The sequence below is a fragment of the Gordionus sp. m RMFG-2023 genome, chromosome 1, assembly GCF_954871325.1.
Source record: "Gordionus sp. m RMFG-2023 chromosome 1, tfGorSpeb1-WG-v2, whole genome shotgun sequence".
In the NCBI taxonomy this organism is placed as follows: domain Eukaryota; kingdom Metazoa; phylum Nematomorpha; class Gordioida; order Chordodea; family Parachordodidae; genus Gordionus; species Gordionus sp. m RMFG-2023.
This window is the reverse complement of record NC_088775.1, coordinates 64,361,442-64,505,620: the sequence shown is the minus strand read 5'-3', so window position 1 is coordinate 64,505,620 and position 144,179 is coordinate 64,361,442. Positions and strand designations below refer to the sequence as shown.

The 144,179-nt window shown below is 27.2% G+C and overlaps 3 protein-coding genes across 3 annotated transcripts; 1 reads left to right on the top strand and 2 right to left on the bottom strand.

Annotated features, from left to right (window-relative positions):
* Window positions 1-33,696: 33,696 nt before the first annotated feature.
* On the bottom strand, window positions 33,697-34,254 carry LOC135928556 (TBC1 domain family member 5 homolog A-like). Its single transcript, XM_065465014.1, has one exon. The coding sequence runs from the start codon at window positions 34,252-34,254 to the stop codon at window positions 33,697-33,699; it is 558 nt and encodes a 185-aa protein (XP_065321086.1).
* Window positions 34,255-54,537: 20,283 nt separating this feature from the next.
* On the top strand, window positions 54,538-106,606 carry LOC135922610 (NADH dehydrogenase [ubiquinone] flavoprotein 1, mitochondrial-like). Its single transcript, XM_065457015.1, has 9 exons — window positions 54,538-54,649; window positions 54,690-54,736; window positions 73,423-73,658; window positions 88,075-88,301; window positions 88,647-88,846; window positions 89,090-89,322; window positions 89,437-89,590; window positions 103,956-104,120; window positions 105,301-106,606. Exons 1-9 carry the CDS (start codon window positions 54,622-54,624, stop codon window positions 105,412-105,414), a joined length of 1,404 nt encoding a protein of 467 aa, XP_065313087.1. The 5' UTR covers window positions 54,538-54,621; the 3' UTR covers window positions 105,415-106,606.
* LOC135922609 (uncharacterized) lies at window positions 106,276-127,152 on the bottom strand. Its single transcript, XM_065457014.1, has 10 exons — window positions 127,030-127,152; window positions 126,906-126,992; window positions 126,678-126,864; window positions 119,198-119,324; window positions 109,180-109,530; window positions 108,608-108,863; window positions 108,052-108,305; window positions 107,386-107,523; window positions 107,001-107,148; window positions 106,276-106,559 (listed from the first exon to the last, which is right to left on the bottom strand). Exons 1-10 carry the CDS (start codon window positions 127,129-127,131, stop codon window positions 106,386-106,388), a joined length of 1,824 nt encoding a protein of 607 aa, XP_065313086.1. The 5' UTR covers window positions 127,132-127,152; the 3' UTR covers window positions 106,276-106,385.
* Window positions 127,153-144,179: the final 17,027 nt, after the last annotated feature.

Below are 144,179 nucleotides of genomic sequence, written 5' to 3'. Positions count from 1 at the left end.
TCTAACGGTAGTGAATATGAAGATAATAACTGCAAACTGAACTTACCAATATTTTATTTACCTTACTTTAATATAATATTAATCTGGCTTTCCAAATTTTATATAAATGCCTATTAACCATTCCATTGTCAAAAAGGTGATGAGTAAGATAAAATTACTCGAAATTAAGCGAAACAGAACCAACTAAAATATTCAAAAGTTTGCATAACATTTTTATAAGCGGGTGAGCTCCTTCGCCATAGGGTATGTTTCCCTAAAAAAGTTTCAGTGTCATTAGCTCAGGGAGTTAGAGAGCACCGGGGGGGGGGGTATAAAATAAAATATGAAAATTAATAACTGATGATAAAAAAGTTTTCAGCAATAATCATTTTATTTAATTTACTATAACATACGTAATAATATAGAATTCAAAAATTATAATCATTCAATATGCAATAAAATAAAAAGATATTTCGATCTTTTTTGGTATTAGGAAGGTAGCGTTCTTCGAGTACATTATGAAAGATGAACCCGTTTACTAGGACATATTTTTAAAGAGAAACTGGCCCTGATGAAACCGATATCTGGATGCGACCGGTTTGCCTTTTATACCGAATACTCTAGGAATGGTATATAAAATTTTGTTTTCTAGAATATTATAGATAATATATTTTTTTTATATAACAGAACTGGGTAGGTATAACTAATCGTGTTTTTTTAAATAAAGATAAACAAAAAATGAGTTAATTTAATTAAGAAAGCGAAGGGTATTTATATGTATTTGATAACGGTTAGTCAATATCTTTTTTGAATAATTAATATAATTTTAAAAAAATTCAGAAACGGTATAAAAAGGCCTCTTACATTTATTATTATATTATAAAAATTTATTATTATTTTATATATGTGAAAGAAGGATATAAAATTTGGTTTACAAAACTATTAATGAATATTTAAATTTACTAGGTTTTAACTTATATATAGCTGCGATTATAGGATCTTAACTCCACTAATCGAAATTGAACTATGGGTCAAATATTGTTTAATGGTCCCTTTCACCTTTTTATATTCGATTAAACTAAAAAAATTAATTTAAATATAATTTTTTTGAAATTAAATCTGGTCCTTGCCTAACTCCTTTTTACCCAATGTTTATATATTGTTATAGGATATATACGGAGAGCAGAGATTCATTGTTGGAAGGAGCGTTTGGTTGAAGATTGTAAAATGCAATTTAGATATAGATTAAAAGATTTTATTTTTTAATTTTAGAGGTTACATTTACAATTTGGCTTAATTAAATCCGTGACAAAACCTTATTGGAATTTTTATTTGCGATAGGAAAAGCTAGACTATTAAAATGTTGAATTAACTGGAGCTCAAAACTAAGAAAGGTTTATTACGATCAATCATATGGTTCATCTAAATCCCAATTATACATTATTTTTGTTTTGTTACATCGTTGTTTTGCTACCACTACAAGGCTAAATTTAATTTTAAAATATCTATCTCCCAATAGAAATAAATTATAGTTGTGAGCTTCCTTGTTTAGTTTTTAGCATATATGCCATATTCGATTCAAAAAGAAACATTTTTTATATAATAAAATTGGTATATATTTGTTTACTATATTATATTATCAATCATAATAATAATTGGCATTCATACATTTAAAATATATTACGGAAAAATAAAAATTATTATATTATGGTTTATTTATTATAGCATTTCAATCATCTGGAAAATTAAATAAATTATATTAAACTATCAACTTCTAAATTACATTGACTTATATATCAACATCGCATTAATATATATTTTTATTTAGCAAAATTATCTAATTATTGAGTGGGAAGGAAAATTTTCCCGGTAAAATATTCCAATTAAAACGTAACATTTTTAAAAAAAAATGCAGGCGTGTACGCAGCGGGGGGGGGGGAGCAGGAGGACAAATCCCCCCCCCCCCCAAGCCAAAAAATGGCCGGTTATATTTTTCAAAAATATTATTGTTTATATTCATTTATATTTGTAAATATTTATTCCTGTCTCATATTAAATATATATTTAATTACATTTATTATCACATTCATCAACTAAGTTATTTTATCAATTAATTTCGATTCAAGTTTTCTGGTGTAATATTTACTTATTATTTTCAAATTTTTAGTGGCGTAATATTTATCTTCCATTTTCAAATTTCTAGTCAAATAATAATTATTCTGAAATTGTTCAACAGGAAAAAGGAATTGCAACCTTATGCAACGAGATAGAGTCTCCACCATCAAGCAGTAACAGCCTTTATGGAGTTAGAAGAGCCGATTATTTGCTATTACTGAAATATCACAATAGCCTGAAAGAAATATTTCCTCAGAAGCAAGAAAATTATTGGATTCAATGCTTATTTTAAAATTTTTTTCTCATTGTATTATTTAATTATACAATATTTTATGTAATACTTTTCAAAAATTGACATTGACTTGATTAAGAAGATGAAAATAGCGGAGAGCATTATATTAGAATTCAAGGAAATTAGGGCTAATGTTGATGAAGAATTTCATATTTTATATGTTATTGTTAAGTTCAAAAGCAGAGCTATACGTGTTTAATATTTGTCTCCCTCGACTTGCAGCAAGGCAAGCTCATAGATAAAACATTAATGTAGGATCAGTAGAAGAGTATATCTTAGATACAGATAGATTTATAACCCAAAATGTGATACAGATACATTTATAACCCAAAATGAATGGTTTTTTAATTCATCATGCAGCACTTACCAATCTGCAAATATTACTTTCATAAGAGCCTTCCCAACCTTTTTCAGAGGGTAATAGAAAGAAAATATTTGTTGGATTTTTATCAAGAAGATGTTAAAGTACTTTTATGATGCCTTATTAGCTGAATAACTATGTTTATAAGATTAACTATGGTTGATATAGTCCCAAAAAATGCTATGGATGCTCTGCATTATTTCAAACACATTTTAGATTATATTCCCAATGTATTAAAAGGGTTTATATATATTAGCAACTCTTCCCATTAGTAAACTAATGAGAGAACATTCGCTTTTTTAAGAAGAATAACAGAGCCCTGCAGAGGTACCATTTGCAGGGCACGGCCCGGATTTTTTTTAAAATTTTTATGGCCCGGTCCGATTTTTTTAAAAAAAATTATCAGGCTCGGTCCGGCTTTTTTTAAAAAAATTTTTAGGCCCGGCTTGGATTTTTTAAAAATAAATTTTCAGGCCCGACCCGGATTTTTTAAAATAAATTATATTTATTTTTGATTTTTATAGCTATTAATAACGATTTCAAATATAGGCTGTTTTAAAATATACAGCCCGGCCCAGAAATTTTTTTTAAAAAAATTTTCAGGCCCGGCCTGAGTGTTTTAAAAAAATATCGGGGCCCGGCCCCGGTATATTTAAATAAATTAAAATACGATCCGGCCCGGGGGCTGGGCCTGCATGTCTCTGAAAAACATACCAAGAAGTACAACTTCTCAAAGTAGATTGAAAGGTTTGGATCTTTTGAATATTCATAGGCATTTGACGACAAGCAAGGATGAGATTATTGAAAAATTAGCTCAATCACAACGAAGTTTGGATTTTACATTGTAAATGTATAACATACAAAAATGCAATTATTCTTAAGAAACATTTTGTATAAAAGCTCTGGGTCATTTAAGTGATTTTTTACATATAATTTTTTTATAATATACATTAATTTAAATTGTGTATTAAAAATAGTTATTAGTCCTAATAAATTTATGCTTGATATTTAAAAAAAACAATAATATTTTTTAAAAAATTTTATTATTCCCCGCCCCCCCCCCAAACCAAATTTCGCCTGAAAAAATGTTATCATTAAAGTTTTTAAAATAATTGAAACTTAAGCACGTCTGTATCTGAATAATAAGCCATCGACGCCATTGGCTTGATGTAGTAGGAAAATTCTTAGTTCGTTAAGTTATATATGTCAAAATCATTTCATAAAATTTCTTTCAAATGGTTAGTCCTGCCAATTCCAGTGTAGCCTTGAGCATCATTTTTTCTTCAACATCTCGCCTTTCATGTTTATCCATTCCCTTCCATTATTTATATTTATCAAACTTTTTTACAAGCTTTTGAAATATGGCTTTTCATATATCATTTTGGAACTTTAGAATTTTTGTTGTAGGGGGGGGGCATTAGTACGATTGTTGGAAAGTGACATGTATATAAGTGCTCAGAACCCTAAATTTAATTTAAAAGCTTCTAAAATAATTTATATTTGAATAAACTTTTCACTTAAACGATTAAAGCTAACGACTAATTATAATTATGAATAATATTCCATCAATATATTGAATCAAAAATTCTCGATTTAATTTTTTAAAAAGGGAGTATATATTAATTTATAAGAATTATACGTTTAAGTAATAAGTTTATGCAAAAAATAATAAGGATGCTCGATTAAGTTTAAAAAATATGAAGGGGGAGTTCTGCACAATAAGTATACCCTTAGGAGGGTCTTAGATTCATTGGAATATGGGGATATAATGGCAGGTAGGGATAGAGACCTACAATAATTTTTTCACGCCCACCCGCTACCCAGTGACAATTTTTTTAGGTCTAGGCCCGAGCTACTTTCTAAGCATGTAGGGAAGAAAGCGCAAGCTTAACATATTTATTTTATTCTCTATTTTAATGTTAGACATTACATTTAAATATTCAGAAATATCTATTAATTTAATGTTTATCTAATTTATTAAATTTATGATAAGAAAAAAATTAGAAGTATATAAGTTCACCGCATTTTTTAAATTCATTTTTTTATTACAATATTCAATCAGGCAAAAAAGAGAGAATATGACGGAAATATAAAAATGTTTTTAGGTACAAGGCCGGCCGGTATGTTATTGCTGATGTTACTGCCGGAATAAGCTAATAGGAAAAAGCAGAAATTAGATTAAATTTTTAGGAACAGGATGAATTTTATCATGATTTGTTAGTGATAAGACATTTATACATCAGCTGTTTATATAAGAGGCCATTATGGGGGTTTCCTTGGCTCTGACAAAGGAGAAATTTTGGGGGTTGACCCACCTCTCCCCCAACCATTACCCCCGAAATTTTTTAAAAATCTTTATTTATTTTTTTAAAATTTATTATTTAAAAAAAAACATTTAATTGTTAATAATATAATTTATAGTGTTAAATATCGTTTAAATAAATTGTAAAAAAAAACAAGCAACCTTTATAAAGATTATAGAATAATAAGATTCGAGAATATTTTGAATCGGTTTTAATGTATTAAGACGTAATTGATTTTTGATCGTGATTCAAAATTCGATATTAAGACTTAGGCTAAGGCTTGCCTTAATTTTTATTTCGCATCATTAGAAAATCAAATTGATGAATTATTAGGTATAACCATGTCTTACATATTGTTCATTACTTCTATAATTTTTCTTCAAACATTATTTCCATATTGGCAATTTGTTTTTATTTTATCAATATTGGTTTTCTTTAAACTATCTACCGAATGGGTTAAAGCACTAAAAAATATGAATACTTATTAATTATCTGAGATAATGTTCCATATCTTTGGATGAGTTCCTATTTGTTGTAATTCGGTTATTTTTTTGTGGCTGGCGAAATTATTTAAAGAATTAATAAATAAGGCACTAAATATTATTATAAACCAGTTAGTTATAACTTCTATATTCTCCGTTCTAGCATGATGCTATTTTATTGTTTTTTAAAAATATCAAGCAAAAATTTATTAGTACTAATAACTATTTCTAATACACAATTTTAAATTAATGTGAATTATAAAAAAATTACATGTAAAGAATCACTTAAATGACCTAAAATAGAAATTTGAATTTTTTGAGCCTTTAAAATTTATATATAAAGTATAAAAAATTTAAATGTTAGAAATACAAATTAATACACAAAAAGTTTCTTAGGAATAATTGTATTTTGTATGTTATATATTTACAATGTGAAATCCATTTTCTTTGGGATTGAGCTAATTTTTCAATTATCTCATACATGCTTGTCGTCAAATGCCTATGAATATTCAGAAGTTGTACTTCTTGGTATGTTTTTCAGAGACCTGCAGGCCTACGGCCCCCGGGCTGGACCGTATTTTAGTTTATTTATATACCCGGGCCGGGCCTAAAAATTTTTTTAAAAAACACCCAAGCCGGGCCTGAAATTTTTTTAAGAAAAATATCCGGGCCGAGCTGTATATTTTAAAACAGCCTATATTTGAAATCATTATTATTAGTTATAAAAATCAAAAAAATCCGGGTGGGGCCTGAAAATTTTTAAAAAAGATACCCAGGCCAGGCCCTAAAAATTTTTAAAAAAATCCAGGCCGTGCCCTGCAAATGATTCCTTTGCAGAGCTCTGTTATTCTTCTTAAAAAAGAGAATGTTCTCTCATTAGTTTACTAATGGGAAGATTTGCTAATATATATAAACTCTTTTAATATATTGGGAATAAAATCTAAAATGTGTTTGAAATAATGCAGAGCATCCATAGCATTTTTTGGGACTATATCAACCATAGTTAATCTTATAAACATAGTTATTCAAATAAGGCATCATAAGATACTTTAACAGCTTCATGGTAAAAATCCAACAAATATTTTTTTTTCTATCACCATCTGAAAAAGGTTGGGAAGGCTTTTATGGAAGTATTATTTGCAGATTGGTAAGTGCTGCATGATGAATTAAAAACCATTCATTTATTTGGGTTATAAATGTATCTGTATCTAAGATATACTCTTCCACTGATCCTATATTAATGTTTTAACTATGAGCTTGCCTTGCTGCAAGTCGAGGGAGACAAATATTAAACACGTATAGCTCTGCTTTTGAACTTAACAATAACATATAAAATATGAAATTCTTCATCAACATTAGCCCTACTTTCCTTGAATTCTAATATAATGCTCTCCGCTATTCTCATCTTCTTAATCAAGTCATGTCATGTTTTTGAAAAGTAATACATAAAATAGTTGTATAATTAAATAATACATTCTAATAGAAAAAAAATTTGGAATAAGCATTAAATCCTATAATTTTCTTGCTTCTGAGGAAATATTTCTTTCAGGCCATTGTGATATTTCAGTAATAGCAAATAATCGGCTCTTCTATCTCCATAAAAGCTGTTACTGCTATGGCGGGGACTCTATCTTGTAGAACAAGGTTACAATTTCTTTCTCCCTGTTGGATAATTTGAGAAATTATTATTTGACTAGAAATTTGAAAATGGTAGATAAATATTACGCCGTAAAATTTGTAATCGAAATTAATTGATAAAATAATTTACTTGATGAATGTGATAATAAATGTAATAAAATATATATTTATTATGAGATAGGAATAAATATTAACAAATATAAAACAATAATATTTTTGAAAAATATATCTGGCATTTGCATTTTTTGGCTTTGGGCCCCGCTGCGTACGCGCCTGGAATAACACAATAAAATGTTTTAATAAAACCATACTTAATGGTTTGGTATAAACTTCCGATTTTTCCAAATAGATAAAATTTTATTTATAACTCAGTTTCTTGTTGTGGTTCTTATTTTTGATTGAGGAATTAAAAGTACATTCAGGCCCTAAATTAGCACATGCCAGATATAGATTTTTTAATTTTCCATTCAAAAACCAATATTATAATATTATTTTTTATAGGAGGGGTTCGACCTAAAGCCGAACAAAACGTGATTTTGGGGAGGAAGGTTACATAACCAATATCATGTTTAAATATATTTTAGAAAGTATTCATTATATTAATAACTAGGGGCTAGTAGAATCAAGGCTAGTCGGATCAAATAAATTATGCTTACAAATATGATATATAATAATATATTTATATAATAATATAGAATAAGTATTCATTGGCTTATTATATATTTAAATCAATTCTATATGACAATGCAATAGAATTCGGAAAAAATAAAAAAAAATTATTACAAATTTTACACATTTTTTAATTCAAAGAATGTCATATTTTGTTATTTTTATATAAATTATTTTTATGTAAATGGTATATGTATATCAATAAAACATTATCATAAAAATAATGGATGGAATAATAATATTAATTATCCTATGGAAGACTTAATAAAATAATTGAATCTACAAGCCTTGGGTTTGGGATTTGTTAGCACAAAAATTCCCTTTTACTAATATCCATCTTGAGAAAAAATTAAATATTATAAAATTTTGCCAGTGTATAAGGTTGGGTAGGTGTTTGGGCTATCTCATGGATTTTGTAAATGGGCTTATGATGATTTTAACAAAAATTTATGGTCTCTCCTACCTACCATAACTAAATTTAGTATTTAAGGCTATCGATGTCAAAGGAATCTTCTACATCTTCATTTGAAGAATGATTTCCTTTTGATGATTCATTTTATTTGCTGGTTTTTCTTAAATAATTCCTAACCATTCTGTAAATAATTTAATGAATGCAAGAAAAATAAGACGCACCCCTAATACCTTCCCCAGATTCTCAGGATAATTTAAAAATTAATTTTAGTATATTAAATTATCATAATTGTTATGAATATTTTTATATATGATGAAATGGAGATGTTATTTATCATTTAGAATTAATACTAAGTCTAAGACCAACTTTTACAAAAAAGTATTAGTGTAAATGTAAAATTTTAAAAAGTTATACTTTTGGATTTCTCAAAATTTATGCGAAACATTTTTAGACATACTTAAGCAACTCATTAAAATACATATATGGTTTAAATTTCAAATCTTAAAGTTCATTAGTTTTTAAATTATTTTAGAAAAAATTACTTGCTCCAGGATAACACTCTCCCCAGTCTCCCCTTCTTTTCCTCTAAACAAAAAGCAGAAAGAAATTTGGTTAGAAAATGCAATTTTTTTGATAAATGATTTTTGAATATACGGATTTCTCACTTTTAAGTGACATGTAGGAGATAGTATATGTATTAAAATATATCTTATAACCAAATTCGAGACATTTTAGCTTTAAAGGGAAAATTTAATATAAAATTAAATTTCATGGCCCAAAATATTCCAGAGTCATTGGATCACACTTCCCAGGTACCTCCTATTTACAGGTAGTAGAAAATGGTTAAGAAAAGGGCAGACATTTATAACAAATTTTTACATAATCAATTATTTTCATAGAAAAAAAGAGTGCTCATAAAGGTTTGAAACTCAGATGCATATAAATTAATTTCAGGCCTCGACCTAATTTGACTTAATTTTTATTCTTAATTCTGAATTCTATTCAGAAAAGAAGCTTCAACATAATTTTTGGTTCCTTTTAAAAATTTTGACAAATGATGATATCTCTAAAATATAGTACATTAGTTTATGTGTCTAAGTATATTCTTCTTTTTTAAATCCAAAAATCACTATTCAGAACAGCTATTTATATTTTAAAAATAATAAAGACGAGAGATACATCTTGCATATAAAAATGTTTAATAATTATTATTAAACAACATTTCAATCAAAAGATTATTCTTAATATGACACTACTCTCATCTTATTGCAATTTATAGCCTTATATAAAAATTAGATACTGACACTGAGTCTCCTTTTAAAATTTCTACCTATCTATCCCCTCAAATGTAATTGTAATAAATCATGTCTTCATGTTTAAAAAAAAAGTGGGGGGGGGGGGAACTCCACCCACTTTATGTAGACATACTGTTAAAATAATAAGTTAGGCTTTATAACGATTTATAAAAAAATATTATATATCGTGAGGATTAATATTAGGATAATTGTAATATAAATATCAATTTTATATATTTTAAATTATAATTTTATAATCTCTCTTCACAATAATTAAATAAAATATTACTTTTTAAAGAAGTTTACATATAAAATGGGCCCAGACAACTTCATTTCATTTTAATTAATAAAAACATATTATCACAGTCTAACTCATACTATTAGTTTATAGCAATTTTATCTTACTATTCAATATTTAAAATCTTTATATAAACATTATTATTATTTATTTATTAATATAAGCTTAATTAGAATAGATTACATGATCTTTATTTAAATTTGCGGTGGCATAACTAGACCGATGAAGATGCGAGGATGCTATTTTTATTAAAAAATACACATTAGAATACAGAATAAATAAAATAAATTTCTTGAGCATTAATGATAGATATAGTATAATTTTCACATGGGCCGGGCAGTATTTTCATTTTTTTTTAAATATACCAGGGCCGGATTTAAATTTTCTTTAAATACCTAAGCCGGGCCTAAATTTTTTTTTAAAAAAATGGGCTGTCCTAAAAATATTAAACCCTGATCGGGAATTTTATTTTAAAAAAAAATCCGGTTCAGGCGTAAAAATAAACTTTAGCCAAATCCGAGCCGTGAAAATGGTACCTCTGCAGGTCTTTGATAATTATATTACAAATTATAGTGATAACACATGGAAGGAAATATAATTTTTAGTGATAACACATGGAAGGAAATATAATTTTTAGTGATATATAAGATAGAATATATTTATATTATAAAATTATTACTATATACTTTGTCCTAGACAAAAGTATTAATTATAAGATACCATGGATGGTATTAGGCAAGGGTAGATAGACACTCGATACCTTTATTCCTAAAATACCAAACTAAGGTGGTTTAAATTTTAATTAATATAGAATATTATATATAATTTTAAATCATTATTCTAAAAGTAACTTTTTTGTATATTATTTTTAATGATATTTATATTATATCCATAGTTTTAATATGTCGGAGATTGGGTTGACCCAGGAACAGAGGGGATTTGGGCAAATTTTTTAATAGCCTCACGACTCAGACCCCTATACTCCCATTCACGTTTTGGCCCAGTTTAGTCTGGCCTTTGGTGGGTCCCTTGAATAGTTTTTCCTATTATATGATACGTATTATTTCATATATTTTTGACAAAAACATGTCTATAAAGATGAGCTTATAATTATATTACAGCTATATTTTTAAAACGAGAATAAAAAAAGGTTCGCATCACGATAAATCAGATATTTTATTTGAACCACACATGTAAAATCATATTTGTGCATATAAAATCATACTTATCCCTATAAAATTATAAATATTGCACAGATAAAATCATACTCATCGTTTGAGTTGTTTGTACGGCTTACCGTAATTAGGCATTGCCTAAGAGTGGCATAAAAAAGTGGAGTTTATCAAAAATTAAATCAAATTAATACATGAAACAGACTAGAATGTCATGACATAAAGCTCTAAGTCTTGAGGCAGATTTTATTATTATGTTTTTAAGGGCCCAAATTTATTAGCTGACTATGAAAGGTCATGCACACATGTTAGGTAATTTTTGTATTTATTATAATGAGATTCATTGTTACTCGAAACTACTATATTTTCTTTGGATATTTTATTTGCAAGATTTTTATTTTCATAAAGTTATGCAAAAAAAATTAATTCTTCTCGTAATTCACAGTGGAAGAGTTTCTTAATTTAGCGATTATATCTAGCGATTCCTTATTAATCTGTTATTAATATGTTTACATTTTAAGACAATATTTATAAATGATATTTGATCAAATGCTATATCTTTTGCTTTTATTTCAATTGAATAAAATATAAATTGGAGATATCTAATTTGGAAATCAACAAAATATACAAGACTGGGGTTAGTCGAACCGATTTTTACAAAATTGGCTAAAGCTTCTGGGTTTTATTTAGATAATATAAAAAATAATATATGATTAGATACCTAAAACTATACTCTATAAAGGTGCCTTATAAAAAATTTTAAAAATATAATCATTTTTTTTAATTTTATTTTTTGTAAAAGTGAAAATTTTGTCCAACAAGCCCCAATAGCGGGATGAGACAAATCACTTCATAGGGTTTCCTAAACCATTGGTTTTTTAAGCTATAATAAATTAGAATGCATTTTTATTTATTAATAATGATACTTATAGAATAATTTTATTGTTTTATTGTTCAAAATATCATAAAACTTATAAATTGAAGCTAATTATAATTATATATAAAAATTGAAACTTAATTTTGGTTAATTGAATAAATATTTTGAACATAAAAAAATAAAGATCTTAAGGAGAGATTATGATTTCTTAGCATAAATCCTAAATACCAATCATAAAACAGCCATGAAATTGCCTTTTCTAGATTTTAAAATATTTTTCATTATTAACTGCTTAACGTGTATGGTTTAGCAAGCTCCGATACATCTAAATTGACAAATTATGATTGAAATAATATCTAGATATAATTAATACTCATAAAACTTTCCCAAATTATAGAAGAGTGTTTAAACTTTGCTATAAAATTTAATTTACATGTAAATGATTATATATTTTAATAAAAATTAAAATTCTATCAAGTAAAAATCTTTTGAAAATTTCATCAAAATTTTATCTCCTAAATAAAATTTTTAATTATTAAATATTTCAAAAGATTTTTTGCCTATAGATGTAAACTAATAAAAATAAATAAAATTTTGATAAAATTTTCATAAGATTTTTTGTCTATAGATGTAAACTAATAAAAACTATATTAGGATAAAATTTTAAACTTCTGGTGTATTTTTTTAAAATGAGATTATTGCCAAGCCCAGGGATTTACATAACCCCAGTTTCCCCTACATTTTTTAAAATAAATTAATCAAAATATATTTGTCTAATTTATTCACACAAATTAGTAATATTTTGATAGGATATTATCATTTATAGTATTAATCTGATTTCAAAAGTTTTTAAGACTTCTTTTATTAATAAGGGACAGGCAGTATAGGCTGATTTTAATTTTAAATAGGAACGAGTTCATGTTATATCATCTCTATTTTATTTATTTATTATTGAAACTAAACATTCCCATATTATACTTTATATATATATACTATTTTTATTCTCACGTTTCTTTAAACATTCAGTTAAAAATAATTCGAAAAAAAAGGATTTTATTTATAGTGTATATAAGATATAATCTCCATCTTCATAACCTCTTAATATACTTATCGATGAACCTGATGTATAATAATAGATATAACTTGACAATTATCATTGGTAGATTTTTTGAAATAAATATTATTCACTTCACAAACAATAAAAAAAATTGATGTTTCTTATATTTGTTTTATTATTTTTTTAAAGATGTACTCTTAAAATCAAAATATAATTCGGTTAAAGATTATAAAATATGATAACGTTTTTATTAAATTTTACTTAATCAAGTTGTCAATTTTCTGAAAGTTATTTAATTTAAAACAGAAATTATGGTAAACTTTGCTCTTGAATCACAGTGGAGACTTGGGTTGGCAAAATTTTAATTTGAGCATGCTTAAAAAAACATTTCCTGCTATAGCAAAATATTTTGCGTCTTCATAATAATTTATTTTTTAGCGCGACAAGAATTAATGACTCAACTGATTTATTTAAATTGAACCTGAAAAAAAAATTTTAACAAATAAAAAAATTATATTTTACTTCCATATACCATATACTCAATTAAATTGTCAATTAAGAGATATAAAATTAGAAGACAAAAAAAGAATATCAATTATATTTTCCTTATATTAATTTAAACATGAGTCAATTCATGATGAATTCTGAAATTTGTAGGTTATGATATTTCACACGTTCTGGAATATATTTTCGGTAAAATTAGATATTCGAATTGTAAAAAAGATAGATAACAGCTTATTTTCAACTAATTATTTTGAATGCATCTTTTAAATTTGAAAAATCTGATTTTGCAGAAATTATATTGATACGTGTAGAATACATGTCCAATAAATTTAGACAACGTATAAAGGTTCCTGATTTGCACCATACCTCAGCAATATATAAGATACACATGGCCATGTAACCAAGGGTGGGTCACCACATTGCAAATGTATCTTTTATTGTAAATATTATCTTAAGCTAATAAAAAAAATTATTTATAGAAAGTATTCCTATAAGGAAGAAGTTGAAAGAAAAATTAGAAGTTAATAAATTTTTTAAAGTAACATAATTTAAAATTTTAAAGGAAAAAAATTCAAAATTATTTTTCTTAAAATCAAGTGAACTTAAAGACCCACAACAAAATTTATGCCAGAAAACCGCACCTAATATCTCCCACACCCCTTTGCAAAATCCTGATACGCATATTCTTCAAAAGGTTAAATCAATAAAAATCTTTATTGGCTGCTCTTTATATCGATTAACGAGCAACAAGGTTTGGGCATGGACTAAAATAGAGCAAACTGCTTTGGAAGAAATTAAAGCGTCATTGACAATTGGTAAGACATTAATGTCATATTCATGATTTTCCAATTGTATTTGGGACGCTTCAGATATCAGTTTTGGTGCAGTTCCCATCGCAAATTTGCCTGTTTTTGTAAATAGCATTTTAAGCTTATAAAATATTTCCTCCTACACAACCTCCATTCCCCTAAGAATTCATGAAATATATCACAATAATAAATAATTTGAAATAAAAATAGTAAAAGTATAATAACTATTTGGAAAAACGACTATAATTCAAAATAATTTTAAAAAAAGTAGAAACACAAAGTTATTTTTATAAAATTCTAATATAGCTAAAAGCCTACAATAATAACTTAAAACCTCCAATAAAATTTATGGGGAAAACCCAACTTAATAATGCCTCTCCTCCAGCAAAATCTTGGATATGCCTATGGTCCATACATCCAAGACACACTTTTATATGGGGAAACATTACGCTCCAATAGATTAAAGAGTTAACGCTTTATTGTTTAGAATAGAGTTATTTCACCATTTTATTTATGGGAGGATTTCGGTTGATCATGGATGATAAGCCATTTAAACGTTTATTTGGTGAGAAAAATATCTTCCTAAAATATCTAATAATCGTTTAACAAGATGGGCTTGGAAAATGTCAATACGATTTTGATATTAATTATAGGGTTAGATAAATTTAAAATGCCTTGCATTTTGAAAAATTTTAACGGGAAAATTTGAAGTGATAGAACTTTACGACAAACTTATGATCAAATCTGCATGTTGCCTAAATGGGAAAAATATATTGAGTATGAATATGGAAATTATCTTCAAGGATGGAGTACTTTGTATTTTATTTAATCATATATTTCTTATTTTAGGTTTTAAATTTTATTTCTAGAGTACCTTCCCCGTCCCTTTTTTTTAAATAAATAGGGCCTTAGGTTTTGGGTGTGGGCTGTTCTCTTGGTCCTCCCTATCTGTCCCAGCCCACAGACGTTTAAATAATAGTTTATGAACTATTATGCGTACAAGTACGTGCGGCTTGCCCACAAACGTGTGAAGGGCTCCTCATATTTTACTTTATATCTAACTTAAATCTTCCAATTAGATGGAAATGAGGAAAACCTAGCGTAGCTCTGTTGTACCTACAACGTTGAGAGGGCGTATGCGCTTTATTCCGTATTCCGTATTATAGGGTTAGCAGAGAAAATGTTATATTAAAAAAGATATAATAAATCGAGATGTTAACTATGTTAATCAGTTACGTCTTATTGATTTAGATGGCTTGATGTTTTCAGGTTAAAACAAGAACAAAAAATAGGTAAGGACTCAAGCGTGTAGCTCGTCAAATTCAACAGAGTTGGAGAACATTTCATAAAATTCGTGAGCCCGAACTCTTAAATTGTTTCTATCGCCGTGAGAAAGTTTATTACACATAGGCTTGGCAGGAAAATTGAATTCTTGTTATTAGTTGACTCTATTTGCTCTTATTTAAATGGTTAAGGTAGTTCGTTTTAAGATTAGGACTTTAGACAACACAATTAGAAGATTGAAGGTATAGTTTGCAAGATTTAGGGTACCAAGACAAGTTGTTTCTGAGAGCAGTCTATAATTCATTTCAATTGTTTTGCCTATTAAAAAATATTATTCATATTAAGTCAACACCTAATCCTGACAAATGGCCAAGGCGATTGTATTTTTTGCCTTATTTAAATCTTTCCAAAAATCTAATACGATTCACACACTCAATAAAAGAAATAGAAGTCACAAGATTGTGGAACAGATTCTGAAAATGCCTTAAGAGAGACATTTTATATAAGTGAAAATAGTTTTACTGGTTAGGTCCTGCTAAGATGATGATAGGCAGGCAGACGAATCCAGTTTAGATTGAGTAAGACCATATGCTCATAATAAAATTAAAAAATTTACCTGTTTGGGTATAGAACGAAAATAATCAGACTGATGGAAAGGAATAATTAAGTCAAAAAGTTCTAATTATTCATATATTGTTGATCCTGCGGATGGAACTAGTAGGAAATATGTTGATCAGTTTCGAGAACGAATGGTTTTATCACAAAAGTGGGGGAAGTGGCAAACGAAACTATTGATCCAGGTCATGATTTTAGCATTTCCAAGTATTGTACAATGTTCACAAAATAGTACACCAAAAATACTAATAGAAGAGTGATTAAATTTAATTTTGGGGAATTATAATATAGCAAATATTATTTTATATTTTTATAGAATTACATATTCTAATTATTTTATAATTAATTTAGTTTTTATAGATTAGATGTAAGTTAAATAAAAGTGTTAATCTGGTACACCATAGTATCTTTTTGATATTTTGAATATGATATTAGTATCTGTATAATACCTTTTTTTACATGAATCTATATTTGATTCTTTTTATTTGCGCATCTGCCCAACTCTGTTTAGAAAAGCGAAATCAATTTTATCATAAAATTCTCAAAAAATGAAAATTATTATTTGATTTTCATTTTTCGAGATATAGCTCCTATAAATATTTTGGTCCATTTAACTAAACTAGGCTAACCAACAACACCCATTTCTAAATTTCCAAGTTTTTATTTTTATAATACAATTACAATTTGATTTTTACAAAATTCTTTTCATAGAATGCATTTAACAGGGTGATTCTCTTGGATCTCTGCTGGTACATTAACGATTGTATAATCTGTGGTTCATTAAATAAAGGTAACTAAAGCCATTGATATAATATTGGAGATTGGTTAATTCTTACTCATTCCCAATCAGAGTATATTAAATTTATTCAACGACACTTTTCCGAAGTTAACACCAACAATTTTAAAATCATTAATCAATATCAAACACACTTAAGATTCTTGGTTGAAAATCAGTCGTTCTCACCTTTCTAGATTCAACTCCTAGGACACTTTGTAAGTTGAGTTAAAACTTATTCCTCCTTTCCTCTCATAGATCGTTTTTTATTTTGAAAAGCTTTTTAAATATTCCGCGTATTAATTACGCTCAATCGCTCTCTTTTATTGTCATCACTAAATAGCTAAGTGAACGAATTCCAAGAATCTAACCTTTCTATCGCAACTTATTAAAAATGAGCTTACTCATGCACATTTGGACAAAAGCTCGATTACATATCATGAACTATTTTTTAATGAAACATGATTGACATCTGTCAGAGAGGTGTCAAGCAGTAAGTGGCATTGCTTTAAAAAAAATTTTTTTTAGTATGTCAAAAATAATTTTCAAAATGTAATCTTATATTTATATCTAATGCTTTAATATTTAATACTTAATTATATTTAATTATTTTTTTTACAATTTCAATAATCTGTATCAAATAACTAACAAAATAAAAGTCATTCCTATAAACAGTAATTCTTTATCACAATTCTATGAAAAAAATTGTAAATATTTTGTATCTCAAAATATAAATACATAAATACACAAAAGAATCTCAAGAAAGAAATGAAATCAAAAACCTTCAAATAAATATTGATATTAATTTTAGGAAAAGGAAATATAAATCTGATAAACCTTTAAATACACGATGAAGATATTATTAACCCATATATTTTTTTGATATATTTAATAAAAATTAATTAATAAATCTGGGTTTATATTTAAAATAACAACATATATCGTATTTGTTTAGAACAAGTCGTGATTATTATGAACAGGAATTGAAGATGACCAATTACTTTATTAAAATAATATAGTAATTGCTTTATTAAAATAATATAGTTAATCAAGATCATTCTAAAGTAACATAAATAAAACGTAAACGTAAAAATATAAAGTAAAAATTATAAAACTTTCCCTTTCTTGAATTATTATATTTTCGATCTCACTATTTATACTACTAAAATTATATCATCGATAATTTCATATAATGGTCATTTAATTTGACTACAATTTAAACTTTCCAATTACCTTTGCAATTTAAAAATTTCAATTATCTTAACAAATTTTATATTCAAATTAACTGTTTATTTTTAAAATTATAAATAACTTTTCTTTTTCAATACACGTATTTGACAATATTCATCTTATACATTCATTAAAATGAATTTGAAATCAAATTATCATATATTTTAATAAATTATTCATTGTTTTTTAATATAATTTGTTCAGTTAAGATAAATTTTATTGAATGTGAAAGTTTGTGTCTAATAAAGGATGGTATTTATCATAATATAATATAAACCTTTATAGCATAGCTATCAACTACCCACTAACACAGTTCACAATTTTGGTATTATGACTTAACCTGCACCAAGCAATCTATGTATAGTTTTTACCAAATTTAATGGGTTTCGTGGCTAATATAATATACTATTCCTCGTAATCTAACATAAATTCTTATCTTTGTTGCATCGCCCTAAGTTATAATCTAATATGGTCCACATAGGATCATTCCTTAACTTTATCTACATTGTTTAGCAAAGACTCGAAGAAACTTATTGGCTACTTCACTCTGCTCAGTAGCCCTAAGTATATTTGTTACCAAATGTAGTGGGTTTGGTTCAGCCCCCAGAAATTTATTAATTCCCTCCAAACCCCTTAGGAAAATCCTGGCGGTGTCTAATAAAATAAGTATTTCTCCATATCTATAAGCACTAACACTTATCTTTGTAGAACCTGAACCTCGTAGTTTGGTAAAAACTAAAAGAAACTTATATCTATTAAATTTTACCAAATTTAGTGGGTTCGGTGTCTAATAAAATTAATTTATCCTCATCTAATATAAATACTAACCCTTATCTTTGTAGAACCTGAAACGTATAGTTTGGTAAAAACTAAGAAACTTATTGGCTACCAAATATAGTGGGTGTGGTCTCTAATAAAATGAGTATTTCTCCTCATCTAATATAAACACTAACCCTGATCTTTGTAGTGCAGCATAGCAGATATCTGGTTTTATAACTCCTAAATTTAAACTCTTAAGAATGATTATTATTAAGTTTTTAAATCTTAATTATATTTATTAAAAAAATTGGATAAAATATGCTGATCTATACTCTTGAAACCTCAACTTATTAATATTCTTTATTCATATTCCTAAATTTTAACTCTTAAGAATAATTAATATTCCTAAATTTAAACTCTTAGGAATGATTATTAATATTAAGTTTTAAAATCTTTATTATATTTATTTAAAATATTAGATAATGGATTTCTAATTACATGAATTGTAAAAAAAATGTAAATTTTTCTCATAAATTGAAGAATAAATTATTATATTTTGTTAAGCCATATTCCTGAAATATCAATAATTATTTATTTTATCAAATCCCAAGATTACAAATCATAAATAATTTAAGCAAAATATTTTGTTACATCTTAGAAAAAATCAAAATTCTTTTAAGCTTGATTTCTAATTTGCTTTTTCTGACGATGATTAACTAAAACAGTCTGTTAAGGTTTTTGATATTCACCAGGTTTACAAAAAACTCATCCATTGAGAAATGTTGAGCAATTTTTTAGTTAGGTTATTTTCATATGTCTTTGAATTTTCTTTTTTAACTATTTATGATTCAAAATAATTTTGCCAGATATTTATTTTAAGGTGTAGCACAAAAATGAAGTAATTTATTTCGATTTTTATAAATTACATTTTTATTTAAAAACAGGAAAGTCTAATAGAGCAGGAGGAGATAATTCTTATAACATCTAATATTACTTCAGAAAATGTGAAAAACTTTGTTCATGATATGGAAGAAGCCACAAGTTGTTCATTTTTGTATACAATACTCGAAAAAATTTAAAAGAGTAGGGTGCATTCAGTAGAGAGCGACTGCGACACGGCATTAAATGACAGAGCAGCTGATGTGTTGTAAGCGACATAGCATTCATAGTAGTTGCGACAAGCATATTTTTATTTTTTTTAACAAAAGGTATCTATACAACTTTAAAATTATTCCTATTATATTTTTATAAGGAGAAAAAATAGAATGTTAGAAAAGAAGAGGAAGGAGAGTTCTCACTTCTCAGTACTATTCCCAAAACTTATAAATAATCCTGAAAAGTTCTACAATTATATAAATATATATTTCATTGAATAATCTAAATTGAAATTTTGTATTTAGAAAACCATTTATTATATTTTAACCCATATTAAATCAAAACTAATGGTAAAAAAAACAAATTTTATTAAAAATCCCACATCAATAGAAAAAAAATTGATGGCTTAGATATTTGGGAACAGGATGTAACTATCCATCGCCTTTCAAGGGCCAGAAGAATGGTGGAATGCACCTTGGGCATATTGGCATCTAAATGGTGTATTCTTAATCGAGCCTTGGATACCAATGTCACCAATAGCGAAACAAAAATTTATGCACTATTACACAATTTGGTTATTGATAAAGAAAACATAGATCTCCACCCCAATGATATTCAAGATCCTAACCAAAATAATTATTTATGGAATCCTCAATCTATAAAAACCCCTCAAAGGTTTCTAAAGATATTAGAGATGCCTTTTCTGAATATTTTTATAGAAATAAATTTTCATGGCAATTATAGCTTTATAATTTATTAAAAATATTACTCAATTTTTTTTATTGATTTGTAATTATTTAATAAAAGTTTATTTATTTTATGTGTCTTAAATATGATTTAAATAATATAAAAGCTCTTTAAAGAAAAAATAACAATGTAATATATTTTTTATTCATGATCACTTTCATAATTTAACAATAAATCAAAAATAATTTTAATATTTTCTTTCCCCTCTCAAATCTTTTTGCAAAGGTTTGCTGAAGCATAACATTGATCCAAGAGTTTCTTGATAATCTATTTTCTTTTATTTTTTCTATTTCAAGAATTTGCTCAAATAGATCTGGTTTAAAATTATAAATATATAATATAAATTACCTTGATCAATATTCATCTTTTTAATTAATTTTTTGCAAGATAAATTTGATCCTATACTAGTTGATGGTGATGCTAAATATATATAATATTATTTATATAAAATATGATTACAATCATTCCTTAAAATTGTAGCTTCGCTACTTGTCTCTATGCAGGGGATTTCAATGGCTATGTATTAATAAAATCTTAATAAAAATTAGTATATTTATCATCTTCATATTGATAATTTTCATTACCAGTAATTTGCTCATACATTGCTCTAGCAATATTTGCTTTATCAATTTTAGATATAACAGGATTTTTTTTTTCAAATTGATGTACTGAATCCCTGGCTATATTTTTTATATTCCCTCATAAAGCAATCTCTTAGATTTTTCCATGCTGATTTGGCCATCTCTACTGCAAAAGAAAAATATTTCAAATTAATATACTCTTTAATTACCTGTCTCATTATTGTTTTCAGCTGATGGTATCTGATAGAGTTGATCAAATCTTCTTTATTGATTTTCTACAAAAAATTATTAACATAACATTTATTTATATTCTAATATTATATATATATATAATAACATTTATTATTTTAATAGCATTTCAAAAATTTACTTGCAAATTTTCTTTTTCCGCCATATTGTAGTTATGTCGCTTTGAAAAAAAAACAAAATGTTTTGTAACTTGATTTCTATGTTTAATGCGACAAATTTGGCAGGAATGTCGTGTCGCGTCGCAAAAGCGCACTATGAATAGTCATTGGTAGTTACATATATTTGTATTTTGTCGTGTCGCTGGCGCTCTACTGTGAATGCACTCTAATAATACACTTTTTTCCCAAGCTTATAATTGGGTATGTTAAAATCACATATTTTAAAAATATTATTTTGTCGATTAATGGCTAATTAAATATAGCGGAATAAATATCATATCTTATATAAATTTAAATTTTTAGAATTGATTTACCTATTTCTTCGATGGGCTATTCATTAAAATAGGTAATGATTTGAAGTGTAAAGCCTTAATTGATACTGTATCATTTCCATGTTAAATTGGGAATGTGCAATTGTATAAAGGGTTCAAATGGTGCACTATGCCAATGCCAGCATCGTTATTAATATATTTGATAAACATTTTTATTTAGGCATAAATCATAAATGAATTCAAAGATATTTTTGTAAATAAACCACCAAACCAATTACTACACAAGACAGTCATAGTTCTTCCCTTTTAGCTTTAGGCAAATGTTGCACTAGTCCCTCATTTTATCTACCACTGAAAAATATTGAGAATAATTTTAAACTTCCTGATTTAATTGAAAACAATCATTACAATAAAAATTCAAATAGCTTTTATGATATTGAAATATTTTCAAATATAATGATAATAGTAATATTATTAATGGAATTAATGACACCATGAAGATTTATCTAAGGATATATACAATAAAGCCATTTTATTCAAAGAAACAATATTATTTTATCATAAATAAAAAATGATTTAATTAACTTAACAACCCCAACTCGATATGAGCATTATATTTTGAATAAAAAACCTATTATCGAAAGCTATCAAAGATCCATGTCCTACCTAGAGCTTTGGCTCGAAGAGAAAAAATAAACCGCAAATATAATATTGGCTAATCTTTTATATATACTAGTACATTCCTGCCAAATTTGTCGCATTAAACATAGAGATCAAGTTACAAAACATTTTGTTTTTTTTTTCAAAGCGACATAACTACAATATGGCGGAAAAAGAAAATTTGCAAGTAAATTTTTGAAATGCTATTAAAATAATAAATGTTATTATATATATATATAATATTAGAATATAAATAAATGTTATGTTAATAATTTTTTGTAGAAAATCAATAAAGAAGATTTGATCAACTCCATCAGATACCATCAGCTGAAAACAATAATGAGACAGGTAATTAAAGAGTATATTAATTTGAAATTTTTTCTTTTGCAGTAGAGATGGCCAAATCAGCATGGAAAAATCTAAGAGATTGCTTTATGAGGGAACATAAAAACTATAGAGCCAGGGATTCAGTACATCAATTTGAAAAAAAAAATCCTGTTATATCTAAAATTGATAAAGCAAAACTTATTAGAGAATCATGACAAATAAAATAAAAATAACTATACTTTTTTGTAATATGATCAATTAAAATTATATCTAAAAAATATGTTGTTTATTATATAGGGTTATTGTTGTTTTTCAGATAAATTTAATGTATGTCTTGCATTTCTGAAATTATTTGTCAAAGAATTTGATAAGGGATATATATTTTTTATGTTAAGTAAAAAAAAATGCTGTCTATTTAGATTACAAAAATGCCATTAAACACTAATGATTTTATATTTTTTAAGATATTTTTTTTTATTGACATATAAATTTAGGATAATTTTTTTAAAAAACAATGAGGATTATTTATTATGTATTTGATAAAATTAAGAGCAAATCCTTGTTGACATTTTAATTTATGATGGAAAAAGCGACAAAATAAATCTGGGCGGTCATCTGGAGAGGAAATAATTAATATATAATTTTATATCATTTAGGGTTGATGAAAGTGATGACGGATTAACAAAGCAGTGTACAAAACACAATACGTCCTGATAAAGATGATATGCCTATGATCGCAAAACGATATTTCTGTCAATGTCAGCATTGGTATCCCCCTCTAAAATAGAATCATGAAAGAAAATGTTAACTAAACCATAAAACGGTCGTAATTATTGTTATAAAGGCCACGACAGAACTACTGCATATTTTCCCATTAATAAAGTTGATGAAATTGGCTGTACTGTACATTCAAGTTTGAACACGCAAAACGATATTGTCAATGTCAGAATTGGTATCCCCTTCTAAAATAGAATCATGAACGACAATGTTAACTCAACTATAAAACGGTCGTGAGTATTGCTATAAAGGCCACGACAGAAATATTGCATATTTTTCCATTAATAAAGATGAAATCGGCCGTACTGTACATTCAAGTTTGAACATTCCTCCAAATATTCATGAAAGTTTCTCAGAGAATCGGATAAAATAATATTTATATTAACTTCTTATGAAGTCAATGATAGTACAGAATTAAATATTTATATTTGTTAAAAAATAGGCGGAGGTGGCATAGGGATTGTGGTAGAGATGATAGAAATATCATTTGAAGAAATGGGTGAAAATAAAATAAACATAGATATAAAACATAAGATAAAAAATAAACCTCCAGATGAATTCATTTAAAGCGTAGTTCTTTATTATATTGTTTACCAGTAACTCTAGAACGGGTAAGGCATTTGTTTAATCGTCATTGTTTTCTTTGCTTATCTTTAATAATAGATTCATCATGTTAAGTAGCAATGTGAGGGATTAGGGTTAACCTAGACAAATAAAGGAATCAGGCAAAAATATAAATAAACTATTGTTAAAATTAAACAAACATTAAAATAATGTAAAACAGGTAGATGGATCAATATTAGATGCATATTTCTAGTAGTTGGAGGGCTATCATCAAAAAAAATTTTTGGGGGACTTATCAAGCCTATTATGATATTCTAAAAGTTAAAAAATAACATGATGAATGTAATGTTATTAAGATAAAGGTTAATTAATTGTAAGGTAATTAAAAAATAAGATTAAAAAAGGGGGGATAAAAGAAGGTATAAATTATTATATTATAAAAATTAAATTAAAGGGGTTGATAAGGTTTTGAGAAATAGTGGTTAATAGATAATGGAGGTAGAAAGAAAAGAATGAGATAATAAAATTTAGTAATAAGTAAAAATGTTTATATTTGTTAAAAAATAGGTAGAGGTGGCATAGGGATTGTGGTAGTGGTGATAGAAATATCATTTGGAGAACTGGGTGAAAATAAAATAAACAGATATATAAAACATAAGATAAAAAAAAAAAAATAAACCTCCAGATGAGTTCATTTCAAGCGTAGTTCTTTATTATATTGTTTACCAGTAACTCTAGAACGGGTAAGGCGTTTGTTTAATCGTCATTATTTTCTTTGCTTATCTTTAATAATGCATTCATCATGTTAAGTAGCAATGTGAGGGATTAGGGTTAACCTAGACAAATAAAGGAATCAGGCAAAAATATAAATAAACTATTGTTGAAACTAAACAAACATTAAAATAATGTAAAACCCGTGTCAATATTAGATGCATATTTCTAGTAGTTGGAGGGCCATCATCAAAAAATATTTTTGGGGGACTTATCAAACTTATTATGATATTCTAAAAGTTAAAAAATAACATGATGAATGTTATGTTATTAAGATAAAGGTTAATTAATTGTAAGGTAATTAAAAAATAAGATTAAAAAATATGGGAAAAAAGAAGGTATAAATTATTATATTATAAAAATTAAATTAAAGGAATTGATATTTTGAGAAATAGTAGTTTATAGATAATAGAGATAGAAAGAAAAGAATGAGATAATAAAATTTAGTGATAAATAAAAATGTTTATATTTGTTAAAAAATAGAGGGAGGTGGCATAGGGATTGTGGTAGTGGTGATAGAAATATCATTTGGAGAACTGAGTGAAAATAAAATAAACATAGATATAAAACATACGATAAAAAAAAACAAAATAAACCTCCAGATGAGTTCATTTCAAGCGTAGTTCTTTATTATTTTATCTACCAGTAATTCTAGAACGGGTAAGGCGTTTGTTTAATCGTCATTATTTTCTTTGCTTATCTTTAATAATAGATTCATCATGTTTTGTAGCAATGTGAGGGATTATGGTTAGCCTAGAAAAATAAAGAAATCAGGCAAAAATATAAATAAACTATTGTTGAAATTAAACAAACATTAAAATAATGTAAAACCGGTAGATGGGTCAATATTTGCATATTTCTAGTAGTTGGAGGGCTATCATCAAAAAAAAATTTTGGGGGACTTATCAAGCCTATTATGATATTCTAAAAGTTAAAAAATATCATGATGAATGTAATGTTATTAAGATTAAGGTTAATTAATTGTAAGGTAATTAAAAAATAAGATTAAAAAAGGGGGAAAAAGGAAGGTATAAATTATTATATTATAAAAATAATAAAAATTAAATTAAAGGAATTGATAAGGTTTGGCTATCATCAGAAAAATTTTTTTGAGGGACTTATCAAGCCTATTATGATATTCTAAAAGTTAAAAAATAATATGATGAATGTAATGTTATTAAGATTAAGGTTAATTAAATGTAAGGTAATTAAAAAAAAGATTAAAAAAGGGGGGGAAAGGATAATATAAAATATTATATTATAAAAATTAAAATTGATAAGGTTTTGAGAAATAGTGGTTAATAGATAATAGAGATAGAAAGAAAAGAATGAGATAATAAAATTTAGTGATAAATAAATTCATTAAGGGAGGGGAAAAAAATAAAGAAAGAGTTATTTATAAGGATTGGAGATTATAAATAGGTTAGGATAAGAATATTTAAATATACTTGGTTATCTTCTTAATTATTGGTTATGAAAGAAAAATATGAGTATAAAAAGATTTTATTAATGTGTAATTGATAATATGGGATGAAAATTGATAAGATAATCTAAAAAATAAAGAAAGGATTAAGTGAAATAAAAAGTTTCATTCATATTTCCAAATTTGAGGGAGTATTGTTTTTATCAATTCATCCATGTTAGGTATGTGTACACCATCAATTCCATTCATCTGTATAAATAAAATAAAATCATAAAATAAAAAAAATAAAAATAAATACGTACCGATGACATGACGTAGCGATGACATGACGTCACGATGACGTAGTAAGGACATCGGAAAATTATAATTTGGCAACTCCTTTTTTTATAGATTTTATCTTTGTTATATATAAACTATATATATTTTTATCATATACAGTTGAATACATTTATTTTAAAAATCTGATGAGATTTATTGAACTTTTATTGAAAATTAATTTGTGTAAAAAATGATTTTCGATAAAGGCAATATTAAAATTGAGTTAATTGTTAAATGAATTAAAAGTGTTTGGATTCTTTTGTTAGTAATTCAATTTCATATCTTAATCAATTGGGTTTTTTAAATTTATTAAATTCCTAAGTTATTCAAATCTTAATCTTTGTATATCTAATATTTAAACAATATAATTTAATCCTAAATTAAAATTATGAATAAGTCTAAAACCTTTTCCTCATCATCTATTTTCATTTCAATAAAATTTTATCCATTATTATAGAAATCAAATATACTTGTTTACTTTTAGAATCAAAATCTTAAGATAAATTTAAAAAATTAAGTTTTGTATTATAAATAAAAGTAGTCATTGTAATTTTATATATTAATTCTATAAAATATTTTAACAATAGTGTGTATTATGTCATTTTAGCAGCTTTCTTTTTAAATTAAATACTAATCAGTCACTTATAAAGTATAATCAAAGTAATTATTTTATTAAATAAATAAATAAACAATGCAAATATGACATGAAAATTAATTTAAAAAATTTAATAATTATTATAATGAAATGTAAGTTTTTCTACAAAATTCAATAACTTTGACATTTAACATATATAATAAAACATTATAAAAAATAACAAATTAGGAGACATTATATTATAATTGAAACAAAATTAAGAGGGGAATGAGTTAATAATACAATGGAAATTAGATTTGATGACTTGGATTGCAAGTTTTTGACAAAGATAAAATCCTTCTTTACGATCTTCTGTTTTGAGTAAAATTGGTCTGTCCAGTATTTGATTAAGTCTTGAGCTTAAGTAGTAAATGTGGTCATGATGACTGGTACAAAATGGTATTTTAAGAGATTTTATGTGTAGAGAAAAACGAAAACAAAAAAATATATTTTATTTATTATTGTTATATTAAAAATGTTCATACTATATATATATATATTATCTAAAAATTAGAATACATATAATCAAAACGAAAACAAAAGTAATAATAGGTAAAGTTATAAAAATTAAATTATATAAAATTGAATTGTAAAAAGTTGAATTGTAAAAGGTTAAATCGTAAAAGGTTGAATTGTAAGTCAAAAAGCAAAAATGAAATAACAGTACAAATTTGAATATATAACATTCTCCTTCTTCTAAAAGTAAAAAGCCTTCACATAAGTTTAATTATATTATCGTAATTAGTTTGTTGTCCAAGTGGTTTATCGTTTTGACCATCCAGTTGTTTCATAAGTCATCATATCGTTGGCTTGTCCAAATCGTTTATCGTGTTTGTATGTTGGTTTGTTTATATCGTAGCTTGATATCCTTATTGTAAGTTGTCCTTATAAATCGTGAATTTGTCATATAGCTTGCTTGTCATATTCAGTCGTTATTATTATCAATTTTCAAAATTGTTATTATCATCAGTAAGTTGCGAATAATGAGAAATAATAGTTCATCAAATTGGATATAAGAATAAATGAAGAATGATAAATCAATAAGATTTTTTTTTAATGTATTAAGTTAGTTTATTAAAAATATCATTGAATTAAAATCTATATAAAAAACTGTATAATAAAAAAATAAATAATTAGTATAGTAAATTGTATGTTGGGTGGGAGGAGGTCAAGAAAGAGAGCCGTGGATGGCAATGCAGTTAGATCTGTATATATCAATAGATATGCGCTGTCTGAGATAGAAGCCTTCCTGTGGGTCACTAGTGATGGCGCGGATATCCAAGGGATTTGAAGAAGGTTAGGGCATGATTGCCAAAAAAACCGGTTGTGTCGGATACGATTGGTATGAGATTGCAATTGGTTAGGGAAGTGTATTTATTAATTTTAGATTTTCAGCTCGTATGAATGAGTGTTATTAAAGGAGGGAGCAAATCGATCGATGCAAGTATAGCCCCATGCTAATGGAATTCCAATACTCCATGGTATTAATGTCAGCCTATCTGGCCGTATATTATTTTCGGTTGAGAGGCCACAGGGTTCGAGGGTTGCTGGAATTTGAGCTGAGCGTAGAGCACGGAGAATGGTGCACAACCAAGACGGTGACCTATTGCTATGCGTAATTTTTCGTTTGTTAAGAGAAGTCCTAAGTTTGAGCTGGGCAAAGCTTCTAACCATTCATAGCCCGATAGGGAAGGCAAAAGTTGTGGAACTTGCAGTTGTGGGAGAGAGAGATGATCAACTGTAATGGGAGATAATAAATGTGAAAGGATTGATGGGGATCCCTTAGAAGCAGCACTGGATATTAGATATTCAACGGAGTGGCGTATTAAGGGAAGATCCCAGTCATGTTGCTTTCGTGATGTGGGGTTTGGAGCTGAGAAGGAATTCTCTTTCCAGATTGCTAGGGCGTGGGGAAGGTGGGGGTCTGTGGGGTTATTGTTAAGTGATAAAATAATTAAACCGGAGCTGGATTCTGAGGCTAAAAAGGTAGCAAGGCTGAGTGATGCGGGTGATCTTAAGCCAAGACCCCCAAATTTCGAGGGTAAGGAGGCCTGAACCCAAGAATTAGGGCTGAATTTTATATTAAGGATGCCTTCAAGAGTCTTTGATTGTTGATTCTATTTGGGTGAGAATTTACGGGTATAAGAAAAGTGGGGCAGAGCGGAAGGCGTGTTGGATTTTTGGGATAAAGATAAAGTTTTTGAGAAGGAAGAAAGCTTGATGGGAGGGAAGGACTTGAAGGATTTTATGTAAAAGGTGGAAATTACGGAGAAATTTTGTTTTAAAATATTCGATTCCTTTATTGCTGCCTATTGGAGATCCAAGATGTGTGAACCGGATAGGTTAATGGGTGTGAAGTTATGAGGAACGATAAAGGTTTCATCTGGTGAATAAAATTCGCATTTGTTGTAGACAACCCTGTAATATGGTTAGATTATTTATTATAGGCGCTATTTTTAGGAGTTCATCATATGGACCAGCAAGGGTTCCATCATCCAAATACCAAACATTGAGGGTCAAATTTGTCTCACGATTTATCGATTCAATGATTGACTGGATACCTAAGCAAAAAAGGGCGGGTCCAAGGGGATCACCCTGTTGAATGCCTTGCCTTGATTCAATTATTGTATTGTTGAATTTAAGGTAGGATGAATTGGTATAAGAGGCAAAAAGATATGGAGAATATTCTGGAAAAGCGTCGCAGAAAATAGGGAGAAAGTGTTCTCGTTTTAAAGAGTTAAAGGCGTTTTTGAAATCCACTTTTAGTATGCAGTTTTTAGTGGAGTGAAGTTGGATACGTGTGGCATGGGAGGCTGCTTCACAACCGGAAGGTATGTTAAAGCCAAGCTGATGGGGAACTAATCGCTCGGTGACATTGCTTTTAATGCGGGTACAAATAATTTTAGATATAATTCGACGGAAAATAGAGCCGACGGCGATTGGGCGTATGCCGCCATCTTTTTTGTTTAAGGCTTTAAGCGTGCACCGTGAATAAGAGGTTGTATTGTAGAAGATATGTTGTCGTTTAAAATATGATTAAGTAGAGTTGTTATGTTGTGTATAAGTTCAATGTTGGTGGTTATTGATTTGGTAAGGTCCTGAAGGATATAATATCTTCAGCGTTTTTATATTTTGCGTTTTAGTATAAGCGTTTTAATATTTAATTTACTTTATGCGTTTTAATATTTATTTTATTTTTATATTTTAAGTTATGTAGTCTTTTAAATAAGCAGGTTTTTGTTTAATTCGCATCGGTCTAGAAATCGGTGTTATATCATTTTTATCAATAATTTTTATATTTTTGTCCACACTTCCCTCCTTAAAAGAATCCTAAGAGTCATAATTAATAAGTGTGTTAAAACAGTTTCTAATTCTTAATTGATCTAAATGTCTCCCCAAAATATTTTTATCTGTCTTAACTTGGAACATCATGTCACTTTCTTTGTGTATGACCATGCCTTTGCACCATTTGTCATCACCTTGTACTTTGTACCAAACAAAATCTCCTGTGTTAAAGGTTCTATTTCGTGGTTAAGTAACGTTTATTTTGTTCTCCTTCTCCTCCAACAGTTTTAATAAGTCCAATTTAATTCTAATATCTCGATTGAACATTCTCTGAGATGGTGTAACTCCTGTAGTATCATTACGCGTATTTCTGTAATTAAATAAAAATTTGTCAAGTGCGATGTCTAAGTCAATTTTAATATTCCTTTTCATATGTGTTTTGAACGTTCTTACCATGCGTTTTACCTGGCCATTGGATTGCTGGTGATAGGCAGATGTAAGCACATCTTTGATACCATAATTGTTGCAAAATTTTTCAAAATCGTTACTCGTAAAGTTAGTGCCGTTATCAGTAACTATAGTTTCAGGTATTCCATATAGCGCCTTTTAAGTAATATCAGTCGTAATATTTTTAACAGGAATAATAATTGGAAATTTGCTGTAGGCATCGACTATTATCAACCAATTTCTTGTGAAGAACGGCCCGGATAATCTATGTGTAACCTTTCAAACGGTTTGGTTGCAGGATTGTCATGATATACGTTACAATCGTCACAACTTTTCACTTCCATTTCTATGTCATTATTGATACCAGACCACCACATGTAATCTTTGGCTAAGGATTTGGTTTTTCCTGCTTCCAAGTGACCTTCATGTAATGACTGTATTACATTTTTTCTCATAGAAGACGGAATTATGATTCTGTTGGTTTTGTAAAGACAATCCTTAATTATACTTAATTCCAAATCAATGTTTTTATAAATATTATTCATTATAGGTCTGTTGTTATTAATATCATTTATAACTTGCGTTAATTCAATATCTATTAAAGGTTCATCACGAATTTGATTTAATAAGTAAATCCCCATATTCATTTATTACAGTGATATTTTTAACAGCTTCATCATGACATTCTTGTGGTAATCTCGAGAAACAATCAGGAACAACATTATATTTACCGGCTTTATACTTTATATTAAAATCATATCCTCCTAATGTTAAATTCCACTTCTGGAGTCTTAAGGACATGGTGCTATTATCCTTAAGACCCTTGATAAAGATGTGAACTAGAGGCTTGTGGTCAGTAATTGTAAATTTTGTGCCGATTAAATATTCCTGGAACCTCTTTATAGCAAACATAATAGCGAGAGCCTCACGCTCAATATTGGTGTAGTTCATTTCGGATTTTAATATGTTCTTGACGCGAAAGCTATAGGCTTTTTTTTACCGTCTTTTTCAGTATGAAATAATACAGCTCCTAAACCACATTTAGATGCGTCAGTGGCTATCCATATAGGTAATTCAGGGTTAAAATATGTCAAAGCAGGTGGAAGACTAATCAACTTCTTAAGATCATTAAAACTTTTAGAGTGTTCTAAGTTCCAAGCCCATTTTTCTTTGTTGACGATTTTATATAGAAAATCGGCTATTTCTGCAAATTTATTCAAAAATTTTCTATAGTAGCCAGCCATTCCCAGAAATGTTGATAATTCAGCAGCGGATTTTGGTTCTGGCATATTAATTATTGCTTCAATTTTGTCGTGATTAGCATGAATCCCCTTGGAGTCAATATCATGACCCAGGAACCTCACTTTGTTTTTGAAGAACACACTTTTGTTGAAGTTAGGTATTAGCCCAAACAATGATATTCTATCAAACACTTTTTTTATGTTATTAAGGTGGGCTTCATCGTTTTTCCCAGTTATTAGTAAATCATCAATATAAAATATGACGTCATCCATGTCACCGAAGATTTGATCCATGATCTGTTGGAAGATTGCAGATGAGGTCTTAAGCCCAAAAGGAAGTCTAGTAAATTGGTAATATCCCTTGTGCGTAGATATAGTTAAAATTTTTCTGCAACCTTTATCAATCGGGACCTGTAAGAAAGCATTTTTAAAGTCAATCTTAGTAAATTTCTTTCCTACTGAAAGTTTAGCTATTAGATCATTTATTCGTGGTAGAGGGTATCTGAAATCTTCTAGAACTGGGTTTACAGTGTCCTTAAAATCAGCACAAAGCCTAATGCTCCCATCATCTTTGTAGACAGCGGTATCGGACATCATTCACCGGCTCCATAATTTTATCATGTATCCATTTTTTAAGTTCATTGCTTACAAGATCAATTTTTGAATAAGGAATACGTCTAGGCGGTATAATTTTAGGTTGGGCATCTCTTTTTAAATGTAAATTGGCACTTGCTTTGTTGATTGGCCCATTAGTTAATTTGGATTCACACTCTTTAATCAATTTTTTTATTTCATCTTCATAATTAGTGTCAACATATGCTATAAATTTATTTTAAATATTTTTGAAAGCGTTGATCCATGTACGTCCCAACAAGGCATTTTTTCTCGATTCAACGACTACCGCTTGTAAATATTTTGAAATACCTTCATAAGTCACTTTAACTTGAGTAACGCCGATGATCTTGATTAAATTTCCGTCATAAGCGGTAAGTTGTAACTCAGATTTCTTAACATCTCTAATACCAAGTTTTTTAGCCAGACCATGAAGTATGATAGTATATTTGGAGCCTGTGTCGACTTGCATACACGTAACAATATCGTTCACTTTTAAAGTAGTCATAAATGCATTATCTTTGTCATTAAGCATGTCCCCAGATAAGTTGTTAACATTGAAATGTTATCATCTTTGTTCTTTGTAGAGTCGACTTTCTCTTCAATAATTTATTCAATATTCATATTGAAATCGTTGTTGTTGTATTGTATTTGCTTTCTATTATTGTTGTCACTACCTCTATAATTATTTGAGTTGTTGTTATATTGTATTTGCTTTCTCTGATTATTGTCGCTACCTCTATAATTATTTGAATTGTTGTTATAAGATTGGTAAATGTTACGATTTCCGTCACCGTATTGGATCTGTTTTCTTTGATTATTATCATGCCATGTATTATTTATACCATAATTAGATTGATTATTATTGTTGTAGCGATAGTTGTTGTAGTTATAGTTGTTAAAATTATCTTGGTATCTCGAATTATTATTACCGTAATTCCTATCATAGTATCTAAAATTATTGTTGTAATTCCTATCTCTATCTCTATTAATTTCTAAATTATTTCTGAAATTATTATCAGGTCTAAAATAATTATTATAGTCATTTCTATTTCTATTATTAAAGTTTTTATCTTTATCAGACTTTTTATCGTTATTCATATAACTTATATTATCAATATCTGATTTATCATTAATACTATCTAATCTAATTCCTAGCTCTACCATTTCATTTAAGGTTAAATTAATATTTTTACAAAATTTATATTTTATTTTGTCATTTAAGGTAGACATACGTAATTTTTCTTTTAATCTACTGTCGTCCGATAAATTACATTTTTTATGCAGTTTTGATACTCTTATGTACTATTGCATGAAATTTTCACTCGAGTTCTGCTGTAATAAGTTAAATTTGTTTATTAAAATGTTTTTATCTTGTACAGGTAAAAGGTAAGTTAACTTTTTAGTCACTATCTTAAGATCTAATATGTCGGTATCGGAGCAAATTAATTTAATATTATCAAACACATCATCAGATAAATTATTAAGTAAAGTATTTATTTTAATAAAGTCCGGTAATGTGCTGGTCGAAAAATAACTTAATATTCTGTCTAAGTAAATCTCAGTGAGTGGTCCAACCAATTTTGGAATTTTGTATATTAATTCTGGTTTAGTGTCCATATTTTATTAATGATTACAATAATTTTGGAAATCATAATAACACTTTATATTTTTACAAAAATACACCGGAGTTGAATAAACTCCGAGTCGTCATAAACATAAAACTTTCCATTGAGTTGTTCAAAATAGTTAACCATTTCCTTAAGACTAACAAATTCAAAAACGATATCGTCACTGCCTGGCACTCTTGAATAATGTACGTCACAATTGTAGGTCAACTCAAAAAGTATATAATAAATAGATATTTTCCAAAGAATATTAATAAGTTTAAATGAAAATAATAAGAATAACTTTAAAATGATTTTTACCTTTTTTTTCCCTTCTTACATAGATTTTATTTGTTTCTTTTTATTTTTTATTATTCATATTTTTACATTTTTTTAAAAAATTAAAAAATTAAAAAATATTGCATGGTGGCGAGTCTTTTTTGCCAACCACACCCGGGGCACCATGTAGAGATTTTACGTGTAGAGAAAAACGAAAACAAAAAAATATATTTTATTTATCATTGTTATATTAAAAATGTTCATACTATATATATATTATCTAAAAATATAAATTAGAATACATATAATCAAAACGAAAAACAAAAGTAATAATAGGTAAAGTTATAAAAATTAAATTATATAAAATTGAATTGTAAAAAGTTGAATTGTAAAAGGTTAAATCGTAAAAGGTTGAATGTAAGTCAAAAAGCAAAAATGAAATAACAGTACAAATTTGAATATATAACAGTATTGATAAGAGATGTCCACGTATTTATCATATTTAAATTTTTCTGTAGTCACTAAATCTTTGTTTAAGTTTGATGGAGCCTTATTAATATAAATGCTGTAAAGGAGTAATTCATTGTAATATTCTATTTACATATTATGTGTTATATTCGTCATTTAGGTATGATTATATATATTTACGATTAATATAATAAGGTGTTGGTTAATTTCCTTATATATTATTGACATCACATATCCTATTGCTATAATAAAATGTAAATTGTGACTGAATTATTAAAAGTGAATAAATTGTAACTGACGACTAAATTACTAAAGTGGCAACGAGGATTCTAATATTCTAATTATATCAAGTAAGAAAATAATTTATTAATTGTTAAAAATTATGCCTCAAGTCAAAATCAATACTATCATAAATATCGATAACGAAAAATTCCAGGTTAATAGGCTGATTGAAAGTTGGTTTCAATTAAGGGACGCAACAATGAGATTAAAAACTGGACACCGACCGAGCAAGAGAATAAGGACCTGTTCATGGTGAGTTTTAGCGCTGAGGGCATTGACATTCTCGAAAAATATTTATTTCCTGAAACCATTCTAACGACGTAATTTGTTAAGATAAGAAGTGTTTATTACATATTGTTAAGCAGAATAAAACCATCTTTGGTAGTCTATTAGACTTTTTAAGGTTAATTAGGAATGATAATTAATCAATTGGAGAGTTTGCCAATAGGATCAAAATAACTGCGAAGGCGTATTGTTTTACGCTGACAGAAGGTGACAGCCATTTAAGAGATCAATTGGTGGCGGGTATAGATCTACCAGTTGAACTTAGGGCTAAATATTCGTTAGCATTGGATATGAACAAAAAACCCCTGACGTTCCAGTTTGTATTAGATATGGCCACGGCAACAAGAGCTCAGAATGAATTGGCTATTAAGAAAAACCTTGTGAATAGTGTCAAGCCGCAAAATTACAAACATAAAATGCCTAATTCACAAGAGTGTGTTAAAATAGATAATAATTATAGGCTATTAGCAAGTTTTAAGATGATAAATGTAAGAATTGTGCCGGCTGGCTGAAAAATATTTATGCCCAGCTAAAGACATAACATGTTTTAAGTGCCAAAGAACCGGACACTTTGCAGCATGCTGCCGTGGTAAATCTATATATCGCAAATTAAACTCAGTGAAACAATACTTTCACTCAAGTAATTCAATAAATAATCTTTGGACAGGTGGATTAAATAAAAGGGCAAAGGTTACAGCCAAAATAAATGGACTTAGTTTCATGTTTGACTATGATACGGGAGCACAAGCCTCTATTATAGGATTGAATATTTGGGAGAAAATTGGCAAACCACCAACATTTCCCACAAACCCATTATCAGCCTATGGAGATATGCCTTTGTATTTAATGGGTGAGGCCATGGTCCATATGCAAGTTGGGAAGTAAATTCGTAAATTAACAGTAATTATAATAAAGTCAAACTTCTGTTTGGGTTGTCATGGATTTTAGCATTTGGGTTTGAGTTACGAGACAGGTAAGCATACAACAGGTTATCAAAACGAATAGAGGACCAATAATATCAAGTCGCTGCCCAACGATGCCCCAATGGGCTGCTCGAATACAATCGGTGCCCCGCGGGCCGAGAAAAGTCACTAACGGAAGACTCAATAGGCCTTTGTTAGCTAAACAGTTCAAAACAGTTTTGGATGGCAAACCGGGGTTGATACATAATTTCGCCGTATTATTCCAGTTAAAAGATACGGCTGTTCCAAAATCGTTTCCAGCTCGTCGAGTGCCTTTTCCTTTACGAGAGCGGTTGAACTGGAACTGGATCGCCTTGTTGCTGCAGAGATTTTGGAGTCAATCAATTCTTCTACAATTAGAGTTCCATGGGCAATCCCAACGGTAAATGTCAGGTAAAACAATGGCGACGTATTTGCTCAGATTTCAAGGTGAGTTAAATCCCCATCTATTATATGTAGTGTTGTTAAAACGCCGCGAGTCGCGACCCCGACCCAAAGCTCGGGTCGTTTTATTCGACTCCGATTCAATGTTTGGGTCGTTTTTTTCGACTTCGACCCGAGTTCAAGCCGAAAAAAACGACTTCGACCCAAAATATGGGTCGTTTTTTTCGACTTCGACCCAAGCCCAAGCCGAAAAAAACGACCTCGACCCAAAATATGGGTCGTTTTTTACGACTCCGACTCAAAATTTGGGTTGTATTTTTCGACTCAAACTTGAAATTTGGGTCGTATTTTTCGACTCAAACTTGAAGTTTGGGTCGTATTTTTCGACTCAAACTTGAAGTTAGGGTCGTATTTTTCGACTCCAACTTGAAGTTTAGATCGTATTTTTCGACTCCAACTCAAAGTTTGGGTCGTTTTTCTGACTCAGACTCAAACATCGGGTCGTTTTATTCAATCCGACCCAAAATATGGATCGTTTTTTTTAAAGACGCCTTAAAGTTAGGGTTGCTTTTTTTCACCTAACCAAATATCTAGATCATTTTTTTCGACCAAAAGTCAAATAACATTTAGTAGATATTAATATTATAGGCGGGAAAGTTTCTTAAAGCTTCTTTAAATTATAACGCTCTGATTTAACTATTCCATCATAGTTATTTTTTAAAATTTTTAAGTAAAGATGTACCATAGAAAAGAGCCATTTGTTATGATGGTTATTTTTGAACTTTTTTAAATGAATTAGATAAAAATATATATTGTAGACATGTTAAATCAAAATTTCAGTGAAGATGTATCATAGATAAGTGACAATTGTCATAATCGACATTTTTGAACTTTTTTGAGTTTTTTTATAGCAAATTGCTAAAAATATATATTCTAAACATGTTAAATTAAAAATTCAGTGAGGATGTATCACAGATAAGTGACAATTGTCATAATCGTTATTTTTGAACTTTTTTCAATTTTTTTAAAGGAAATAGCTAAAAATATATATTCTAAACATGTTAAATTTAAAATTCAGTGAGGATATATCATATATTGGTGACAATTGTCATAATCGCTATTTTTGAACTTTTTCAAATTTTTTTAAAGGAAATAGCTAAAAATATATATTCTAAACATGTTAAATTTAAAATTCAGTGAGGATGTATCATAGATAGGTGACAATTGTCATAATCTTTATTTTTGAACTTTTTTCAATTTTTTTAAAGGAAATAGCTAAAAATATATATTCTAAACATGTTAAATTAAAAATTCAGTGAGGATGTATCATAGATAGGTGACAATTGTCATAATCGTTATTTTTGAAATTTTTTCAATTTTTTTAAAGGAAATAGCTAAAAATATATATTCTAAACATGTTAAATTTAAAATTCAGTGAGGATGAATCATAGATAGGTGACAATTGTCATAATTGTTATTTTTGAACTTTTTTAAATTTTTTTAAAGGAAATAGCTAAAAATATATATTCTAAACATGTTAAATTTAAAATTCAGTGAGGATGTATCATAGATAGGTGACAATTGTCATAATCTTTATTTTTGAACTTTTTTCAATTTTTTTAAAGGAAATAGCTAAAAATATATATTCTAAACATGTTAAATTAAAAATTCAGTGAGGATGTATCATAGATAGGTGATATTTGTCATATTCGTTATTTTTGAACCTTTTTTAATTTTTTAAAGGAAATAGCTAAAAATATATATTCTAAACATGTTAAATTAAAAATTCAGTGAGGATGTATCATAGATAGGTGACAATTGTCATAATCTTTATTTTTGAACTTTTTTCAATTTTTTTAAAGGAAATAGCTAAAAATATATATTCTAAACATGTTAAATTTAAAATTCAGTGAGGATGTATCATAGATAGGTGACAATTGTCGTAATCGCTATTTTTGAACTTTTTCAAATTTTTTTAAAGGAAATAGCTAAAAAAATATATCCTAAACATGTTAAATTAAAATATCAGTGAGGATGTATCACAGATAAGGGACAAAAAATGGTTATTATATATACGAGTAGTTAGGTACATAATAATCCTTAAGTGATAAAATGAGATGCTAATATATTTCTTGTAATTTTAATTTATAATAAAATTCTTAAATATGTTATTGTCATAGACTGGGTTAGAAAATCAACTATCACATAAACTCATCTATGTTTTATTCATATTATATTTTTAAGTTTGAGGATATAAAAATATTTCCTCTTTGAAGTTACTAGTTAGGATAAAATTTACTTGGCACATCTTACAATGATATTTATACCTTGTTTTTTTTTCGAGAATAAATTTTATGCGATATCTCATGAAGGAAATTACATATCATTGTACAGAGAATTAACTTTGTATATATTATCTGCACCCATATCTTTTATATCAATCTCTATCGATGACATTTTAAATTATATTGGAAACTAGATTGTGTAGATTTCTAAATATTAATTTAAAAGATTAAGATGCTAGAATTAATTATAGATATATCTTAATAATTTGTATATGCATTTATTATTTAAAATCTCTCGTTTTAAGCCTATTTAGCAAGAAAAATATTGACTAATTCTGTAATTGATAATAGATATCTATACCTTTATATAATCTATGAGAAAAATAGCTCTTATAATATTCTACTTAATAAAATAATGAATAATTAACGCCTGAAAAAAAGTAAGCGCTTTATAACATGGTTCAAAGTTAATCCCAGTATTAATTTTAATGTGTAATTTTTCTCAAGTGTTCAAAATTCTAAATCTTAATATCAAAAACTATTTTAGTTATCAATTTAAAGTCAAATAATATTAAAACACTAATATTCTCCAGTATTCATAAAAAACAACAGCCTGAAACAAGAACACTAAGCTCAAAACATTTAAATATTTGATACATTTATAGTTTAAATATTTTTATTTAAATTATATATATTTATTAATGTACAAAAAATTTAATTTAACAATATATATAGATATAAAAATTATGTATAAAATTTATTATTCATGATATTGATATCCCATGAATTTAAACATAAACACTGTTTAAGTGTTTCGGAGGCCATGCGATTTCTTTTATTTGTTACGGTGTCCACCCCTCTTGAGAAGACACGCTCGCTCTCAACGGATGTACTTTGCTGCGACAAAAAATCTTTAGCCATCATGCAAAAGTACGGAAAACGCTCAGAATTACAGTACGACTTAAAAAAACTCGACTTAACACTACATTTTTGAAAAATATGGCTCGCCTAAATTACTAAATTATATTTAAAAAAATTCATATTTTATATTAAAAAAATGCATATGGAATCGCAAATACTTGTAAAAAAAATTACAAGTATTTTATTAGTTTAAAAATTCCATATGGAAGTGAAGTGACTATTTAAATTCTAAAATTAAAAAAGATATTTTATTTTACTTGGCGTGGCACCAGCTAGACGGCAAATTTGTTGAGATTTTTTCTTTTCTTCATTGTTAGGGATAGGGATATGATTAATAATCATTTTTTTTAACTTTCCAAATATTTTTTATTATTTTTGAGGGTAGCCAAATTAAATTTTAATTTTTTTTTTATTCATTTTTTGTTTTTAAAATTATAATTCAATTTTAGAGAGTAACATAAATTTTATTAATAAAAGTTGTCCAATTTTCAGGATTAGTCAATATTTTTCTTGCTAAATAGGGTTAAAACGAGAGATTTTAAATAATAAATGCATATACAAATTATTAAGATATATCTATAATTAATTCTAGCATCTTATTTTAAATTAATATTTAGAAATCTACACAATCTAGTTTCCAATATAATTTAAAATGTCATCGATAGAGATTGATATAAAAGATATGGGTGCAGATAATATATACAAAGTTAATTCTCTGTACAATGATATGTAATTTCCTTCATGAGATATCGCATAAAATTTATTCTCGAAAAAAAAACAAGGTATAAATATCATTGTAAGATGTGCCAAGTAAATTTTATCCTAACTAGTAACTTCAAAGAGGAAATATTTTTATATCCTCAAACTTAAAAATATAATATGAATAAAACATAGATGAGTTTATGTGATAGTTGATTTTCTAACCCAGTCTATGACAATAACATATTTAAGAATTTTATTATAAATTAAAATTACAAGAAATATATTAGCATCTCATTTTATCACTTAAGGATTATTATGTACCTAACTACTCGTATATATAATAACCATTTTTTGTCCCTTATCTGTGATACATCCTCACTGATATTTTAATTTAACATGTTTAGGATATATTTTTTTAGCTATTTCCTTTAAAAAAATTTGAAAAAGTTCAAAAATAGCGATTACGACAATTGTCACCTATCTATGATACATCCTCACTGAATTTTTAATTTAACATGTTTAGAATATATATTTTTAGCTATTTCCTTTAAAAAAATTGAAAAAAGTTCAAAAATAGCGATTATGACAATTGTCACCTATCTATGATACATCCTCACTGAATTTTTAATTTAACATGTTTAGAATATATATTTTTAGCTATTTCCTTTAAAAAAATTGAAAAAAGTTCAAAAATAAAGATTATGACAATTGTCACCTATCTGTGATACATCCTCACTGATATTTTAATTTAACATGTTTAGGATATATTTTTTTAGCTATTTCCTATAAAAAAATTTGAAAAAGTTCAAAAATAGCGATTATGACAATTGTCACCTATCTATGATACATCCTCACTGAATTTTTAATTTAACATGTTTAGAATATATATTTTTAGCTATTTCCTTTAAAAAAATTAAAAGTTCAAAAATAGCGATTATGACAATTGTCACCTATCTATGATACATCCTCACTGAATTTTTAATTTAACATGTTTAGAATATATATTTTTAGCTATTTCCTTTAAAAAAATTGAAAAAAGTTCAAAAATAACGATTATGACAATTGTCACCTATCTATGATACATCCTCACTGAATTTTTAATTTAACATGTTTAGAATATATATTTTTAGCTATTTCCTTTAAAAAAATTGAAAAAAGTTCAAAAATAAAGATTATGACAATTGTCACCTATCTATGATACATCCTCACTGAATTTTAAATTTAACATGTTTAGAATATATATTTTTAGCTATTTCCTTTAAAAAAATTTGAAAAAGTTCAAAAATAGCGATTATGACAATTGTCACCTATCTATGATACATCCTCACTGAATTTTTAATTTAACATGTTTAGAATATATATTTTTAGCTATTTCCTTTAAAAAAATTGAAAAAAGTTCAAAAATAACGATTATGACAATTGTCACCTATCTATGATACATCCTCACTGAATTTTAAATTTAACATGTTTAGAATATATATTTTTAGCTATTTCCTTTAAAAAAATTTGAAAAAGTTCAAAAATAGCGATTATGACAATTGTCACCTATATATGATATATCCTCACTGAATTTTAAATTTAACATGTTTAGAATATATATTTTTAGCTATTTCCTTTAAAAAAATTGAAAAAAGTTCAAAAATAACGATTATGACAATTGTCACCTATCTATGATACATCCTCACTGAATTTTTAATTTAACATGTTCAGAATATATATTTTTAGCAATTTGCTATAAAAAAACTCAAAAAAGTTCAAAAATGTCGATTATGACAATTGTCACTTATCTATGATACATCTTCACTGAAATTTTGATTTAACATGTCTACAATATATATTTTTATCTAATTCATTTAAAAAAGTTCAAAAATAACCATCATAACAAATGGCTCTTTTCTATGGTACATCTTTACTTAAAAATTTTAAAAAATAACTATGATGGAATAGTTAAATCAGAGCGTTATAATTTAAAGAAGCTTTAAGAAACTTTCCCGCCTATAATATTAATATCTACTAAATGTTATTTGACTTTTGGTCGAAAAAAATGATCTAGATATTTGGTTAGGTGAAAAAAAGCAACCCTAACTTTAAGGCGTCTTTAAAAAAAACGATCCATATTTTGGGTCGGATTGAATAAAACGACCCGATGTTTGAGTCTGAGTCAGAAAAACGACCCAAACTTTGAGTTGGAGTCGAAAAATACGATCCAAACTTCAAGTTGGAGTCGAAAAATACGACCCTAACTTCAAGTTTGAGTCGAAAAATACGACCCAAACTTCTAGTTTGAGTCGAAAAATACGACCCAAACTTCTAGTTTGAGTCAAAAAATACGACCCAAATTTCAAGTTTGAGTCGAAAAATACAACCCAAATTTTGAGTCGGAGTCGTAAAAAACGACCCATATTTTGGGTCGAGGTCGTTTTTTTCGGCTTGGACTTGGGTCGGAGTCGAAAAAAACGACCCAAAATTTGGGTGAGCTCTGTTCGAGCCGACTCGGCTAAGCCGATTAACAACACTAATTATATGATCATCACGTTATTCCAACGCTGGATGACTTACTACAAAAGAATCAGGGGGGGGGGCAAGTTTTACAGTGATAGATTTAAAGGACACATATCTACAAATGGCCGTTGAGCCAGAGTCCCAAGAATATTTGGTCATCTCAACACATAAAGAATATTATACCAAAGGCCGTCTGGGTTTTCGTGCGCGCCAACTATTTTCCAGCATTACATGGACAATGTTTTGAAAGTTTGCCTGATGACTGGAGTTATCTGGACGATGTAATTATCTCCGGCAAAATGACGCCGAACATCTGGCTAATTTAAAAATGTACTCGATAGGTTGCTGGAAGCAGGCCTCAAAGCCAAATTTTAAAAAGTTCAATTTTTACGAAATTCTGTTTCGTTTTTAAGTATCGTTATCGACCAAAATGGGGTACATCTAAGCGAGCAAAAAGTAAAAGCAATCCAGGCCGCACCTAACCCAAGAATGTTTATCAATTACGTTCATTTCTTGGTCTTGTAACGTATCATATGACCCAGTATAATTTTTTTGCTTGAATATGAGTTAAATTAAGAATTGAATGATATTTATTTTTTGATAAGCCCAGCCTTCGGCTGGAGGGTGTGGCCTGAGGTAGGGAAATAAGAGACAATTAAATGGAAAGAAAATAGGGAAATTAAAAGGGAAAGGAAGGTAAAGATAAAAAAAGGAAATTAAAAAGAGAAGATGGGAAAGGGAAATGATGAGAAAGGGAAAGATAATAAAAGAAATTAAAAGGGAAAGAAAGGAAAAGAGAATTTTAGTATTTTTTAAATTTTGATTTTTCCTATATTATTTGAGACTGTTGTTAAAATAATGAATGTTAGTGATATCTTTAGTAGGGATACATATGCTGTCGGCATAGCATAGTCAGTCTACATTTTGTATGTTACTGAAAATTATTATTTGAGTTAAAATATATATCTTTATAAAAATATTAACATAAGACTAACATTTAACATTAAAAAATCCCAATCTAGGTTCAAGCCTACAATATCTGGAAAAATATCTAAACATCCAAGATCTTAATAATTTAAAAAGATTTTCTCAAGCCCATTTCAATCCCTAATAATTTTTGAAAACCAGCCAATATTAATTTTGAGAAATATTTTTTAAGCTCCAACCCATAATAATTTTGAAAAATTTTCCCAAGCCTAGAGATATTAAATTTATTAAATTAACTCATGAATTTCTATATAAAATATTAATAATTTGTAATATTTAGTAAATAATGTATTACTTTGACAATTGGTTTTAATATGGCCTCCTACAGTTGCACTAATTTTGAAAAAAATCATGTGAATTGGTAATAAGGGAAACTGAGAAAGCCTGAACAAAGCACTTATTAGAGAATCATGACAAAATAAGGTCTGCCCTAATATTATTTATGTTTTTTTTTTACATTTTAAACTAATTGGTAAATCAGATATTTACCCTTCATGTGATGATAAATCAATTAAAAATTTAACTATCTCCGAGTGGGAAAATATTTTCAAAAATATATTGGATATTACTGGGCATTGAACCTCAAAACTAATATTAGCTTGCACCTGACATGGGAATATCTTTTACAAATTATTAAGGGTTGAGCTGGGCTTGATAAACTTTTTTATAATTATATGTTTCCTAATATTGTGAGCTTGGACCTGGCATGACACTATCGTAAAAAATGAATAAAAATCTCATTCCCGTCATTTTTGATGGGCTTTCTTAATAATTTGTAATATTTAGTAAATAATGTAATACTTTCCTATGTATAAACTCAAGACTTGATCAATGGACATGGGAATATCTTTTACAAATTATTAAGGGTTGAGCTGGGCTTGATAAACTTTTTTATAATATATGCTTCCTTAATTATATGCTTCCTTAATTATATGCTTCCTTAATTATATGCTTCCTAATATTATGCCTCTTACAGTTGCATTAATTTTGAAAAAAATTTCCCAAGCCTAGAGATATAAAATATTAATAATTTGTAAAATTTAGTAAATAATGTATTACTTTTGGGTTTTAATATGGCCTCCTACAGTTGCATATAAAATTTAAGTTATAGGTTTATCTGTTTGTATAAAATAAATAAATAAAATCAACAAATAAAAAAATAAAAATAAATACCTACCGATGACATGACGTAGCGATGACGTAGTGAGGACATCGGAAATTATAATATAGATTGCCGTTGATTATGGAGTGTGATACGTCAGATACAGAGATGGGGGCAGTTTTACTTCATAAGGTTTCACAAAACCGGGGAGAACCCATAGGATTTACGTCTCGGACGTTTTTGCAGTCGGAGAAACATATGCTGAGGGCATTGTTATTCGGAATAGATAAATTCCATATTTATGGTAAAAAATTTATACTATCGGACAGACCATAAACCCTTGGAACGGTTGTTTGGGGAAAAGAGGGATCTGCCCAAGATATCTAACAATCGCCTGACACGTTGGGCCTGGAAGATGACCGCGTACGACTTTAGCCTGGAATATAGATCTGGTCGTCAGAATGTTATAGCAGACGCCTTATCTAGGCTACTGCTCTACGATATCATACCGAATCGAGATACAAAGCATGCATTGCAACTCACAAAGCATGCATTGGCAACTCGGAACATCAATTTAGAGGATATGCAGGCTTCAGAGGGAAACCTGCGCAAGAATTCAATACAAGTTCTATAACTAAAGCGAGTGGCGCAAGGTATTGAACAAGGTTGGAGAGGTTTTAATCGGAAAGAAGAAGAAGAGCTAGTAATTTTTCACACCCAGCGAGAATTAACAGTAGACAGGAGAATAGTTAAACAAAATGGTAGATTGATAATCCCTACAAAACTTAGAAATGTAGTGTTGGAAACAGTGGCGTAGCTAGGAATTTTTCTTAGAGGGGGTCCATACATATAAGAGCCTGGAGGCTTCGCCCCCAGACCCCCTTTAACAGGCCTTCGGCCCTTTTGCCCGGCCTTCGGCCGGGTTTATTTTACAAATCATAACAATATCTTCTATAATATATAATAAATATATTTTTTAAATGCATCAATGATATGTTATTATAATTTAGTAGATTATTCTCGATGACTTTATAATAATACCCTCCAGAATAATTTCAATAGTATATATTATCCTTTCACAAACAAGAAAAATATAAATATTCATGATATTTATTTGATATAAAGTCAGTTTTGAGTTTTTTGAATGTATAATTTAAAAAGCCAATTTTGCTCTGGGAGGGGTCAAAACCTGAAAACCACCACCGTAGCTACGCCACTAGTTGGAAACATTATTTGGGGACATCCGGGAATGAACGCGATGAAACCTATTTTCTGATTGTATTTTTGGTGGCCGAAGTGTGAAGAGAACATAGAACGGTATATAAAGCTTTGTGTTGAGTGTCAAAAAAATCCACCAAACCTAATGGAGTCAGCGTCTACATGAGCGGGAAGGGTAGGAACAATTCGCATCCTATTTTTTGAGGTGGGTAGGGGGTAAGCTGCTTTAATGGGGGTAAGATAATTTTTTTGGTGGTTATCTATTAATTTTTGAGATAAAATAGGACAAAATTTATTGCTGTAAAAATTAATACTTTTATCATAGAATTATTATAATACAATTCATCGACCAAATCTATATATTGCAAACAATCATTCACATTGTTTTCCAAATATGCTATCCTTTTAAATGTAATTTAAAAGGTTTAGATATTTCAGCAAGCTCATAATGCCATAATAATTAATTCTTTGTAAATAATGGAGGTTTTAATTGAATTTATTATCTAAAAAATAAATTCTTTATATTTACAAAATATCGATAGTTGGTAGTAGAGATAGATTAATTTAAGTTATCCTTTATAAAGTCTCTGAAAAGAGTGTCAATAAATTAAAAAGGTAAAAATAATAATAGAAAGACACCGCCGCCGAAGGAGGCGAGATTTTTTAGAGGGGTAGGCAAAGGTTTTTGAAAGTGGTTTGCATCCAGTGAAAATCCTGTCATGTAGACGCTGAATGGAGTTACCACTATACTCATGGAATTGTACCAAAGCGCCATGGGAGCGTATATATTTAAATTTTGCAGGACCTGTTGACTCCCTTATTGGCTAGTGGGAGTAAATTCATATACCAAATGGACTGAGGTAGACCTGATGAGAAACACATCGGCGAAGGAGATGATAACGAGATTAAAGAAGTGGTTTGCTACCTTTGGGGTACCCAAAGGTATTGTAACGGATAATGGACCTAAATTTATTTCTACAGAATTTAAGCGATATTGTGAAGAAAACAACATTTACCACATTCGCTCAACGCCGTACCACCCGAAAACAAATGGGCAGGCGGAACGAACCATTGAAAGGAAGGTATTATGCCTGTTGAGAATTAATTAATGACCCCCAAGAGGCGATAACTAAAACGGTAGCTGCATATAGGCTGGAAAACATAGTTCAACGGGTAGGTCGCCAACGAAGATAATGTTTGGTCGTCAGGACCAGAGGTGGAAAATGAGATTAATAAATCCAATGATAAACAAAGTCGAGAACATGACACACACTATAGTGTTAGGGAATTTTACGTTGGTCAATGTGTATGGTCAATGAACGAAACCACTAAGGGTTGGAGAGAAGGGGTAATTTAAGATAGGAAGGGTTTATATTCCTATGTAGTCGAGAAGCCAATGTACTGCGAAAACAAGCTGACCAGTTAAAGGACCGTGTGGTATCAGATAAAACGGAACGGGGAATCGCGGGCAGCGATCAGAGAGAGTGGGAGACACTAAGACGAGGTCGGACATATAATCCGCTAAAAGAATGATTGGAGATATAGGTGTCTTTCAATTAACATAGGGGGAAATGTAGTAAAAGAGTAATTTTTTGTGATATTATATTTACATATTATGTGTCATATTCGTCATTTAGATATGATATATTTACGATTAATATAATAAAGTGTTGGTTAACTTCCTAATACATCACATATCCTATTGCTATTTGCTTGTATTTCGATTGATGAATAAAATGTAAATTGTGACTGAATTATTAAAAGTGAATAAATTGTAACTGACGACTAAATTATTAAAAATGCTAACTACCATCAAAATTTAAAAAAAAAAAAATTCATATTATATCAATAAACGGCGATTTGAGATTTATTTAAATGATTATAATAAACTAAACCTATATTATATAGAATGAAAAATTAATTAAAATAACTAATCTGTATTCATATCTACATTTTCATATTTTATTTTGATATAGGAATATTCTGAGGAAATTTTAATCTTTGTCTATTTAATATTTATATTACAATATTGAGCTAAAATAATTTGCAGAATCTTTATCAATATAGGCCTAAATTAAAATAATGAAGAATGAAAAATTTTACCTTTCTTTCCTTAAATTAATGCTAAAAAATAATATTTACATTAAAAATAAAATTAAATGCAATTTTAATATTAATTTACCTCAATAATTCTTTGGATTTCCAAACCCTTGATCAATAAATTAAAATTTTTTTTAAAAAAAACATAAAAATAACCAAAAAAGTGCCCAATATTTTTCAACATGATAAGCTTTTGTAAAATGCCACTCCATTGGTAATCGTCTCAACTATACAATTACCCGACTGCATCTTTGCTCTTTAGTGCCTTTGTCGATTTGAAGAGACGGCATAGCCTGAACTGCGGCTCATGCAAAGGACGTTCCCTACACAATCAATGCATTTCCATTATTTAACGTGCCCATAGATATACCATGATTTCATCCATCTTCACGGTCTCTTAAAATCTGATGGATAACGTCCAGATTGTATTAAATCTCTTGGAAAAGTTGTCAGTTCTTAATTTTGGACTATCGTATACTGATCCTAACCCCTACCATGCTAAGCTCAAACATCTTTGGCCTCAAAAAGCTACCAAATAAATAAATATTTTTAAAAATTAGAAGTCTATAATTTTGTACGTACTTATCTTTAAAAATAAATTTCGTAAAATTCTTTACAAATCATGTCAAAATTTTATTCTACCATTAATTTATCTAATAATCGAAAAACCTCGCTTACATAAGGTAATTCTAATATTTAAAATTATGTAAAATACTATAACTTTTTTTCCAATGACTATATATAACATTTTTTTTATAAAATAATCATATCTTTTTCTTTATAAAATAATTCTCTATAAAATACATTCTTTATAAAATAATTCTCTATAAAATACATTCTTTATAAAATAATTCTGTATAAAATACATTCATTATAAAATAATTCTCTATAAAATCATTCTCTGTAAAATCATTCAGTGGCGTCACTAGAATGGGGGGGGGCGCAGGGGCTCATGCCCCCTAAAAAATTTGAATAGCCCCCTGAAGCAAAAAAAATTTTTTTTTAATGGTTCCTTAATATCCCCTTAAACTAAAAAGAACTTTTTTTGATTGTCCCCTGTTTATTATAATTCTATTAAGTAATATATAAATTTAATTTTATTATTTAAAAATTAATAAGACTATCTAAATTTTATTAGATTAGTTTAATACATATAAATTATATTTTCACTATGTCAGCTTGCAATCAAATTCTTTGTTAAAAATATTCTCTTCTTCAAGAATTGTTGATTTGGTTAGGCCTATAAATTTTTCCTTATTAGTCCATTCTATAAAACTTTGTCTAAAATGGTAAGAGAGAGTTATATTAGTTTCATGACCTTTAGTTAATGTTAGTTGCTTAGAATTATATTGCCTTATGGGGTTTTTAAAAACATTAACAATTGAGGCATATGTATGAATTAATTAATCGGTTTTATCACTAGTAATTCTTTAGACGCGAAATTTTTTATATCAGCAATTTAAAATACTTTATACTGTAGTAAATCGATTTTGTATTGAAAAATTTGTAGAAATGTATTGTTTTAATTATTTATATTCTAGTTTTAATTATTTATATTCTAGTCTTAATGATATTTATATTCTAGTCTTAATGATATTTATATTCTAGTCTTAATGATCAATATTCTAGTCTTAATTATTTATATTCTAGTTTATTTTGTACGTATTATATAATAAAAAACAAAATATGAAAATAAGAATAATCCTTCAAGAGTTTAGTAATTTTTAAAAATATATTAATATATAACCCGGCCGAAGGCCGGCAAAAGCGGGCCGAAAGCCCGCAAATTAGGGAGTATGGGGGCGTTTTAGTTAAGCCCCCTGAGATTGTAAAGGCTAGCGACGCCCCTGAAATCATTCTCTATAAAATCATTCTCTATAAAATCATTCTCTGTAAAATAATTCTCTATAAAATTATTCTCTATAAAATCATTCTCTGTAAACTAATACTCTATAAAATCATTATCTGTAAAATCATTATCTATAAAATTATTCTCTATAAATCATTCTCTATAAAATAGTTATCTGTAAAATCATTCTCTATATACGACATTCTCTATAAATGACATTCTCTATAATTGTTTTCTCTATAAAAAATTCTTTGTAAAATACATTCTCTATAAAATAATTCATTATAAAATAATTCTCTTTAATCGACATTCTCATTAATCGACATTCTCATTAATCGACATTCTCATTAATCGACATTCTCTATAATCGACATTCTCTATAATTGTTTTCTCTGTAAAAGTTTCTTTATAATTGTTTTCTCTGTAATGACGCGATACCTATAAATTGCACTCATTTGGTAGCCATCTTTCTATCTTTCTTCAAAAGACACGGTTCAAATATCCGTAAAATAAAAAGGAACCCAGAGAAGGTTTTTACCTTAGACAAAGGATTTCTATTGCTATACAAAATTGAATTGAATTACGGTATCGCGTCATTATAGAGAAACTATTACAGAGAAAACAATTATAGAGAAACTTTTACAGAGAAAACAATTATAGAGAATGTCGATTATAGAGAATTATTTTATAAAGAATGTATTTTACAGAGAATATTTAATAGAGAAAACAATTATAGAGAATGATTTTACAGAGAATTACTTTATAGAGAATGATTTTATAGAGAATGATTTTATAGAGAATGATTTTATAGAGAATAATTTTATAGAGAATGATTTTACACAGAATGATTTTACAGAGAATGATTTAATAGAGAATGATTTTATAGAGAATGATTTTATAGAGAATAATTTTATAGAGAATGATTTTACAGAGAATGATTTTACAGAGAATGATTTTATAGAGAATTATTTTATAAAGAATGTATTTTATAGAGAATTATTTTATAAAGAATGTATTTTATAGAGAATTATTTTATAAAGAATGTTACTTAAAGATATTATTATTTTATAAAAAAATGTTATATATAGTCATAGGAACAAAAAGTTATAGTATTTTGCATAATTTTAAATATTAGAATTACCTAATATAAGCGAGGATTTTCGATTATTAGATGAATTAATGGTAGAATAAAATTTTGACATGATTTGTAAGGAATTTTACGAAATTTATTTTTAAAGATAAGTACAAAATAAAACAGATAGTGTTGTTAAAAGTTACTTTGGCAATGTAATGTAGTTAAGTTAGTAGTTAAATTTTGGATAATATAACAAGTTAAATAGTTTTCTTTATTAAAATATAACTAGCCACTAGTTACAATTATTTTTAGTGGATAGTAGATTCAGGGCTAGCCGGATCGATTAAATTATGTTAAATCGAATTAAGATTTAAATCATAAAGTAAAAGAATGTTAAAAAAATTTACAAATTTAAATTTATTATTTAATTATATTTATTGAAATATATATATAAATTAAGTAATCAGTTACTTTTGCGCGAATGCCTGTTTCATAGGTCTCAATGCATATGGCGCACGGTTCAAAAAAATCCGCCAATTTGCAATGCATACAAAACTGAAACAAATTTTGCTATGTACATAAAAATGTTAATGTCAATGACATATGTACCAATTGTGGATGTAATTCATAGATTCGAGGAATTATGTGCCTCTAAATTTTATCAAGAAAATAGGGATATTCTCTCTTCCTTGATAGAATATTTTCAAGAGACGTGGACTGGGAAAATGATAGCGATGGAGAGGAAGTCGCCAATATTTAACATTTCTCTATGAAATTGCTACGAATCGACACTATCTCGTGAACCGAATACAAATAATTCAGTAGAGGACTGGCATCGAAGTTTTTCGTCTCATATAAGTTCCCATCATCCAACGATCTGGAAATTTATAAAGAGTTAGTAATTATATTATATTATAAATTTTAGCATTTTAATTTTTACCACTCAAAGACGAAGATAGCCTGAATTGTTACAAATTGGAACAATATTCTTTAGGATTATTGGCTCCGTTGTCAAAGAAAGAATATCGCGAAAGATCCAAAAGGATTTTTCTAATTGTTGAAGATTTTTATTCAAAAACCATGCTGGATTATATAAGGTTTATCCCATAATTTAAATTTAAATGTTTAATATAATCATATATTTTTATTTTTTATATTGGTATGTTATTTATACTATGTTTATTTGGATTTTTTATGAATAAAAATTTATTTGATATTTCGAAATGAATATTGTAAACTCAGTATATTATCAAGGTTTATCTAATAAAAACTTCATATACAAATAGTATTAAACATATTCTTTAAGTCACATTGCCAAAGTAACTTTTAACAACACTATATATTTTATTTTGTATTCTTATCTTTAAAAATAAATTTCGTAAAATTCCTTACAAATCATGTCAAAATTTGTTTATCTCTTAGTGACAAATAACTTTTAACTTAAGAATGGATTATCGGTGTGTCACATCTATAATTGAAAATATTTAGGAAGAACTAAATAAATTTTGCTGAAGATAAAAAAAGCTTATAAATGATAATCTCTACATTATTTTTGTCAAATTAAGTGGTTACCATTAACTAGCTACACTTTAGCTAAAAATATTTATAACTAGTTATTTTTACAAAATCGTAACTGTAGCTGGCTACATTTTTTAGAAAGCAACTGCCAATAGTAACTAGTTACTTAATTTAAATAAATATAATAAAATAATAAATTTAAATTTGTAAAACTTTTTTATATTCTTTTACTATATGATTTTCCTTACAAATCATGTCAAAATTTTGTTCTACCATTAATTCATCTAATAATCGAGTGCAAAAATAAACAAATAATTTCTGTACCGATTAATAATTCAAAAACTACCCAATTATTTTTTTATTTAAGGTAATTCTAATGTATAATATTATGTCAAATACTGTAATTTTTTTTCCTATGACTATATATAACATTTTTTTATAAAATAATCATTTTCTTAAATAAAATTCTTTATAAAATAATTCTCTATAAAATAAAATTCTTTATAAAATAAATCTATAAAATACATTCATTATAAAATAATTCTCTATAAAATACATTCTCTATAAAATTATTCTCTGTAAAATCATTCTCTATAAAATCATTCTCTGTAAAATCATTCTCTATAAACGTCATTCTCTATATAAAACTTTCTCTATAAAACTTTCTCTATAAATGACATTCTCTATAATTGTTTTCTCTATAAGTGCATTCAAATATTTCTCTGTAAAATACATTCTCTGTAAAATACATTCTCTGTAAAATACATTCTCTGTAAAATACATTCTCTGTAATGGTTTCTCTGTAATGACGTGGAACCCAAAATTGAATTGAATTAAATCCTTCATTTAATGTTTATATTATTATCACATCTCTGATGATGTCAATTATATTTCGAAACTATCAAACAAAAATCAATCAGATGTTTCCTAAAATCTTTGAAATGATATATGAAATTCATTTAAGGTTGCATATTTTCAGCGAATTATGGTATTAATTTAACCTGCAAAATGTTGAAATATAGGGGAATATATAGATGTAATATTTATTAGTAAAATATATATTATTATTTTCTTAGGCTTTTCACATGACGCTACTCTCTATACATCAAAAAACGCAAATAAAGTAATGTTAACTCATAAAAGTACACCGAAAGGTGATAGTTTATAGCAAAGTTTAATAAATTACCCCTTTAAATGGCTTAAGTTGCATTCAATAAAAATTTCTTGTGAGGCTAATAAAATTCTATAAAAATAAATTTACCATAAGAAAATTTTGGTTAATTTAAATATAAAAATAAATTGTTTCTTTATTTTAACATTTGACATTTTTTAATAACTTATCTATAACAATTCAAAAGAACAGTTATTATTATATACAATTGATATAATAATTATATCATTAAAGACTTTCTGTGGCAATATAAAAAAATAAGCATATTAATATGGAAATTTTTAACCTTAAATGTTGATAATGGCAGAATATTTAAAAATAATATTACTGTAGCTAATAATGAGAATAATTTGATAGATTCTATGAAAAATAAATTAAAAGATAAGTTAGTAGTGGACGTATATACTTTTTAATTTGATGGAAAGAATATCCAATTTTTCACTTGGGAAGCAAGTTTACATTTAAGTAAACTTAAGTCACAGAATCCCAATATAAGAACATTTTTTTAACTTTATTTGGTAATGAAAATTTTGTAGTAGTAGAACATTGATGTTATCCATATTTGATAAAAATATTATCTTTCAGGGAGATTAAGTTGATATGCTTAATATTTAAATTGATGGTAACTGCATATAAGTTTGATTTTGTCAGACTATAGTCCTAGTGATAGGACTGGTGCACCAGTCGTTAAGAAACCACAAATTGGCTTAAAAAATCAGGACAACTATTGACAGCATTTATGCAATCAGTTTATGGTAGGTATGGAAATGCTGGCATTGGGAAGGTATCTTCAAGGGTCTTTAAAGAGAATAATTTATTCTGCATCCGGCAACAATGAAATGGCGAACAAGAATATGTTGATTGTTAATATGAATAATAATAATAACAAACTATGATAATAGTAATAATTATCAACATATTTAAAACTAATATATTTGATATAATCGATAATACCCTAATGCCCCACTCAATAAATATATGGTCATTATGTTTTATAAGACAAAAAATTTAACGATGTCAGAGTAGTGTTGTTAATTGGTTGGTTGTGTAAAACCTAGACCCGGGGTTTTACTCTAAAAAATCTACCAAAGCAGCTCTGAGCACAAACCCCGAGCATAGACTCAGGGTTCAGACCTGGGTTTACCCGGAGTTCAGACCTGGGTTGTGTTGTGTTGTGATGATTTAATAAACATGTTGATAATTTAAATATTTTTTTATTGTAATAAGAGTGATAGAGGGCGAGGCGGAGGTCTTGGGGGGTCAGGAATATTTTTATCAACACAAAATATCGATATGATGGGTATCAAATAAAATCTAATTTAAATATTTTTAGATTAAAAGTATTCATTTTTTGTCTTGGTCTGGGGGGTGGATGGAGGGGGGGGGGTGTGTAAAAAATAATATTTTTTGATATGGGTATCAATTAAAAGGTAATTAAAATATTTTTATATTGCAATAATAATAATCACTCATAGAGGGCGGGTCTATGTCTTGGGGGGTCAGGAATATTTTTATCAACACAAAATATCGATATGGGTATCAAATAAAATCTAATTTAAATATATTTAGATTAAAGGTATTCATTTTTTGTCTTGATGGGTATGACTTTGTCTGGGGGGTGTATGGAAGGGGGGGGGGTGTAAATTTTTTTTTTTTGATATGGGTATCAAATTAAAGGTAATTAAAATATTTTTTTATTGTAATAATAATAATCACTCATAGAGGGCGGGTCTAGGTCTTGGGGGGGTCAGGAATATTTTTATCAACACAAAATACTGATATGGATATCGAATAAAATCTAATTTAAATATCTTTAGATTAAAAGTATTCATTTTTTGTTATGATGGATATGACTTGGTCTGGGGGGTGTAAAAAATAATATTTTTTGATGTGGGTATCAAATTAAAGGTAATTAAAATATTTTTTTATTGTAATAATAATAATCACTCATAGAGGGCGGGTCTAGGTCTCGGGGGGTCAGGAATATTTTTATCAACACAAAATATCGATATGGGTATCAAATAAAATCTAATTTAAATATCTTTAGATTAAAAGTATTCATTTTTTGTCTTGATGGGTATGACCTGGTCTGGGTGGTGGATGGAGGGGGGGGTGCAAAAAATAATATTTTTTGATATGGGTATCAAATTAAAGGTAATTAAAATATTTTTTTATTGTAATAATAATAATCACTCATAGAGGGCAGGTCTAGGTTTTGGAGGGTCAGGAATATTTTTATCAAAACAAAATATCAATATGGGTATGTTGTTAATTGGTTGGTTATGTAAAACCCACATCCGGGGTTTGGGTCTAATAAAATCACTACGATCTACATTAGCAATATTTATATAGGATATAAGCCAGCGTTAACTCGAACCCCAAGCACAGATCCGAGATCCAAATAAATAATGTTGTTTCAAATATTTTAAATAAAAAATATTTATCAATAATATCAAACTTAAATAGTAAAATCCTGTAAGCAACTCAGCTTATGGTTAAATTAGGGCTTGGATTAAAATGAATTATTATGTAGGTTAGCTGAGAGCTTATTTCTATACCATCTTAATCTTAGTTCAGAATTAGAACGAATTTTCTGACTCGATTTATTTAATTTATCAACTTGGATGAATATTTAATAATATATAATTTTTATTTTCGGTTTTTTTAATAATAAAATTAAGTATCTGTAGCTAATTTTTTTAATAAAATCCCCTATTTTCTTTTTGATAAAAAAAATTAGATTATATATTTGTACATGATTTTAAAATCTAAAATATAGATGTGATATTAACGCGTGGCTTGGCGTCTCTAGTTTCTATAAATATAATCAAATATTTTTATTTTACATAAAAAATTCAACATAAAATTGATTAATTTAGATATATTTCCGTCAACATTCTCGTTGGAAACAGTTATAATTATAAATTTGATGAAAATTAATTTCCATTTTTTTAGATTTCGGAAGAAAATCAAGCTTTTCAAAAAAAATAAATATATTTGTACTCGTACTTCACCCCAATGTTAATATTCTTGGTCATTAACTATTAATATATAATAGGGGAGACCGAGGAAAGTTTGTCCATAAAAAATTGAAGTGCTATAAAAAATGGACAAATCAATTTTTCTAAAATGTTTTAACGTTATTTTATTCTTTACATATATTGTTAATCGACTGAATCGAGTTGACTGAGTCGAAAACTGAGCCAAGTTTTGGGTCAAAAAAATCGACCCAATATATTTAGTTTTATAGTCCCTCTTTTAGGTAATTATTTTATTTAGTCATTAATGGTTAATAACTATTAAAATATTTTAAAGATATTAAATGTGCTTGTCCAAGATACATTTATAAAATTAGAAGAAAAAAATAAATATATGTTTTTAAAAAATAGCGATGAAATTAAACAAATCCTGCCGGAAATTTCGTACTTAATTCTGAACTATGATGGGGCATAACGATACTATTAAATCTAGACATACTGATACATTTAAAGAAGGTTTCATAACCGGTCTGTTGATTTGAATCCTCTTTTTTTAATACCAGAAATTATTTTAAAACTCAAAAAAATAGAAGATTTATTATATTTAAATTTATAAATTTAAAAAAAAGAAGAAAAAAAAATTTAAGTTATTTACTAAATTAGATTGAAAATATATTTTATTTTCAAACAAATTATTTTTTATGGGATGGGATGGTTTTTTTTATTGATTCAATCGTCATCCTCATGAGTTTTAAAGTTGAGTCAATTTATTATATTACATTTTTTTTAAAAAATTTTTAAATATAAAACAAAATGCATACATGCGTAATATAAATTATATTTAATCTTATGTATGGTTAGCTTTTTAATTAAATATTTTTAATATTTTAATAAATAATTATTTTAATAAAATTCTAAGCTATAAAATAAAAAGTATTTTAAAATTCCATATTTTGTAATAATAGTTTGTTTTAGATTTATTTTTTATAGCGATTACAATATGTATTATAAAATTTTATATTGTTTGTATTTGTATTTAAATTTTTTAAAGCTTTTTAAGATGAAAAAAAAATAATTAAATATAAAAATAAATATAATTTTAATTTTGTATAGTAAATAACTAAAAAATAATAATTAATAAACAACTTCAAAAATATTAAAAAAACGCATCATGTTCTGGGTTGCCATGTCTCCCCCCATCAGCGGGAGACTCCCGCAATTTTTTAGTTTACACGCAGACATCTCTCCGGCAAAACTACTGCAATTGGAAATCTCCCGCAATTTTTTTAAAAGGGTTTTAACGTTTTTAATATATAAATAATAATTTTGAGAGACAGTAATTGATTATTTTTATATTTTTAAAATAAATTTTAAATTACGAAAAACATGTCTAGTTTGTAAATTTCTTTCTATCCTGTTTTATTTTTATCCAATAATAAATCAACATCATTTCATTCATCAGTACAAAGGAGTATATCAACATCGATTGCAATACAAAAATATTCTCCAAAAATAATAAATAATACAGATGCAACTACAGTTGCGGAAACCGTATACACCTATCATGTAGGTCAACATTCACAGAGCTATATCATCACAATGTGGGTCAAATCTTTTTCCCATGATATTTAACGACTCCAATATAAGTGCAAACCTTACTTGTGGTAGAACAAAAATGAGCAAGGCTATCACAAGTGTTTTAGTACCTGAATCCTAGAGGTCAATTCTAGACCACTTGAAAGATGGGCATCCATATGTAATTCTGACAGATGTATCTAATAAGGGAAATCATAAAACATTTCCCTTGATCTTTCGCTATTTTAACAAGAATAAGAACATTTCAATAAAACTGTTAAATTTTTTTCCTCGGGTAGTGAAAAATCCAACGATGTAGCTAACAACATAATGTAAATATAGCTGATTCAGGGTTATCAATGAATTGCATGTCAGCTTTCTGCGCTGATAATGCCTCTGTAAATTTTGGCAAAAACCAAAGTGTATTTACCGAATTGAGGCCGCACAATAATGAATTAATACCAATTGACTGTATATGCCATATACTACATGATTCTTGCAAGAAGGCAATGAATGTAATATCTGTGGATGTCGAAATAATTATGATGAGATGTTTTAACGAATTTAATTCATCAACTATAAGAGTTAATGAAATGAAAGAGTTGGTGGAGTGGTCTGACTTGGAATGGTGTGAGTTGTTGCGATATGTACCTATCAGGTGCTTATCGTTAATATATGTCATCGATAGAATTTTTAAATTTTACAAACCCTTAAAAAAATACTTTTTAAATAAAGATTTTAAAAGCTGTCCTAAAATTTTGAAAAATTTCAAGTATGAAATAGCAGAAGCATATTTGGGATTAGTTTCACATGTAGGAAATCTATTTCATGAAGTTAATATTCAGTTTCAATCAGAATATTCTTTATTAATAAAGATTCACAAAATCATGCTACAGCTCTGTTCATCTCTACAGTTAAAAATTGATAATAAATTTTATGACGCTATTGCTAAAAATATTATGTTCAAATAATACTCTAATTATTACATTTTTAAATGAAGCAGATATTTTTATTAAGACAATTTTAGAATATTTACAATCAAAATTTGATTTTAATAACTATTTACAAATGTATAAATATTATGACCTTGGAACAGAAACCGTCAATTGATGGTTTTTGTAATTTAATAAATTTATGAAAAATACCGAAAGACATTGATGTCTTGTTTGAGGAGATTGTAATTCTCTCTATTTTTTATGATTCGCCAGAATACTTAAAGTTAAATTGTCTAAAAGCAGAGGAGAAACGGGTAGAATTTTTCCGTAATAACAATAAATCCCCATGCTTGGAAAAAAATTGCGAGTATGTCTTCTTTACCTCATACCCTCACACTAATGCCTCATCCGAGCGCATTTTTAGCCTGATGAGGACTGTCTGGGAAAAGGATTGCTTTAACAACATTAGAGGCCGAGCTAATGGTTAAATAAATTTATAATATGTCATGCCAGGAATTTTATAAATATCTCAATAACGACGGTAAACGTTTAGTTCCATTATTTAAATTACAAATTAAATAAATTAACATTATATTTAATTTTCCATATTTTTTTATTTATACATTCGCATAAAATAAATATATTTTTTACATTGTAAATCAAAAATAGAGAGCATTACAATATCCTCAAACAAGACATCAATGTCTATCGGTATTTATAAAATATTTGAACATTTTAATATAGTTTTAGCAATGGCGCCATAAAATTTATTGTCAATTTTTAACTGTAAAGATTAACACATCTGCAGCATAATTTTGTGAATCTTTGTTAAGATTCTTTTGATTGCAACTGCACATTAACAGTATGTAGTAGATTTCCTACATGTGAAATCATTCCTAAATATACCTCTGCCATTCATTACTGAAAAAAATTTTCAAAATGTTAGGACAGCTTTTATAATCTTTATTTAAGAAATATTTAAAGGTTTATAAAATTTTAAAATTCTATAGATGGCGGGTATTAGGAACATATCGCAACCAACATTGTGCTGACTCAATTCTGTAAATACACTCTGGTTTTTTTTAAATTCACTGAGGCATTATCAGATCATAAAGTTGACATGTAATTTATTGATAATCCCGAATCTGCTATATTTATCATTATATGGTTAGCCATGTCTTTGGATTTTTCACTATTTGAGGGGAAAAAATTTAATAGTTTTCTTAAAACGTCCTTAATTTTGTTGAAATAGCGAAGGATTAATATTTCCCTTATTAGATACATCTGTTAGAATTGCATATGTATGCCCATCTTTCAAATCGTCAAGAATTGACCTCCTGAATTCAGGTTCTAAAACATTGATGATATCCTTGCTCATTTTTGTTCTACAAGTAAAGTTTTCATTTATCTTGGAGTAGTTAAATATTATGGGGAAAGATTCTACCTACATTGTAATGATAAGTAGCTCTGTGAATGTTGCACTACAAGATAAGTGATTACAATTGCCGCAACTGTAGTTGCATCTGTATTATTTCTTATTTATGTAGAATATTTTTGTTTTGCAATGAATGTAGATACACTCCCCTGCACTGATCAAAATAATGTGATTGAACAATAATAAATAAAATAATTATCATTGAAATGAGTACAATATTACCTTATTATATATTTAAACGTGATACGTGATAATTAAGCGTCCCTATAATGTTATACACAGTAGCGTACGCAGGAATTTGGTGTGGGGGGGGGGATAATTAAAATTTTTTAAAATAAAATTATTGTTATTTAAAAATATCAAGCATAAATTTATTAGGATTAATAACTATTTCTAATTATACAAATTTAAATTAACATGAATTATAAAAAATTAAATATATAAACCGATATATAAAAATAAATCTGAATTATAAAATATTAAGTGGATATAACCAGGATATGATGACTAAAATAAATAATCCATAATAGAAATTTAAATTTTTTTGAGCTTTTAAAATTTATATATAAAGTATAAAAAATCTAAATGTTGGAAATATGAATAATTATATTTTTTATGTAAAATAAAAATATATAAGACATTAAAAAATGATAGCACAAAAAATATTATAGAAACATTATATTTTTATAATGTAAAATCCAATCTTCGTTGGGAGGGAGCTAATTTTTCAATTATCTCATCCGTGTTTGGCGTCAAATGCCTATCAAAAGGGCCAGACCATTCAACCTACTTTCAGAAGTTGTACTTCTTAGGTACGTTTTTAATCTTCTTAAAGAAGAGAATGTTCTCTCATTAGTTGCAGTACTAATGGGAAGAGTTGCTAATATATATAATAATTTCAATATATTGGGAAAATAATCTAAAAGATGTTTGAAATGATGCAAAGCATCATAGCATTTTTTGGGACTATATCAACCATAAGTTAATCTTTTATACCATAGTTGGCATTCAGCTAATAAAGCATCATGAGATACATTAATGTCTTCGTGATAAAAATCTTCCAAATATTTTATTTTTTTTCTATCACCATCTGAAAAAGGTTCAGAGGGCTTTTGCGGAAGTAATATCTGCAGATTGATAAGTGTTTCTTGATAAATTAAAAACCTTTCATTTACTTGGGTTATAAATGTATCCAAAAGAGGTATAAAGACATTTATTTTATAATATTCTTCTATTGACCCTATATTAATATTTGGACGATAAGTTTGCCTTACTGTAAGTCGAGGGAGACAAATATTGAACTCGTATAGCTCTGCTTTTGATTCAACATTAACATATAAAATATGAAATTCCTCATCAGCATTAGCTCTAATTTCTTTGAGTTCTAATAAAATTGTCTCTGCTATTCTCATCATCTCAATCAAATCAATATCAGGTTTTTGAAAAGTATTACATAAAATAGTTGTATAATTAAATAATTTATTAATACATTCTAATGCGAAAAAAAAATTTGGTATAAGTATTGAATCCAGTAACTTGCTTGCTTCTGAAGAAATATCTTTTTCAGACATTGTGATATTTCTATAAGAGCATTAATAATCGGCTCTTCTAACTCGATAAAAGCTGTTACTGCTTGATGTCGAAGACTCCATCTTGTTGGACAAGCTTTTTGCAATTTTTTTCTCTTTGTTGGGCAAGGATTTTCAGATATAATTTTGTTCAAAATATTTTGACGCTTGGGGTATCTAAACATCTCATAGATGCTAGATATTTTACCTGATATAAATATAAAAAATTTAATTTAATAATTAAAAACCTAAGCAATTTGATATCAATGGTAAAGAACATGAATCCGATATTGCTAAGTTGAGTGAATGGGCAGCACAGTGGACATATATAGCTGTTGGGCATTTTTTTTAAATAAATGCCTGAAGCCCATTGAATTGTCTACTCATTGCACGTGCTCCATCATACCCTTGCCCACGTATCATATTTATATTTAGCTATATTTTTTTAAATAATTATATAATAAGATTAATTATTACTTTTAATTTTTTAAGATTCACAAATATTACATCAGCTAAAGCAGACCCAGTCATGCTTGAAACAGGAATAAATTGGAGAAACATTTCCTTGATAATGTTTTAATGATCTACATATCGCGCACACAACGACATCTGCTCAATGCCAGCAATGTCCGTGGTTTCATCTGCCAAAATTGAGAAGCATGGGGCAGAATTGATTTCAACAATTAATTTTTCTAAAATGATATTGTTGCAAATATCAATTATCTCATTTTATATCCTAGGGCTGAGATAAGTAGCATTTTTATTGGTACTAATGAGGCTCTCCATTAATACAGGATCTCCTAATGCTTTAAATTTTAAAAGTCCACGGAAATTACCTTCGTTATCATTATTATTAAAATTTAAGCTTCCTGAATCCTTGTGGCCACGAAGTGCTAGGCCTTGCAAGCCACAATATAAAATAGCCTCAATAGTTAATTTTATCTTGCCTCTATTTTCTTTTGCAATTTTAACCCTATTTTTATCAATTATTGATGAAATGGGAATCATATCCCCCTTTTGAATTGATTCTTTTGAGGAAATCATCAGTTCACAGCTTTTGTTTTTAAATTATCATACTATACTTTTTTGCTTTTTGGCATGATTTTCACCTTCAGCGTTTTTTAAAAAAGTCTAATATCCATGACTAGAAATTTGAAAATTATAATACCGGGAAATTTAAAAATAATAGATAAATATTACGCCACAAGGAAAACTTGAAAATGAAATTAATTGATAAAGTAAATTAGTAAATGAAAAAGGTAATAATATAAAAATTTAAAAAGAAATAGATATGAATAATTATAATAAAATATAAAAATATAAAAAATAATATTTTTGAAAAATATGTCCGGCATCTGCATTTTGGCTTTGGGGGGGGGGGATTTGTCCCCCTGCCCCCCCCTCCCCCCGCTGCGTACGCCAATGGTTATACACACCACACAAGGTAGATTTCCTTGCAGATGTTTTGCGGGACATTCGCATAAAATATATTTTTTACATTGTAAAATTAAAATCGTTTGTTTTTTTATAAAATTTTATCTTGTTTACATTCTTTCTTATAAATTAATATATTTTAATAAATCAAGATGTTATTTTATTTTGAAAAATAGTTACCGAATTTGTATTTACATAATATAAAAAATTATAGGCGGATAATTAAGTCAATTCAAAATCCCGGCCTTTTTTAGCAAATTTTTTATTTCTACCGCAATTTTCACATTTCTCCCGCAATTTTCATATTTCTCCCGCAATTTTTATATTTCTCCCGCAATTTTTATATTTCTCCCGCAAAATACCAAATTTTCCCCGCAATTTGAAAATTATGACCTGGCAACCCTGATCATGATGAGACTTGGTCATTTCATCACAAATTTACATTTCTTTTTATTATTTATACATGCATGAATGACGTTTAATTTTTATTTTTTGTTTATATTTAATTACAATATATTTAGGGTTACTTTATTATTTGAATATTTACTGATATTTTTATTTTACCCGAAAGCATTTTGATCAAAAGAAAGTCCTCAAATTTAAAAAAATATTTAAATGGTTTGAAAATGAGATTAAAAGCTTTATTAATTTAGAATGTATAAGATAAGTATAAGATTTTATTTAAGATTAGAAAATGAGATTTATTTTTTTTACTTAACATTCATTAGGGTCGTAAATTTTACGACCAAGCAAATTAACAACACTATGTCAGAGTGGCATCAAGTGATTCTATTAAGATGTGCCGATATTTTTTATCGGATCGGGCTTATATCTTGTTATCGGTTCATTATAAAATATTCCGATCCGATAAAATGGCGTCTTAATTTTTAAAAAATATATTTTAAATTTGATAATATATTTATATTATGTAAATAGATTAATGTTATATAAATAAAGATTAATGTTATATAAATAAAGATTAATGTTATATAAATAAGTGATTTATCAAGTAAAATATTTTATATGCTTTTAGATTCATGAATATAAACTAAGTCTGATCATTATAATATATAAATGACTTATGCTATGGTATAGTTAAATTATAGATGTTATACTTAGTGTTGTTAAACGACTCAGCCGAGTCGGCTTAACTACGACTCAAGTTGAGTTTTTAGTCAAAAAAGTTGACTCATTTTTACTACTCGATTTATGAACTTGAGTCGTGAACTCAAGTGGCGACTCGAGTTTTGAACTTGAGTCGTGAACTCAAGTGGCGACTCGAGTTTTGAACTTGAGTCGTAAACTCAATAAATAGTTTATTAAATTTTATGAAACTCAATTGCTTATATAAGTGTTATTTATTGGTTAATTGTGTAAAACCCAGATCCGTGGCTTAAGTCTAAAAATCGACTAAACTAGGAATGAACACAAACCACAAGCACAACGTATATATTTTAAGTTGTTTTTTCTTGACCTTATTAAGGTATATAAATATATGATTATTAGAGGCATCAATCGATAGCTAATTAGAACTATTGAATAATTAGCAAACCAAGCCCCACCTCTCTATGGAATTACTACATAGGTTAGGATTATTATCGGCACCAAATATTGATATGATGGATTGATATCAAATAAGTCTAGTTCTAGCTAAATATGGTGTATATAAGTTTGACTTGGGAGCGGGGGTAAAAAATAAATATGGTTACTCGTATAAACTTTTATACAATATTAAGAGAAAAATATCTGCTAGATTGCAAAATTAGGATTTAATTCGGGTTCAGGAATTTTAAACTCTATTTAACGGAAATTTTGTTAACATGAACTTAATCGAAATTCCAAAAATTAATATCCTTTGTTTGGAAATAAAGGATTTCTAATCTAAAAATTCCAATTATATTTTAAAAAAAGATTAAAGGAAAATAATACATTTAAATTAATTCAATTTATTAGTCACAAATCAAATCACAATACACATATTATTATTATGTTTCTTATTTTAATTTTGAATGAATTTAGCGCCTAGCTGGCACCACCAATTTTTTGTATATTTTTTAAAATATTATTTTAGAAAATAAATAACCAATCCTCCACTTGTTTCTTTCTCCCAAAATAAATCTATCTATTTAAAATAAATTTTGGGCTATTTTAAAAAGTTATAAAAAAGTAAAATTTTCTTGTTTTTTTAACCATTAACAATATTTATTTCTTTTAAAGAAATTTTTTTTATTTGTAAATAAATTTTTGATAATATTTTTTTTTCAAAAAGATTTTTATTCTTATTTTTGAAAATACGTGCAAATGATTTTGTTAAATATAAAAGAATACATATTCAATATATAAAATCAATTACAGATAAAATTATTGCAATTATACAATATTGCACATAAAATAAAATTGCTGCACTTATGAAATCAGGCACCGATTATATTGTAAATATATAAAAATAAGATTTAAAAGAATTAAAATAATATACGACAAAATGACTTCACGTGCTCTTTTTACGTTAATAAATCTCTCATTATGATCAAATAAACAAGAATATCTTCTAGTTCAACCTGCGCTAATACTTCTCGTTCAACTGACATAATTAAAAACGCTTCTAATTTTTCTTGGTCTATATTAGCTCAGCCTATTTTTTATAATTTTTTAATTTACTAAATGTTCTCTCGCAATTAACCTCCACAAATGACAAAATTAAAATGTATTCATATGCCAAAAATAAATTAGTGTATACACTTTTGTGCATATTGTAACATTTAATGATTTTATACACGCCTATTAAACACTTATTACATTTATTATCAAATCATTGTAATATTCCATCTTCTTCATTTAACTCCTCACTTGTACATATGATATCGTCGTCCATTTCATTTAATTCTGCTATTAAATCTTTGAATATTCTGGTAAATGAACACAATTCGTAACGTAATTTAACGCTCAATATATTTGCGAATTGTGTCAGTTTTTCCTAGGCATTTCAGAAATACCTTTACTTTTTATTTCATCAAAATGCCTCATATTTTTTTAAGCGGTGACTCGCACTTTTTAAAATCATTTGTCACCTTTCTATGGCACATCTTATTGAAATTTTAATTTAACATGTTTACAATATCTATTTTTACCCATTTGCTTTAAAAAAATTTAAAAATAACGATTATGACAATTGTCACTTTTTTATGGTACATCATCATCATTGTTTAAAAAAATAACGATGACAAAAGCCATTCCATTAATAATAGTATGTCAGAATATTATAATTAAAAGAAGCTTTAAATAACTTACCCACCCATAATTTTAATATCTACTAAATGTTGTTATTATATTTATTGGAGTCAACCATAAAAGCCTTTTGTTCGAAAAAAATGATCTAGATATTGGGTCTGATGAAAAAAACAACCCAAACCTTAGATAGTCCTTTAAAAACGACCCATATTTTAGATCGGATCGAATAAAATGACCACAACTTTGGGTTAAAGTCGTAAAAAACGACCCGATGTTTGAGTTTGAGTCGAAAAAACGACTCAACTATTCGTCTTCTAGTCGACTTAAGTATATAACTCGTATAACGACTTAAATTGGAAGTCTAAAGTTAAAAATAAAAAAACAAATGTTTTATTAATTAATACTAACTAATTTAAAATCTTGTCCTTTAGTCGACTCTAATTCATAGAATTATTCGTCCTTTAGTACTTAAAATATATTTCGTATTCACGACTCAAGTTGAAAGTCGAAAGTTTAAAATAAAAAAACAGAACAAATGTTTTATTAATTAATAATAACTAATTAAGTTCATAGAACTATTCGTCCTCTAGTCGACTAAGTACATGGAACTATTCGTCCTCTAGTCGACTAAGTTTATAAAACTATTCGTCCTCTAGTCGACTCAAGTTTATAGACTTAAGTTCACGACTTGAGTTGGTCGACTTATTCGACTAATGACTCGACTTTTAACAACACTACCCATACGTTTATAATGGCAATAAAAATACCTGAAGATATTTTGACCTAGTTTTTATAGTATTTTTATAATTATTAAATATTGAATTAATAAAATTTGCATTTTTATATTTTTTTGTTAAAAATATTATAATTAAAGCAACGTTTTTCATGAGCAGTTCAGTTATATGAGTAACTATATCAAATATTTCCCCCTCCACCAGGTTATACTCATATTCACCATATTAAGGTAGAACTAGGCTTATTTGATACATAAAATTAATCCTGCCCCCCCCCCCTTCCCTAGTAATAGCTTCACCCATCGAGAGGTAGTGCTTGGCTTGTTGCCTATTCAATAGGTTTTTTAAATTATCTATCGATTGATACCTCTAATAATTATATATTTATATACTTTAATAAGAAATATTAAAATATATGTGTTTGTCTGGGTTCATGCCATAGCTGATTAGTCGATTTTAGAGCCAAGTGCCAGGTCTGGGTATTAAACAACAATTAACAACACTAATATAAGTAATCGAGTTTCATAAAATTTAAGTTAACCTGTTGAGTTCACCACTCAAATTCATAACTCGAGTCGCGACTTGAGTTCACGACTCAAGTTCATAACTCGAATCGCGACTGAGTCAACGACTCAAGTTCATAACTCGAGTTGTAAAAATGAGTCGACTAATCGACTCGGAAACGAAGTCGGGAGAACTCGACTATTTAACAACACTAGTTATACTATTAAAAAGTATATGAAATGAGTAGGTGCATGTATGACGTGATGCAAAATCGCTTCATGAGCCGATTTTTGAAAACAGGTAACTCAGTATTTTAGGCAAAAAAATCGTGTTTAAACCTTGAGATTTCGCTAATAGATGTCCATGTCTTTATGTCATATATGAGAAAATCTTCAAGCTTGCGTAATATTTTTCTGGATAAAATATTTAGTCGGCCTTTTTTAAAAATCGGCTCAAAAGGATTATGCAACACTTATATGCATTAAAAATTAAAACGATTAGTATGTTTAGAGAATACAATATAAAATATGATATTGGATAAGTAATTCGCCGATATCAATTTAATATCATTTCGGATCAACCTCCAAAAAGTGGTATCGGTACACCTTTACTAATAATATTATGTAGGGTATAGCAAAATTGAGTAAAACAAGTTACACAGTTAAGTTGAATTTGATTTTAACACTAGATCAATTAGAGTATTTGGACAGGTATTAGACAACCAAAAATAAAAATCAAGCCAACCTACCCATTAACAAAATATGGAGATCACTCATTGAATGCTAAGAATGCGATTCAAATTACTGTCAAGATTGGATCATGAAGATGGATCCTGCTTTTTTGGATTACCATGGTTAGTTAGTAGCATTCAATTAGGGATGCCACATCAAGTTACAATTAAACAATGTAGCGAGAGAGTCAATCCTGATATGATTGTCTAGACACAAGTTTTAATGACCTATCGAATGGAAGAGCATATCTTTACATAGTGATTTGCTGTCAAACTTATGTGACAATTAAAAACTATGTTGTATTGTATAAGACTAGATCTAGCATGAAATTGAAAAGTCCAATGTGGGACAACGTCCAAATCATGACTTGCATTTTAAAGGGGTCAATTTAAAATTTTACAACATATATGGTTAAATAACGAGAATACCAAAGGTTCGAAAGATAGGGTGATAAAGAGAACAGGTTTTTACTTATATATTGTTGGCACTCCCAAAGAAAATTGTGAAAACATGTGGATCAGTTAAAAGATTGTAACAATGATTCCAAATCATGAAAGTTTGCTATAGGTTAAAGATCACGATTAATGAAATAGGAAAAGATAATATGTTATATATAGGTTAAAGATCATGATTAATGAAATAGGAAAAGATAATATGTTATACTACTCAACAAGAAATAATAAGTTAACGAAAAGGTTTATCAAGGAAATACCCAATATATGTTTAGAGAAATGTAACAAATTGAAATAATTATTATTGTCTTTAGATACATTATTGATGGATATGAAAATTATATTATCATTGTAAAATTTTTATAGACTTTATAATATCGAAATTTTTAATAATTTTCTAATTGAATTAGAATTATTAAAAATATTAAATAATTAGTGTTGTTAAAGTTACTTTTGACATAACTAGTTACAGTTATTTTTCAAAAGTAACTATTTACATTATAAGTTACTTTATACATCATTCATATAACGCATTTATTTACTGAACGAATTTATTTAATATAAAAAAATAATGATATACAAATTATAATCATTTGTTTAAAAAAAATATACAATTTATTTATATAAAAAAATAAGTAAACCGAAAAAAATATCGGATAATAGAATATTTATATTTACATCGAATAAAAATATCCTATATATTGGCATTGAAAAAAAAACATTTATTTTTCATAAATTTGAGTTTAATAAATGTTTCTTTGCTTTTAACAACAATTGGATTTTAAAATTTTTATCTAGGAGACGCGCTCGTTTCTCTCCAAAGATGAGTTTCCTTAGACTGAATAAACGCTCTACAGGAGCACTTGATGTAATAACAACATTATATTTAATAAAGAATAAAGATAATGTGCTGTTATTGGATTTAATAAAATTTTCAATAAATTCTCATCATTATCAATAATATTTTGACGCTTTAAATCAAAAAATCCACTACATCTATTGATGTTTGTTGCGAACATGAGCCATTTGTGTTAGATTCACCGCGAGGTATTAAAGTATTTATTAAATTTAAAATTTCCATCTTTTTTGATCTATTCTTTTCTTGCCTTATCCAAGGCCAATCAGTTTTAAATAGTAGATGAAGAATAGCAGCAATTATTTTATCATTATCATAAAGATCATGAAACCTATATCATTGTATTATTAATTTGTAAATAATTATTTAATTTAAGTTACCTTTTTTTAATACTAGCTAATATAGCATCTTTTAAAGGTTGACAATATTTTAATTCTTGAACACCTTCTAGACAGATAAGTATCTGTGTTATTGTTGGGGTATAATAACCTAGATCCATATATTTTTCGCCTTCTAGTATATCAATAGCTTTAGCTACTGGTTGCATAATCTAATTTTTTTAATTGTAAATTATTTATAAGACATTAATTTAAATTTACACTGCAATATTCTTTAATAAAATCACGATCTGGTGATGTAGATCTACACAATTCTAATTCATCACATAATAAATCGGATCCAAAGGCGTTTCATTTATAAGTGATAATTAGATAAAGATGTATAAAAAGAACCCCATCTTGTTACAATGGAATATGGCAGCTGAGAATGTAATCTCTTTTTAATTTGCTCAGCTTATGGCCCCGATTTGTTTTGTGTATTCCACAAACGTTGACATGATATAGCAACCTTATACACTTTCCTATAATCCTCATTGTTTAAAATTATTTTATTGGCATCTTGTGTTATCACTAAGTTTAATGTGTGACAGGATCATCTTCGATACCTGGGAAGTTAGTCGAAGTCATTTATTATAATTGGTTAGTCCAGAGGAAGACATTATATCTTCTATTGAAATGTATTCAATATCTGAATTATTATCTTCCTTTATTTAGATTTACACATACATATTTTTAAAAGTAACTTACTTTTGGCAGTTACATTGGTAAAAATATAACTAGTTACAACAATTTATAAAATATAACTAGTTACAGCTATTTTTTAGCAAAAATGTAACTAGGTAACTAGTTACCTTAACAACACTACAAATAATGTTTAGGGAAAATTACTAAGAAGAAATTTACGAGAGATTTGGATTTAGGGAAAAAACTATATTAAATTTGTCAAAATGAAGATATTAAAAAATAAAGTAACTGATTAAAAATGAGACATACAATATATTTTTAAAATTCATGAGTCATTGATTGGCATCCACATCATTCCCACATTGATAAATTGAAAGTCAAACTGTTTTCTTAACTTCCTATGGGCTACCAATCTATGAACTCTCCTCTTTCTGTTCGATTTTTGTTTTTAAATTAAAGTTTTCCTAATGCAGACCAAATCAATTTCTTTTAAATCGTAGTGAAGAGTGTCAAAAGATATATAAAATAAATGATCAGCCTAGCATAGAGGTCTGCAAAGTGACTTTTTCGTGGCCCGAGCCTGAATTTAATTTTTTTGCCCGACGCGAGCCCGGGTACCTTATTTTAGGTCCGACACGAGTCTGACTAGAATTTTTTTTATAATTTGAGTTTAAATATTATAATATCTAAGAAACAAAAAATTATGTGTATTTATTCACATATTGCCACCTACCCACATAATCTAATCAATAATCATATAAAGTTGCATTTTATTTTATTTAATTTGTATACATATAAATTTTATTCCGCTTAAATATAAAAAGTAGTTAAAATTCAACGAGTTTAAAAATTTTTGTGATTATGTAAAAATAATTCGCATGATTGATGTCGAAAAAGGATGATTTAATTTTTTATATAGAGAATTTTTAAAGAATATAATAGTGAACATATTAAAAAGACATATCAATATCAGTTATTCTGATTGACATTTGGGTCGGGTCGGACACATCTTACAGCACTACCCGAGCCCGAGGAAAAAAATTTTAAATGTCCGAACCCGACTAGAGCTCTAACAAGACAACCTATATTTTTTGCTAATTTATAATCCATTTCATTATCTCGAAAATAGATTTGCCATATCTAATAGCATAATTAAATTTATATATATATTTAAAAAAATTCTCAGATATTTTCCCTGAAAGATGAAGATCGTATTTTTTCAAATCTATATGGTAGACATGACTGGCATTTAAAGGGTGCGATTAAGCGTGGCGATTGGTATAAAACAAAAGAGATATTAGCTAAAGGACCGGATTGGATACTAAAAGAGATTACAAAGTCAGGATTAAGAGGAAGAGGTGGCGCTGGCTTCCCAACTGGCATGAAGTGGGGGTTTATGAATAAGCCTACCACTGACTCTAGGTTACTCCGCAAATATTTATCATCACATTTCCACTTTTTAACTTTATTCTAACTTTTGAATTTGTGAACTATAAATATTTAATTCTAATACTAGGCATACATTTTTTTAAAAAATGAACATATTAACAAGTAAGTTACATTTAAATGCATGGCTTTTTAAAAGGTGGAAGACAATATATAGTAATCTTGAATTTTATAAAACATAAATGTAAATAATATAAAATCTGATAAAGGGGGAGAGGGATCTTGTTAGGATTATAATTCACTTTTGATTCTAGTTTTTTTATTCTTAAAAGGTGGTTCAAGACCATTGATTAAACTCAATTTATTTTCTAAATTATTTTGTGGATAAGCTGTTTGCTCTTTCTTCCACCAATCTGTCAATGTTCAATTAGCTTTAATTTTCATAACTAATCAGGTTGACCTGTAGGATTTATACCACAGCTCAATTTTCCAATAAATCATTGAATAATTATAAGAATAGATTGAAAAATTTAATCGTTTTAATTGAATATTAATTTCATTTAAACAACGATTAAAGAAATATATTTTCCTAATATAGTTAGTGTAGAAAGAATATAAGAAAAAGGTTTCCTGTTTTTTTAATATTCGAAAAATGGAACATTGGAAAGTTGGGAATTTATTTTTTTGCGATCTTGTTAAAGATACGTTATATTTAATTGCGCTCACTATGTTTTGTGGACAGGGTTCATGTAAAATTTTCAAATTTCTAGAGAAACTTGGCCCGTAAAATGCGGACTTTTGGCCTTTTTAGGGAATATGGCTTATTTGACTTTCCTTTTTACTCTCATAATTATTACTTTATAGTACTTAAAAAAGTCAGTTATTTTAATTCACAGCGAAATACGTACACTACTAAATTATTCTTTGAATTAATATCGATTTTGAATTTTCCTTGGTGTTACATTTATCTACCTTTTAAAATTTTTCACCATTGAAACTTTTTAACTGCAAAATTAAATTAAAATATTTCAAAAAATAACATCAATTTGTTGAGACTATGAGAATATTTGAAAGCTATATTGTAACTTAAAGAAATTAGGGACGAATTTCATAAATTGTGTCATTGTTTAGTCAAAAGCAGAACTTTATGAATTTGATATTTGACTACCTTTATTCGCAGGAAGGCGAATCCTAACCTTCCAATATTAATATAGAGTCAGTCGAAAAATACTATAAAATATATCTCTTAATCCTCCTCTTGGATACTTTTATAACTCAAATGCACTTATATGTAGATTTACTGTAGGCCTAAAATCGGCACATATTCGCAAAATATTATCGTTTTTATCAAAAACGAAAGGTGTAGCCCATTGTGAAAATCTTACAGGAATTATAATATCCTCCTTGTGCCATTGTTCAAGAATTATCTCTTCTTCCCATTCCAATAGTACTCTCCTGGCCTATAATTAATTATCCTTTTGTAAAATATTTATTTTCAAATTTTTAACTATTCCTATTTTATTATTAAAAATAATACTAAATTTTTTAATTAAATTATTATATCTTTAGATTTGGAAAAATATTCCTTAGTATAAATTGAAGGAATTAAAAAAAATTCTTTATTATCACTTAAAACATCGTTATATACTTTTTTTCTATGCTTTAGGATTGTGAAGTTGAAAAATATATTTTATCACTACACTTTTTTCATTAACACTGTCTATGTCGAAATTAAAATTAATTATAATTGAATTTCTTGATCCTATCTTGGCCACATAAAGGTGGTTCATCCCTATCCAATACGTAAAACTTAAAAATTTAATAACATTTAACTTTGCAATTAAACACTTGACCAAGGCCTGTGATGGTGGCTCCTTCATAAGTAAAGTTATTTAATCAATGTTTTCATTATTTGTGAGTTTTAAACTCCTTAATTGGTAAGGACGTCACTTGAAACCAGCATCTATCATAAATGAAAATTTAAGATTATTTAATTGTACGTCAATATTAAAATTATTAATATAATTAATCTTGTTGCGCGGTCTTAAGTTATAAGGTATCTGTATCATGCATTTTTCTTGTCTTTCCAACCCATGTTTGCTTTTTCTTTCTCCGTCATCTCTTCTCTATATTTCTTTATCTGTCCATATTTTATCATTATTCCCCGAAACCTCCATCGATTGAAATTTAACCACTCTATCGTCAATAGTATTCAAATTTCTAAGTCTTACTTTAGATTTTTCATTTCGACAATTAATCATCTCTACAGCAATGAATTCCGTATTAAGGCCAGAACCACAACTTTTAGGACCATCCAAATATTATCTAGATGGCTCCATCCTATCTGGTCTGGTAATATAAAGTTCAAATTTCTAATAATTTTATTCTTTTCTACTTTTTTCTGAATTAAATTTTTCATTTGTTCATAAGATAATTTATCCATAATACTTACAGCCATATCTTTATAAGTCTCGAGAAGTTTATACTTTTTTGTAGCCTCATCCACAATGTTCTCTGCAGAAACTTTAAGATCCAATGTTTTCAATGGAACTTTATTCATAATATAATTTCTATCCTTCACCATGATGAAATTAGGAATAAGATGTAACGCAATTTAATGGGTGGATTATATTAATATTAATAAAGATCAATATTCGACATGCGAGAATTCTGATAAGAAATTATATTATCTTATGTTAATCGAAAAGCAAAAAGTATATTAAATGAATTTTGCGGCTATAAAACGAAGTAAATTATATAAAATAATTTAATAATATAATATGAAACTATCAATCGCTAGTATTAGCATTAACCATCTAATAGGGATATGGCGTAACAACTCACACCATTCTTTTAATTCAATAACTCGTTTATTAGATGAACTGAATTCATTAAAATATTTCATAACAATTATTTAACAACAATAGATAATATATTATATAAACATACTGTTTCAAAAATTATCAATTATAAACGTTAAAATGTTAAAGTTGTGGGATATTTTTGCGGGAGGAAGATCTTTATGTGATGTGTTGAGGAAAAAATTGCGGAAGACTTCCGCTGATGGAGACCTGACAACTCTGTTACTAAAGCGTAATACTTCAGTATATGCATTATCAAAAACCACAAGAAGGTGTGATCTTCGTAAAAATGAAATAGTAAACACTTCTAATTAATCGGTTATAGATTATTCCCAATTTTAATTTTTCTATATTGGGATTGTCCCTAATGAAATAGACAACTTCAAAATCAATAGGATTAAATACTATAGTGATTTTAAGATATTACAGGGTTGCATGTGTTTTATTTGGTGATATAATAAAAACAAAAACTATTAAGTGGTATAATAATTAATTATGAAGTTTTTAAAAAACATAAATACCACATTTATGTATTAGGAAAAAAATAGTTTAAGTGAATATTTTTTCAAATTTTTACAATATTTTTTTTAAAAAAAGTAACATAAGAATTCACATATGAAATGTTTCTAGAATATCGTATGTAATTGGAAAATTAATTTTTTGTAAGATTTGGAAGTATAAGTGGTAATATTGTATAAATCATCACAAAAAATAATACTATGTATTTAATGATCTTTATTTCAGATTCTATGAATTTTAAATCTCAATATTGATCATAAAGACTTACACTAAAGAATTTAAACTTAAAATCAGCCACCACCCACCTTTAAAGTAATTAAAATGTAAATGCCATTCTTTTTTCTATAGAAAGGCGCTCAGAAGAACGAAATATAAAAATTATCAACCAAAGAATATTTTATTTTGTATATATTATAATAATCTATAATTACAAATACAAACACAATAATAATAATTTACATAATGATTTAATTTTGTAAGAAAATATTATATTTTAAAATTGCATTTTCGTTTAGTTTTTAGTGTTCCGAAATTGGCATCTTTATTTTTATATAAATAGAGAAAAGATAAAAATATATTTAAAATATTATATAAATTTATATTACCTTTAATTGATTGGTTGTCCCCGAAAACCAAGTTCCAAAAAATCATGCATATGATTATAAAAGTTTGTAAAATCGTACGGAATGTACTGATTTAATATCAAAGTAACATTATTTATGATTTGATCTCTATTGTTTGGCCTTGGTATAGACCTATATTTGTTTTTCATGACCCCGAAAAAGTTTTCAATAGGATTTAATTGAGGTGAATATGGCGGAAGATATTCAATTCGATTTTTATAGCTATCAATAAGATGACACTTGTGTATTGCGGCATTATTCATAATGATAATTGCATCATTTGGAAGAATTGTTACTAATTCTCTCAGATAATCAAGGAAAAGCAACCCATTAAAGGGCCCTTCAATAATTCGATAGGTTATAAGGCCACCAATTCCTATTGTACATAAAATGCTAACGTTCTTACCTTTGGAAGGTGGAACTATCACAGTTGATGTGACGTTGTAGGGGGCCCAAGCATACACAGGTACAACATGTAGGTTTATGCCTGTTTCATGCAGGAAGAACATTTTTTCCATAGGAATGTTTAGCATTTTAAGGCAATAAGCCTGGCGAATGCGAATTGCTACTGGTGTATTTCGTCGATCGGGCTCTATTCCAGCCCTTTTTTTAGACCATCCTATTTTTTTAATATATTTTCGGATGGTCCCCTCATTTTTTGGGAAACCTGGAGGCAAATTTTCTATGATATCTTTGATAGTCGAGGTGTTGTTATCCATTAAAATATTTATAACCCTTCTTTCGATTTCGGATGTGTCTTTTTTTTGCATCCCTTTTTTTGAATTTGATATTGTTTCAATGGCCCCCCATAAACTCTGGAAAAGTTTCTTGCCTTAATTTGTTAACCGAGGCTATTGACATATCAATATGTTTGGCAATGTCCTTTATTTTCATTCTTTCCATTTCCGGTTGGGACAAAAATTTGGTTACTATGTCAATTTCCTCTTTATTCCAGCTATTATATTTTCTTTTTGGGTTTTGAATTACCGGTGAGTTTATAGGGTTTATTATAGTAGAATTGGCACTTATAGCAGATTGCGAAAATGATGTGGAAAAGGAATGATTAGATAAAAATGAATTATTATTATATAAAGAAGAATTTCTAAAACTATTTTTGGTATTATTGGTTAAAATATTATTAATATTAAACATTTTCAATTTAAAAAATTATTTTTTTGTAATTAAAAAGTTTTATGAGAAATTTTTATTAATTGTAAAAAATTTTTCCTAATACATAAATGTGGTATTTATGTTTTTTAAAAACTTCATAATTAATTATTATACCACTTAATAGTTTTTGTTTTTATTATATCACCAAATAAAACACATGCAACCCTGTAGTAGACAAGAAGATATTTATTTAAGTGGTAATAAAATAGTGATCTTTATTAGTGTTGTTAAACGGCTAAGCCGAGTCGACTTAGCTATGACTCGAGCCTAGTTTCTAGTCGATAAAACAGCTCAGACTCGAGTCGACTAAATGAGCCACATTAGTCGGCTCATTTAGTCGGCTCACTTAGTCGGCTCGCTTAGTCGGCTCACTTAGTCGGCTCGCTTAGTCGGCTCGCTTAGTGGACTCAGAGGTTAGCTTGAGTTTAATTTAAATTTAGAGTCAAAATTTATTTTTATGTTATTGAGATATTTTAAATAATAATGTAGAATTTTATTTATTTATTTTTAGTGAATAATTTATTTTATTTATATTTAATGTTAATATTTTATTATTATCAAACAAAAAATTTTTTTAACTTTTATTTCAAATATGTTTTGATCTTATAATAAAAATGGATTTATTTATTTGATTTTTTTTAAATAAAAAAAAATTCATATTTTCGTCGAGCTAATTTTAAGCAAAAAATAATTTTTGAACAAAAATATTGAAACATATTTTGTTGATTGTTGATTTTTTATTAATTTTTAACTTTTTTAAGAAATACTTTTGTTAATTTTATCATAAATAAATAATCTTTTAGGTCAAATCTTCTTTAGTTTTTTTATATTATTTTCATAAATATATCTATATTTTAAGTTTATTATTAGAGGTGGCTTTTTCTAAATATTTTTTTAATAAATATATTTATATTTTAAGAATATTAAAAGAGGTGGTTTTTCTAAATTATTTTTTTATTAATATTTATGTCAAACTTTTTTTTAATGCCGCAATTGTCATATGCGTTATTTTTTAAGATTTTTGGACACAAAAGGGTTATAATATAATTTATATTGTAAAGATATTATATTATAAATTCAATGAAGATGTTCCCTGGAAAAATGATAATTATCATAATGGGTAGGTATATTTTTGAACATATAAGATTTTTTTGTGACGCTAATGGGCAAAAATATGTTTCTTTAACAGGTAAAATTTAATGTAGATGTACCCTAGATAAATGACAATTGTCATAATAGTTATTTTTAAAGTTTTTAAAATTTTTTTGACGTAAATAGGCTAAAATAAGTACTGCTAACATGTCTAAATAAAACTTCAGTGAAGATGTACCCTAGAAAAGTAACAATTGTCATAATCGTTGTTTTTAAAGTTTTTCGAATTTTTTTGACGTAAATGGGCTAAAAGCATTGCTAACATGTTAAAATAAAATTTTAGTGAAGATGTACGATAGATAAGTGACAATTGTCATAATCGTTGTTTTTAAAGTTTTTCGAATTTTTTTGACGTAAATGGGCTAAAATAAGCATTGCTAATATGTTTAAATAAAATTTAAGTGAAGATGTACCCTAGATAAGTGACAATTGTCATAATCGTTGTTTTTAAAGTTTTTCGAATTTTTTTGACGTAAATGGGCTAAAAGCATTGCTAACATGTTAAAATAAAATTTTAGTGAAGATGTACGATAGATAAGTGACAATTGTCAAAATCGTTGTTTTTAAAGTTTTTCGAATTTTTTTGACGTAAATGGGCTAAAATAAGCATTGCTAACATTATTAAATAAAATTTTAGTGGAGATGTATCATAGATAAGTGACAATTGTCATAATCGTTGTTTTTAAAGTTTTTCGAATTTTTTTGACGTAAATGGGCTAAAATAAGCATTGCTAACATATTTAAATAAAATTTTAGTGAAGATGTACGATAGATAAGTGACAATTGTCATAATCGTTGATTTTAAAGTTTTTCGAATTTTTTTGACGTAATTGGGCTAAAATAAGCATTGCTAACATTATTAAATAAAATTTTAGTGGAGATGACCATAGATAAGTGACAATTGTCATAATCGTTGTTTTTAAAGTTTTTCGAATTTTTTTGACGTAAATGGGCTAAAATAAGCATTGCTAACATGTTTAAATAAAATTTTAGTGAAGATGTACCCTAGATAAGTGACAATTGTCATAATCGTTGTTTTTAAAGTTTTTCGAATTTTTTTGACGTAAATGGGCTAAAATAAGCATTGCTAACTTGTTTAAATAAAATTTAAGTGAAGATGTACCATAGATAAGTGACAATTGTCATAATCTTTGTCTTTAAAGTTTTTCGAATTTTTTTGACGTAAATTGGCTAAAATAAGCATTGCTAACATGTTTAAATAAAATTTTAGTGGAGATGTACCATAGATAAGTGACAATTAACATAATCTTTGTCTTTAAAGTTTTTCGAATTTTTTTGACGTAAATGGGCTAAAATAAGCATTGCTAACATGTTTAAATAAAATTTTAGTGGAGATGTACCATAGATAAGTGACAATTGTCATAATCGTTGTTTTTAAAGTTTTCGAATTTTTTGACGTAATTGGGCTAAAATAAGCATTGCTAACATTATTAAATAAAATTTTAGTGGAGATGTACCATAGATAAGTGACAATTGTCATAATCGTTGTTTTTCAAGTTTTCGAATTTTTGACGTAATTGGGCTAAAATAAGCATTGCTAACATTATTAAATAAAATTTTAGTGGAGATGTACCATAGATAAGTGACAATTGTCATAATCGTTGTTTTTAAAGTTTTTCGAATTTTATTGACGTAAATGGGCTAAAATAAGCATTGCTAACATGTTTAAATAAAATTTTAGTGGAGATGTACCATAGATAAGTGACAATTGTCATAATCTTTGTCTTTAAAGTTTTTCGAATTTTTTTGACGTAAATGGGCTAAAATAAGCATTGCTAACATGTTTAAATAAAATTTTAGTGGAGATGTACCATAGATAAGTGACAATTGTCATAATCGTTGTTTTTAAAGTTTTTCGAATTTTTTTGACGTAATTGGGCTAAAATAAGCATTGCTAACATTATTAAATAAAATTTTAGTGGAGATGTACCATAGATAAGTGACAATTGTCATAATCGTTGTTTTTAAAGGAATTTTTTTGACGTAATTGGGCTAAAATAAGCATTGCTGACAATTGTCGCATTAAAAAAAAGTTTGACATAAATATTAATAAAAAATAGAAATAAATTAAAAAGGAATAACTAAAATAAATAAAAGTTAAAGAAAAATTGACAAAAATTTAAAAAATATTATGATTTTCTTAGTACATCTTCACTAAATTTTTATTTAAACATGTTAGCAATGCTTATTTTAGCCCAATTACGTCAAAAAAATTCCTTTAAAAACAACGATTATGACAATTGTCACTTATCTATGGTACATCTCCACTAAAATTTTATTTAATAATGTTATCAATGCTTATTTTAGCCCAATTACATCAAAAAAATTCGAAAAACTTTAAAAACAACGATTATGACAATTGTCACTTATCTATGGTACATCTCCACTAAAATTTTATTTAAACATGTTAGCAATGCTTATTTTAGCCCATTTACGTCAAAAAAATTCGAAAAACTTTAAAGACAAAGATTATGACAATTGTCACTTATCTATGGTACATCTCCACTAAAATTTTGTTTAAACATGTTAGCAATGCTTATTTTAGCCCATTTACGTCAAAAAAATTCGAAAAACTTTAAAAACAACGATTATGACAATTGTCACTTATCTATGGTACTTCTCCACTAAAATTTTATTTAATAATGTTAGCAATGCTTATTTTAGCCCAATTACGTCAAAAAAATTCGAAAAACTTTAAAAACAACGATTATGACAATTGTCACTTATCTATGGTACATCTCCACTAAAATTTTATTTAAACATGTTAGCAAAGCTTATTTTAACCCATTTACGTCAAAAAAATTCGAAAAACTTTAAAGACAAAGATTATGACAATTGTCACTTATCTATGGTACATCTCCACTAAAATTTTATTTAAACATGTTAGTAATGCTTATTTTAGCCCATTTACGTCAAAAAAATTCGAAAAATTTTAAAAACATCGATTATGACAATTGTCACTTATCTAGGGTACATCTTCACTAAAATTTTATTTAAACATGTTAGCAATGCTTATTTTAGCCCATTTACGACAAAAAAATTCAAAAAACTTTAAAGACAAAGATTATGACAATTGTCACTTATCTATGGTACATCTCCACTAAAATTTTATTTAAACATGTTAGCAATGCTTATTTTAGCCCATTTATGTCAAAAAAATTCGAAAAACTTTAAAAACAACGATTATGACAATTGTCACTTATCTATCGTACATCTTCACTAAAATTTTATTTAAATATGTTAGCAATGCTTATTTTAGCTCATTTACGTCAAAAAAATTCGAAAAACTTTAAAAACAACGATTATGACAATTGTCACTTATCTATGGTACATCTCCACTAAAATTTTATTTAAACATGTTAGCAATGCTTATTTTAGCCCATTTACGTCAAAAAAATTCGAAAAACTTTAAAGATAAAGATTATGACAATTGTCACTTATCTATGGTACATCTCCACTAAAATTTTATTTAAACATGTTAGCAATGCTTATTTTAGCCCATTTACGTCAAAAAAATTCGAAAAACTTTAAAAACAACGATTATGACAATTGTCACTTATCTAGGGTACATCTTCACTAAAATTTTATTTAAACATGTTAGCAATGCTTATTTTAGCCCATTTACGTCAAAAAAATTCGAAAAACTTTAAAAACAACGATTATGACAATTGTCACTTATCTATGGTACATCTCCACTAAAATTTTATTTAATAATGTTAGCAATGCTTATTTTAGCCCAATTACGTCAAAAAAATTCGAAAAACTTTAAAATCAACGATTATGACAATTGTCACTTATCTATGGTACATCTCCACTAAAATTTTATTTAAACATGTTAGCAATGCTTATTTTAGCCCATTTACGACAAAAAAATTCAAAAAACTTTAAAGACAAAGATTATGACAATTGTCACTTATCTATGGTACATCTCCACTAAAATTTTATTTAAACATGTTAGCAATGCTTATTTTAGCCCATTTACGTCAAAAAAATTCGAAAAACTTTAAAAACAACGATTATGACAAATGTCACTTATCTATCGTACATCTTCACTAAAATTTTATTTAAATATGTTAGCAATGCTTATTTTAGCTCATTTACGTCAAAAAAATTCGAAAAACTTTAAAAACAACGATTATGATCTATCGTACATCTTCACTAAAATTTTATTTTAACATGTTAGCAATGCTTTTAGCCCATTTACGTCAAAAAAATTCGAAAAACTTTAAAAACAACGATTATGACAATTGTTACTTTTCTAGGGTACATCTTCACTGAAGTTTTATTTAGACATGTTAGCAGTACTTATTTTAGCCTATTTACGTCAAAAAACTTTAAAAATAACTATTATGACAATTGTCATTTATCTAGGGTACATCTACATTAAATTTTACCTGTTAAAGAAACATATTTTTGCCCATTAGCGTCACAAAAAAATCTTATATGTTCAAAAATATACCTACCCATTATGATAATTATCATTTTTCCAGGGAACATCTTCATTGAATTTATAATATAATATCTTTACAATATAAATTATATTATAACCCTTTTGTGTCCAAAAATCTTAAAAAATAACGCATATGACAATTGCGGCATTAAAAAAAAGTTTGACATAAATATTAATAAAAAAATAATTTAGAAAAACCACCTCTTTTAATATTCTTAAAATATAAATATATTTATTAAAAAAATATTTAGAAAAAGCCACCTCTAATAATAAACTTAAAATATAGATATATTTATAAAAATAATTTAAAAAAAACTATAGAAGATTTGACCTAAAAGATTATTTATTTATGATATAATTAAAAAAAGAATAAAATTTTATGATAAAACAAAAGAATAAAATTTCTTCAAAAAATCAGCAAAATATGTTTCAAAAATATTTTTTTCTTAAAATTTTTAGCTCAAAAATATTAATTTTTTTTTTATTTAAAAAAATATCAAATAAATAAATCCATTTTTATTATAATCAAATCAAAACATATTATTTGCATTAAATAAAATATAAATAAAATAAATTATTTTACTAAAAATAAATAAATAAAATTCTACATTATTATTTAAAATTTCTCAATAACTTTAAAATAATTTTTGGCTCTAAATTTAAAATAAACTCAAGCTACCCTCTGAGCCCACTAAGTGAGCCGACTAAGCGAGCCGACTAAGTGAGCCGACTAAGCGAGCCGACTCATGCGGCTCCTTGATCGGCTTGAGTCGGAGCCGTTTTTTACGACTACGACTCGAGTCGCAAGTCGTAAGAACTCGACTTTTTAACAACACTAATCTTTATCATAAATTTTCAGTATAGTATATATATATATCTTTCGGTAAAAGTTAATTTTATATAAAAAACATTTAAATATTATTTCAACAAGAAAATAAATTAACTTTTACAATTATCAATACATTAAATATTTGATTTATAGCTGCAAAACAATGTACAAACAGATTATATAATATTATAAATAAAAGACCATAAAAATATAAAGTAAAATATATATAATATTACTACAAATACAAAATTATTTTCTTGCAAAAATAATGTCCTATAAATAAATATCAATTTCACGTACGCCTTCGCTTAAGTCTTAAATATCGAATTTTAAATATCGATTCAAAAGTCAAATGTATTAAGGTTTCTTTTTCCCCGATTCCAAATATTTTTAGAAATATTTATTTATCTTTAAATTATATACTTTTATATTTTTTAGAAATTTGTAGTTACCATATGATAGAAATCCGAAATCAAAATATGAATAGGAATTTATGATAGAAAAATATTTATATCTCTTTAAGTTATATAAAAAAAATTTAAGAATTGTAGCAATCGTACAATAACAATCAAGTTAACGGCATTAGATACTCAAAATATCTTAAGGAACGAGGGATGTTATTATTTTTTATAATAGTCTATAAATTTAAAGGGGGAGTACTTAAATAATGTATACATCAAGGTATATTTCACATGTGGTTTGCACCATTCAAAGAAATAAAGGCTTATCAAATACTATTGTTTTATTATCCACTTCCTATCAAAAAGGGCATGTGCCACAATCGTATCACCTCCACTGAAGATGGCTTAACAAAAGATTTAATTATACTCCTCGTTCCTTGAGGTAATTTGAGCATCTGATATGGGAAAAGGAATTATGTCATAAATTAGGGGTGTACCGATACCACTTTTGGCCGATACGATCCGGTATTCCCGATATTAAATTGATATCGGCCGATTACCGATCCGAAATCATATCTAATTTTGTATTCTGTAAAGATACCAATGGTTTTAATTTTTAATATACTTTTTATTAGTATAACATATATAATTTAACTATACCATAACTTATGTCATTTAAATATATTATAATGATCAGTTATAGTTTATATTCAATTCAATTGCAATTCTAAAACTATATAAAATATTTTTATTGTTAAATCACTTTTATATAATAAGTAATAAAATTAATCTATATACATAATAAATAATAAACAAATATATTATGAAATATGAAATAAATATTTAAAATAATATTTAACATTAATTCGAAGATTTATATTTAGAAATACCAAAATTTCCAATTTATCAGAGGTCAGCCTGTGGCGATGGTAACTGTCACTTCACTAAAAACAGATTATCGCACACTTTTATAAACCGAATGCGCAAAAAAATAACAATATGGCAAAATGTTTATAAATTAATTATTATTATTATTAAAAAAATAAACATAAAAATGGAATTTCGATTTTTTAGATATAACTTTTTTTTAAAATTTTATAACATTTTATTTTTGTTAAAAACGCCATTTTATATCGGATCGGGAAATTCGATATTTTAAAATGGGTGAAATATCGGCCCGATCCGATCTGATAAAAAATATCGGTACATCCCTATCATAAATGTATGTGAGATTGTAATTACTGATTTGAAATATAAGTATAATGAATATTTAAAAAATATATATTATTAAAGTCCTCCCCCTATTATGGTATTCATATTCTATTATAAAAATAATTGTAACCCTCGTTCCTTGAGGTATTTTGAGCACTAACCCTACATTCATAGTTAGCGCGAATTCGTGGTGAAGGCGCTAACTATGAGATTATTTTTGATTAATGATAATAAATTCGAGCTATATATAATATTTAAAAGCGGATATTATAATGATAAATTTTAAGCACTTGATATAATCATTAAAAACAATTCTGTAGTGTTGATAAACGGCTCGATTTATATTAAATTACGCCAAAATAATTTTGCGCAAGCCTCGAAACGTTAATAGATACCCAAGCTTCTCTGCCATCTATGAACCTGCAGTGCATAATATTTTTTGGCTAAAATATTAGACTTACCGTTTTAAAAATCGAGCCGTTTAGCAACACTACAATTTTGAATTGTTTCTTTCGTGATTGCTGGAGGGAAATATGGCAACCCTGGTTAAATGTAGAAACATTTGATTCTCTCATTGCCATCAGACTGAGTTAAAATTTTATTAAATAGAACTGAGTGTACTCGTTTCTGTCTGAAGAAACTATTTGGGAAGGTTATTGCTATAAGCACAATAAGACTGGCTTGTTGTTTAAACGTTTACGGGAAATATTTAAAAAATAAAGAAAACTCTATACCTTTAAATAGATTTAGGTATAGACAGAGGGTTTTAAAATCTTACATGCGATACTGTTTTATATATATTATTTGATTTTTACCACCAGGTAAATATATTGGAATTTTGATCTAAAAAAATATAAACCAAATTAATCCAATTTTTGTTTTATCAAAAAATGAACTGTTTTTAAGAAAAAGCTATTTCCACTCAAAAAATAAATAAAGAAAACAAACAATGAGAATTATGGCTCATAAACGGGAGCATCTTATTCTTGCCTATTATTAATCGAAATTATTAAATCATCACTAATTTTGAATAAAAAGTTTACGACTTTCCTGGTAAAATTTTGATTTTCATGCCCACTCACAACCTGACTTTCTAAAGTTATTCACATTCCAAATTTATTATGGGCCGGCTTTGCAGGCCACAATATTTAGTAGATATAATCCTACAAGCTTATGTTGATTAAAACTTATTTGTTTGTTATCCTGATATATAGGCCAAAATATCTGGTTGTAAATGCTGATGAAGGTGAGCCAGGAACATGCAAAGATCGAGAAATAATGAGACATGATCCACATAAATTGATTGAAGGCTGCTTGATCACGGGGCGAGCCATGGGTGCTAAAACGGCTTATATTTATATAAGAGGAGAATTTTACAATGAAAGCGTTAACGTTCAAACCGCGATTCAAGAAGCTTATGACATGGGCTTTTTAGGAAAAAGTTATATTTTATCATACTTTTAATCAATTAAATCAATATATTTTTAACTATTCGGAACACTCTTCTTTCAAATTTGACCAGTTTAATCTTTTAATTTTCATAATTCCCAATAGTTAATTAATCTGAAATTATTAATATAGACATGGCTTAGTTTAATTTTTACTTTATTTTTAGATGCATGTTTTTTTAATTTCTAATCAACTAATATTGCATTTCTTATTAATTAATTTTTTTAAAGATCATGCTCAATTAATTTTTAAGAATTTTAATATACACAATAATTTACCATTATACTGAATATTTCATATACAATAATTTACTTTTATTCTGAATATTTTATTAAAGAATCTAAGCTGGAATACCCTTTTGATATATTTGTTCATCGAGGAATGGGAGCATATATATGTGGCGAAGAAACGGCGTTAATAGAGTCTATTGAAGGCAAGCAGGGTAAACCAAGATTAAAACCACCGTTTCCCGCGGATGTTGGTATTTTTGGATGTCCAACAACTGTTGCAAATGTTGAAACGGTAGCAGTGGCTCCTGTAAGCACTATATTATATCTATCTAACATTTAGTGTATTGTATTGAGCGCATCAGTTTGCCTTAATTTGATTTGAATATTTCTAAAAAGAAAATATGAATTAAACGTTTTTTTAGCATTTTTAAATAATTTATTTGACTTTTTAGCAAAGTTAAATGATAGAAGATAATAATGCCACTCCTTTGATATATTAAATAAATGCATTTCTCTCTGGTTGAATAATAATATTTTATACCAATATAAGAGTATATGCAGACGGACTGGGGAATGGTTTGCTCAATTTGGCAGAGATCGTAATAGCGGGACTAAATTATATAACATATCTGGTCATGTAAATGCTCCCTGTACAGTTGAAGAAGCCATGTCCATTCCATTGAAGGAACTTATCGATAAACACGCCGGTGGTGTCATTGGTGGTTGGGATAATTTGCTAGCTGTTATTCCTGGTGGCTCATCAACTCCCTTAATTCCTAAAGAGTAATTTATTCATACTTGGATCATGCCCAATTTGCTTTAATCTCAGATCACTTTATCGAAATCCTAGGGCTTAACAATTAATTATTATAATCAAATGTATGTATCAATTTATAGGGTTTGTGAAAAAGTCTTAATGGATTTCGATTCTCTTGTAGAACATAAGACTGCATTAGGTACAGCTGCGGTCATAGTTATGAATAAAAGTGCCGATGTTATCAGATGCATTGCCCGTTTAATCGAATTTTATAAACACGAATCCTGTGGCCAAGTTAAATTACAGTTTATTTTAAAAAAAACAGTGATTATATTATGAATTAATTGTAAATCAATTTAAGAAGTTCGTATATTCCACATATTTATAAAGATTAAAATTATATAAGATTTTTTTTAAAAATTTGCTAAATAATGAAATAGGGCTATAAAAATTAGGATGGAATCTATAGAATTCACTCGAGTTTTTTTAGTGAAACACATTTATTTTATATTATGATCATTTCATATCAAATCACATGCTACAATCCACCCATTTTAATCAATTTCTATGATGATTACATATAATCTAGTTAAGCCAAAAAAAGAAATTTTGATTTTTTTATTTCCTGAAATAATATAGGGATCAAAAAGTTCAAAAATCAATTATTTTTACTTTTATGTATATATTGTTATATATTAGAAACTTAATAGAACTAAATATATTATTCATAATTAAGTTTATGACTAATTAAGATGAGAGGGAAAAAAGTTGAATTTTTTTATGATGGCCATCCTATACCTATTTGAAAATTTTAAATTGTTTTTTGAAAGAAATATTATCCTTCAATTCTTTTGAAATTTTTTTTCTAAGGTTCGTTTACAAATAAAATAATATTTTATGCAAAAAAATTAATTGAGTTGGCATGTAAAGATAGCGCCAATAATGCAAACCAAAATTTATAGATGGATACATTACCCTTAGTTTACCAGCAATTTGTTTTAATTTTAAAAATAGAATATTACATTATTTTATAAATTTTCAAAGAATAAGTGAATATAAAACTGAAAGCCAATATATCTATCAAGAGTCCAAAATTTTATTATTAATAAGTAGTTTTAAATATTTTTATTTAGTGTGAAATGATAAAATTATTTTCTAGTATGTCAAAAATTTAATTGTTCACCAACCAATGACATGTCTACCTAGAATAACGATTTATTTAAATGTGTATCACTGCAAATAAGCTGATGACACGCCACTTGGTTTCCCATTGAAATAATTTACGTTAAAATTTAATAATATACAAAAAATTTTATATAGAAAAAAAAATGGCCAGTTGCCAGCTGATTTGTGTTCTAAGACGCTTCAAACTAAATTTTAACAAATGAATCGTCGGTTTAGGTAAGTATTATAATGTGTCATTGACGCCAATAATTTCAGTAAACATTTTGTAATTAAAATTTTTTTAAGTTTGGAACCTGGAAAATGGTTTCCAGTTCTAAATATTTTTTAAAAGGTGTTTACAGTTCCTAAATAAAAAAATTTTCAGAAGCCTGTATGGGCTAAAATTTTATGGTCATACCCAACCCATTAGTTTATAATACGTTAAACATAATTTAACAAATTTTAAAAAGATTATATCTTAACCCCAAACCCATTAAATAATCAAAATAATTCTTGTTCAGCCTTCCGGCACATGCACCCTTTGATCCCGTTACTTTGGGTCTATTTTTAAAAAATAATTACGGTTCGGGCTTTAGGCCTAACATTTTTTTAAAAATCTCGGGTCGTGTCGAGTTTAAATTTTAAAATTGTTATAGCCGGGTCGAATATTTAATTGTAGAAAATTATAGTAGATGTAATAGTTATAGAAAAAAATAATAATAGTAAAAAAAAATCGATAATTGTTTTGTTTAGATACTATTTATTATTATATTATCGAGGAAAAGGAAAAAAAAAATAATATGAAAAAAAATCGATAATTGTTTTTGTTTATTTATTATTATATTATTTGTTTTGTAGAAATATATATAATAGAAAAAAAAGAAAAATAAATTAATTCATTCATTTTTTTGTCTTGTGTTGAAAAATTATTTGAGATTGGTAAGAAAAGAAAATAGAAAGCCATTTGATCTTAAAAACAAAAAAGAAAAAGTTAAAGAATAAGAAAAAAGGTATCAAGTAAGAACAATAATATTTTATATTAGTCAACTTATAAACATTATAACTTTATATAAGTATTGGATTTTTAAAACATTGGTGGCCAATAGCTCGCGACCTTCGCGTTAAGTTTAAGATTGAATTTACCCATTTGTTGGGCTATAGCAAGTAAGAGTCAAGTAAGTTGTTTACCCATTTGTTGGGCCGTTATATAAAGTAATAGTGTATATACCCATTTGTTGGGCGGTGATTGCAAGTAAGAGTGTATTTACCCATTTGTTGGGCAGTTATAGTCAGTAAGAGTTCAATAAAGAGTGTAGTGACCCATTTGTTGGGCGGTTATATTCAGTAAGAGTTAGTACCCATTTTTGGGTATGTTTCATTGAGTAAGATTTTGTTGGCCCATTTGTTGGGTTTTAAGTAAAAAGACAAATTATACGGAAGTGCTGCCCAAAATTGTGGTCAGTAAAAACCTGCTACGGAAATACCCAATTTTTTCGAAAATAAATCTATTAGAAATTCGCGCAAATTTTTACTAAATAAGCCTAATACACGGAAGTGCTGCTCAAATTTTTCAAAATATACAAATTTTAGAATTAAGCCTAATAGACGAAAGTGCTGTCCAAATTTTTGCAAATATAAGGCTGTTAGACGATATTTATCAAAATTTGTAGGTAATGCTGCCCAAATATTTTTAAACGTAAATCTGTTAAAAAAATTTTGTCATTCATTAACCTATTAAGTGTGCATCATTGGCTTATTTACGCTACATATAATATCTTACTTGTTGACATTACAGATAACCATGATTTTTATTTTGAAATTGATTAATGTTTTAAAAGTCCGGCCTTACCCGTAGTTGCAGATATGCATTAGAGAAATCCACTTTTGAAAGATAAACACTTCTTTTTAGACTAGCCAGTATTTCCTTAATTCTTGGCAAGAAATATTTAACCTCCACTACCCACGGATTTACTGTAACTCGAAAATCCTCGCATAACCGAAGTTTCCCATTTGCTTTCTTCACAGGCACTAACAATCGCCCATTCACTGTATTTCACTGGACATACAATACTTTCCGTACTCATTGATCCAACTCCAATTCCACTTCCTTTTTCCATTCAAACGGTATCCTCCGTAACGCACAAAACTTCGGAACACGACCATCCTTTAATTTAATGTCTACTTCATAATCTCTGAGGCATCCCAAGTCTTCGTTGGAAATTTCCTGATAACTTTGTACTAATCTTCGTACTCCTCCTTGAACTCGGTTCATAGCCAATTTTCTCCCCTCATCTTCCTTAGTTATCAATTCTTCTTCCCTGGGCATTGTTCCTTCCTCCATTACCTCCCGATTTCCTTTCGTCTTTGTATTCCTCATTTCTCGATTTTCTTGCGTGGTGGTATTCATCACTTCTCGGTTTTCTTGCTGTGATTCCTCCTTCCTTTCCTTCACCTTTCCTCTCTCCTCGTAATATCACGACCCCTCTCAGCGGCCCCAACGTGCCCCGGGTAATTTCTACCTACTTATTCTCTTGAATCATTATTTACTGCTTCTCCCTCGGAATTTCTTTTCCCTATTTTACCTTAAGGATTCTTCTTCCCTATTTCGCCTTTGGAGTTATTCTCTTTTATTTCTGTTCTATCATTACCTCCCTTTATTTTGCTCCACGAATTATTTTCACTTATTTTGCTCCTTGTTACGCCTCTGGAATTATTTTTTCTTATTTCGCTCCTTGTCTCGCTCCTAGGAAGATTTTCGCTGGTTCCCTCATTAAACATGGTCTCAATTTCAGGCAACACATTTTCTCTAAAGGACATAACGGCATATTTCTCACTCGTTATTGGTACAAATATTCCCCACAATGAAAATACTCCACAAAAACTATACTATGGACCAATTCTAGTGATCCAATCCCAACCCATCACCGCTTTTATATTCCGTTAATAATCCATAAATCTAATATTTCCACCCTTTCCTCCGATGTCGCCACTATCTCTACCCTACCCATGGCTGCCAGTTCCAACAAACTGCTTTATTCTCAACCCCTCATTCTCTATCCTTTCCCCAAGCCAAATACTTTGATATCCATTATAACTAATTACCGAAATGGCAGCTCCTGTATCAAATAACATGGGAACCATTCTTCCCCCCAAATTTATCATTACTCTAGGACAAGGATCATGGACTATCCCCTCTTGTAACATATTTACGCATCCCTCTTTATTTGCCATTTCGCTGATTAAATCCCTCCTCCGTCCCTCCTAATCATCTCGCCCCGACCTGTACTGCAATTTTTTTACTATCATATAGTCACAAATTCTCACAATCCCTCGCCACATGCTCACCCTTTCGGCATCTAAAACATTCCATATTTTTCTCCTCTAACTCCGATATTAATTGCCCGCCCCTCTTCCCCTCTCTCCCGCTCAATAGTCCTCAGACATTTAAAGCATTTGGACTCACTCTCTGTGGGAAACCACTTTTGTTATTGTAATTGTTCGCATTACATTCCTCCTTATTATGCCCAAACCTACCACAACCAGCACATCTTAATCTCTCTTGTTTACCCGGACAATAAGGGGCTATATGTCCTAATTTTCCATAACCGAAACGCTTCGCCTTCCGGCAATCTCTGAGCACATGACCTGGTTTACCGCAATTATAACTACTCATTATTCCTCTTCCCCGAGCTTCAAAATTCTGTCTTATTTCTACTCTCCTTCCCCGATAATTTTCTCTGGGCTCTCTATACGGGAGCAACAATTGATTATTTCCAAAACTTTGTTTATCAGAGCCATATATATTACTATTTATATCGCTATCCGTCCACCCTTTAATTAATTCCTGAACCGGTAACCAAGTAACCTTACCCATCATATCCTCCTCTCCATTATCTCCCTCAATTTTTGTTTTCAAGATCAAATGGCTTTCTTTTATTTTCTTTTCTTACCAATCTCAAATAATTTTTTAACACAATACAAAAAATTGAATAAATTAATTTATTTTTCTTTTTTTTTCGATTGTATATATTTCTACAAAACAAATAACATAATAATAAATAAACAAAAACAATTATCTATTTTTTTTCTTCTAATATTATTTTTACTCTTTCTTTTCCTCGATAATAAAATAATAAATAATATCCAAACAAAACAATTATCGATTTTTTTTGGGTGGGTCTATTTATCGCTCGGCTGAAAATATCGCTCGGCTAGAAAATATCGCTCGGCTAACCACATAATAAATCATTTATTACTAAATATCGCTCGGCTAGTAAATGTCGCTCGACAAACCACATGATAAATTATTTATTACTAAATATCGCTCGACTGGGAAATATCGCTCGGCTAACCACATAATAAATCATTTATTATTTAAATTACGCTCGGCTAATTACATAATAAATTTTTTATTACTAAATATCGCTCGGCTTATATTTATGTATTAAATTTCCAAACATTTTCCAGTGGGTTTTCACTTTCCTAATATTAATTGAAATTAGTTTATAAATAAGATAAAGGTTTGGACAGGTGTAAAAAATTATCTATTAGATATTTTAGCTTCAATACTTTTATAAAATTAAAATTGCTCATAACATTTTTTATTTATTAAAGTAAAAGAAATAATATTCCATCCGCTAGATGGCGTCTTTAAATTTTTTATTATAAAATTTAAAAATAATATTTTTGAATGTGTTTAATAAATTTCGCCATATTCTATTAAATATTTTTAATTTTTTTATTATAAAATATAAAAAATTATTTTTGAATGTGTTTAATAAATTTCGCCATATTCTATTAAATATTTTTAATTTTTTTATTATAAAATATATAAATAATATTTTTGAATGCGTTTAATAAATTTTGCCTTATTGTATTAAGAAATTATATAGATAATCATAATTATCCAATATTTCTAGAATATCGAATATATTTCATCAATATATATCAGAGTTGTAAACCCCCCTTCTAAAAAAATGGGTTCGGGTGAGAGTTCAGTGAAAAATCTCTGAATCCGGTTCAGGGTAGTATAGTTAAATAGTCGAGTTTTATTGACCCTGAACTCGAGCCGTAGTCGTAAAAAACGGCTCAGACTAGTGCGGCTCAATAAGCCGTTTGAGCCGATTCTATATTTAAAAATATTTTATATATCAAATTTATAAAGAATTATACAAACTATTATTTTATATATATGATCCCCAGAGTTGTTAAAATACACTTTTTAAATGGATCTAGATGCAAATACACCCATTTTTTAAGTTTTAAATTAAATATAGGGGAAAATAAATCCTTGAAAAAAACCGGAAAAAAATTCCCAAATAATTTTTGTTTAAATTTTCAAAAATAATTCTGCCGCTAAAATAACGGAAATATTTCTAAAAAATTATATTCAGTATTTTCTGAAAGTTGAGTATTTATTCTCGACGTTTGAGGATTTTTTTTAGCATTATTTCTGTTTTAATTCTAAGCGATATAGGGCAATCTCAAAATATGGGAATTGATAAATCGGTTGGTAGCTTTGATACTTTATAATTTAGTAGATAACATAAAAAGTATAGATTTGTGACATCTTGGAAAGAAAACATGATAGATTTTTATAGAAATAGATGAAAATTATGATTTCAACTTTTGAAAAAAAAGATGGAAACAAATAATATTTTTATTATTTAATTTCTTTTGGGGAAAAAAAGGAAAGGGAGGGAAATACAATTGAAAGTTATGCTATTATGAGAAAAAAAAATATGTAAAAAACGGAAGTTATTAATATTAAAAAAAATAAAACTCAAATTTTAAGATGCCAGCCAGGCGGCAAAAGGATTCAAAAAGTATTAATAGTTAAAAATTAAAATAACATAATATCAATCACAATTCACTTCAAAATAATCATTTATTACACATCATAAATTTTTTTTTCGAATTCATATTCACTATCACAATTCACTTCAAAATATAATCATTTATTTATTACATATCATCAATTTTTTTTCGAATTCATATTCACAATGGAGGATGCTATATTAAGGTTAATATTCATTTACTCTTCATATTTTTTTTACCTATGAAATGATTCACAAAATATAGTCAATTATTTTATTATGGTTTTTACTTTTTATTCAAATAAAGATACATAGGTTGTTACATACTGTGACCCTATTAAAAAAGGGTTCGAGTTTATTTGCAAAAAATATCTGAACCAGGTTGGGATTCAGGTTCGGTGCCCAGAAAAAACTTAATTTAGTTAAAATAACAGATACAAATTTTTTATTAAAATTAATCTTATATTTAGTTTAAGAATTCACCGTAAAAATATTTATCATTTGGAGTTCTGGTGACCATCATTTAAAAAAACAATATGGAACTATATAATATCATTTTAGGGCCATAATTTAATAAAATTTGACAAATCGCTGTTTTTATTAGGAAATTAGACTGGTAGGGTAGTTTTTGAATTGTTTTAAAAAATATTAATATAAATATTAATTTTACCCAATGTTGTGTGCCGACTCTGAATATTCCCACAAGGGTTCAGACAGCACTCACATTTTCATACATCCAAATTGGAAATCAAAGATTTTGGCAATTTTATTTGATATCAAGAAATTTTATTTAGTCAATTTTAATAAAACCTTGATATGGTTACATTTTATAAAAATCTTATTTGATTTAGGGTTATCTTCGTTCTTTTTATTTACTCAAGATTCATCACTTGAAAAAAAATTAATTTTTTCTATTTTTGCAAAAGAGATCCAGCTATGGCCTTAATAGAAAAAAATAAATTAAGAGAGCCACAACCAATAATGTTAAAGAAAATATCAAAAGATTCTATAAGTGAAAAAGTTATACAAATGGCGCAATCTCCAATCTTAGAAAATTATATTTCGCAGGAAATTGAATCTTATGGTGATTGCTTTTACCGGGCGGTTTCAATGTCGTTATATAAACCACAAACACATCATATTTTTTTAAGACTGATAACGGCAATAGAAATAATTATAAATCCTCAATATTATGATAAAAACCATCCTGATTTTTTCCAAAACTATAAAATTAATCCAAATATATGGGTGATTGAGTATTATGAGATACTCGATTCGGCTCTAAATATAAATGTTTGGGCTGAGCAAATTCATATATGCGCATTAAGTGCTGCTCTTGGCAAACCAATGCCCATCAAATTCATTAAAGGCTTTTACCGATATCCTTTATGGCAGGGGTGTAAGCCAGAGTTTAAAGCCTCATATTTTAATCATGTGGACATCTACCATATGTCCAAATGATATATTTAATATTAGAATCAATCACTTTGTATCTCTCATACCAAATAATTATATTAATACATTAACAAAAAAACCCCAACTGTCCAACAATATCATAAAAGATTTATCATTTTCGATAGAAAATATTCTAAAAAAACCATGTAGCGAAGATATCCGATTAAAATCTTTACCTTTTTTTTAAACAATATTATAGCCGAAGGAGGTCATCCAAACTATGGGTTTTTTTTAAACATTGTAAAATCCATAAAAATTTTGCTTTCTCCCAATAATATATTGCACGAAATACCTTTAGGTATAAAATATAATATGTATTTTTTAATTTCTAATAATAATTTTACAAATTATAAGAATAAAAATTTATATATAGATGATTGTGGGCCATGGACAGGCTCAAAATCAAGCTCAAGAAAATTATATTATAATATATATAATGATATTGTTCAAGGTCCGTATATTTTTAAAGATGGCCTATTTAGGCAGGACACTCATCTAGGTGGTTCTAGAATTTTTAAAAAAATAGAACCTCAACCTTTAACCAAAAATATAATTGTTCTTTATAAATACTATAGTATTTTAAAGAGAAGTAAAAAGTATAAACGCCGAATTTTAAAAATTAATTTTATTGAAAAGCCTAATTACGATTTCAAAGATATATATTTAGTTGAATATATAGGACAATGGCCAGGTCCCGCTTGCCATGGGAATTCCAAAAAGATTGTAAATCCTTATGTACGGACTTCAAATCAGTTATTATCAAACATTAGAAATCAAATAAAGGACAATCAAACATGTCGCAATATTTATAATAATTATATATTTCAAAAAGACCCAATTAAACCAAAAAATTTAAAACAAATTTATAACTTAAATTATAAACTTAAAAAAGATACAAAAGTACCTCTAAATTTTGCGATTAATATTTTACAAATTACTAATGATCTACATATTTCGCCATTTATCCAATCAATAATTAACATCAAAGAGAAAACACCATCGATAATTTGTTATACTCATTTTATTATTAAAACTATTAAGTTTTTGTCAAACCAATCTGACTTCTGTATATTAGGCGTTGATAAAACATTTAATTTGGGTGATATACCTAACTGCTATAGTATTTAAACATATAGCAGTTAAGAGATATAAAACAGATGAATCCCCTATATTTTTAGGACCAATATATTTGCATGGAGATTCTGATATGACCACTTATCATACTTTTTTCTCTCATTTGCATTCTGTATTTTTAAAAAATAAAATAAATATTAAAAATATCATATTTGGTAGTGACCAAGAAAAGGCTATAGTAAAACCTATTCAGGAAATATTTAAATTTAATACTCATTTAATATGCACACGTCATTTAAAAGACTATAAGAAAATATTTGTCGGAAAAACAAGGTGTAAATGCTGTTATGTCTAAAAAAATTATACAGGATATTTTTTCTTTTAATGGGATTTTATTTTCTCGGAATGACCAAATATATAATGAAAAATTAAACGATTTATACAATTATTGTAATAATGAAAATTTAAATATTTTTTTGCTATATATAAAAAATAAATTTCAAAAAGTAATTTATGAACATGTTTACATTCCCCTAAAAAATAAAATAATAAATTGTTTATGGACAAATAACAACTGCGAATCTATGAACCATGTTTTAAAATTATATATAAACTGGAAACAACGTCCTTTAAAAGAATTAATCGAAAAAATTAAGGATATCACAATGTTACAAGAAAAAGAATTTAAAAGATCCTTCTCAGGAAAAGGAGAATATTTTTTAAATAATGAATATCGCAATTATTTAATACCCGAATCGATAGATTGTCATGATACATTAAATAATTTACTTAATAGTCAAAGCAAAGATAAATTACATTCATTAGATAAAACTTTATCTGTTTTAAAACCAAAAGGCTCAAGAAAACCACATCAGCGACGTAGAATTAAAGCAGAAAGGACTCGATAAAATATTTTTTATAAATTTTAATTCCTTATTTTTCCCCAATTTTCCCCTGCTCATAATCTATTTCATCAATATATATAATTTTATTATCCTAAATGTATATTTAAATCTTCTCTGCCGAACAAATTATATTTTATGAACGCAATAATTATATTATAATAACATTATATATCAATTTGGTAAAAATAATTATGATTTATATATGAATGAATGAATTACCATCGTTATTAATTTATCTGATTAATAAAAATTGCAAAATTTAAAAAAGACTACTAATTTTTTACCAAAATATAGATAATGCTATAAAAAAAATCATAAATATTTTAGTCATCATGATAGAATATGGCGAAATTTATTAAACACATTTAAAAATATTTTTTTTAAATTTTATATTAAAAAATTTAAAGACGCCATCTAGCGGATGGAATATTATTTCTTTTACTTTAATAAATAAAAAATGTTATGAGCAATTTTAATTTTATAAAAGTATTGAAGCTAAAATATCTAATAGATAATTTTTTACACCTGTCCAAACCTTTATCTTATTTATAAACTAATTTCAATTAATATTAGGAAAGTGAAAACCCACTGGAAAATGTTTGGAAATTTAATACATAAATATAAGCCGAGCGATATTTAGTAATAAAAAATTTATTATGTAATTAGCCGAGCGTAATTTAAATAATAAATGATTTATTATGTGGTTAACCGAGCCACATTTCCCAATCGAGCGATATTTACTAGCCGAGCGATATTTAGTAATAAATGATTTATTATGTGGTTAGCCGAGCGATATTTCCCAGTCAAGCGATATTTAGTAATAAATAATTTATCATGTGGTTTGTCGAGCGACATTTACTAGCCGAGCGATATTTTCAGCCGAGCGATAAATAGACCCACCGATTTTTTTTTACTGTTATTATTTTTTTCAATAACTATTACATCTACTATAATTTTCTACAATTAAATATTCGACCCGGCTATAACACGCCCTCCATCACGCTAGCATTCCTCCGCTCCCTCCGGATCGGTCCCCCTGGCACTCCAATCAATCTAAAAACTCCGGGGTCAAATATTCCCCTAATCTTCTCGTTTCTTCCTGATCGGCCTCCGCCTCCTCCGCTGCACTCTCCTCTCCTCCTCCCGGCTCATTGCTTCTAGGACCTCGCTCTTCATAGACTTCTTCATCGCCTTGATTGATCTCCCCTTCACTCCCCCTCCCCCCCCCCACGTTGCCATCGTCTTTCCGCCACTCGATCTCGCTCACGCGCACAGCTGTCTCCCACGTTGTCCCCCGCTATTTCATTATCCCAAATGGCTTGCTCCCACGTCCGTCCCAAGCCAACCAAATGAGGACACTGGTTAGCGAGGTGCCCTCTCCTGCGACAGCAGTTACATCTTCGTTTTTCTATTCGTACCGGCGCTCCCTGCCCAAATACCTCCATTCTCGCCCAACAATCCGGTCTCCTGTTGGGTCTCACCGTGACATACACTTCAAAATCCCCAAACACCCATAGATACTGCATGCCCTATTCATTAATATTGGTAAGTGTATATATATATATACTACATTCCTGTCCCGGTTTCCATATTTCCCCTGTCCTGTAACACAGTCCATATTTTATTTCTAAACTAGCTTACTTATGTAATAAATCACTTAATACATATGACTCCCATACTTAAAAAAAATCTTCAAGCAAGTCGTATTCGTAAAAAAAGGAACAAGGTAAAAGAGAAATAATTAAGTGTCTTGCGTTATATATTGTTCTTTGGAAATTAAAGGGAGTGTTTATTAAAATAATAAAATGAAATGGAAATTTTTGTTGAAAGAATTAAATGTCTTGCGTTATATATTTTTCATTGGAAATTAAAGGGAGTTTTTATTAAAATAATGAAATGAAATTAATGGAAATTTGTGTTGAAATAATTAAATGTCTTGAAATTTCTTTGAAAATTAAAGGGAGTTTTTATTGGAATATTTAAATGGAATTCAATGGAATTTTTCGTAAAATAATTAAGGGTATGGGGACAATGTATTAAATGATTTTACAAGTGATTTATTACATAAGTAAGCTAGTTTAGAAATAATTTAGAGAAATTCCTGTCGAATAAAGTAGGGTATGGGGGTCATATGCATTAAGTGATTTATTACATAAGTAAGCTAGTTTAGAAATAAAATATGGACTGTGTTACAGGACAGGGGAAATAGGGAAACCGGGACAGGAATGTAATATATATATACACTTACCAATATTAATGAATAGTGCATGCAGTATCTATGGGGATTGTTGGGCGAGAATGGTGGTATTTGGGCAGAGAGCGCCGGTACGAATAGAAAGACGAAGATATTTCTGCTGTCGCAGGAGGGGGAACCTCGCTAACCAGTGTCCTCATTTGGCTGGCTTGGGACGGACGTGGGAGCAAGCCATTTGGGATGATAAAACGATGGGGGAGACAACTGTGCGCGTGAGCGAGATCGAGTGGCGGAAAGACGATGACAATGTGTGTGGGGGGGGGGGGGGGCTGGAGTGAGAAGGAGATCAATCAAGACTATGAAGAGCGAGGTGAAAGCAACGAGCCGGGAGGAGGAGAGGAGAGTGCAGCGGAGGAGGCGGAGGCCGATCAGGAAGAAACGAGAAGATTGGGAGAATATTTGACCCCGGAGTTTTTAGATTGGTTGGAGTGCCAGGTGAGCAATGGTGAATTGGAGTCCCTATTGGGGACCGATCCGGAGGGAGCGGAGGAATGCTAGCGTGATGAAGGTCGTGTTATAGCCGGGTCGAATATTTAATTGTAGAAAATTATAATAGATGTAATAGTTATAAAAAAAAATAATAATAGTAAAAAAAATCGATAATTATTTTGTTTAGATATTATTTATTATTATATTGTCGAGGAAAAGGAAAAAAAAAATAATATTAGAAGAAAAAAAATTGATAATTGTTTTTGTTTATTTATTATTATATTATTTGTTTTGTAGAAATATATACAATCGAAAAAAAAGAAAAATAAATAAATTAATTCATTTTTTTATCTTGTGTTAAAAAATTATTTGAGATTGGTAAGAAAATAAAATAAAAGAAAGCCATATTTTGAAAACAAAAAAGAAAAAGTTAAAGAATAAGAAAAAAGGTATCAAGTAAGAACAATAATATTTTATATTAGTCAAATTATAAACATTATAATTTTATATTAGTATTGGACTTTTAAAACAAAAATATGATATTTAATTTTGTCAAATGTTATATTTTAAAATTCTTGCAAGAAACAAAACGCGAAAATTTTTTATTTGCAGAATATTTTATTTTACAATAAAAAAAATTACATTTTTCTATATTTAAATATTCGGGTATTCCGGGGGTACAAATAATTTTTATTTCGGATCGGGTTTTTCGAGACAAATAAAAAATGTTCGTACAAATCGGGCCGGACAAATTTTTTAAAAAAAAATTCGGGCCGGACCTGGGAATTAGGCCCGGTGTGATCACTAATTCATATACTGATCATATTTTCAATTACTCTTGGAAATAATTTTCAAAATACAGCTAAAAGTATCAAAATAACGAAATTTTAAATTTTTTGAACAGTATACTTGATAAATTTGTTCTATTTTTATTAAAACCATTTCCTGTGGAAATTAAATAAAAAGAAGAGTTTAATTTTAGTAATTATTTTAAGAGGATTTCTGTTTCTCAATTTAACCTTCTTCCCGTTCCTAAGTAAAATCATAATTCTAATTTTTATTAAATATTTTTGAAAACATGTCCTTTTTATCTATAGGGTTGAGTCTGATTTGGAAATATTTATCATTTTGAATTTAATTAGTATATCTACAAATCATAGTTTGATTTACATGTGTCTTTTATTTAGTTTTATATTTTAAAAGATCTTTTTATCCAATAAACATATATTATATTTTATAAGTGTACCTTAATTGTACAAAATAGGTGTTTAGGAAATAAAATTTTTGAAACTATTATACTTATAGAAATATATTAATATAGTGACATAGACAAATAAGTAGAGGTTAAGCTCTAAAAATTGGCTTCAAAAGTCAAATTAACCTCAAAGAAAATGGCTTGAACCTCGAGGTTTTGACTAAACCGTTCTGGGTTATATCATTTAACAACACTACATCCCTATTGGTAATATATATTGTATTTTGATAAATGAGGTGTTTAGAAAACCTAGCTGAAGATATTTTATAACATATTATTGAAAATGTTATTTTTTGAACATTTTTAGTGCACTCCTTGTAGAGAAGGCTGTGGCTGGATGATGAAAATAATGTACAGGTTTGTTCAGGGTAATGCGAAACCTTCCGAAATTAACATGCTTTGGGAATTGAGCAAACAAATGGAAGGCCATACTATATGTGCTTTGGCTGATGGAGCCGCTTGGCCAGTTCAGGTATTTTTCTTCACCATTTAAATCACTTTTATCATTCATGGAGGATTACACAATAATTATGCTTATTTTAATAACAAAATTAGATTAATATAAAAATCTATTGAGAAATAAATAAATCAAATTAAAATTTATTTTTAAATCCGGCAAAAAATTTATTTAAAACCAGGGGGTAAATATTGTGATTTTTTATTTACATCTCCTTTTTATCAAATAACTAATAATTTAATTAGAGAATTATGAATTTTGATTGAAAACTTTCATATACATAATTTTTTACCTCAGCATGCAATTGCTTCATGACACCTAATCAGGATTCACAATTGATTTTATATCGAAGCCCCTGATGTGTATACTTTTGGAGGGTATACTGGAAAACATTTGCATCATTTTAGCCCTCATTTTTAAAGATTTTATTTTATTATTTTCTTTATCTACAATTTAAATTTATTTTCCAATAACCCGAACTAGAGTTGGCATAGGCACTAGCACGTTGTAATAATTATTCCGCCAAAATCGTTCTTAAAAATTCTATATAATTTAAATACTAAAGATTTCAGTATATCCTATGACATATGCACATCCTATATCATTTTTTAGAAAAGATATCTTAGTAAACATTTGTATTTTACAGTGAATTTAACTAATAGGTAAATCAATTGTTCATAACAAAATATTTCACAAATAAAATAGGCAAAGGTAATTATTCCTATTAGAGATCAGCAAAGTTAGGCCCGGCCCGTTTTATTTAAAGTAATCGGGTTCGGGCCAAGCCTAATATTTTTAAAAAGATTTTAGGCCTGGTCGGACCTTGGAAATTTTTTAAATATATCGAAATTTATCAATTTTATATTGAATTTTTTATGTAAAATAAAAATTTGATTTAATTTAAAACTAAACGCCATATAACATATGTCTTTTATTTTGAGTAATTATAAAAATTAATTTCTATATTTAAATAAATTCGGACCAGGCTGGTAAATTTTTTTAAAATAAATTTCGGGTTTAGGCTGGGCCCACAAAACTTTTTAAAAAAATTTCGGGTTCGGGCCGGGCTTGAAAAATTAGGCCTGATGCAGATCACTAATTCCTATTTAAATTACTAGCCTTCTCTGATAACTAAAAATACTATTTGAGTATAAATTATATATTGCGATATAAATTTTAATTTGATATTTTATAGGGATTAATTCGCCATTTTCGCCCTCTTATCGAAACACGTATGAATGATTATAACAAAACAAGAAGCTTAAAACTTTCAGATATTCAAAAAACACATAAAATATCAACACATTAGTAGCGTAGTTGGAATATCTCTCATATTTTTGCGCACAATTGCTTTATTTAATTCGATTTAACTTATATAATTTAAATTGTTTTTTAATGTGATTAAATATTTGCTTATTGATTCAAACATGTACTCAAAAATGATCTTCATTAATTGTAGGCTGTCTTTATATAAAAAAATCATTACAAATTCCTACGGCAATAAGAAAAGAAGTCCTAATTTTTTTATTATTTATTTAACTTTTATAAATTAAAATTATGTTAATAATGATAAATTACCTTATTTTATTTCAATTATTATTTAAGTTTGCTTTAATCTTCAAATTATATGATTTTGATTTTTGTATTTATTTTCTAGAGGAGTTAAGTTTTTGTGAATTTTTAGTTCATTTTTATTTTTCAATATGAAAACCATAAGTTATCAAAAGCATTTTATTTATAGTCCCAATAAACAAGAATTAAATTAGGTAAAAACGAAAATATTTAAAAAAAAAGACTAGCCTTTTTATTCAGGAACGCGGCCTGGATCGACTTTTTAAAGGATCTTAGTTCGGTCCGAATGCTTCGGTCCTGACCAAAGACCAGACAGTGATCTTCACAACAGTGGTATTGGATGACATAGTGTCAAAAGTTCTATTGATGCATCTCTCCTTTTATATGGATTTTCCAAAATCAGAGATTAAAATATTGTAGTATTTTTTTTAAAAAGATATAAAAAAATCCCAATTCCTTACGTAGACAGACGGATATGAGGAAAGATAGATTGTTAATTTTCATTGGCAATACGATTTAATTTTTTTTTACTTATTTGCATGACAATTTATTATCAAATCATCTTTTGATTTTTAAAAAATAATTAATAACACTATCTCAAAACAAATTCAATATATATCTAGCTCTAGCAGAGCATTTTTTTAACATACACTAAAATTTCGACGGCAGAATATATTTATATTACATATATTTTTCGAATATTTGCACTTAAAATGTTGATAAATTATGACCCATTGATAGATAATGGTTATATATATCTCTGTATAAAATTTTAGCATTCTGTAAATCTCGGGCATTTGAGCAATTCGATAAGATATATTGCAAAGCTGGGTGTGAAATGCTTAGAGCTAGCTTGGAGTTGTGCCAGTCACCTATGTTTTTCTACATTTATAAATAAAAAATTATCGCGAGTTTAATCAAATAATTTAATTAGAAAATTATGAATTTAAACTAGATTGAAATATATAATTTGAATAAATTTGATAAACCATAATATTCAATTTTTTATCAAATAAATGATTATATTCAATCATAATTTCTTACATCATTGATTCATAGATCTGATACACTAGAAATTAGTAATCTACAAAGGCCCAACCCGATCCCCCCCCCTTGGGGTCCGAATTTACTTTGATCTTAGGCAAGTCTAATTTTTGAAAATAATTTTAGTTCGGACAATGAAAAAAAATTACGGGAATGCAGATCTTTAACAGAAAAAAATACCTTTTAAATTTTAATAATACTCTTACCAAATATGCTCCCTTTCTCGATATATTCAAAATAATATTAATTTATGTTTCGTAATATATTTAATCAATTAACCTTCACGTTGGCCAAATTCATTATTAGAAACGATTTCAACAAGTAAAAATGAAATTTTGAGCATATATTTAATGCCATGTTAATAATCGATATTGCTTTATATGGTTGTTCGATTTCAGTATATAAGTTTGAAAGTAATAATAAACATCTGTATAAATAAAATACAAGAGTAAATTAAGGTAATAATAAAACATAAAAAGAAGGGATTAAATAAAATTGAGATAAATTTTAAAAATATATACTACTACGGGTGTTAGTAGTTTATATAAGTTTATCCATGAAGAATTCGTGTTAAATCTAAATTTATTTTTAACGATTATATAGAAGATTGATATAAGCATATTTTTATATTATCACGAAAGCTAAATAAAGATGTCAATAGTACTTGACTCTTAAATATTGATATTGATAATTAGTTAAGCGTCCATGATTTTTTGAAGTAAGTGCATCGTATGTATATCGAGATAATATGAGAAATGCTCTTTCAAAGTCACTTAAAACGTCCATGCAAAAATAAGCGTACCTTTTATCAAAAAATAAATTTAATATAGTAAGCAGCGGGGGGGGGGGAATAGTTTGCTATATTTTTGAGGGGGATAGGCCTTTAAGAAAATTTGAGGGTCTGAGATTTTCAAGATCCATAGTAGATTCCAGCCCAAGGGACAAAAAGGTTACGGAGAAGACAATCAATTTATTTGTTTTTAAATATAAATTGTATAAAATTAATTGTTTATATTATTTTATTTATGGCGGTTTAGATTAAAAATTAATTGTTAATTGCATATGTATATTTTATTTTTACAAGATTTTGTTTTTGAAACTTTACGAAGTTAATATGAGATAAGACCAAAAATTGGTATATTCTTAAAAATTATTATATAAGAATTGTTTTTTTCCTATTTTTATTTTTTAAACTAATATTTATTAAATTAAAAGGTTTTTCTTTTGTGAATGAATATATTAAAAAATTATAATAAGCTTTCTTTAATATTAATATCATTTTTCTAGAAACATAAAATTAAATATATTTATTTATAATTGTGGTCCATACCAATAATTTGCAACATGGTTATCGTAGTAGAATAAATCATTTGTCAAATCACTTATCATTCCGATCTTATTATTTGCAAATGGATCCAGCGAATTCTTTTTTGAGTCTATATATTCTTCTAAAAGCATTTCTACGCAAGATATATAAATCTCGGTACATGAATCGTAATTATGTAATGTATTTTCGAATTCCATATCAAAATTATTTTCATTTAATAAAAATTGCAAAACCACATTTCGCGATGAATAATTTCCCTATATTATAAATATTTACCATATCTAGAAATCATAATTATTAATTTTATTATTCACAATAAATTATTCGATTTTATTATAGGATATAATATAGAATTTATTCGCTAGTGATTATTATAAGGGTCTAACTCCATTTTTGGTCAACTTAAAATGCAAAGAATTAGGAATTTCATTAAAGCGTTTACATTTTAAAAAAGCTCAAAATTAATTACCCTCATAAGATAATATGTTATTTTCATAATAAAGTTAGAACCTTATAAAATAATAAAGCGATGAACCACAAAAAATTTAGCCTAATTTACATTTTGATGTAAGGTATTGGCAACGTATAAATATCCCAATTTAGAATCCAAATATTTGTTTTCGTAAAGTTCAAAATTATAGTGCAATTGATAAGTCAAAGTTTCCCTAACATAAATGGATGCACCACACAGCATTAAATAAGACGATATCATCAAATGGGAGGTAAACAACTGCATATTTAAAATATTTCGATTCAAATTTCCAGGCTCAGTATAAATTTCTTCTACGTTTATGTTGTCATTACTTTGTCTCAGGCTAAATTTAAGTTAATTTTTTTCAAAAATATATTTTATCAGTATTAAATTATGAAAAATACCATTGTGGTGTATAGCAACTCTTAAGCTTGTCAATTAATTATTTTTTTTTAAATATAAAATTCGAATACTAATTTGGAGGAACTAAATTAATTAACTTTTAGATAATACAAGTCTTATATTAGTTAATAGTTTTAAAATGTTTCTAGGTAAGCCAACTTTGGGAAATTTTGCACTGCCATATAAAAATAATGTGCAAATAAATTCCAAAAATTTAAATGATTATGTTTGAATATTGAATAATTAATTATGCTAACTTTATTAGCAGAGCAGTTATAATACTGGGCAGGGTGCCTGTTTCCATCATAAAACAACTTAATGTGAATAAAGAACTTTTTGTAAAAAGGTTTTTATCGAAATTTCTTGCGTCTTGCAACAAAAGAGGGGAATTGTTCATTTGTTTTTCGTTCAACTCATCAAAGATGAAAAAAAAATCGGTCAATATCTTGTTAACATCCGGACAGGTTTCATTTTTCAGGACTTGGAAGTGTAGTATAGTGAGTTGCAACAAATTCAAGCAATGGTTCAAGAGATTCTCGTCTTTTATCGTGTATATAATACGGAGGGATTCCACCAAGTGATTTTGAATTTTTTCCTTATTTTGCATTCTAAATTATTATTTTATACTTCATGAAAATAAAAACATAATAAGATTTCAAAGTAACACCTAAATTAGGCGTAATTTTTATTTCTATTTAAAAAGGAATTAAAATTTTATTTTAAGCTCATACAAAATGTTGTATCTGTCAATTTGTAATCGACATTTATGGACGTATTTCAATATATTTTTTATAAGAAAAAGATGAATTTTTAATTGTCTTTGTTTGATTTTCAAAAAGGAATTTATCTATGGTATATTCATTGAATATTTCAAAATCTCATAGATATTTTTAAAATCTCGCATTATTAATTTAAATATACTTTTAAAAGATTTGAATGAGGCTGTCAAATTAGAAATATTTCTATATAATACAATTAAATTTAAAATTCTTTTTTATTAGCTAGCCTGATTTCTACTCTTCTGAATCAAAACTCTAGTAAATTCTTTCAAATGTATGAAAGATTTTTGGGAGAGTAATGAGACTCTTTTTTTCAATTGCTGAGGATTATACATAACCCATAATATATCTCTGTCAAGTTATTACTTTTATTCATTAATTTTTTTATTTTTTCTAGATTCAAAGAAATAAATTCTCTTCTTTATTTACTAATTTATCTCAATCAATTCATCATAACTTAATTCTTTCTTATCTTCTCCAATTCTTTACCTAAGCTACTATAAAGTTTAGCAAGTACCATTATAAATCATTTATATATCTTTTATTTCAATTATTTATTTCCTTTAACAATTTATTTTTTTTATATATTAATCTTATTAACTTAATTTAAACAAAATAATATAAATCAACATTTAATATAATTACAACTTCTTTCTTAAACAAAATTTAACTTTAATCCTCTCTTAAAACTCAATTTCATGGATATTTTATTATTCATCATTTCTCTTGTCTGCTTTTTGCTTTTTCAATTTTCCAAGTATCGTCTGCTTATTTTTTCCCCATTTTTTTCTATTTCAAAATTCAAATTTATCTTACAATTTACTTTAAAATTTATATTATGTCAATTTTCAAAAATCTAACTGATTGATTTTCAAAAATATTTTGTTATATTATAGAATTTATTCGACGGTAATTATTAATTTTAAATATAATAAAAATATATGCAACAGTTTGGTGCTGTTTTTTAAATTATAAGATGAGATAATAGCAGGAAGATGCAATACATTGAAAAACCATTATACACAGCCAAAATAAAGAGGTAAAAGATTTGTATTTGTATGAAATGTATAAAATTAAAAATAAGAAATAGATAAAAATTGGAATAGATGGGGGGAAGAGAGGAAAAAGACAAGTTTAAATGGAATATGTTTGGAAAGGAGAAATTTTTGGGTATAAGAAATGCATTAATTTAAATCATAAAATATTAATAGAATTAAATTAGGTAAATAAAAATTTATAAATTAATTGATTTTTTTTAGAAATTATATTGATTAAAATGAAAGAATATATAAAAATAATGTGTTAAAATGAATGTATTCTCAAACATGAAGTTTAGATGAAGCATTTAAAAGGTTGAGGTTAAGCACATAGCGAATGATTAAAAGTATAGAAGTCACGGGTTAAGGTGTTTTGATGTTTATAAGTTAAAATTTTGAATATATAAATGAGTAATATTTTATTTATGTTAATAATTCATGTAGTTAAAAGAATTAAATTTTGAAAATATACAGATATAAAAGTAAAGTTAATTATGAAAAGTATAAAGAAATTTGTTCTTATTTAAAAAGAAATAAGAGGGGTGAAATTCAATAAAATGATTTTGTAAAAATTTTTTTTAATATTTTACAATAGTAAGATATTGAGCAAATGAAAAGATAAGAAAGAAAGTAGGGTATGGGTTTAAAAGGATTCAATTGTCTTAATTGAGAAAATTAAAAAAGTGATAAAAAGTAAAATATGGGTTAAGAGTTTTTTTTTGTTTTAGGTTTATTTTATAAATTGGTAATATATGAATAGAGGAACCATTATTTTATTACTGTGATGTTTACTTTTAAAGGTTGATGATATAAATGGAGGAACCATTATATATTACTATTATAAAAGTTTACTTTTGAAAAATTTTTCTGGGAACCATTGGATATAGTGGTGGTAATAAAAGTTTTAATTTAATATGTTTTGATAAGTAGCTTATGTATTATATGTTTTGATTTTTTTTAAGCCCAGTGTTTTAAATAAGTTTTATTTTGTAAGCCTTAAGACACATTGAATAGAGTATAGGTATCCATCATAGGAAATTAAGACCTCAAGTAATGCAGGACAGAAAAGATTGCTTAATATTAAAATTTTGGGATTATAATTAGCAAGAATTTTTGAAAAATAATGTGAAGAAAAAAAGGATTGTGATAATATAGATATTTTTTTAAAAAAAAGATGAAATGAATATTATAGATATGAAACATTTTGCTAATGTTAAATGAAATTGAAATTTGGATTATGTTAAATAAAAATGAAGAATTGGCATAAAGAATAATGTGTTGAAATAAGTGGCTAGATATGAAAGTTAGGATTTAAAATAAGTAAAGAAATAGTTCAAGTTTTTAAAAAGAAGAATAATGTTAAAGTTTATATATACATGAGTTATAATGTATATATGGAAAGGTAAATTAATAAAATATTTTTGATTTTATATGTGTAAATGTGGATTTATATATGTAAAGAGTAATGGGGGGGGGGGGGGGTAGTAATATTAGAATATCTTTTCTTTTTACATTTTGGAGGTTATATAATGAAGGGAATTGACCATTTGATATTATTTTAGACACAAGGAAAGAAGGAAGTAGTCAAGGCCTCATGTGAATATTGTAATCAAAAATTTTGTGTTTAATATCTGAAATTTATGTTTATGACTTATAAGGAAGTGTATCTAAAATGTTAAAAGGATATTTAAAAAAAACATATTTGACTGACACTTATTGTAAATATTCTGTCCAATCAACTACAATGATGCTAGATTAATGACACCAAGCCTAAGTAGAATGATCATGAATGACTGACCAATGATGCTCTGGATCAATCAAACTATAACCCACTAATCGTTAAAATTTGATGACAACCAATAGTACAATATCAATCAAACCATGATCCTCTAACCCTTAAAATTTAATAGCAATCAACTGCACCATGACAACTATTAGGTATAGTTAAGAAAAAAGTATGGAACTTAATGGAACAGAAAAAGAAAATTCAAAGGAAATAAATAAAAATAATTTTTATATTTTTTAGATCATTTCTATATTTATATAGACATTTACTTAGATTATATATATATATGCACAAATTATATTTTATGTGTTCATGCCAGTTTTGTTGTATCTCTCAATTTGTAATTGACATTTATGGACGTTTTTCAATATATTTTTTATAAGAAAAATGGACTTTTAATTGTCTTTGTTTGATTTTCAAAGACATTTTATTATATTATGGAATAAATTATTCGATAGTAATTATAAATGTTATAGGAATATATTTGATAGTTAGATGGATTTGATAATTTTAAATGTAATAAAGATATATGCAACACAAAATTTATAATATTCTAACATTTTAGCTAGTGTTGTTAATTTGCTTGGTCGTAAAATTTACGACCCTTTTATGTGCTCAGGCCGAATAGGGATTCAGAGTTCAGACCCGTGGTGATATGGATATGGGTATCAAATAAAATCTAAATTAAATATCTAAATTGAAAGTATTCATTTTTAGTCTTGATGGGTATGACTTGGTCTGGGAGGTGAATAAAGGGGGTGGGTGTAAAAAATAATTATTTTTGATATGGTTATCAAATAAAAGGTAAAGGAAATATTTTTTTATTGTAATAATAATAATCACTCATAGATGGCGGGTCTAGGTCTTGGGTCAGAATATTTTTATCAACACAAAATATCGATGTGGGTATCAAATAAAAGCTAGTATAAATATCTCTTGATTGTAATAATTATACTCTAAGTAGGTGGAATGTCTTAGTTAGTAAGAATATTTATATAAACACAAAATATAAATATAGGATTCAAATAAAAGGTATTTTAAATATTTTTTGGAGGGTAAAAAAATATTTTTTTAATATGGGCATTAAATAATAGGTTACTAAAATATTTTTTATTGTAATAATAATCAAACTCTAAATAGGCTATAGGTTTTGGAGGGCCAGGAAATTTTTTACCAACACAAAATATTAGTATGACTATAGAATAGAAGCCAATTATAGGAATCAAATAAAAGGTATTTTAAATATTTTTTGGAGGGTAAAAAAATATTTTTTATGGGCATTAAATAATAGGTTAAAATATTTTTTATTGTAATAATAATCAAACTCTAAATAGGCTCTAGGTCTTGGAGGGCCAGGAAATTTTTTATCAACACAAAATATTAATATGACTATAAAATACAAGCCAATTAAAATAATTTTCTACTAAAATAAAAGTATTCTCTCTTGGTCTCTTAATGGTAGTGTTGTTAATTGGTTGGTTGTGTAAAACCCAGACTCGGGGTTTGGGTCTAAAAAATCGACCAAGCTCTGAGCATGAACCTTGAGCACAGACCCGGGGTCCAGATGAATAATGTTGTTTCAAATATTATAAATAAAAAATATTTATCAATAATATCGAACTTAGATAGTAAAATCCTGCAAGCAACTAAGCTTATGGTTAAAAATTTTTTAATCGGGACCACTTAGGGCTTATAAATACCAAATAGGATTAAAATAAATTATTATCTAGGTTAACTGAGAGATTATTTACAGCTATACCATCCTGATCCTAGTTAAAATTAGATACGAACTGGGATTTGTTTAATTTCACGAACAAGAGGACGATTATTTCATAATATACTTAATTAAAAAATAATTTTTATTTTCGGTTTTTTTAATAATTAAGTATCTGTAGATAATTTTTTGAATAAAATTGCATGTTTTCTTATGTGATAAAAAAAATAATTATATATTTGCGCATGATTTTAAAATCTAAAATGTAGATGTGATATTAACGCGTGGCGTGGTGTCTTTAGTTTCTATAAATATAATCAAATATTTTTATTTTACATAAAAAATTCAACATAAAATTGATAAATTTAGATATGTTTTAAAATATTTCCATGGCTCAACCCGACCTGGCCGAAATTTTATTTAAAGATATTTGACCCAGCCCGAAGCTAATTTTTTTTTAAAAAATGGGCCCAGCCCGATTTCTAATGTATTATTGCAACATTCGTTGGAAAAAGTTATAATTATTTTTTTCCCTTTTTTTTTAAATTTCGAAAAAGGAAGCTTTTCAAAAAATTTTTAAAAACACATTGGTTTTTAATTATAATGTTCAAACTCTTATCCTAATATCAAAAAAATATTCGTAATCGTAAATAACATCATCATCGCTTTTCTTATTATATATATATAACCATATTAAAACTGAAACAGAATATAAAAATTAAACCAAAAAAATACTTAAAACATAATAATTATACTTAATATTATATAATAATCTAGTGAGTGTTGTAATTATATTCATTTACGCCATTCATTTTTAATTTTTAATTCTCAAATATATTAATTAGAGGAAAATAGAAGTGAACAAGTCAAGGTAAAAATTATTATATTGAATATTTTTTATAAACAAATCCCCCCCCCTCATAATTTACGATTACAGTGAATGAAGTGAAACGGAACGCAACGAGTATTTATTATTTTTAAATATAAAATAAAAGAAGGTAAACAAAATAAGATTTTATTTTAATTTATCACATATTGAAATTAAATAAAATAAAGATTCATGTATAAATAATATAAAGAGATTTATGTTGTAAATTTATAATTTGTGTTGAAAATATCAAAGTCACACCCAGAGTTGTTAAAGTAGCGCGCTAAATTTTTGGTACCTATAGCTAATAGCGGCTACTTTTTTGTAATTATTTAATTTTTTAGGCTACTTTTTTTGAATTAGCTACTTTTAAAAAATATAATGAAGGTAAGTATAAATATGAAAATTTAAATATAATATCCTAATTAATTATAATTTTTATGATTTATTATTTAATTTTGAAATTGAAATATATTTTCAATTTGTAATTTATATTTTCATTTGTATTATAAACCTAAATCACGTGTTAATAATTTAAAATGTCATCGCCTATGGATATCCAAATAGTTGAAAGTGATTCAGACAATGATATTAATGAAATGGAAGATACCAGGGAATTCTTAATAGCTATAATACAAATTTCCCATTCCCTAGATTTGAAATTTTTTTTAAATAAATATATAATCCAAAACTGGCTTCAAATTTATTTGTTTAAAATGCAAAAAAAAAATATTTCCTCAAATCAATCCAGTAGCTATAACCTCAAGAAACACCTAAAGGTAAATTGTCATTTTTACATTCTTATAATATTTATTTTATAAGACTGTTCATGAGTTTTAAGGGAATGGAGAAACATCTAATTAATTTTGGTATAGGCGACTCTACATCCATAAAGATTAATTCAATTGTAACCAAATTAATTAATAATACGAATGACAATATTTCTCAGAAATTGGCTGATAAAGTTATTGTTATAATAATTTATACAGTTCAGCCAATGTCTTTGGTTGATAATCCATCATTTACCATGATGATTAAAACTCTATCCCCTAGTACAACAATTTTATGCCGTCAGACACTAATGAATAAAATAGCAGATAACTTTAAAATGATGAAAGATGCTCTAATAGTAGAGTTATCAGAGATATCATATATATGTACCACGGCAGATAGTTGGACACATAACTGAAGGTAAAAACTTATTTATATTTATAAATTGATCTGATTAAATATTTTTGAGCCTATTTGGGAATCACAGGCCATTGGCTAGACCCTAAGACTTTAAAAAGAAGATCTGTGGCATTAGCCCTCAAAATTATAATAGGATGCCAGACATACGATGTACTTGCAAATAAAATTATTGATAATCTATCTTATATTAAAAATATGTATATAAGATTAAATACGCCCTTACCCTCAAGTGCTAATGTCGAGAGATTATTTAATAAGGCAAAACTTATACTTTCTGATCGTCCCACTAGACTTGGGGATGATAATATTGAAATGATTTTATTATTAAAGGTACAAATTATAATAAATTTTTTTATAATCAAAACTAACAATATTTTAATATTTAATGTTGATTTTTATATATTTTTTATACAATAACATTATAAGCAATTGTTTGTAATTTTTTTTTATAAAAAGTAGCTTTAATGGCGTACTTTTTTTGACAAATAGCGATAGCGGATGCGTGCTACTTTTAAAAGTAGCGTTTAACAACTCTAATCACATCTCACATGCGTTTTTTTTATATTTTAGATGTTTATTAATTACTAGCTAATACTAATTAGTTATTTTTTATTATATGATACTAAATATACTTTATTAATATATTTTATAAAAATATTAAAATTTAAGAGAAAATGAGGTACACCTAATAAGATATTCTTAATTTCTGATTTATCTATCAGCATTGCTGAGATCGTCAAAAATAACGGGGAATGAGAATTTTCTCCTTACTTTTATAATAGTTGTTACCGGATATTTGAAAATAATATCCAATTTTTATTCATTATAATCCCCTCCCCCCTTCAGGGCAGGTTCAATCCATTATAACTAAGTGTAAATTATGTTCTGAGTCAAAATATATTTAAAGCTTATACTGATGATACCTATATCAATATTATTTGTTAAAATATTACTGATCACCTATGCCTAATATTTAATATTAAAAAAATTCCCAAGCAAAGTCTAAGGCCATATTAATTTTAAAAAAAATTTCCCAAGCCCAACCAAAAATCATAAGAATTTTGATAGTTGAGAACTGGAATAAAATATTTTAAAAAAACATAAAGAATTTTAAAATAAAATCAAAATCAGATTTTATGGGCCTTAGTTTTTTGATAAAGCCGAGCCCAGGCCTGCAGAAAATTTTGTTTTAGGTCAATGTCTGATCCATAGTTAATAATAAAAAAATTCCCAAGCATTCAAGCTTATAATAATTTTGAAAAATTTCCCTAAGCCTAGCCCAACATAATTTATAAAAATATTTTCCAAGCCCATTCCGACCCATTATAATTTTAAAAAAAATTTCTCAAACCTTCCCTCGACAAATACAGCAGATAGAAATATTGAAATTCCTATTTTCCAACCTCATAGGATTTTCCACTCTGAGCTGAGCCTATTATTCTTTTCACCCAATATGATTATCATTACAAATTTAATTTATTCTAAATATTACAATAGAAATAAATGGAATATAAAATTAAATTTAAGGCTGTTGTTAAATTACAATAGAAATAAATGACAAAATTTTATGAAAATTGCATGGGACTTGGTTTTTTGATCAGGCCTGGTTATGTCAGCAAAAAAAATTTTCAGACAGATGCTACTCAACGTATAGGAATTTTTTAAATGCCAACCTAATTTGCTAAATAACGACCAAAATTTATTAAAATATAATAAGATCCTTATTATTTAACATATATTATAAAGGAATCACGTGGTAGAGTCCGGCCTCCTATATATCATCCCCCAAGGACGGAACCACCAAATTGGATTAAGAAAAAATATGATCTTTGCTTTTGCTGGGACGGGTCTGAACCCCGGGTTTGTGCTCAAGGTTCATGCTCAGAGCTGGTTTGGTCGATTTTTTAGACCCAAAGCCCGGGTCTGGGTTTTACACAATCAACCAATTAACAACACTACCATTAAGATACCAAGAGTGAATACTGTTATTTTAGTAGAAAAATATTTTAATTAGCTTCTATTTTAGTCATATTAATATTTTGTGGAGTTTAATTATTATTACAATAAAAAATATTTTAGTATTATTTAATGCCTATATTAAAAAAATATTTTTTTACCCTTCAAAAGATATTTAAAATACCTTATATTTGATTCCTATATCAATATTTTGTGTTTATATAAATATTCCTGACTAACTAAGATATCCCGCCTACTTGGAGTATAATTATTACAATCAAGAGATATTTATACTAGCTTTTATTTGATACCCACATCGATATTTTGTGTTGATAAAAATATTCCTGACCCCTCAAGACCTAGACCCGCCATCTATGAGTGATTATTATTATTACAATAACCTTTTATTTGATACCCATATCAAAAAAAATTATTTTTTACCCCCCCCCCCCACCCCTTTATCCACCCCCAGACCAAGTCATACCCATCAAGACAAAAAATGAATACTTTCAATCTAAAGATATTTAAATTAGATTTTATTTGATACCCATATCGATATCTTGTGTTGATAAAAATATTCCTGACCCCCCAAGACCTAGACCCGCCCTCTATGATTAATTTTATTATTACAATAAAAAAATATTTTAATTATCAACATGTTTATTAAATCGTCACAACACAACACGACCCGGGTCTGGACCCCGGGTCTGTGCTCGGGGTTCGTGCTCAGAGCTGGTTTGGTCGATTTTTTAAACCCAAACCCTGGGTTTTACACAACCAACCAATTAACAACACTAATTTTAGCTCTTAATATGTGTGATAAAAAAAAAGAAGCTAAATTTTATATTATTTATGCTCAAAAAAAGTGAGAATATTTTAAGCCTTATGCCTTGCTTGAACTAAAATCTAGTAGTGTTTTATATAAATATATTAAATGATAATACTTGTAATATAGTATAGCTAAATTGTAAGCTCCATAACGAAATAGCTGTGTGTGATCATTTCTCTCCATTTTACCGTCTAGTGTTTGTATAAATGGTGTTTCGAAATATTCGGTAATAAAATTCAGTGCTTCATATATAGAAATAAGCAATTAAAACAAAAAATAAGACATAATTTTTAAAAACAAATTTCATTATTTTTATAGCAGGATGGGCCTCAAGTTTTTGGTTTGACGTTATCAATATTTTTAAATATTTGATATAATTATAATTGTTTTAGTCAGCGTTCTTTATAAAACATATAATAGCACCAGCTTTTTATTTGAAAAAATTAATATCTAATACTAGTATAGTAAAATGGTTGGTTGTATAAGACCCTGACTCTGAGTTTAGGTCTAAAAATCGACTAAACAAATCTGAGCAATAGTTTATGATTAGATGGATTGTTATTATTATTAATATATCATCAAATGACTCCGATATGTATTTTGCATAATTATCTTTGAAAATAGCCATATTTTTAACTGCTGTATCTCCTTTTAAATTTGCAATTATTGTATTTTTTTGCTAGGATCAAGTACTAATGCAGCATGATTAAATGGTGTTATTATATAGTGACCATATTCATCAAATATTTTTTAATCAATGTTGAAGCTTCTCTTAATGAAGCAGCATCTGAGTTTCCTATCTATAGATTTTTTAAATTATCTACTATAGCAATTATAGATTAATAATGTCTTCCTTATTATCGAAGATTTAGAGCTTATTTCTACAGTTATTTGATAAATTGGCGATAGAATTCTTCCAAATTTTTGAAGTATTTTAAGTTATCAGGAGCCAACGGCCCCAATTAACTAAGCATATTAAGTTGTAAAAGTGCGTTAATATTTTATGTATTAGAAAAGGGAAATAATAAATGTATAAAAATAATTTTTACCATATTAATAGTATTATAAGATATACGCGATTCCATCTAATTTTAACAGGAATATGTATTTTTGTAGCCCCAATTATAGATGTATACACCTGCAATAACATGCACGAGATGTGTAATTTGGTAAGCATACCTTCTATGTTGATTAATTGATCCTCCAAATATATTAGCCCATCTTTAACAATTAAATTTAGGACATGAGCCATATAAAACAGTTTTATAATTCAAATTATAATAAATTTGCATTACTTCTATGGCTTGACTATGCTAGCCCTTATATTAGTAATAGATAAAATATTATCTTTAAATTTGAAATCACTTAATGATATAATGGATGATATTCCATGTCCTGTATGTGGATGAGGGAATGATATCATATCTAACGCAAGATTGATAATACACCAGTCTTGATTTATATAATGCAGAGTTATAGCATAAAATAATGCGCTATTATGGGATGTCCATATTTAAGTAATAATTGAAATTTATTTGTTAATTTATCTAATTTTTTTATCAGTTGCATTTAGGCCATCTCATAAACTTTTCCCAAGTTCATGAACATCGTTTGCCGACCATAGTTTAAAATGGCCATTTGTGTAAAATGTTAAAGATTCATTATCTACTAAACTGAATGGAGTAGGAATTGCGTAATTAACATAGATGATTATTGAGTAACATTGCAATCAAAATATTTTTTAATAAACTTTCAATTGATACCAATATTGAATTTCTATACTATAAAAAATTAAAATCATTGCCGAAGCCCTAAGACCTAGAACCACCCATTTAGAGCTTCGATCAGTATTGCTGTCAAAATATTTTACCATTAGCACTTATTTGATAACCATATCGAAATTTATTTTTAACCTCCCTCCATCCACTCCGACTAATTTCAACCTATTCAGACCAAGAATGAATACTTTTATTTCAGTTAAAAAATAGTTCAAATAGCCTTTATTTGATACCCTATCAAATTGATATTTTGTGCTGATAAAAATATTTAAAATCACGAAAACACACAATTTAAAAAAAATGTGTTTCTGCTCAGGGTCTGTGTTCGGTGTTTGTGCTAGTTTTCTCCGCTTGTTCTCAGGTAATGTGCTCGGATTTGCTCCGGGTTTGTGTTCGGGATCTGTTCCAGGTTTGTGCTTCTTGAACCCAAAATTGGGTAGTAATTTTTTAACACTATCGAATACTAATAATTTTAATAAAACAAGTTAATCGATTCATATAATTTCATAATTTTTAAAATATATTTAATAAAAAAATTGTATTCAAAAATAGATACCTTTTCCGTAATCATTTTGCTTTAGCGATGCATAAAGATCCTCTAAGAAAATTGAAGCACTATTTTCAAAAAATAAATTTTTTTAAATAAAATATAAGTGTATCTTATTCAGTAACCTAAAGATCCATTAGTCCAGCCCGACCTTTAAAATCTTTTTAACCATGCCACTGCAATAAAGATTGCATAATTGCATCAAACAAACTTGTCGAAAAATAACATAGGCAATTTTAAACATTCATTCGTTTCTCATATTTTCGACTATCCCTTGAAAGCATTTACGAAATTAATTAAAATGGTTCCATGTCAATTCAGCAATACTTTTATGGCTAACCTTTTATCGACGTCGTTTATCACGAATGGATTTTATAGCGAAACTTTTATCACCAATCCACATTAGTGAATGCTATCCAGCGAGGACAATACCACAATTTTTATATAGAAACCCTTATCAGAAACCTTTAAAGCGGATACATTACAGTAAAACTTTAATTGCAAATCAATAATCGCGAAACTAAAATCTCGAAAACAATATAGCGAAAACTATTTCACGAAACATAGAAGATATTATGGCGAGGCCAAAGATGCTAATAGTTATTACTAAACTATAAATTTCCTAAAAATATTTATAATTATCAGAGATCTGCAGCCAGTATAAATTTTTTTAAATACCCAGGGCTGAGATTTTTTATAAATATATGGGTGGGGACGTATATTTTAAAACTGAATATTTTATATTGCCATTATTAGCTATAAGAATTAAAAGAATATATTATATATTTTTTTAAAAAATCGGGCTGTGCCCAAAAATTCTTTTTGGAGCCAAACCGAGCCTGGACATATAAAACCTAACATTTCGTATTTAGCACAGCTTTTGCAGTGTTAAAGATATGCTCAATTGGTACCAATGATAGAAAGATAGTGTTATATTTAATAAATAATATTTAAATTATGGTAATTCATTAAAATACATAAAAAATACTATTCAAATTTATCATCCTCTTTTTGCATTATTTTTTCGTTTTCTCCTAATTTTATCTAAGGTCAATCTAATTGAAGCATAGGATGAATAATCGTAGCCATCAATATATGTGTGAATGAAAATAAAATTTGGGTTGTAAGATTTATATTATATTATAATCATTTGATTAGATCTTATTTAATATTTAATTTTTAAAAAATATATAATAAATTATGTATAATTTTGCATTATATCTAGGTTCTTATAAATTTTAAAATTTACTTGTTACTCAAAAAAAATTTTGCTATTAATTACTTTCCAAAATTTATTTGTTACTCAAAATTTTTTTTTGTTATTTTACAATTACTTCCCAAATAGTAACATCTCCCCAAAAATATGATGTTATTATACAGCACTAAATAATAAGCCTTGTAATTAAAAGTGATTTAAATACAACAATTATCATCTAAAATAACCATGGTAAATGATCCTACCCAAATAAATGTGGAGTAATCCAGCATCATCTTAGAAGGCAACAATAAATTTTATATTTTCAGGTGAAATGCATAGAATGGACTTGTATTTATTAAATTATTTTATTTATAAATTTAAGTAATAATACATTAAAAATAAATGAATAAAGCTAGTGAAGAAAAATCACTTTTTTTTCAAAAACACTACGCGTCCCCGGTCAAAAAACCGTTTTTTTTAAAATAAAAGCAGATTCATGTTTAGATTTTCAAGGAGATTCAGAAAACGGTATTAATAAAAAAAATTTTTTCGATTCGAAAAATTTTTTTTGGCTAAACTACGCGTCCCCGGTCAAAATACAGTTTTTTTAAAAATCAAAACAGATTCATATTTAGCTCATTAAAAGAATACAGAATATGTAAATATTATATATTAAAGTATTTAATAACTTAGTGATTTTTTGAAAAAACACTTTTTTTCTTAAACACTACGCGTCCCCGGTCAAAAAACTGTTTTTTTTTAAAAATAAAAGCAGATTCATGTTTAGCTTTTCAAGGAAATTCAGAAAATGGTATTGATAAAAAAAATTTAAAAAAAAAAATTTTTTTTGGCTAAACTACGCGTCCTTACGCGTCCCCAATCAAAATAAAGTTTTTTTAAAAAATCAAAACAGATTCATATTTAGCTCATTAAAAGAATACAGAATATGTAAATATTATATATTAAAGAATTTAATAACTTAGTGATTTTTGGAAAAAACACTTTTATTTTTCGAAAACACTACGCGTCCCCGGTCAAAACAAAGTTTTTTTTAAAAAATCAAAACAGATTCATATTTAGCTCATTAAAAGAATACAGAATATGTAAATATTATATATTAAAGTATTTAATAACTTAGTGAAAAACACTTTTTTTCGAAAACACTACGCGTCCCCGGTCAAAAAACTGTTTTTTTAAAAAAATAAAAGCAGATTCATGTTTAGCTTTTCAAGGAGATTCAGAAAATGGTATTAATAAAAAAAAATTTTTTTGGGCTAAACTACGCGTCCTTACGCGTCCCCGGTCAAAATAAAGTTTTTTTAAAAAATCAAAACAGATTCATATTTAGCTCATTAAAAGAATACAGAATATGTAAATATTATATATTAAAGAATTTAATAACATAGTGATTTTTGGAAAAAACACTTTTATTTTTCGAAAACACTACGCGTCCCCGGTCAAAATACCGTTTTTTTTAAAATAAAAGCAGATTCATGTTTAGCTTTTCAAGGAGATTCAGAAAATGGTATTAATAAAAAAAATTTAAAAAAAAAATTTTTTCGATTCGAAAAATTTTTTTGGCTAAACTACGCGTCCCTATGCGTCCCCGGTCAAAATACAGTTTTTTTAAAAAAATCAAAACAGATTCATATTTAGCTCATTAAAAGAATATAGAATATGGAAATATTATATATTAAAGTATTTAATAACTTAGTGATTTTTTGAAAAAACACTTTTTTCGAAAACACTACGCGTCCCCGGTCAAAAAACTGTTTTTTTTTAAAATAAAAGCAGATTCATGTTTAGCTTTTCAAGGAGATTCAGAAAATGGTATTAATAAAAAAAATTTAAAAAAAAAATTTTTTCGAAAAATTTTTTTTTTGGCTAAACTACGCGTCCTTACGCGTCCCCGGTCAAAATAAAGTTTTTTTAAAAAAATCAAATTCATATTTAGCTCATTAAAAGAATACAGAATATGTAAATATTATAAATTAAAGAATTTAATAACTTAGTGATTTTTGGAAAAAACACTTTTTTTTCGAAAACACTACGCGTCCCCGGTCAAAAAACCGTTTTTTTTAAAAAATAAAAGCAGATTCATGTTTAGCTTTTCAAGGAGATTCAGAAAATGGTATTAATAAAAAAATTTTAAAAAAAAATTTTTTTTCGCTAAACTACGCGTCCCCGGTCAAAATACAGTTTTTTTTAAAAATCAAAACAGATTCATATTTAGCTCATTAAAAGAATACAGAATATGTAAATATTATATTTTAAAGTATTATATAACTTAGTGATTTTTTGAAAAAACACTTTTTTTTCAAAAACACTACGCGTCCCCGGTCAAAAAACTGTTTTTTTTTAAATAAATGCAATGTTTAGCTTTTTAAGGAGATTCAGAAAATGGTATTAATAAAAAAAATTTAAAAAAAATTTTTTTTTCCACAATCCTTGAAAAGCTAAACATGAATCTGCTTTTATTTTTTTAAAAGAACGGTTTTTTGACCGGGGACGCGTAGTGTTTTCGAAAAAAAAGTGTTTTTTCCATCACTAAGTTATAAAATACTTTAATATATAATATTTACATATTCTGTATTCTTTAATGAGTTAAACATGAATCTGCTTTTATTTTTAAAAAAAAACGGTTTTTTGACCGGGGACGCGTAGTTATAAAATACTTTAATATATAATATTTACATAATCTGTATTCTTTTAATGAGCTAAATATGAATCTGCTTTTATTTTTTAAAAAAAAATGTATTTTGACTGGGGACGCGTATTTTAGTCAAAAAATGAAGAAAAAAAGTTATTTTTCAAAAGCCCACTAATTTATAAAATATTTTTAAATACAATATTAACATATTCTGAATACTTTTAATGAGCTTAATATGAATCTGCTTTTGTTTTTTTTTAAAAAATGTATTTTGATCGGGGAGGCGTAGTATAGTCAAAAAAAAAATTTTTTCGAAAAAATTTTTTTTTATTAATATCATTTTCTGAATCTCCTTGAGAAGCTAAACATGAATCTGCTTTTATTTTTAAAAAAAAACGGTTTTTTGACCGGGGACGCGTAGTGTTTTCGAAAAAAAGTGTTTTTCACTAAGTTATTAAATACTTTAATATATAATATTTACATATTCTGTATTCTTTTAATGAGTTAAATATGAATCTGCTTTTATTTTTTAAAAAAAACTGTATTTTGACCGCGTAGGGACGCGTAGTTTATTTTTTAAAAAAATAAATTTTTATAAATTTTATATAGTTACCGTATTTTTTTTAAATTAAAAAAAAACATTTTCTTCGTTTTGACCAGGGACGCGTAGGTACGCGTTATTTTCGGGGACGCGTATTTTAGTCATTCCCGGTATTTATATTCCTGCCCATCGTGGACCTCTACCTCAGAAGACTGGTCTAGTCAATTATAAACATGTTATTATCATTTGCAACATAATAGGTAATGCATAGCCAATCTTTTTAATAATCTTTAATTAATTTTCTTCAGGTGATTATTATAAAAAAATTATCTACTGATAAACTACTCTGCAACTATAAAATGTTATATTTCTATAATTTATGTGCATTTAACATTTGGGTCATTCCATGTCAAACCAAATACTTAACAGATATTTGATAAAAATTTGCAGCCATTATATATATCCTAATTAATTCTAAAAGAAAATTTTAGCTTGTACCAAATTGATATTTAATATTTTAGAATATTACTTTCTAAAATACATAATATAATATAGAACATCAGTTATAATTAATAATTATTATCTAATAAAAAATGTAATTTATGATCAATAATTACTCCATTTGTTACTTAACTCATTAATAATTATTTATTCATTTGACATGGAATAACCTTATCAATATATTTAAAAACAAATTATTTATAAACTTTGAATTATTTATTATATATGGCAGTTTATTTTCAGAATCTTGATAAAAATGTTTGATACTAGTTATTAATTCACAAGTATCCTGATAATTATATTTTTCATATTTAGTTAAAATATTCCTAACGTATATGCCTATTATTTACTTATTATTTAACAAGTAAATTATATATTACTAATATAACTGGATTTTGGTAAAAGCATCTTTAAGTTTATATATGATTTTTCAACTTGCAAAAATAGTTCTTGCAATTTATTGGATGTTAGTTTAAGACAATCAAATATAATCATATCAAATTGTTTCAATAATGATTCTGACACAACTTTAATGAGTTTATAAATTTGCGGTAATCTATATTTATTCTATATTGTGATTTAATAATAATGATAATATTAGATGGTACCTTGATTAATTTTAATATCAGTATACATATTTTTGCTCTTATATATTTTGAGTTGTTACGAATGTAATATCTTTGGCATAAATATGCCTAAAAAAATCATTGTAAAGTTTTTGAAAAATTTAACTTGTATTATATGCAATATAGTGATATTATGAGCTTCTATTTTATTTATTCCAATGTTCAAGGAATTGGATAAATTTTCGTTTGTTATGGTATTTAATAACATATCTTATATATTAGATTTGATACATTTTTTTCTTCAATGACATTTGGAAAAACGTCACATAATAGACATGGACATTTTATTAGCAATCAATGTTGCCAATTACTAACATGGCATTTTTACTTTTATCGAAAGATTCGAGTTTAATCAAAATACCCAATACCAGTTCAATAGACGATGTGGATGGCAATTGTGTATTATTTGTGGAAATTGTTAAAGGACGGCTTCCAAACGTAAATCTTTATCGAAAAATTCTGTATTGCTTTGCAATTTGGTCGCGACTAAAAAATTAAAGTCAATGACTACGTGAGATGAAGAGTAGTAAAATTTGCCTTCATGTTTTTTTAGGAGTTTAAAGGATAGACCAAAGTAGATAGGCTAGAGATAGGGTAGTAGTATTGCTATTTTCAATTTCATAGGTCTCACTTTTTGAAAATTTTAAATTATCAAAAAAGTTAATTTTTCTTAAAATAAACAAAACACAAATGCTATCACTATAACAAATTATAACTTTATCCAATATTTATTTTATTGCCAATCTTTACTTTAATGTTTTTAATTTTTTTGATTCTATCACTGTTATTTTCTTCTCTTTTATTTCTACAAATTAAAAATACTACATGTCGATAATCTAAATTCATCTTACTATAAAAATGTTATAATTGGGGTTGTTTTTCTTTATTTTGTTGCAGTGGCATCGCTAGGGGGGGGGGGGCAGGGGCTCGAGCCACCTGAAAAATTTGAATAGCCTCCTGAAGCAAAATTTTTTTTTTAATGGCTCCTTATATCCCCTTGCATTAAAAATATTGATTGCCCACTGAACGATTTCTTTTATAATTCTATTGAGTAATATATATATTTAATTTTATAATTTAAAAATTAATAAGTCTGTCTAAATTATTCTTAATTGAATACGCTTTTAGATTAGATTAATACTTATAAATTAAATTTTCACTATGTCAGCTTGCAATCAAATAAATAGGATATAATATTACTCACTAAATATTAACTTAGCATTAACAGTTGAAGCTTTATTGACTTTTAATATTTAAATTATTATATAACCCTAATTAAATAAATATTAATTGAAAATTAACAAATTTAATATTGTAATTAGCCGAGTTCAAAATCATTAATCAACTATATTATTGATATTTAAATTTAATTACCATGCCTCTTCTTAAAATTATTTTCAAGGTCCAAATCCAAATAAGTATAAAAGATTTATTTATAAAAAGTAAGTAAACAAATAGTTTAATATCCTCTATTAGATATAATTGTTTATAAAAGATTATGTTAAATACCACTTTTACAGACGTATTTGACAGTTATATAATATATTACAGTTAATATTTAATAAATTTTACGAATAAATACTTTTGATAATAAATATAAGTAATAGATTGCTTGTAATTATTTAACGCCCTCTATTTATTAGAAATATTTTTAAAAATTTAACATATTATTTATCCCAGAATGGATGTAATAAATTAGATAACTTTTCTTCTCTTTTTTACGTGTTTTTAGGAAAGCTATTTTTTCTTATTTGAAAAACAGTTTTGAGTTAAATTTTTAATACTAGTATATTTTTGATATTATTATAACTACTACTATTTTAAGATATAATATACCAACTAGAGGTGGTGCGAACAATAATATATATATCTTAATTATTTTCTTTTATCATATCATATCACTCTGGTTCTTATTTTATAGTTGCAAAATGTTTCATTTCTAATATGGCATCCCTTCCTGCCTTGTAAATTACTTAAGGCTTCAATACATTTGCATAATTTCTTCTAATGATTTTTAGTGTTTTTGTTTTATCAATTTATCTAGCATAATAAATTCTGATATAAGTTAATATAGTGAGTGTCATGGCTATGAATGCAAATTAACCAGCATCTATTATTTGTGTGGCTATGTAGTTTAAAATTATTATTACAGCTGCTGAGAGCCAATGATTGCATATTTTATAAGCAATAATGGTCAACTGTGTAGTTGTTTATATATCATTAAAAATGGAAGATAATCTATTAGAAATTTAATATCTCATTTTTTTCTCAATTACTTATCTAGCTTCCATCATGTTATTTAAGAGGAAGCTCTAACCACCATAAGTTTTAAGATTTGGAATGGTCGTTTATATTCTCTTCTCGAGAATTATTGATTTGGTTGGACCTATAAAATTTTTCCTCATTAGTCCATTCTATAAAACATTGTATAAAAATGGTAACAGAGATTAGTTTCTTCACCTTTTGTCAATGTAAGTTGCTAATTTTATAATATGTAGTTTTTAAAACCCATTATCAATTGAGGCATATGTATGAATTAATTAACCTTTTTTATCCCTTGTAATTCTTTAGACGCAAAATTTATATCAGAAATCGAAAATATTATATACTGTAATAAATAGATTTTTTATTAAAAAATATTATTTTTAGAAATATCTTATATTGTTTTAATTATTAATATGCTAGTTTATTTTGTATGCATAATATAATCAATGACAAAATATCAAATTCGGAATAATTATTCAGAGTTAGCAAATTTTTAAAAAGTATAATATATTAATATAAAACCCGGCCGAAACCCGGGGTAGAAATTTTTTTTAGTTGAGCCCCCTGAGATTGTAAAGGCTAGCGACGCCCCTGTTTTGTTGTATATATTTTTATCTTTATTATAGATTTTTACGCGTAATAATTTGGCCATGTAACAACGGCGCAAGCATTTGACTTTGAATTGTATCATTTGTAAGACTCAGGATGAGTCCTATATTATTTTATTTTAAAGAATTATTTATTATTTTTTTGTAGAATATAAAGTCGTTTTTGAGGCAATATATTATTTATTTTACTTCATTTTATATTAATATTCAGTTTGCGGACAATTCCATTTTAATTTAATAAAGAAATTTGGGGATAGACAGCCAATATGATGTGACCTAACAAGGTAAATTTTATTCTTATATTTGTATTTACCAAGACAAAAAAAACTTAACGTTTCTTACGGGCACAGTGGGCTAGTCTGGTCGCGTGGTATTAAATTGAATAATTGTTAAAGGCACAGGGGTTCTGTGGTGTAATTTGAGGGGGGGGGAGATAGTGTGAAGTACCGGATGATTGTATAGTGAAAAATTGTGAAGTGAGTTAAAGTGTTGTTTAAAAGTTGATAAAAAGGTTTTATGTACTGTTGTGTCGTTTTAGCGTTGATTTTATCAATTATATCATTGTTTAACTTTGCAAATAGTTAAAATATTTTTATTTAAGTTAATTAATAATTTTTTATAAATATTATTCTAAATAAATTGTTTTTTTTAAAAAATATTTGGTATGGATTCAATTAATTTATGTAAAAAAAATTTTTCAATTATTTAATTTAATTTATTTTGTTAGTTAAGAATTTTAAAGGAACTAAATATGCTGAGGTACACTATAATATACTGGAGGCAGTGGTGATATTGCTGATTTGGTTGGGAAGTTTATATTTCGGTAGGAGAGAGCCCCGAAATAGGAGCATAGAATACGAAGGCAGACGTTGTTGATTGAAGGACACTGCGGGGAGGAAGATAGGTTTGGAAGAGTAACCTGGTTACCAGTAAAGGAGTTAATGCAGGGGTGGAGAAGTAAAGAAGACTTGCGAATGGGTGAGGAAAGAAAGAAAAGTGAGGAGGGAAGAATGGCTATATATCGAGGGCATGGAGAGACACGGTCGTTTGCTGCGGATAGGTTGAGGAATAGAAAAATGCTGTGTTATAGAAGTGGGGTAAGAGGGAACAGCGCCGTTGACTGTAGGGATTTAAATGTTTTGAGTGTGGCGACAGTGGTCATACTTTGAGATTTTGCCCTGGTAAGCAAAACACTATAAGGGGCGGGAGAGTGTTTATGAAGCCGGTTGAGGAGACCTATGATGTGGGATATGGGGGGTTTGTTGGGGAAAATTTCCAATGTAGATGGGGGGGGATGTTGAGAAAAGGCTCAATGTGCTATGGGAGCTGGCTGAGTATCCTAGTGTGTACCAGCGTGTGATATGGGAGGTTTAGGCTGGGGATGACTAAATATGGTTTGAGTAGTGGGAATCGGAAATTAAAGTATGGAACTTTTTTCTTTCCATGATTTTTTTTAATTAAGAAGTTTTAAATCTTTATATAAATTTATACTTTAATAAATTAATTAAATGTTATCTTATTCGCAAATATGTATCTTAGTGTATGAAATGTTATATCGCTCATATTTTATTTGAAGAGTAGTCATTTCAAAATCAAAGGGTTCCTCTCCTTAATATGGACTAAGTATGGAACTTTTTCCTTTTCATGATTTTTTTTAATTAAGAAGTTTTAAATCTTTATATAAATATATACTTTCGTAAATTAATTAAATGTATTCGCAAATATGTATCTTAGTTTATGAAATGTTATATCGCTTATATTTTATTTGAAGAGTATTTTTTTTTGAAACAACGAGTTCTGAGACTCGTAATAATAGAAAATAAAATTATATATTCAAAAACTTCTATCATATATATATTTGTTTTTTGGGGCAATGTAGAAGGAGAGTATAATTTTGGAGGTTTATAAGTCATGTAAACTGGAGGAAGAAGTAAGAGTTTTCATTTAAGTTTAAAAAAAAAATAAATTATAAAATGATTTAAGGTAAGTTTAATTAATATATATATTGAAAGTATTAAAGAATCGTGTAAGAGCATATATTTTTTAGTATTAATAATCATTATTTGTAATATACCGGTAAACTATGAATAAATATTTATAAAGGCCCGTAAGAATGAATAAACTTAAGATTGTATTGTGATAACTGCGAGTAAGAAAAAAAAAGATAGAGAATTTTTGCGTAGAAAGAATAAAATAATATATATATGGTAATAATGTTTTTTAAAATTTGGAGATAATAATGCGCAGAAATTGAGCGTTTGCGTTTGCAATACGTTTTTTAACGCAACGCATCTTTGTTTAAATTGAAAGCAGAACTTTTTTTCCTTGTTTTAAAATTGAAATATGATTTAATTTTTATTAAACAATATGGATTAGTTTATAAGATAAACAACTAATTACTTATTTTAATTATACAAGGCTGAGGAGGAGAACATATATTTATAACTTACAAATAATGCAAATAAAATAATTTAATTACATTTTCAATTCTTTAATAATAAAAATGTACACTAGAACATGTAAGAGTATTAAATATCTTATTAAAATAATATAATCATACCATCTGTATGAGAGTTTGAAGCCAGAAGCTTTGCCCAATTATATTTAATTGGTCTTTGAATTTTTTTTTATAATCACATAATGTGATGTCAAAATAAAATATGTTAGCTCAATAAAACATAGTAAGATTTCTATATAAATAGTCAATATCTTAAAAAATCAAACACTATTATTCTTTTTACATACATAATATTTAATTTCTAAATATAATATTGGCTAAATTATATGTCAATGAATTAAAATCCTAGAAAGGCTACAAATTTTGATCTCATAATTAATTATTGTGTCAAAATTTATAATATATATACACTATTAAATCTTAATTGTACACTTCTCTCAATCATGTTACCTCTGATATTTTTACTTATTAGATTTTCATAACTGTTTACTCAATCTCATTCTTTCATAATTTGATTATTATAATATTTATTTGTTTATCCTACCTTAATATATTTATAATTAAATAAATTTTGAATACTTTGTTTATTTATATATATTTTTCAAAAATGGACACTATAATATGGAATATTACTTTATTATATATATAAATAAACATATTTACAAAAATAAACACACTAAGATAAAATATATTTAATAAATCAAATGATGTTTATTTAAAGTTGTTTGTGTTGAATTTACTGGTGATAATTCAACAGTAGTATTTTGATCCTTTGATTGCTCCATCAAAGTATGTCGACGTGCCAGAACAAAAATCTATAATAGTAGTGAACATCCGGTTTGCGACAATATTTAGTACTTAATTAATAATTAAAATTTTTCAAGTAATTTGGTAAACCGTTTATAAAAAAAAAGTTATATGCTAAATAAAAATTATGACGTTGCGATAGGCGAGTTGGTCGAACGATTAGAAACACTAATGATGTAACTTATATCATTCTTTAGTGCTTCGTTATTAAAAGTTAGTGCTTAAATCAGTTTAGTAATTGAATTTAAAATAAAAAGGTCATTAACAAAACAAAATATATCAGTGACAAACATCTTATTTTCACCTTTATTTAGTGGTAATTAGTAAAATATTAATTTCATAATTAATTTGGTTAAACACCCTATAAAAAGTCAGAAGTAATTAAAAAATGCATATTTTCCTTTTGCACTTAGCTTATCAATTGTTTCCTAAGATGATCTACCATATTTGAGCTTATATATATTAAGGTGCCCAAAATACATCAATAAATAGGTATAATATAGTCACAAAAAATAATTTCTACTACTGATTAAATGGGTCCATTGAACCCTATTCTTTATAAGTGCATTATTTGTATAATTTCTGTCGGTTTTATTATTTAATTGTAACAACTTCATTTTTTCTCCAACATCTATTATGCTGAGGTGTCATTGATGATTCAGTTAAAAACATTCTCGAAATCTTTTTATTCTAATTCAAATTGTTCCTTTTACATATTTATGTAACATATTTAATATTATAAATAAGTTCAGGATAGGAATTATAATATAATATGACGATTTTTATTTTTAAATTTAAACATAAATGAATTAAAGAATAAATTTTGTGTTATTTTTTTTCATAAGCCATCAATACTAAATTTTGCGTACGTTAATCTTTCATCGACTCTCTAGTGCTCGATAGATCTCTCTTTATTGTAGAGAAAGAGGCCACACAAGAATTGGTAACCTTTAATGATGGCTGCTGAGTAGTATTTATACAATTCTTTAAATGCAGATGATATTTTTATATACATAATATTTAGAATATTTTCAAAATTATTGTTTCTTTAACTCTGCAGCTAATAATCCTTTAGCTATTTTCATTTCATGATGAAACGTTTCCATATTTAAGTTTAATAATGATTCTTCAAAGGGGGACAATATATTAAAACATGATAGAAGATTATAGTCATCTTGTGTAAATCTATCAAAAAACCATCAACACAAATTAATCAATAATTTCATAAAATTCCTTTTTAAAGAACTCCTATTGGAGTCTTTTTCACAATCAAATTGTAATTTGGTCTTGACTAAAAAATCTGGAAAATTTATAAGCGTTTTATACGTACCCTTGATGATTTGTAGGGAGTGAGATTAAATTTTGTTAAAGGTTTTTCAGCCTTAATTCTAATCATATCAAAAGAATTATCGCTTCTTTTATTTTTTAATTTATTGATAGTGGAATCAATACAATTTTTAGTATCTAGATTATACCTACTGACTGCAGATACTTATCTAATGGATCAATTTCTATTATATCTCATAAATTATAATGGTTAATATAATGTAGTTTATATTAACGCATTGAAATAGAAGGCCAGAGGCTTTGACTGAATCATGAGTGGAAACCTCTGAATTAAGAGTTTTATTAGAAAAGTAAAATAATACTTCACTAAGAGCCTCAAAATTCTCATAAATTGCGAGCTTCTAAATCACCAGTCCACCTCTGGTCTAAAAGTCTCTTAAGAGTATGGCTGCATATTTACAGGATACTTTAAAGCTCCTAAAAAATTGTACAACTCATTGGTTGAATTAAAAAAAATAGAAATGATAACAATATTATTATACCAGTTTTGAACCACATGATACAACATGTGGTTGTAGCAATGTATAAAAGGAACTTTTTTATTAAATTTTCTTTGAAGTAGGGTTTACACTCCTTCATTTCGGTCAGACATAACGTTTGCCCCATCATATGCCTAGTTATATTCGTTGAATGAATATTTAATTCATTAAGTTGCTTTAAAATGCAAGTAGTAATGCTTTCAGCAGAATGACACTGTAAAATAATAATTCCTATTAAATTTTCTTGGACTTCTCCAGAAAAAAATATAGCGAATATTTATCAGATTTTTACAACTTATGCATCTTTTGTCTCATCAGAAGACAAATAAAAGTCATCTTCCTTTTGTTATATTTATCTGAAATATATTCAAGCACCATATCGCCGGGGTGGGTAAGATGTAGGCTTGGAAACACGAGCATGAACAAGGACGCGGGTTCAATCCTGGTAAGAACCATAAAAACTTTCAAGTTTTTCTTCGATGACTGATGTGTAAAGACATATGGTATGATGAATTTCGGAGCTTAGAGATGACACCCCGGTCACCGACAGGCCTGGACAGCCGGTTGCTAAGGATACCTGTCCAATAAACAAAATGAAGGACACAAATGAAAATATGAATATGAAAGCTAGGGCGTTCCCTCCATGCGACGCGCAGGGTGTAGACCTCCATCCTGTGAAAAATAAAGTAAAGGTCAAAGCAAAGAAGACAAGACTGGCAAGTTTGAATATTGGGACGCTTAAAGGTAAGACGAGAGAATTGGCATCAATGTTGAACAGGAGAAAAGTTGATATAGCGTGCATACAAGAGACGAAATGGAAAGGACAGAAAACTTTGATGATTGGAGATGGGTATAAATTGTACTATAATGGACTTGTTAGCAATAGGAACGGTGTCGGCATCATCCTCAGCCAAGACCTAACCTCTTCAGTAGTAGAAGTCAACAGGATCATAATACACATCCTATCAGTATATGCTCCTCAAACGGGTTGCAAGGAAGAAGAGAAAGATGACTTTAGAGCTATCCTTGATGAAGCTGTAATGGAAATCCCTAAGGATGACCTAGTCATAATTGGTGGTGACTTAAATGCGCATGTGGGGAAAGCAAGAGATAGCTACAAAAGGCATCATGGTGGTTTTGGATACGGAGAAAAAAATGATGAAGGAGAGCACGTACTGAAATTTGCGCAAGCCTTCGACCTTGCCTTAACCAACACCTACTATAGGAAAAAAGACAGTCATTTAATAACATATGAAAGTGGTACTAGGAAAACACAGATAGATTACATGCTAATCTCTCGCAGAAGATTAAAAGATGTAATAGACTGCAAAGTCATCCCAGGAGAAGATATCGCCGCGCAACACAAGCTACTAATCATGGATTTACAAATCTCAAATAAATCCACTCAAAATAAGATAAAACTGGAACCATGCATCAAATGGGGCAAATTAAAAACAATGACAGATGCCTTTGCAATCAATGCAAACATTGAAACAATAAATTGCTCACAAGTCAGTGAAAAAATATGGACAGACCTTTCATCCAGATTAATAGACACTGCAAAATCGACGCTAGGCTTGACAAGAGGAGGCAACAAATCACACAAAGAACTATGGTGGTGGAATCAAGAGGTACAAACCACTATACAGGAGAAAAAAGCCCTTTATAAAATATGGTACAAATCCAAAAATGCAGATGACAAGTCAAGATACAAAAAATCCAAGAGATTAGCTACAAAGGCGGTGGCTAGGGCCAAATCTATGGCATACGATGACATGTACGAAGATCTACATACCAAAGAAGGGCAAAATAAAATATACAGATTAGCCAAACAGCGAGAAAAGAACTCTAGGGATATAAACGGAGCTCCGAAAGTAATCAAAAATAAAGATGGGAAATTGATAATAAAGGAAAAAGAAATAATGAATAGATGGAAAGAATATTTTCAGGAGCTTCTCAACTTTAATTCCCACATATTGCATCTCGACGAACACTCCCCTTGTCAAAACCTTGTACAACCTATAACAGAACAAGAAATAATCACATGCCTCAAGCATATGAAAAACAACAAAGCTAGGGGTCCAGACGATATTCCAATAGAAAGCCTTAAAGCACTAGGAGATGATGGAATACATCTCCTCACAAATCTGTACAATAAAATACTTGGAAATGAAGAGGTTCCCCAAAATGGAGGCAGAGTTATCTAGTTCCTATCTTCAAAAATAAAGGGGATCCACACAATTGTCAAAATTACAGGGGCATAAAACTAATGTCACACTGTCTAAAACTATACTAAAAAATAATAGAAAAAAGATTAAGAGATATAATCGAAATAGGAGAGACACAGTTTGGCTTTATGCCTGGAAGATCAACAACCGATGCTATCCATGCAATTAGGCAAATGAGTGAAAAATACAGGGAAAAGAACAAAAAGCTACACATGGTCTTTCTCGATCTAGATAAGGCCTTCGATAGAATCCCAAGAAAACTTATCTGGTGGGCGCTACGCCACAAAAAAGTTCCCGAAAAATATATAAGAATAATAGAGGATATGTATATGGGACATACAACAATGGTCCGTAGCACAACAGGTACTTCAGCAGGCTTCACAATAGCCGAAGGAGTTCATCAAGGGTCGGCTCTCAGCCCACTTCTCTTCATTACATAGCACAGTCTATACCTCAAACAGTCCCGTGGAATATGATATTTGCAGATGATATTGTGATACTTGCCGAATCCAAGGATGAAATGAAAGAAAGGTTAGTGAATTGGATAAATATCCTAGAAACGCACGGATTAAAAGTAAATAGAGAAAAGACGGAGTATATGGTGATAGGAGGAGATGAAACGGAGAGTATTGATATAAATGATTGGCAGATATCCGCAATTGAAAGCTGCAAATATTTGGGCTCCACTATACAAACAAACGGCACAATAGAAAAAGAGATAAAGAATAAGATTAATCAAGGGTGGTTAAAGTGGAGATCTTTATCTGGAGTGCTATTTGACAAAAGAATCCCACACAAATTAAAGGGAAAAATTTACAGTTCCATAGTACAACCAACTATTCTATATAGTTCGGAAACATGGCCAACCAAAGAATCAGACGAGAGAAGTCTACAAACTATGGAGATGAGAATGCTGAGGATGATTACTGGGGTAACAAGAAAGGATAAGGTGCGCAGTACAAGAATACTAAATAGTTTAAAGGTAGTGCCCATTAAGACTAAGTTAATGGTAAACAGACTTAGGTGGTATGGGCACACAATGAGAAGGCCTATGAACTACATAGGAAATAAAGTTGAAAGATTGGAAGTGATGGGCAAACGTAAAAGAGGAAGGCCAAAACTTCAATGGGGCCATAAAGTTAGAGCCAATATAAAGAAGTATAAAATAGATAAAAGAGATTGTACGAATAACATAAAGTGGAGAGAGATGTTGAAGGAGCTTACCACCAGAAAAGGTGAAAGCTAAAGAGAAAAAAAAATATTCAAGCATCATATCTGCGATAATAGATATTTTGAATCTGGCGTGATGTATATTGGGCAATTTTGGGTATAAAATTTTATTAATTTAGGATCTTTTTGGATGGTGTATAAAAACATTGCTATAAATAGTCCAGTAGAATAAATTATGTTTTCATCAGTTGCATCATCAGTAATTTTTGTTCCAATCCCAAGAAAAGGTAGCTCCTGTATGCTAAGGAATAGCATCAAATATATATTGATTTAAGATAGTAAAGATTATATTATCATTTAAAAAATTTAAATGCACAATTATAAAAATAAAACAAAACAATGATGAAAATACTATTTAAAAGAATATTAAAATTATAATTGACATACTATATCTATATTCAATATTAAAATATATAAAAAGAAGAGAAGTTAAAAAAAATTTTTAAATAATATATTTAAGTATGGTCGCCGGGGATTAATGACCCATGTATGGATATGCAGTTGGATCAAAGAATTTCAATTGATATTCTTTCGCGAAGGTAAAAGCCTAATTTTGGATCACCTGTGATTAAACGTGACCTTTTTACGATTATTTTGTTGGCTTACCAAAATTGTTGTTATCTCAGTATTTTCTTCATAATTCTAAAATATTCACCTCTGTTTTAAATAACTGGTTAAATTAAAATAATTATTGTGATTGAACCATAATAAATAAAATAATTATCATTGAATAAGTAATAAGTACAATTTAAATGTGATTAAGTGCCTATATAATGTCATGCACAAACACACATGAAAATGATAAAATATGAATGAATGATGATTTATTATTGGATAAAAATAAAATAGGATAGAAAAAATTTTACAAACTAGACATGTTTTAAAAATATAAAAATAATATATTAAAAAATTTTTTTTAATTGGGGGGCCGGAAAAATTTATGAGCCATTTCTAAGGGCCAAAGATTTTTTCTGGGGGCCAGGTTTGGGGGTCAAAAATTTATTTAAAGGGGGGTGCCCCCCCCCCTCCGTGGCTACGGCCCTGCTAAAAATAAATCTTTGACTACATTATTTTAAAAACAAATAAGAACTAAAATGGGCTTAGTCTCACAAATGTTGAACTTAAAAGTTTGCTCTATACTGGGTATTAGTTTTCATGTTTTTACCGCAACTCGTATTTTATAAAAAAGTTAGCGTGTTTCCTCTATTTTTCATTAAAAGGTAGCAGGGCAAAACTCTCATTTTCAAAATGGAGCCACTCTACTTTTTACGTACTATGTAATTTAAATTAATTATATATATTAGGGATGTACCGATACCACTTTTTGGAGGCCGATCCAATATCCCGATATTAAAATATCTAAATTTGTATTATGTAAAGATACCAATGGTTTTAATTTTTAATATACTTTTTATTAGTATAACATCTATACTTTAACTATACATCTATACTTTAACTATACTATAACTTATGTCATTTAAATATATTATAATGGTCAGTTATAGTTTATATTCAATTCAATTGCAATTCTAAAATTATATAAAATATTTAATCACTTTTATATAATAAGTAATAACAATAATCTATATATATAATAAGTAATAAACAAATATGAAATTTGAAATAAATATTTAAAATAATATTTGATTTCATTTAAGAAATACCAAAATTTCCAATTTATCAGAGGTCAGCCTGCGGCGATGATAACTGTCAATATCACCAGCTTCACTAAAAACAGATTCTGAAGAGATTATTGCACACTTTTATAAACAGAATGTGCAAAATAATAACAATATGGCAGAATGTTTGCTAATTAATTATTATAATTAAAAAATTATACATAAAAATGGATTTCGATTTTATTTATAAAAATAAATTATTTTAAATATAACTTTTTTTAAAAATTTTATAACATTTTATTTTTATTAAAGACGCCTTTTCATATCGGATCTGGAAATTTTATAATATTGGCCGATAATCGATATTTTAAAATGGATGAAATATCCCCGATCCTATTCGATAAAAATATCGGTACATCCCTAATATATATATATCTGCAGTGTTTCATGCTCAGTTTTTCCAACATCGTAAGAGAGGATTTTAAAATTTACCTGTCATATTTTCAGTAAGGAAAAATATAGAATTTCTCAGCAATTTAATTGTTATAATTTTCTTAGAATACTTTTTAAAAGTCGAAATAAAACAATATGCTAAAATTAAATACTAATATTAAAATAGGCATCCGATAATCTCATAGACATAAAACATATATGTGTATTGTTTAAAATGTTGGGTGATCCACTTTATAGGGTTTATTTTAGGTAATAATTATTATTGCTTTAATAGAGTTTGGAACCTGAATTAGATGGAACCCTCGAAGCCGAGCCAAATTTAAGAACCTAAATAAGAGCTCAGAACTCTCAAAATTTTGGAAACTACAGTAGTTTTAGTTTTCAGGCCCCAAACTCTGCATAAAACTGAATGTAATGATATACAAACTGAAAAATTTTAAAGAGCCTTTCAAGTTGATTTATATATTCTGATTAACTGATATAGACACTTATATTTTTAATATTATTATTAAGATCTCATTTTCTCCCATTTCGGTCTCATACATCTCTATTTCAGACATTTATTATTTTCGACCAATATTAAACTAGATACGTGTAAAAAAAATTCAAAATATAAATTTATAAAAGTTTAAGTTTTTAAACATTTTAATTGTTTAACGTTTATTAAAAATTTAATTTACTTTAGTAAAGGAATATCCGGTTTATGAATTCTAAGTTGACCATATATATGGAGAGCAAGTTTAGGCATTTTCTATTTGAAATTTAGAGAATAAGAGATTTTTTAATGATAATTTTGGTTGAGTCAATAATATTTCCTGAAGATTTTTTAAAATAATTTTATAAATAAAAAATTTATTTTAGTTTTTAATCATATAAATTGCAACAATTGCATTGCCCTTATATCGGCTTATATTATTATATTATTATATTATTATTTTTAGAACTTTTAATGTTTCCTTTTCCTACTAAGTTATATTTAATGGTGAAAGTTTCGCTTTATTTACTAAATTTATTACATTTATGGAAATTTTTGAAGCGCTTAGGTAAAACTTTAATGTAAATACAATTTCTAGAACAAATTATTTTTTGGAAATATGCGATGTGAGTAAAATTCATTCCTTTTAAGAATAAAGATAAGTCCAATCATTATTCCACCCAATATGCGAAAAAACCTAAAATTGTTTATAGCATGTAAATTAATATTTTGAAATGTATGTTAAAATTTAAAAATTAAATTAATAAAAATAATAAATTTAGAAATTATAAATTAATTTTCATTTGTTAATATAAGTACGATTTTAAAAATTTGAGCTGGCCAGGTTTAAACCTTTTAAAAAATTAAACATCTCAGCCGGATTTTAAAAAAAATTTAATTATATCAATTAATCAGTTAAAAAATATATAATGGAACGCGTAATATTCATTTACCGCTCATATTTATTTCCCTTTAAAACAATTTGCTAAATACAGCCAAAATTATTACAAAAGACAAATCCGGCTCTGGCCATAAAATTTTCAAAAAATCTTTGCCGGGTTTTAAAAATTTTCGTAAAAAATATTTTTTCAAATCCGGGGCCTAAATTTTGACTTCAACAGGTCTCTAGCATTTATTATATTTAATTAAAACATCGTTATTTTTTTTTAAAAAATATGTTGGCGCAAAAGTCGAATTTAATATTAACAGAGCTCTTCTATTTTTCTTCAATTCTAAATTTTATTCAGAAAATCAAGCTAAACATCCTTTTTTGATTTTTTTAAAAATAAATATTTTGTTATGAGGTGATATAAACTTTAAAATACGCTTGAAGATGTATTTATTCCTATTTTTAATGTCTAAAATCACTATTCAGAGCTACTTAGAGTTCAAAAAAGATGAACTAGAAAGCAGCTTCAGATAAGAAATTTAAAAAATAAGATGGCGAAGAATCGTCGAGTAATAAATGAAAATTAACAAACCTCATAAAATATGTCTATAATCTAAGTGATGACAAATAATTTAGGAAAAAAAATAAATGAAAAAATAAAAATTATAATATAATCATCACTCATCACTGTTTTTTTTTTAAAAATATCACATTAGTGATATGAATATACTTTGAAGGTCGCAAATTTGAGACTCAACTTTATTTTAAAAATATATAATTATATCTTTTAAAAAATCAAAAAAAAATTTTTTTTATCACCTGTAGAGAAAAGTTAATTTTTACCGATCGATAAATAAACACCTATTTATTATTGAAACATAACAGAATATATGCTGTTTTATTATAATATAACTCAGGGAGAAAAATAATCAATTGATATTTTATATTTATTATATAGATTTTTAAATTAATTTAATTTGAAATATATTTAATAAAAATTAATCAATTTTTATAAAATAAACTTTTTTTTTAAATTCCAAAACTTACTTTCATTAAAAAATTTCGTGGAGTTTAAAAATCTATTTATTATTAAATTATAGAAAACGAAATCAATAAAGACAATACTCTCAAAATAGAACTAATTCGTAAATGGTTTGAAAATGAATTTTATCAATTTTGTACATATTATATTACTACTTAACTACGCCAATAAAACTTGGTTTCTAAGTGAAAATTATTTGGCATTTTTTATTTAATAAGTATTCTTTTTTTTATTTATTAAATTAATTAAAACGTGTCAATACGTTATTTATATTTATATTAAATTGACGTTCGTAGGGATGGACTGGCGATGTTGTGGCCTCTTAACAATTACCCTATTTTGTGGGTCTTCGGTTGGGTTCCCTTTAATGGCGTTTACAATTATATATTGTTTTTATTCTTTTTTATATTTTTGGACACAAGCATTAAAAAATGATAGGTTAAACACAAGGTTGAACAAATTTTCAAAAAAAATGTTTGAATGTAAATAACATACAGTTAAAAAAAAGTTTGAATAAATACAAATACATTTAAAAACATTTCTAACAAAAAATTTGCAAATAAATATTTAAATAGAGATACTTTGACAAAAACATTCTGCACAAATAAATACGTTGACGAATACTTTTTACAAGTGAATTTTTTTTTAGTACCACTATCAATTTTTTTTAACGTAAATAACAATTTTATTATTAACCATTTTCTAAATTATCAAATATCTGTACTAATAGGGGAAACCAAGGCTAGTTGGCACAAGGAGCTTGTCGGTTCAAAGGATTTTATTTTAAAACCAGTAACGATTAAAGATTGAAATTTTGTTCCAAAATAGAATTCTATAATATCTACATTTGGGGATGAAATTAATTTATAATATTTAAATTTATATCTTTTGACATGTTTTTGACGTGAAAATTACAATATTTTCACTTAATATTCTTAGGTTATATTAAAAAATTAAAATTTAAACATGACAAAATGAAGTTATATCTATTTTAATATTTGGGAAAGTTTCAGATTGATATATAATGACTAAATATATCTTAAGATCATATTAGTAATATTACCAACATTGAGGTAAATAGAATCGTGGCTTGTTGGTGCAATCAATTTATTAATTTTTATAATATTATTATTAGGAAAATATTTACTAAAAAGGATTATGAAGAAGCTATAAAACTGTATGAAAATGATATCTCATCAAGAAAAGTAGCATCTATTACAGGTTAAAATATAATATTTTATATGTATAAAATGATATTTATTTTATTAATTTTTCATAATACATTTTAATTTAATAAAATATCAGACCTAAATAAATATCTTGCAAACTAAAATCTTAATATATATTATGATATAT

What these genes read in the sequence shown, in the direction of transcription:
- LOC135922609 (XM_065457014.1), bottom strand. Translation starts at nt 127,131, where the DNA reads ATGTTATTAAATACCATAACAAACGAAAATTTATCCAATTCCTTGAAC. An exon ending in TGATATTAAAATTAATCAAG is followed by an intron (nt 126,865 to 126,905) that starts GTACCATCTAAT and finishes ATCACAATATAG; the next exon opens with AATAAATATAGATTACCGCA. An exon ending in AACCATGTTGCAAATTATTG is followed by an intron (nt 107,524 to 108,051) that starts GTATGGACCACA and finishes TTTTGATAAAAG; the next exon opens with GTACGCTTATTTTTGCATGG.
- LOC135922610 (XM_065457015.1), top strand. Translation starts at nt 54,622, where the DNA reads ATGTTGAAATATAGGGGAATATATAGAT. An exon ending in CATGGGCTTTTTAGGAAAAA is followed by an intron (nt 88,302 to 88,646) that starts GTTATATTTTAT and finishes ATTTTATTAAAG; the next exon opens with AATCTAAGCTGGAATACCCT. An exon ending in AAACGGTAGCAGTGGCTCCT is followed by an intron (nt 88,847 to 89,089) that starts GTAAGCACTATA and finishes TACCAATATAAG; the next exon opens with AGTATATGCAGACGGACTGG.
- LOC135928556 (XM_065465014.1), bottom strand. Translation starts at nt 34,254, where the DNA reads ATGGTAGAGCTAGGAATTAGATTAGATAGTATTAATGATAAATCAGAT.